A 114,992-nucleotide genomic window follows, 5' to 3' on the forward strand; every position below is an offset into this window, starting at 1 on the left:
GAAATTCATGGAGCTTTATACTACCTCAGAACTTGCAGGTAAGTATACCTGGAGCACTCTTTCCCAGGTCTTTATATGTCTGCCTGACTCTGATTTTGGGGACTTAGCTAAACATTATTTCTTCAGAGAACCCTCCTATGGGCATTCTTCAACAGGACCGGCTGGTTACTCCTCGTCTTGATCTTGTTTCTTCCTCACGTCCACAGTGTGCACATATCTTGTTCATTTGCATATTAGCTTATTAACCTATCTTCTCATTAGAAGATAAGTAAGTTCTAAGAGAACAAGGGCTGCTTGTTTACTGCTACCCTCCCCATGTTTAACATGGTTTCTGACAGATGGTTGGTGTTCTATAAATATTTGTAGAACAAATGAATAAAGAAATAAGTAAGTGAATGAATGATCAAATAAACAGATCAATGCATAAGTAGTTAAGCCTCTGGGCGTGAGCTCCCTTCTGAGTCTTTGCTTTTGCCCTATACTTTTTGCCCTGTCTTAGCTTAACTACTATAACAAAATAACATAGTCTGGGGTACTGAACAGCAGAAATTAATTTTCTCATGGTTCTGGAGGCTAGAAGTCTGATTTCAAAACACCAGCATGGTCAGTTTCTGGTGAGGGTTCTCTTCCTGACTTAATAAAAGGCAATGTTCTCATGGTGTCCTCACACGGCAAGAAAGTTTAATCCTATAAGGCCACTAATACCATCTCAAGGGTCCAACTCTCATGACCTTATCTAATCCTAATTACCTGTCCAAAGCCTCATCTCTAAATATCATTACATTGAGAGATAGCACTTTAAGGCATGAATTTCAGAAGGGAATATTTCAGTCCATAACCTACTCTCTCTTCCCTCTGTGTGCTCAAGAATTAGCATTTCCATAAATAGCTTCTAATAAAGTAAATCACTTCTTCCTTGGGACTTTACTGCCATCCTGTGCACCCAGATCACTTTATAATAACTAGTTTCTTATTATATAAGATAACTGGTTTCTTAAGGTAACTATAGAAGCTATGGTAACTAGCTTATTATGTCTTCCTCCCTGAGAGCTGTACCAGCTCCTCACTGTGGGGGACACTGGCATAATGCCTGGCATGTAGAAAGGATTCAACAAATATTCATGAATAGGATAAATAACTGAATGATTGCAGATAAGCATCTACTAAGGTAGCATAAAAGGACTTGGGGCAGGCAGCTAACATTCACATCATGAAGCTCATAGGAGCTACTCAGGAAATTTATTCTTGGACTCACCAGCAAAATCTACTTATAGTTAGTTTTTAAGGTATTAATTAATTTGTTACATGATTTCCAGGTCAACCCATATTGCATTGCTTAGGGCTATTATAATAAAGTATTACAGACTGAGTGGCTTAAACTACAGAATTTTATTTTCTCACAGTTCTGGAAACTAGGAGCCTGAGATAAGGTGTTAGCAGGGTTGATTCCTTTTGAAGGCTTTGAGGGCCTCTCTCTTTGGCCTATAGCTGACCATCCTCTCCCTTTGCCTCCACATTGTCTGTCCTCTTCAATTGTCTATGTCCAACTCCCCTCTATTTATGAGGTCATCAGTCATATTGGATTGAGCCCAGTCTAAAGAATTTACACTAAGTTAATTACTTCTGTAAAGATCCTGTATCCCAATACAGTCATGTTCTGAGGTACTGAGGACTTCAAATTTGAAATGGTGGGGAGGGAATGCAATTTCCCAATATCACAATATCTGCTACCCAAATGAGAAAAAAAATGACAAGCAGGACTGGTGTCACAGTCACAAAATGACAGAGAAAGAAGAGACATCAAAAAAGACTGAAACCAAGGGAAAAATGTAGCAGCAGACAGTGAAGGAGACAAGAATACAATAAAGAACACGCACAAAATATATATTAAAAATAGAAGAAGAAGGAGACTAAACAAAAGGCAGCATGCACTCATGTTAAGGAACAGGGTCTTTAGCAAAATACTTGGTTATATCTACAACAGCCAATTTAAAGGAGTAGAAAGACTATAATACATTTTATAAAGCAGTCCTTCAATTATGGTCATGTGGTTTTAAATATTGCTTCTTAAAAGGTAAGCCCCCAGGCACATGAAAAATTTAGCTACTTGAAAAGACTGAACTTCCAATGATGCCAATGGTTTATAATAATTGACATCTGAAAGTGAATCCCACCAATGATTAAAGGAGAAAATCAAAAGACACAATATCAGGTGGTTCAAAAAAGTAAGTAAAAACAACAGGAATATTCATTCAGGTGAGAAACACCTATGCATACAATAAGACATTTGACATTCTTTAAGTTTTGTTCTTGCTCTTAGATTCTCTTCTTAGCTCCCCACCTCCCAGGACATCTGCTTAAACATCCTGGAAGAGTGAATCACTGTGTGTCAGGAAACCCAGGAGTGCTGGTTTCTTGGGAGTCTCACAGGTGACTCATCTTTCATAGATTTTTGTCTTTAACAACTTCATTTGGAAAAAATCTTTTCACATTTCCCAAGAACACAGTTTCCGTTAAGAAGATTTAAATTAAAATATTTAAACATTAACACGTAACTTGTTAAAGCTGGAATGTGTTGTATTTTATGCTTTGTGTATGAACCAGTAGCACTGGAAAAATGGACATCCTGATACTAGCAGTGATTTGTTGTGCTTAGGGGAATTAGATGATTATTTATTTTTTATTAGATAATATGTATCTAAAGTAAATCTTAGTTCCCTCATAAGAAGCAAAAAAATGATTTTTAGCTATTAAGATAATATTTTAAATTCAGCACAAGTGTCTGATTCATCTCTCTTTACACCTGAAATTTCCCTGTTAACTGGATAGTCCCAAAGACTCACATTTGTAAGATATTCAACTTCCCCAATAGAGTTGGGGAATGTCATTAACCTCTGTTAATGACATTCAGATACAATAAATCATGTGTGAAAGAAAACACCTAGGAAAGTAGTTGTCCTTTTGTTTCACTGTTCTAAATTTAGACAATCTGATAACCATTGCATCATTTTCAATTAAGAAGCATCGGCTCACTGCCTGAACGTCCATGTAATTCAGATATGCCTCAAATTCCATAGTAGTTTCTCTTCTATTCTTGTGCCCACTCCAAAGCCAAAATCACATTTTCCATGTATCCCAAACAAATCTAAGCTTACAGTGCTTTTGTAAGTAATACCAATTTTTCTGAAGATTTCTAAAGGAAATAAGGAAGATAAATTACCTCATGCACCACCTGGAAGAACTTAATAAAAATTAAGCTTCGCTATTTCCCTCCAAACTCCTTCCTTCTTCAGCCAATTAAACAAATCTCTATTGTCTCAATATTCATATCCAAACTTTGACTTAAACTTCTCCATTACCAAAAAGTAACTCAGGCAAGGTGCCAATGATACCCTGCTTCAACATCTCCTATAACAAAAACATACAAAAATGAAAATACAAAGCATATCCATAACTAATCTGGTGTTAATGAAGTCTGACGTTGGGTTGTTGGACCCTCCATCCCTAGCAGTGTAGGTAAAAAATGAATGTAGAAGACAACATGATGAAGAGAAAATATTTGCAATAAAACAATTGTATGTATGGAAGTGTGTGGAGTGGGGGCAGGTAGCATGTGTGGTGGTAAAATCATGCAGCTAAGAGAATATTATTTTCATCAGATGAATAAATAAACAATAAGCACAAACACATGTGTATAAATATAATCGTATGAGTGATAAGGACTCTCAATTCTGCTCTCAGCCTGTCCCTTCCCTGAACTCTGTCTTCTGATAAGAATGAGCTGACCAGCCCTAGAGCCCCAGGTGTGGAACTGGAGCTTTTTTGCCTTCTCCCTATCGCCTCTTAAAAGGGTAGATTTCAGGTACTTTTGCCACACCCAAATAGAGGGTAATTATATGAAAGTATGAATATGTTTTGCCTAGCTATAATAAACATTTCACTATGTTCATGTATGCCAAAATGTCATGTTGTATACCTTAAATATACACAAGACAATTAAATATTTTTAAAGCACATTGCAATAGTTTCTGAGAATGCATGAAAGCCTTCCAATGCAAATATTAATAAAGTTTTCTCTATACTTTTATATAACACATTGACCAATCAAGATGAATTTTAATTGGAAATACAGAGAAAATTCTATTTTCCCGCAATAGTCGTGTGTCCCAAGAGCATATAAAACTACAAAGAGCAAGAGAGTTAAAAAGATTTACCTTGATAGTTGTCACAAATCCAAATTCAAGCTTTTTTTCCAGCTATTTACGCCATCACTCAGTAACCATTTAGTAATTGCCAAGTTACTATTTCCAAGTATGTGGGCCCTGGCTTGTAAAGTCAGAGTGGGAAAAAAGAAGAACCCGGTCTGAAAAGTTTCCATCAAATACGACTGAACTGCAGACAGGTCTTGAGTCACCCTGACTCTCCTTGGTTATTGAAGTTTTTGGAAACTTTCCTCTACTGCTTGTCACTCTAACAACCCCAAGACACATGATTTTCCCCCTTACTCTGCAGTGTGCTGTCTTTCCTGAGTTGCTTTTTGAAATACAAGATAGTTTTATTTTTCTATCTTCATCCTTGCTGTTTGGGGGTTTCAAAATGTATGTTTGTGTATTAGCTAGGTTATTCTTATTTTAAAATGAAGACACTTACATTTTAGATTTTAATATTTAATTTCCTCATTAACCATTGCTTCTCAAAACCTAAGCCAGCCACCCTGAGACAGCCACATTCCACCTCTGTCTCAGACATACCTAGTGACTACAGCTCACCCAGAGCAAATCAGTGAAGGAGGAGAGACTGTTTGCTTGGGTAACTTTTCTGCTGGTCTTTCCCCCATTATTAGCCTCACATTCTCAAAGTTTACCTACAGCTCCGAGTCAATATCCCTCCAAATCCCAGAGAAAAAGAATAGAAGAATCGAAGAAGTTAATTTCTTTGGGATATATGTGTTTCAAAAAAGACCTAAAGAATTAGAATTAATTTAACAATTCTCTAATGGGAAAAATAAAGGTCCCAGGAGAAAAAGCTCTTAGGACAGGACCCTTAACCCAGTTGCTTTGCCCAGTTGGCCATCCCAGAAGAGAAGCACACTGGACCAGGGTACTGTCCTTTATCTGGACCTTACTTGCTACATCTGTATCTTCTCTAAAGATTGTGCAGGACAGTTAAATTGTGTAAGTATAAGAAAGTAATATCATACAATTGCATGTAAAAATCATCAAAATATGAATAAAATTTATAGACTGATTAACAGTATTATATAAATGACATTTCTTGGATTTCAAACTATACTGTAGTCATATAAGATGTTAACCTTGGGGAAAACTGAGTGAAGGGTTGCCTGGATTTTTTGTACTACTTTTTTCAACTTCCTGTGAGTCTCCAATAATTTTTAAAATGTGTATTTCTTGAGAAATACAGAAAAGATTTTAAAGTCTTCCCAGAAGGGTACAGTACAGTAAAGAAATAATATTGAAATTTAACTCACTTCTAGTATCTTTTATATTCTTAAGTGCTATCTGCATCATTTTATATTGTTATTTTATTTTTAATGGACAAATAATAATTGTATATATTTATGGGTTGAAAAGCAATATTTTGGTATATGTATACATTGTGGAATAATTAAATCAGATTAGTTAACATACTTAATGCCTCAAATATCATGAGAACATTTAAATTCCTCTCTTTTAGCTATGCCGAAATACACAATTTATTAGTCACTTTTGAAACTCAATATAATTTTATCCTTCTATCTTCATCCTTATTTTTAGAACTTTCAAATTGTATGTTTGCTTATTAGCTACAATATTAGCAATGGTTAATGAGGACATTAAGTAGAACATATTATTTCTCCTAACTCTAATTTTGTATCCATTTGCCATCTCCCCTTACCCATTCACATCCTCCTAACAATTTCAGCCCCTAGTAACCACCATTCTATTTTTTGTGCCACTGAGTTTGACTTTTTGAGGTTCCACATGTAAGTGCAATCATAAGGTATTTCTCCCTGTGCCTAGCTTATTTCCTTTAACATAATGTCCTCTAGGGTTATGTATGTTGTACAAATGTATGCATCTTTTTTTAAAGCAACGTAACAATTCCCCTAATAAGATTTTTTACATAGGAAGCCATTTCCAGCTCTTAAAACTATTTTTAAATATAATTAGTTGATATTTATCTTTTGCATGTTTTGAGCACCAACTGCTCATCCTAATTTGTCCAAATATAGATCGGAGAGAAAGAAGGAAATTAATATGTTGCACATTTTTTGAATCAAATACAAAAAGGAAAACTAGTGTTCTGGTGTTGAGAGCCACAGCCGAAAGGGCCCCAGCAAACTTCCAACTGCCAGCAAACTCCCAGCTGGCAGCTGATGATTGGCTCACAGCGGCCCCAGCAACATCTAGCTGATTGGCTCCTCTGCGGTGATGCTCATTGGGCTGTTTCCCTGCCCTTTCAGACCATGGAGCTGCTCATTGGGGGACTTTTTTGGCTCCACCCACGCGACCCAGCCAATCGGCCTCAAGAGCAGGAGGATTGTGGGAGGTGGAGAGGCTGGGGGGAGGGGGAGAGGCTTGTGGGAAGCCGGTGGTGGCAGTTGGGCTCTGAGGGTTTTTCCTGATGAGCGGTTTTGTTTGGCATGTGTGGTTCTAAAAATAAAGTTCATTTCTTTTGACAAGTGGCTCCTGAATTGTGCCCAGTGAGACTGCGGCATTCTGGTGTTCAAAATAGGTATTTGCATAAAGATACTAGCCTTTTTATCACAGATTATTGTTTAGAGAAATGATTATCTAAGTTCCTTGACTGCTCCTTCAACATATTTTGACTGGTAGACCAAAGAGTTTGACTTAGGGGCATCCAGAAAGAAAGAAGAGTGAGAAAACTGTCCTTTTTTCCCCATGTCTGAAGTAGACTGTGGGAAGGAGAAGGAAGGAAGAGAGGGAGGGAGGGAGGAAGCAAGCCACCTCTGGGATTACGGAGCCCCAGCCCCTTCCTCTTTCTTTTTCTCACTCCCTACCCCATGAATCAATTGGCTATGCCTATCAATTTTCACATCTCTAGGCTACAGCCCCAAATATGACTGGGGAATTGGCCTTGTATTTCAAGCTGGGGGAAGAAACTCTCCCAAGTCAATGCAGAGCAGAGTCATAGAGAAGTAGAACAGAATGGTAGCAGATGGAGCCCCTGAAGTTAGCTCCCCTGAGCTACTCTTAATTTCCCTGTATTAATCTGAGTTAAGAGCCAGCCATGACCTCTTGTGGATGAAGAAATCCCCACATAGAAATAGAATTGGATCTTAGAGATAGCTGGATATAGGAAAGATACTGGTGAAAGACTCAGAAGTTAAAGTGCCTAAACCAAACAGAACTTGAGTTCACCATTGGTAGAGGCCACTCCATGACAAGGAAGAGAGGAATACTACATTTGCATCTGGAAGATGCCAGCTAGCACATACCATGGACATTAGGAAGGCAAGGACTGCTACCCCTCAGCACCATAAGCTCACACAACCATTTTCTGTTTTTTAAAATGTGGTGTATAGTTTGGAGATTGAGTGTCCCCCAGAGGTCCATGTGTTAAAGGTTTGGTCCCCAGGATGGCACTATTGAGAGGTGGTGTGACCTATAGTAGGTGTGGTTAGTGGGAGGTCCTTGGTTAGGGGTGTGCCCTCAAAGGGGATTGTGGGACCCCAGCCCCTTCCTCTTCCTTTTTCTTATTCCCTAGCTCATGTCAAAAGTGGTTGTATTCCACCACCTACTCCACCGTATTGTGCTGCCTCACCACAGGCCCAAAAGCAACAAGGTCAATCAATCATGGACTAAAACCTTCAACATTGCAAGCCAAAATGAAGCTTTTCTAAGTAAATTGTCTCGGGTATATCATTATAGTGATAGAAAGCTGACTAACACCCTTGGACACCAGTTAAAGGCAAAAATGAAAGGAGAAGCTACCACAGTGCTGAATATTTTAATCATCTAGTGTCTGAATGCAATCCAAAAATACTGCATGCATTGTGAGGTCACACTATGCTTTATACAGAAAAAGGTTTTTGGTTGATTTTTTCCCCTGCCCAACAGCATTTGAGGACTCCTCCACACATCTGAACTACAAGAAAGTTAGTTATCAATTAATTTTATTGTCTGCTGTTTGTGCTTTGTAAACTACAGGGTACACAGACAGGTACAGAAGAAAGATTAAAATTAGGCAGAATTTGTTTAGACTCAGATTTAAACATATGGCAGGACAAATCCTCTTATTGTATACTTCCATCAAAAGCTTCTCTAAGTATAGTTTACTATAGCAGAAGAGCTTAGTTCTTTTTTCACACAAGCTTAAATTGGCCCACAGAAGTTAATTTAGCACTGAGTTCCTTCTCAATCAGACACACTAAGAGTTATTGGTAGCTACTGGTACAAAGATAGGTAAGCCAAGATTACTACTCTCAAATTGCTCACAGGCTTCTAAAACAAATAATGGCAATTGAATATATACACTAAAATTACTTTTAAGAACAATGATATCAACAGAAACTTTGAGTTAAAGTATGAAACAAACACACATCAGCCAAGACTATCAATGAACTGTATTGTTAATGTGAATATTACTGCCCAGAGAGGTTGGAAAAATTATACTTAAACATTTCTGAATTATTTTATATTTTCAATAAAGTGCGTTTTTTTCATGCAAACAAAAATTTAAAACTATTATAAGTTCTTTAACACTGATACCTACAAACCTATGGTAATTTTCAGAGCAAATAACAAATTATAATAGCAGCAGATTTTCTAAGTGTATTTTATGTCTTATTTATTCTTACAACACTTATTACTATTAACTTATTTTACTGATGATGGAAATTAACCACCCAGAAGCCAAGATCACAGTCTCTTGATTGATTAGTACTTCCACTGCCTTGTTCCTTCCTAAGAACATGGCAGGTCTTTCTATGCAGTGCTGGTTTATACAAGTTGATTCTGCTGCTCCACATTTACAAAAGTGTCTTCTCTAGAGCACTGGAACTATGTGCACAGGTTATTAGATGTTTTTGTTTTTAATTATAGCCAAATTTTTTGTTCTTGTTTTTTCCCCCATTTTTTGGTACTTAGGAAGGATCCAGGGACACTTAAAAACTGAGCTACAACCCCACTCATTTTTTATTTGAGACAGGATCTCACTAAATTGCTGAGGTTGGCTTTGAATTTGCAATCCTCCTGCCTCTGCCTCCCAAGTTGCTGGGATTACAGGTGTGTACCACTGCTCCTGGGGTATTCTTTTTTTTTTTAACTGAAAATAGTCCTGATAGACTTTGATAGATTAATGGGCATTAGGTTGTTTTCAAAGGACATAATAGAATGCATGTTTCCCAAATATTTACACCCCTTCTTTATGATGGAGCGTCTCAGATATATTGGTCACGGTTCTTCAAAGAAACAGAACCAATAGAAAGTAACCATATAAATGAAGAGATTTATTTTTAAGAAATTGGCTAGCAAAATTTTAGACCTGGACAAGTCCAAAATCTTGAGGGTGGGCTGGCAGGCAGGAAGAACCAATGTAAAATTCAGTTCTGAAGAACCTATACTGTAGATGAAGTCTGGATGCTATACACTGGAAAATTCCCTCTTGTTCAGGGAGATAAGTCTTTTCAGGCTCTATTCAGGCTTTTACTAATTAGATGAGGCCAGCCACATTATAAGGGCAATCTGCTTTCCCAAAGTTTATCAATTTAAGTAGAGATCTCATCCAAAGACTTCTTCACAGAAACATCTAGAATAGTCCCAGCCAAGTTCACATTAAGCATCACACCAGGAAATTAGGATTCCATGAAATTCAACCTAGGGAACACTGCTTAGGGAGATTATAAACTCCTAGAAGGCACAACCTGGGTTTTGAAATTCTCATATCCATGAATATCTTGACTAATTGATAAGACTAAACTGTTATTGTGGTAAAACAGAATGAGCACTAGACTTCAAGCTAACAAACATGGAGTCCAATCCTGGTTCAATGTTCTAGTGACTCTGTGGTCTTGAGTAAATCACTCAAACTATATATTTTTTTGAGTGTTGGCAATTAATCCCAGGACTTCTTGCATGATAGGCAAATACTCTACCACTGGGCTACATCCCCAGCCCACAAACTCTATTCTTCTCAGATTTATTATATTTGATCTGAAGATAATAAGTTATGTATCCAAGTGTTTGGGAATTAAATGAGAAAATATGAGAAAGGATTTGGCACATAGAAGGAATTTTAAAAATATTTCATAAAAGCAAAAAAGTATAACTCCATGACAAAAGACTATATGAAGTTATGAAAAAGTCAAGAAAGGTGTCTGATGAATAAAATGATTTGTAATTGAATGTTAACCATGTGCAGTATAGGTTAAACCATATACAAATGACAGCATTCAACAGTCTTTGACTTTAAAAAATGGTGATTCATATGATCTGTTATAAGCAGATAATACAAAAATGCAGAATTATTATTGGGGTATTGCTAACAGACTTGTTATTGCTAACTAGAACTTGACATACCACATTCATTATCATCTCTGTGTACAAGGAGATTGGATTCTCTCTCCAAACAGGGGGACTTAGAATACCTGTCAAACAACAAAAAGAATGAAAATTTGAACAACTTTTTAGTTGATACAACTTTAAAAAAAATTTCTCCTCTATATGTTTCTTATCCTTGAGATGAATCCAAGGAAACATTCATAGGAGATCTGAGAGGATGAGAAATTTGGTCCTAACAGCTGTATCATCTTCTACTGTTCCTTGAGAGTGCTGGGCACCTGGCTACATTGACAGCTCTGCCCAGATACCTCCTCAAAGTCTTTGCTCAGACTTTAACCTTCTCAAGGGGGCCTCACCTATCTACCCTATTCAACATTCTTTTGCAACCTGCACCTCACATCCCCACAGCTCATTTTCCTGATTCTTTTTACTCTACTTTTCTTTTTCTTTTTTACCATGGCCCTTATCATTTTCTAATGCATATAATCTAATTTTCTCTTTTATGGTATCTATTGTTTTCTGCATATCTTCCCTGTTAGAATATGAGCTGCTAAAGGGAACAGAGCAGGAGCGCAATGCACATTCTTTGAATAAACAGATCTAATGAAATCTTGAGTAGGCTAGACCTGGAGCTGAAGGAGTAGTTGGTACCAGATTGAAAAGCACACCAAAGGAGGAAGGCATTGATCCTTTGATGAACTCCCTTATATCAAAGAAATTAATTGAAGATTTGATTAGAAATTTCTGTTCTTAATTTGTGGAAAACTTGCTTAAATGCTCTAAGAGGCCAAAGCCTGTATGTGAGGTAACAAAATTGATGATGAAATTTCTGCAGGATAAGTCCATTTCTGAGACGGAGCCAGACAGATCTGGAAGGTTTATGTGAATCTAGTGCTGTGGCCAGTTGATCTCAGCCACTGTGACCAATCTGTTGCAGCCCCCGCCTGCCCCCACCATATTCCAGAGTAACAGGATTAACCATGCCATGTTTCCCCCAACATTTATTGCTATGTGTGGCCACAAGATAAAAATATCCTTGGATTTAACCAACTAATTGGGATTGTATTATAGGCAGGCCAAATTTAAGATTGGGGCAACCAAAAACCATGATGAAGGATGCAATTAATGTGACTAACTCATCCTGGCAGGAAATATAGGAGTCAAACCTCCAAATCATAGGGCAAAGATCAACTTGACAGAGTCCACAAATTTGAATCACTGAGACTGTGCCTAAACCCAAGTGCAGCCAAAGAAATTGCCTGGATAATTCAAAAAATGTGCTTTATATATAATTGGGAGAGAATAATGCTATCAAGTTTTCAGTCTATATTTAGTAACTTATTGAATCCCCCCACCCCAACTCTATAAAGTGGTTACTAAATGATTCCCTTTTGAAGAACAGAAAACTAGTTGTAGAGTTTCAGGAACCTGCTCAGAGACACACAGCTGGAGCCAAACCCTGGTGTCTATAACTTAGGTACAGACTCTTGCCCTTATCAATACACTACTGCCTTATAGAACTCAAATGAGAATAGGATGTTGATGATTCCTTAGGAAAATATTATAAGTAAACCTTGTAGGTGTCACAAAGACAAGAAGAGGTCACTGTGGTCATCTATAAACAAATTTTTCTTTTTTTTTTTAAGAGAGAGAGAGAGAGAGAGAGAGAGAGAGAGAGAATTTTAGTGTTTATTTTTTAGTTTTTGGTGGACACAACATCTTTGTTTGTATGTGGTGCTGAGGATCGAACCCGGGCCGCACGCATGCCAGGCAGGCGCGCTACCACTTGAGCCACATCCCCAGCCCAATAAACAAATTTTTCTAATTTCAAAAATTATGAAAAACTATTGTAAGTTCGTTTTTTCACTCCTTAGAGGTTGACATTATTGCCATATGAATGATGTTGAAAGAACATTATTTGTTGGTGGAGTACGCCTGAGAGATGGACTAGCTGGCCTCTCCAGATTTCTCCTAGACCCATGACTCTCTAATTTGCACGTTAAGAAACATCATATGTTAGAAGAAAGGGGCCACTTTAGCTCTAAGTCCGGGCACATTTTACTAGTTGTTATCCAGCTGCGTTTATCCTGCGGGTTTGGGACAAGTCTGAATTACAGCGATTCTCTGTCATTGGAAGGCTGAGGTTTGTTGCTGTCTGGAAGTCTATCCAAGAGTAAGTTCACTGATTGAGGGAGTGATTGTGGTCTGCCAGGGATGCTGTGTAAGAAGGAAGTCGGTTCCTCCAACAGCCTTGTTTGTGTTTCTGAAAACTGTTTCACTTGATGTCCTGTTTCCACTCCCAAACCCAGTCCTCCCAAAACAAACAGATGACAAGTAGTGGGGGTGGGGAGTGGTAGGATGCAGGGGTGGGGTGGGTGGAGGAAGGAAAGAGAATTCCCTCTGGCAAGAGATTTTTCAAAGAACCCAAATATAATTTGGAAGTAAACTCAAGCACTAAACCCAGATGGAGTTTACATCAAGATCAGCCAAATTTATAAGCATAAACACTGACAATAAAAACTCCACTTACTGGTTCTAAAATGATCAAACCCTAATGGATATTCTTATACTAAATTATAGATAAATTAGTGGCTAAAGAGGAATCTTTGGCACATGAGTAGGGACAACTCCCATTCATTCCCACCTAGCCCCAGGTACCACCAGGATTCCTCTCTGCCCAGAATACTCATTTGTTTCTGATTGTTTCTAGAAGTACAATCTCCAAAGACTCTTAACTCCAACTATGGCAATAAATACCATGGAGGTTAAAAAAAATGACATGGCTGCATTAAGAAAATAAATTTTCAATTTTTTAACTAAATCTGGAAAATAAGCAAAATTATGTAGAATTTCCTTTCTCCCTAAGGCTGTTCCCAAGACATTAGATGACCTCCTTGGGTTAGAAAATTTCCTTTCTACAAGCAAGAATTAATTGTAATCCCTGACTCAGTAACTCATGAAATCATCCCTCTTATATATGCCTATCTAGAAAAATGCATATTAAAAAATTCCTAGCAATAGCATTCAGTCCCCTCTATTCTAAAGCAAACAGTGCAGTGTATTAAGACACATTTATGTATTTTGTCAGCAGAATAAAAAGGAAAGGCAACTACATTGTCTGAGATAATATGGTTCTATACAGTTCTACTATATAAAATTTTTAAAAAATTCAGAAGATCAAGGTGATTATTAATCATGGATGTTCATTCTTACTATACTCATGTGATTTTCAATTAATTCTCAGTAACATATGTATTGGGTACCATTTTGTAAAAAATCAAGGCATTTATTGAAATGTCATGTAGTAATTTTTTTTCCACTTACTCCAGTAAGTTATATTTTCTGATAGAAAGTGTTTTCTAAATCCCCAAAATACAAATGCTTTCTTAAAAAATTATAAATTCCCTTAAAAATTATTTTAATCGGAACCAGATTTACACAAATTGACATTTCTCCAAATCACATGTTTAGATACCATATTTCAAAGGAGAGCTGTGCCTAAAGGTCATAATAGAGTTTAATCATTGTAAACATTAGTTGATATGAGTGCCTATGATGTAAATATCCACCTATATAAATACATCAATAAAGTTATGCTACTGGAGGTATCAAAATGTTGGAAGAGAGGTCACTCTCCTAGTTGCTCTGTGGTGTGAAACCAAGAAAGCAACCAGGAAGCTTCTCAGCAAGGAGACCTGAGGCATTTCTGGGTATAGAGAGATCAAAGATCAAAGAAACTGCCTGACTGACCTGAAAGGTGTGCTGCACAATATCCTTGTGTGGGAAAGAAGCTGCATCTCTCCTGGCTGTCAGGGAGAACAGAGGAAAGAACCATTTTGCAGCCACAGTGTGGGGGCAAGCTCTGGGGGAACTGATTCCTGGCAATGAAGCTTAGACCAAAATACCAGCCTGGAAAACCCACACCGCATAACATAGAGTGTGCCTAAATGACCAGGAGAAAATCAAAGATGGAGAGGGGTTTATATAGGGGACTACAGGTCAGGAAAACCAACCCAGCTTCCCCTCTCCCCCTCCAGACTGTCCACTTGAAGGACCAGCTGGGAGAGGCAAGCACAGCTAAGAATTTGAAAGTGTGGGGGAGGGATGGATTGAATTTGAAGACTGAACCCAAGAAGAAAACATAGGGTCCACCAGTGACTACATAGAGCAAAGATTGATTCCTCCACCACACAAGTAAAGCCCAGGGGAGCTTCCAGGAAAGGCAGTGTCCCAGTGTGAACCTGCAACTGCTGGGACAAGGAGGTGCAATGATTTAAAATCTTCAAACCAATCGCCATTCAATGAAAAACCTTGGAGCCTACCTAAACTTAAACCTTGTCTCCAAGAGCCCTGCCTACAGGATTTGCTCACACTCCAGGAAACCTACCCAACAGCTGAGCAGGGAAGCTGAGAATCTTTTGAAGTCCAACAGAAACAATTCCTTAACTTTTCATTGAGATCTTTTTTTTAAAAAAAATTTTAAATTATTATTTTTTTGTTTTCTGTTTAATTGTGACCTGAATGGCTCATAGATACATATACACATTCATATCTGTTTCATTTTTCTCATTTCTAACATTATTTGAAGGCAGTTAATTTTCATAGATCAGTATTTTGAGGACTAGGATGTTTGATTAGTATATTTCAGTCTTAGTCTTATATACTTTTAAAGCTTTTTATTTTATACATTTTTTTCTCTCACTTATCTGTTTCCCTTGATTTTTTCTCTTTTCCTCTGCTAACAGCCAATATCTATTGATTTCTCTTTCACTCTTCCTTTAGTTTTTTACTTCTATACTTTCTTCTCCTCAATCATAATCATCATATCCTATATCACTCTGTTCTATCCTTCTTCACTTAAACCTGTAAACCATTTTGTAAATATAGTTTTTACCATGGACAATAACTGATCATATTATTTCTATTTACTATGACAATTAACATGGTAGATGCCATTGCAGGAACTATTTAGTTTAATGCTATGGCTTGTTTGCATTGGTTGTTGTTGTTCTGTCTCCCTCTAAACTGTGAGGTATTTAAAACCTTTAGGGACACTGAAAGTCTACAGGGTAGAAACTCTACCACCTCAAAACCATACTGTTATATGGATAGATACACAAACAACATGAAAAAGCAAGGGAACAAATCAACCCAAACAAACCAAAATACTTCAATAACAGAATCCACCAACTCCATAATGGAAGAAATGTCAGAGAAGGAGCTTAGAATGTTCATAGTAAAACTGATCTGTGAGGTAAAGGATGATGTAAGAAGTGATATCACAGAGAAAATACAGGAAGTGAAAGATCACTTCAATAGAGATTCTGAAAGAAAATCACGCAGAAATCCTCAAAATGAAGGAATTGATAAATCAACTAAAAATTGATTGGAAAGCATCACCAGCAGACTAGAGCACTTGGAATTTTATTTCATCTTGAAAATAAAGTTGACCATGGAAAAAGATGGTAAGAGACCATGAATGGAACTTCCAAGAAATATGGGGTAATATGAAAAGACAAAAGTTAAGATTTATCAAGATGGATGAAGGCTTGGAGATAAAAACCAATGAATGCACAATCTTTTCAATGAAATATCTGAAAATTTCCTAAACCGTAAGAATGAAATGGAAAATCAAATACAGGAGGCATACAGCACACCAAATACACAAAATTACAACAGACCAACACCAAAGCACATTATTTGAAAATGTCTAACAGAATAAGGATATAATTTTAAATGCCTCCAGAGAAATATCACAGGTCACATTTGGAGGGAAAACAATCCAGATCTCAGCTGACCTCTCAACGGAGACCCTCAAAATTAGGAGGTCTTAGAATAATATATACTGAGCTCTGAAAGAAAATAGATGCCAATCAAGAATACTATACTCAGCAAAATTAAGCTTCAGAATTGACAATGAAATAAAAATCACTTCCATGATTAACAAAAGTTAAAGGAATTAAAAACTAGAAGGTCTGCACTACAAAATATATTCAATAAAATATTTCATGAAGAAGAAATGAAAAATAAAAGTGAAAACCAGCAAAGGAGGAACTACCCTAGAAAAATAGTCAATAAAAGGAAAAACTAATTCAATTAAAAAACAGAAATAAATCAAAATGACAGGGAATAAAAATCATTTCTCAATAATAACATTGAATATAAATGGCTTAAACTCATCAATCAAAAGACATAGACTGGCAGATTGGGTTAAAAAACAAGACCCAACAATATGCTGTCTCCAAGAGACTTAGTGTATAGGCAAAGACCACATACTTAAGGTAAAAGGATGGGGAAAAAAACATACCATTCACATGGATCTTGTAAACAAGCAGGGTTTTCTATACTCATATCAGATAAAGTGGACTTTAAGCCAAAGTTAATCAGAAGGGACAAAGAAGGTCAGTTTATACTGCTTAAGGGAATTATACATCAACAAGACATAACAATCATAAATAATTATGCCCCAAACAATGGAGCATCTACATACATCAAACAAACCCATCTCAATTTCAAGAATCAAATAGATCATAATACAATAATACTAGGTGACTTGAACACACCTCTCTTATCACTGGATAGATTGTCCAACAAAAGCTAAAGAAGCTATAGGCCTAAAAAATATAGTTAATAATTTAGACTAAACAGACATATATAAAATATTTCATCTACCAATGACAAAATATACTTTCTTTTCAACAGCACATGGATCCTTCTCTAAACTACACCATATCTTAGGCCACAAAGTAACTCTTGGCAAATAAAAAAAAATAGTTATTGAAAAGATAGTGCACCATGATCAAGTGGGGTTCATCCCAGGGATACAAGGTTGGTTCACATATGGAAATCAATAAATATAATTAATTACATCAATATACTTAAAGACAAGAATCACATGATTATCTCAAAGCAGATAATCAGAAAAAAGCATTTGACATAATTCAGCATCCATTCATGCTCAAAATAGTAGAAAAACTAAGGACAGTAGAAATTTACCTCAACATTGTAAAAGCAACATATACTAAACCCAAGACCAACATCATTCTAAGTGAAGAAAAATGAAAAGCATTTTCTCTAAAAATCTGGAACAAGATAAGCACTCCCTCTTTTACCACTTCTTTTCAACATAGTCCTTGAAAGCCCAGCTAGAGCAATTAGAAAAAAAAAAAAAAGGAATACTTATAATTGGAACAGGAGAGTTCAAACTATCCCTATTTGCTAACAACATAATTCTATATTTAGAAGACTCCAAAACCTTCACCAGAAAGCTTCTAGGACTCATAAATTAGTTTAGCAAATTAGTAGTATATAAAATTAACACCCATAAATCATGTGCATTCCTATATAACAATGATGAATCAGCTAAAAGGGAAATTAGGAAAATTATCCCATTCGCAATAGCCTTAAAAAAAAAAAAAAGCTGTGAATCAATCTAACAAAAGAGGGGAAAGACTTCTACAATGAAAACTACAGAACACTAAAGAAAAAAATTGAAGAAGACCTTAGAAGATGGAATGATCTTCTGTGTTCTTGGATAGGCAGAATTAATATTGTCAAAATGACCATGCTACCAAAAATGCTATACAGATTTAATCCAATTCCTACTAAATTCTGATGACATTCTCCTTAGAAATAGAAAAAGCAGTCACAAAATTTATTTGGAAAAAAAGAGGCCCCAGAATAGTCCAAACAATCCTTATCAAGAAAAGTAAAGCAGAAGGCATCACGATACCAGACCTTAAGTTATACTATAGAGCTGTAGTAACAAATACAGCATGGCATTGGCACAAAAATAGACATGAACACCAATGTAACAGAAGACACGGTGACAAACCCACATAAATACATTTATCTCATTCTAAAAAGGGTGATATACTGGAGAAAAGGTAGCTTCTTCAACAAATGGTGCTGGGAAAACTGGATATCCATATGTAATAAAATGAAATTAGACCCTGTCTCTCACCCTGCACAAAACTCAACTCTAAGTGGATCAAGAGCCTGGGCATTGGACCAGAGACCTTGCATGTACCCATAGAAAAAGCAGGCCCACATCTCCATCATGTCAGCTTAGGAACTAAATTCTTCAATAAGACTCCAGAAGCACAAGAAGTAAAATCAAGAATCAATAAATGGGATGGTATCACACTAATAGCTTCTTCACAGCAAAGGAAATAATCAAGAAATGAAGAGAGAGCCTATAGAATGGGAGAAAATCATTGCATTCTGCACCTCAGATACATCATTAATCTCCAGAATATACAAAGAACTCAAAAATCTTAACAAAATCACAAATAACTGAATCAATAAATGGGCAAAGGAACTGAACAGCACTTCACAGAAAAAGAAATATATGCAAAAATGTTCAATATCTCTAGCAATTAGAGAAATGCAAATTAAAACTACACTGAAATTCCATCTCACTCCATTCAGAATGGCAATTATCGAGATTACAAGTAACAATATATGTTGGCAAGGATATGGGAGAGAATGTACACTCATACATTGCTGGTAGAACTACAAATGGAGGCAACTACTATGGAAATCAGTATGGAGATTCCTCAGCAAACTTATATTGGAACCACCATTTGGCCGAGTTATCCCACTCCTCAGTATATACTCAAAGGGCTTAAAATCAGCACACTACAGTGATGCAGCCGCATCAATATTTATAGCAGCTCAATTCACAATAGCTAAGCTATTGAACCAAGCACCCTTCAACAACCTAAGCACCCTTCAACAGATTAATGGCTAAAAAAATGTGATATATATATATATATATATATATATATATATATATATATATATATATATATGAAATGAAATTATGAATTTATGAATGAAATTATGGCATTTGTGGGTAAATCAATGGAACTAGACACTATCATGCTAAGTGAAATAAGCCAATCCCCAAACCAAAGATTGAAAGTTCTCTCTATGGATGCTAACACACAATAAAATGGGGGAGAATAAGGTATTCATTGGATTAGACAAAGGGAAATGAAGGGAAGGGAATGGGAATGGGAATAGAAAAGATAGAATGAATTGGACATAACTTCCTATGTTCATATATGAATACACTACCAGTGAAACTCCACATTATATACAACCACTAGAATGGGATCCTAATTAGAATAAATTATACTTCATGTATGCATAATATGTCAAAATACACTTTACTGTCATTAATATCAAAAAAACTTAAAAAAACCAATTTATGCCAATATAGTAGCTTTATTTCCAAAACATGAAATTTTAATGCATATTGAACATTCAATGTATAACCCACTCTTAGGAATTTACTCAGAAGATACACTTTCAACAATACAAAACTGCATAAACATAACATTATGCATTGCTATATATATTTTTAGTTATGTTGGGAACAACCTAAAGGTCTTTATCTAGAAGATTGATTTGATATAATAAGCCATTGTATAACCACACAATAGAGTACTGTGCAGTAATAAAATATGATGAGGAATATCTTTGTAGATTGAAGTGATTTCCAGGATATAATCTTAAAATTTTAAAAAAGGTTCAAGAGAAATACATAATATACTACTTTTGGGTAGGAAGGGAAAAATAAGTAAAATATTATCTCTGTATATTTGCAAAAATACAGGAATGAGAAAACAAAAATGAATGGCACTGGTTGTCTACACAGGGTGGATGAGAAAGGACAAGAAGTGAGTAGGGTGTTCACTTCTTCTGAGCAACCCTTTTCAACGAATTTTTGTTTTGAACCATGTTCAATTTTACATACTCAAAAAATAAAATTGACTAAACAGGATGGGAAAATTCCTTAATGAAATATAAATAGAGACAAAAGAACAATAGTATCTTTCAAATGAATAATGTTAACTACAGTGAAGGAGGGATAATGCATTCAAGTAATTTTGAAATAATGTAGTCTATGAATTCCTAGTCTAGGGACACAAGAAGGAAATACCTTGTGAACTCTACTTAGTAGCTTTGTTTCTCTAGTGGTATTGCTTAGCAATTTCTATGCTGTGCATATTATAGAATTGAGCAAATGATTAAATGTATCGATGATGATGGGAACCAAATTTCCCACTGTTGGAGAAGGGAGATTCAATTATGAAATGAGAAAGCCTTAGAAAAAGCAAAGTAGTATTGAATGGTAATTGAACTCATGGACTTTTATTCATGTAATTATAAACATAGACCTAGGCATAACATAAACAAAGACATGTAGATAAAAATTTCCTTTTGTTGATTGCAAAGGCTGAGATGCAATTGTATCCCAGAGGCATTTAGGGCACCGGTGCCCATCAAATGGGACCAGAACTCCCTGGAGAATTTCTGATTCCAGTCAGTGCAGGGAAAGAACAAGATGAGTCTGCAACTTTGTTTTTTACCTCATTCCCCTCACTTTCTCTCCCCTTCCCTTATTCTCCTTCATCTACTCTATTGATCTTCCTTCAGCTCATTTGTTTACTTTTGATTGGTACTTTCTCCATTCATATGTATAAAGTTGGAATTCCCTGTGATGTATTTATATATGCACAATGAAATCTCATTATATTCATTCCTTATTACCTCCCCATTCCCATTGCTCCTCCCTCTGTCTCAATCTCCTTTCTCTACTCCACTAATCTTCCCTATATCTTTATGATGTATGATTCCTGCCCAACTTTTCCTGTTACCTTTTGCATGTGAGAGAAAAATATTCAAACCTTTATTTTCTGAGTCTGGCTTATTTTGCTTAGCATGAAATTCTCCAGTTCCATCCATTTACCCACATAATTTCACTCTTTTTTATGACTGAGTAAAAGTCCATTGTGTATATATACTACATTTTATTTATCCATTAATCTATTGATGAGCATCGCGGCTGGTTCCATAATTTGGCCATTGTGAGTTGTGCTGCTATAAACGCTGATGTGGCTGTGTCACTGTTTTAGTCATCTTTGTTTGCTGCTGCAAATAAGACCCAAGCAGAACAAGTGAAGAGAAGGAAAAGTTTATTTGGGGGCTCATGGTTTCTGAGATCTCAGTCCACAGACAGCGGGCTCCTTTCCTTGGGGTTTTAGGTGAGGCTGAACATCAATGGCAGAGGGAAGCAGATGGCAGAGAGAGACTCCACTTACCAGAAACAAAATATATAACCCAAAGGTACGCCCCCAATGCCTCACCTGCTCCAGTCACACCTTGCCTTCAGTTACCACTCAGGAATTGGGTTAAGGCTTTCATAACCAAATCATTTCTCCACTAACCTTCTTGCATTGTCTCAAACCTGGGCTTTTGGAGGATACCTCACATCCAAACCATAACAGTAGGATTTGTATCAAAGTCTGACTTTAAAATATTTTTATTTACATCCTCATTTCTCTAACAAATTTTCATTTTAACAACATTGAGAGAACAAAACCCTTAACTAACATGCAAAGGCCAGATAGTAATTATAGTGAATTTTTATATAAAATGTATCATGTTTATGATAGAATATTAATAACTAAAAACAAAATAAATGATAAGCTACTTTGAAAATTCTAAGTAGTACAACTAAATTACAGCTCACTAATAAATGTATATAACCAACAAACACATTTTAAAAATTTATTTCCTTTTTAACATTTGTAGTAGTTTTCTAGGCTGTCTACAATTGAATAATTGGTAGAAAAGGAAGCTGGCTAAATATGTGGAAGTGTGAATAGCATATTTATAAGCATGCTTAACTAGTTAGATTATTTAACATGAGCACTACTTTAGAAGCATACTTTATGCTTATATGTGATGTGCCAGTTTGATATGTCTATTACTGCAAAAATGTTAGCACCTTAGTGATTTATTTGAAAGCCACATAGCAACATTTTCTTGAAAGAATTAATATCAGATTTTTCACTCAGGCTGGACTTCCTTCAAATTAGCATGGATTGATGGGCTGTTTCTGCTTCTGAATTTTCTCCACTAATATGACAGTTGGATTTTATCATCAAAGGCCTTTTCTGCATCTATTTAGATGATCATATGATTTGTGTCCTTAGTTCTGTTTATGTGGTGAATTTCATTTATTGATTTACATATGTTGAACAAATCTCTGTAACAATTTTTACACCAAAAAATAGGTTAATAATTAAAAATATTGGGAATATGTCAAAAGGACTTTGGACCCCACTTAACAGAACGCCTACAGGATGAATCTTGGATAATTTGAGTATTAGAATAAATCATGATTACAATGCCTTTTAATCTATTGGAATAGAAAAGAATCCATGAGTCCATACAAATAAGTAAACAAACAACTATGAAAAGAAAACTCATTTTTACAATAGAATGTTAGTAAAGTAATGGAGTTTTTTAAATCAGCCTTTTGCAACTGTCATAACAAAAATTAAATCAGGGAAGGATTATTAGTAGATATTAAAACTAGTAGACAAAAATTAATAAAAAACATTGTAACTTATAAAATTTATTAAACTTATTAAATTTTTAAAATAAAAACCATTATAACTTATAAGTATCTTTATAACTTATTGAATTTAACTTATTAAACTTTTTAAATACAAAAAACATGTAACTTATAAGTATCTTCTCACAGTTACTTATAAGTTATAATGAGAAAAATACCATCTGTACAGAAAAGCCTGGTAAGCACCAAGTCATCAGATCTGCCACAATGATAACAGCACAAATGAACAGTATGTGCCTCCAAATATGAAGCATTGAGGGAAAATATCATTGATGTAGCATTCCTGCCAAAAATGCATAGCATGAACTTAATCATTAGAAAATGTCACACAAGCCCTATTTAGGGGAGAGTCTACAAATAAAATATTTAAACTCATCAAAAATATCAACATTACTTGTTAAAGACTAAGAAATTTCTACTTAGCTATTTTGCCAGAAACTATTGTATATTGTAAGAGGCCAAAGAGAAAGGAAAATTTAATGCAAGGAATGGTTCTGTTTCAGATCCTTGATCAGAAAGGAAAACATCATAAGGGACATTATTGAAAATATGAACAGAATTTGATTTATTTATAAAGTAGATTGTAGTATTATATCAACATTAAATTTCCCATCTGCAGTTGTGTAAGTTAATGTCCTTGAACTTAGGAAATGTTTGCTGAAATATTGGGAGCAGAGGGGCATGATGACTACAAAGCACTTTCAGAAAGTTCAGGCAAAAAAAATATGGGAACACACATAGTTAGAATGTTAACAATTAGTGCAGCTTATACAAGAGTAATTCATACTATTCTTTAAACATTTCTGCATATTTGAAAATATTTCTAAATAATATTTGAGTTGTAACACGTTTACATTTTTAGGTTGTTAAAGTAAAACAAGCTCACTGTAAAATATACACCATGTCCTGAAAATTATAAAGTAGAAATTGCAAATCCTGTGTAATTCCATGATCCATTAAATCACTAGTATATTCCTTCAGAATGATTTTTCACTACATATTTTGGATGTAATGAGTATACCAAAAAAGACATAACATCACATAAACACTATGTAAAAAAGAGGTGACTAATTTTTCTCATACTGACCTTTTTTATTTTTATGTTGGGAACTCGACAATCTAGCCACTTTGAGAGAAATTCAATGGCAATGAGGACTTTCCGAGTTAAATTCAGTTCAGGGTTGTAACCACCCAACATTATTTCCCCATGGGAGTATCTAAAGCCCAGGGAATCTTATCTAGTTTCCAAAACTATGGTGAGGCAAGAGAAGATTGAAGGAATTGTCTCTAGACATAGACACTGTTGCTGAATATCTGGAAGTAGTTCTCTGTGTCTCCCTCTCTGTATTTTTGGCCTCTCTGTATTATACATTTTGGACTGCATAAATTTTTCAACTAACATACAAGTGAAAAAAATATATTTTAAGAATCCAATTGGCCAGGCATGGTGGCGCATGCCTGTAATCCCAGCAGCTCAGGAGGCTGAGGCAGGAGGATTGTGAGTTCAAAGCTCAGCCTCAGCAAAAGTGAGGTGCTAAAGCAAATCAGTGAGACCCTGCCTCTACATAAAATATAAAATAGGGCTGGGGATGTGGCTCAGCAGCTGAGTGCTCATGAGTTCAATTCCTAGTACCCCCTTTCACCACCCCCCACAAAAAAAAATCCAATGGCACTAACATTTCCATTAGTAGTAGTTAGTGACCATAATTCATTTGAAATCCTGGTAGAAAAGAAAATGATAGAAAGTATTTTCCTTGAAGCTCAAGTCACAATGTTTTTCATTAGCAACAAAAACTTATGACGTTGGGTGAACTCATCTTTATAACAGAGAAGAATCTGGGACTTCACCAGTCTGGCAATCTAAGAATCTGACCAACAGTTTGCCTTCAAATGACTAAATACTGGGATCTCTTGTGTTCACAATCATATTTTGAAAAAGAATAGAAATACATATACAGAGTTTTAAAAATTTAAGCAATACCAAGGCACAAAACAAAAATTTTATATCCCTTTATCTTCTCATTATAAATTCCTGCCTCCCCAACACCAGGGCCTCATTATATAAATCAGGGTTGGCAAACTATAGCCTATGAGCGAAATCCAGCCCTTGCCTGTTTTTTTGTCAAGATTTTTTGGAACACAGCCACTCCCATTCCTTTGACATATTATCTATAATACATAGAGCTACTTCTCTGTTTATACAGATGGAATAAGTAGTCCATTGTTTAAATTCCATGTTTTCTGATCTTTGAAATATGTGTACATTTGTGCAAATGACATCTATTTGGACAATTATTACAGGTGAAATTACTGAACCAAAGTTATGTGCATTTTTACTTTATTAAATATTGTCTAGTGGCTAAATGTAAAAAGTTTTATGACACATTGTAGAATTGATGCAATTCCCAAGCAAGACCTATTCCTTTTGTTATTCTTTTTGTTTAGATAATACTGAGCAGAAAAATATAGCCCAAGGCTATGAATGGGATAATAAATACAATAGGAAGGTAGAACATGGGAAAAATGCAACTTTTAAATAATGCACAGTCACAAAAATATAAAAGAAGAGCAAAGGATAATGAAAATTGAGCAACATGACTCTTGGATTAGTTAAGGAAAAATAGAAAACTTTATTTTATGATTTTCCAACAGAAAATACCATCAACATTTTGCCAAAATTGTTTCATACATTAAGTTAAATACTAGTTTCAGATGGGGGTAAATATGTCTTTAGCTGCAAAATTTCAGAGACAGGCTGTGCTTTTTCCTGGTAAAAGTCAAGTCCAGTAAGAAGTTCTACATCACGAACCCGGGCAATATGTGCTTTAAATCTTTCTTTAATCCAAACATCATCTTTTTTATTTTCCTGCAAGGAGAAAAAAAAGATTGTTTTTCCTAGGGCATGATTTTTCATTAACAGATATATATTTTATTATTTAGAAGTAATATTTTTATAAAATGTATTGCCTTAAATCTTTATTTGATACAATTAAATTTTGTTTAATAAAACAAAAAGTGAAAAATGTACTATAAGAAACACAGGCTGCCACAAAAGCATAAAGTTTAGCCACTTTTATATTTACTTCAAATGTAAGTTTTTAAAGGAAATATATTGCAGATGAAGGTAAGTTCCCAATGTTTCTTGGTTTTTAGGTAAACATTACTATGAGTCAGTGTGAATCCAAAATAATTTTTAAACTTTCACTACACATCAAAATATAATATATAGTATTGGTCTATGAGTCTTCAAATTTATATAAGTGACATAATAAGTGGTATGTTCCAATGATTTTTTTCATTCATTTTTATGTTTATAATCTAGATAGTGACATACCCAGATCTAGTCAGGTCATTTGTTTTTATCTAGAGTTTGTGATAGTACCTCATTTTAATGTAGCATAGCTTATTTTTTTTCAACTTTACCTTTTCAAATGAAACTGTCATGAATAACTAACTGGGCCTCCTTGATTTACAAGCATGGGTTTCTAGGATATATAAATGAAACTTCTGGGTCATAGAGCATCTACAATTTTAACTTAACCAAATGTAAACATGGCACTCCTCAAAAGGTCTATGCTAATATATACCTCACAGCAAGTGAAGATGCTCTCTGTATCCCCAAATCTTTGTCAATCCATGGGTGTGAAATAGCATTTTGTGCCTGTTTAAATTTTATTACCCTGAATATTTTGATAGTTGAGTATTTTTTTGGTTATCTTTTAGCCATTTAACTTTTACCAAGTTTTTACCATATAAAAGTTAGTTCCATGTATTTCTGTGACACATTCTTTATTAATTTTGTATTTATGTGTGTGCATGTGTGTGTGTGTGTGTGTTACTAGGGATTGAACATTGGGCTGTTTTACAACTGAACCATATCCCCATCCCTTTTTATCTTTTAAGACAGGGTCTTGCTAAGTTGCCCAGGCTGGACTTGAACTTGTGATCCTCCTGCCCCAGCATCTGAGTAGCTGAGATTACAGATGTGTACCCCTGCACCTAGTTTTAATTTTCTAATATTCAATATTTCTGATATCATTACTTTTCAGTTAAATTTTCACAATGTTTCAACATATGTTTATTTTAATGAATGTGTTTTAGTCACTCTCATTTTACTTAAGCACAGTGGTTTGCTTGTTTTTTCAGTATGCAGACTCAAAAAACAGGCAGCCACCCTTTAAGTAAGACAAAGAACAAAAAAGAGGAAGTCACTTTTTGTTCCTAACCACTAGAACATTTTTCTGTGTGACATTCATGTTAGTTAATTTATTTTCAATGAAAATATGGTGTGCTAAGTTAAGCTTAGTCTTCCAGTGGGAATCTAACTCAGTCTTTTTTTTACATGCCTTTACTATTTCATACTTCAGCAGCATTTAATATTTCTTTTTTTTTTTTTTTTTTTTTTTTTTTTTTTAATTTTTATTGTGGGTTGTTCAAAACATTACAAATTTCTTGACATATCATATTCCACACTTTGATTCAAGTGGGTTATGAACTCCCACCTTCACCCCATACACAGATTGCAGAATCACATCAGTTACACATCCATTGATTTACAAATTGCCATACTAGTGTCTGTTGTGCTCCGCTGCCTTTCCCATCCTCCACCCTCCCCCCTCCCCACCTCTCCCCTCCCCTCCCCTCCTCTCTCTCTACCTCCTCCACTGTATAACCCTGAGGGTCTCCTTCCATTACCATGCAATTTCCCTTCTCTCTCCCTTTCCCTCCCACCTCTCATCCCTGTTTAATGTTAATCTTCTTCTCATGCTCTTCGACCCTACTCTGTTCTTAGTTACTCTCCTTATATCAAAGAAAAACAATGCTAAGCAGGAAGTGTGAATCAGGCGGTATAGCGATACCAGACTTCAAACTATACTACAGAGCAATAGTAACAAAAACAGCATGGTACTGGTACCAAAACAGGCGGGTGGACCAATGGTACAGAATAGAGGACACAGAAACCAATCCACAAAACTACAACTATCTTATATTTGATAAAGGGTCTAAAAGCATGCAATGGAGGAAGGATAGCATCTTCAACAAATGGTGCTGGGAAAACTGGAAATCCATATGCAACAAAATGAAACTGAATCCCTTTCTCTCGCCATGCACAAAAGTGAATTCAAAATGGATCAAGGAGCTTGATATCAAATCAGAGACACGGCGTCTGATAGAAGAAAAAGTTGGCTACGATCTACATACTGTGGGGTCGGGCTCCAAATTCCTCAATAGGACACCCATAGCACAAAAGTTAATAACTAGAATCAACAAATGGGACTTACTCAAACTAAAAAGTTTTTTCTCAGCAAAAGAAACAATAAGAGAGGTAAATAGGGAGCCTACACCCTGGGAACAAATCTTTACTCCTCACACTTCAGATAGAGCCCTAATATCCAGAGTATACAAAGAACTCAAAAAATTAGACAATAAGAAAACAAACAACCCATTCAACAAATGGGCCAAGGACCTGAACAGACACTTCTCAGAGGAGGACATACAGTCAATCAACAAGTACATGAAAAAATGCTCAACATCTCTAGCTGTCAGAGAAATGCAAATCAAAACCACCCTAAGATACCATCTCACTCCAGTAAGATTGGCAGCCATTAGGAAGTCAAACAACAACAAGTGCTGGCGAGGATGTGGGGAAAAGGGTACACTTGTACATTGCTGGTGGGACTGCAGATTGGTGCAGCCAATTTGGAAAGCAGTATGGAGATTTCTTGGAAAGCTGGGAATGGAGCCACCATTTGACCCAGCTATTCCCCTTCTTGGTCTATTCCCTAAAGACCTAAAAAGAGCATGCTACAGGGACACTGCTACATCGATGTTCATAGCAGCACAGTTCACAATAGCAAGACTGTGGAACCAACCTAGATGCCCTTCAATAGACGAATGGATAAAAAAAATGTGGCATTTATACACAATGGAGTATTACTCTGCATTAAAAAATGACAAAATCATAGAATTTACAGGGAAATGGATGGCATTAGAGCAGATTATTCTAAGTGAAGCTAGCCAATCCCTAAAAAACAAAAGCATTTAATATTTCTGATCACCTTTTTCCCATAACATTTTTTCCCAGTTAACTTACATGATTCTCTCTCTCTTTCTCCTGGCTTATTTGTTATCCATCCAACCAAGTATTACCAAACACCTGACAGTCTTCCTTCTTTTAAATTGCAGTAAAATAATTGTGAAGTACCATATGCAGCTGTATGTATGCAGAGGTGATACTGGAAATTTAACACCAGCTAAGTCACCTGCAGCAGCCAATATGAACAGCAGCCACCTATAGATAATTCTCTAGTTGTACAGTGCACCTCAGCCTAAGAGCAATATTACATATATATGGTTTATGAGCTATTTAAATATATGCTTTGATTTTATGTAATACATGTTATTAGTGTATCTTAGCCCTGTGACATAAACAGAAGAACTACATACCTACCAAAATACAGCTCACTTTGTTCATTTTTTGAGGGATATCAATTTCAGTTTTTTTCTTTCTTCCTAACCACTTCCTCATTCTCTCTCCATAACCCTCGGTCTGCATATTGCTGCTAGCACACCAAGGCAGCTGTTTTGCCAGGGGAACCTCATTAGTGAGTGTCTGCGGACCTTTCACTGAATGGATTAGCCCAAGCTTTAGAATGTTCCTCCTCTGTCTTCCATAGCTCTACTAACCATCCCTCATTTGGCGATAGCTTCTATTTTCTTATCTGCCTCTACTTCTTCCCATCCTTGAGTTTTCTCTCAATTTGACCTTAGGATTTTTCCTTTCTACTTTCTTTCCTCTGGCAATTTTATTTTGCTCCCTTGACTTAATGCCAAATAGACATGTTTTCTGATTTCTTTTATAATACCATACCTATATTTCCCCATATCTTCTGAGTAATTTATAATAATAGTTAGTTAAACTCATGGCTACATTTTCATTTTTCTGACAGGAATTAACATCCAAAGTTAAAGAAAAATAAAAAGGAAGAAGGGGGAAAGATTGAAGGAATAGGGAAGCAAATAAATAAATAAATAAATAAATAAAAAGAAATATGAATCTAGTTCTCTAAATCAGGTGTGGGGTGAAATTGTGAATCTATAATTCCTATAGCTTGTCTCAGTTCCCTCAAACCTCTTTCAGTTGGTACCTTTGTGCACTGGTTAGAAGACATAAATGTTCTGAGGTTTCACACATGCAACCCTTAAATCATGACAACTATTTCATCAGGTGCTTGTAGCATAACTACCTGTTCTTATGCTAGTGAAAATATTAGCTGGCTTGAACTAAGGAACACTTTGTGCATGTATTGTACTTCCTAAGTGATTTGACTATGGGGATTTACTTTCATCTTATGTTGTCTTTAGGATGCAAATCCATCATAAGATATGATTCCTTTAAAGGGCCACCATTCACTTACTACATTTTTTTATGAATCATCTCATTTTATTCTCATGACAACTTTATAAAGGGAGATGAAATTTTTTATTCTTATTAGATATAACAGATGAGGAAACTGTTATTAAGTTAACAGTTAAATTAGGTCAAGTTACTAACTAATCCAAGATGTCTAAACCCTAAACCACACATTTAAGTCCTATTCTGCACTGTTTCTCTTATGTTCTAAATACATAATTAGTCTCAAACTGAAAACCACCAAGAGAAATTCATCCCTCCCCCAAACAACTCCTTATCTTATACATTTCCTGGCCAGTCATTTTTAAATTATCAGGCACCTCTAATTCTCATCCTGCTTCCTCTTCCTCACAGTTAATTGACATCTGCATCTTATTAACTTCACCATCTCTCATGTAGTCATAACTTGCTTTGCTTCATACTCATCACATTATGACTCAGAATGATACATATGAATATCATATCCTTATTAATAAACCACAACTTCCTCAAAACTCTGGATTGTGGATCCAACCCATTGGTGATGATGTCCTGTTCAAAAGATATGGTGCCCTATTGTTTAGGGGAGATTGTTTCCATGTTGGATGATCAGGGAAGGCTTCATACAATTTGCAATTAACTTTATAGTGCAGGTGGAATTTTTAGAAAATGGAGAAGGAGGATATTCTAGAAGCAAGAAGAATACAGGCAACAGTGATGAGGTAGGGAAACTCAAGACATGTGCAAGAAATTTCAAGGACTCCATCCAGCCTGAGCATGAGCTTGCAGCATCAACTGAGAGTCAATTGTGAAGAGATTTAACTACAAACTGGGAGTTTTTTGTTTTGCTTTGCTTTTTTTTCAGTATAGATGATCAAAAATTTTGGTATGAAGGAGTATGACATAAGCAAAAATGAAATTTTAAGATGAGCAAGTTGGTATTGGTGCACATAGGTGAAGAAGAGGACAACAGATAGCAAAGCTACTTAAGATTTGTTTTCAAAAGTCCTGAGAGAGGGTCATAAGGATTTAGACCAGGGATGGCAAATAGTTTCTTCTTTGTATGTCCATTATAATCATCCTATAATGGCCACCTAGTGCCTCAGTGATAACTGCTTGACCCCGATTCCTGGGTGAAGAGTACCATACTCTATCACTTGTCAGTGTCTGCTCTTGGAAGAGGAAGTGAAGATTGGTGCTTTACCCTGGTCTCAGTAAAAAAAAAATGATGACAGAAAAAATAGGAAGGGATTCAACTTAACAACATCTGAGTTTCTTGTTTTGAAACTATCCTCCCTTATTTTAGGACTATGAGTGACTCACTATTCAGCATCTGACATTTGTCCTCCATCTTTAGTCAAAGAAAGACTGCTCAAACACTCTAGTCAAATCCTCTCTGCATGACTGAGCTAAAATATCACCTTCCCTACCAAGAAGTATTTATGCTTTGAAATTTAACAGCACTTTTCTGTCTCTCTGTTGAGCTACTTATCTTGCCTTCTTCCATTTTGCTAGGCTTTTAGTAAAATGTAAATGCTAGGCTTCTAATAAAAGTAATTGCTAATAAATACAAGTACTTTCCATGATATAACATGGTGAAAACAGATTTCTTATTGAAAACATGACAGAACATATGTAAAACTCCATCTAGCCTAGAGCCTAAGTTTTAATTTCCAGTCTCTAATGGTCAATAGAATTTTTTGTGTGAATACCTATTTCCACAAACCTGACATGCCTAAACTTAACCATCCTATCTATCTACCAAAAAAGTTATCATTCCTCTTTTTGTATTTTCCTTAATTATCTATATTTTAAAATCTCAGATTCAGCTTTGAGTTTACATTTTCCTTTGGCTCTTCTGTCCTATTGTTACCAAGTCTTCTCCATTCTTCACACACTATTCTTAGTCTTCTCAACTTATACAAATTCTGCCCATTGTCTAGGGCTCAGCCCTACTCTCACTTCATTTTATAAAACCTTTATTGATTATGACAACTAAATATGTTCTTAACTCCAAACACCGAATCCTTTTAACAGTATTTGACAACTGAACCCAACTTTGTGACATATCTTAATTTTTAACTTTTAAAATAATTCTTACATTATTGACTGGCCCATTTATGTGTCAGTACCTTATTTATATATCAAAGTCATATATAAACTTCTTAAGAGAAGGGACAATGTATTCCTGTTTTGTGCATTCTAAAGTGTTTATATATTCAAACTGAAGTAACTATTCACACAAAATTTGCCTAACCTAACAAAGAATGTTACTTAAGCTAACTTATTGTGTGTGTGTGTGTATGAGTATGTGTAAAATTAATTTCACACCTCATGTTTCAAATTGATAAAATTTTTATATTTACATGTTCATTGAGGAAACATGAATTTAAAGCCAATCTTAGGATAGAATCTTAAGATTTGTGTCCAGAATAAAAAATTAATGAAATTGTCCTTTCCCTGGTGAATGTGTGTGTGTGTGTGTGTGTATGCAGATACATGTCTGATATTAATGACAGAGATCAGTCACCTGTAGAAAACCTTAAAATTGAGTCATTTTTAATTACAACTATGCCCATACATATTTTTAGAGCCACTTTTATGAAGACCCAAAGGAGCTCTGAGCAATCATTTTCTGAGGTCCCAGGACTCTCTCAAAGCATACTCACAGGACAGCTTTCCACATTGGTAGGTCGGTGAGGGATGATAAAAGGTAGGACATCCAACTGCTCGGGGCAATTGTCTGGTACAAAACTCTGGTTTTTACAACTTGTCAGCACCACAAAAAAGTGTGTTGGGATGGAGACGCTGGAGTTGACTACATGTCTAAAAATATAATTTAAAAGATTTGATGTCATTAGAATTTTACTTTGAAGGATCATAAATGTCTTTGTATAGTTTTAAGGAAATGCCAAGGTAAAAATATATTAAAACATGGTAACAGATGGAGAGTACAATGTTTTATCATATATTTCTTTTAATTCAGTCAGTCAGTACAGATTTATAGCAGAAGTCCAAGATTGGCCATTCTAAAATTATGGGAAAATATCAGAATACAAATTCTGCTTTGCTATGTTTCCTGGCTTTGTTGACTTCATTCTTCACAGTGGTATTTTTTTTTTAACAGAGCAGGAGCTAGAAATGAAGGAGCCCCAATTCCAACTCTGGCTATGTACTTTCACTTACTTAATTATCATTCTATTACTGAGCCTCCTCAGCTTTAATAAGGAAGTGGACTTGTACTACCAACTTGCTATGGTTTGGATGTGAGGTGTCCCCCAAAAGCTCACATGTGAGACAATGCAAGAAAGTTCAGAGGAGAAGTGATTGAGTTGTGAGAGTCTTAACCCAGTGAATTAATCCCCTGATAGGGAATAACTGAACTGAAACTGGCAAGTGGAGTCTCTCTCACTCTGCTTTCTGATCACTGTGTGAGCTGTTTCCCTTTGCTGTGATGTTCAGCCTTACCTTGAAACCCAAGAAATGGAGCTGGTTGCCTATGGACAAAGACCTCTGAAACCCTGAGCCCTAAAATAAACTTTTCTTCCTCTACAATTGTTATGATTGGGTCCTTTAGTCACAGCAGTGAAACAGCAGAGTAAAATACAACATCACAGTGTGGACATAGGGATAAATCCATACAAAAGATATGGCAGTGCTTTGGATTCAAATAAAAAATGTGCAAGTGCTTTGAAAAGTTTTAGGTGTGCAGTAGGGGTAAGATGTAAGTATGAGTCCACTAAAAGGAACATGAGCTGGTATAAATGACTGGTATGTGTGACTCAGAGACAGACTATCTGGGTTCGTATTTTTCTTTACCACTTCCACTTGTGGAATTTGTCTCATATATTACTGTCTTTGCCTCAGTTTACTCTTCTTTAACTGGAGGATATAGGCACTGAATATAAGGTTGTTTTGTAGATTCAATGAAGTATATGTAAATGATTAGAAAATACTTAGCATATAGGAAAGAACATCAAAGTATTTGTCAGCTATTCAGTGATGAAAGGTAGAAAGCAATAAACACTGAAATAAGAAGGTAAACAAAATAAAGACTACCCACTTAGTAGACACAAAGGCTACTTGATCAGAAGATATAGTAGAAACCATTGCCTTATATAAAATAGGCTTAGAAATTATAATTGTTTAGTTTGGTCCTTCCTATATTTTGATAATAAAAAGAAGTGATGGATGAAACTTCTCTCTGAAGCTCTCTATTTCTATTACTGCATTCAAAATTAATTCTCAGCAACCTATTATGAACAGGTTTAATATTGAGATGCACAGTTTAGTTGGATTAGTTTTGCATGTGAAATCTACCTACATTTTCTCTTGGGAGATGTTTTTTATGAACTGTTTAGTATTTTTGTGACTAAGATAGGCAGTCTTTACTTGAGTTTTTTCATTTATTATTGAACTGCTTCTATATTTATCAGTAGCATTTTAAGTTTTCCCTACCTCCTTATTAACTGTTATACAGTCTTTCTTTAACTTTTTCCATTATTAGAAACTTTCAAATGAAAATTTTGCTAAACTCTGCCTGAAAATTTTTTTTGGCCTTTTAGTTTAATTTTTTGCCATTTAATATTTTTGCTAAATATTTAGACTAGGTTGAAAATAGTCAACAATAACATCTGAATATGAATATATCCTATAACACTTAAAATACATAGTTTATGTTTAAAATATCGGGATTTCCCCTCATGATACCTTGTTTCTAAGTCTAAATCCCAAATTAGCTGGCTTGGTGGCTCACACATGTAATCCCAACTACTTAGGAGTCTTAAACAGGAGGATCACACTTTGATACCAACCTGGGAAAATTAATGAGGTTATCTGAAAATTAAAATTAAAAAGGCTAAGAACATAGCTCAGTGGTAGAGCACTTGCCTACCATGTGCAAGGCCCTGGATGCAACCCCTCAGTACTTCCAAAGGTAAAAAATGAAAAATACAAGTTATATTACTTACTCTGTAATTTCATCTGGAGTATCAAAATGGCCATCATAATTATAATCAAATATTGGTCCACTAATCACATTTACTCCATTTTTTTTAGTGGCATATTCTATAAGAAGAACCCCCTGGAAATAGTCCCACATTTCTAAAAATGAAAAAATAAGATGTTAAAAATATCTACCTTTATTGAACATGGTAATAGTTTTTTCCTATAGATAAGTACATTTACACAGTATCATATTCTACTTCTACAATTGACAATCAATGATGGTTTGGTCTTTCTACAAGTAGTTCATGCAATAAAAATAAGCAGCCATGTTGAAGACCTTTTTTTAAAAAAACAATATTTACTTTTTTAGTTGTAGTTGGACACAATAACTTTATTTATTTGGTTTTTTGTGGTGCTGAGAATGGAACCCAGGGCCTTGCACATGCTAGGCAAGTGCTCTACTGCTGAGACCCAAAACCAGCCCCTGAGGACAGTTTTCGTTGCTATAGTTGCAGTCATTAAATTGCAATTAAATATGTCTCCAAATTCTTACATAAAGCTGAATTGTTTTGGAGACAAAAAGTGTTAAAAATGGAACACATATGCTGTCTTATTAATTATTATTCTAGATACAAACATTTACCTTTCACTTACTTATGGTGAGTGTCAGTAAAATTTAGTTTTGTAAATAGCTCTTTGCAGTTAATAGCTAAGATCAAATTATCAGAATTCTAGCAACATGTTCCTCAAAGTTGAAAAGAAGGTCTGTCAGGGATCTTTCTGTACCCATATTTAAAACATCAGAACAAACTTTCAATAATGTAACAAATTGCAATAAAATAAATATTTAATTTGGATATTCCAGGAGTCATTTAGATATTTCAAGATAAAATAAGTAACACTTACTTTTGAATTCTTCATACATAGGGACCATATTACTTGTAACTAAAGCATCATATCGACTATTAGAAGTTCTACTGTTTGCTGAAAAACAAATGGATCCTATTAAATCCAGTTACACAAGAAAATATGATGAACTACCTATTACTGTTATATATTGATGTAAATTTATTAGTAGTCAAAATGCAGAAGTATTGAGTACTTTTTAGTAGAGGTTATCAAGAATGCAAGCAGTTTTATGCATTTGATACTTATAGTGGGTTGAAATATGACCCTCCAAAAAATATGTCCAAGTCCAACCCTCTCACACCTATGAATATAAACTTATTTGGAAATAAGAATTTTTTGCAGATATAGTTAAGGATCTCTAGATAAGATTATTGTTGACTATGGTGGGCTGTTCATCCAATGACTGATGTCTTGATAAGGAGGAGTTTTGAGGACAGAAAACACATCCAGGAGAAGACCACATGAAAATGGACACAAAAATTAGAGTGATACAAAAGCATGCCTGGAGCCACCAGAAGCTTGAAGAGCCAAGGAAGGACTTTCCCCTAGAGCTTTCAGTGGGAGCTTGGTTCTGTTAATGCCTTGATCTTAGATTTCCACCTTCTAAAACTGTGAAAAAATATATGTGTGTTACTTTAAGTAAATAATTTGTTACAGCAGTCCTAGGAAATAAATACAATGCTAGATATAGATGTATAGATATTGAACGTGCACAACATAACAATGCCTTTATGAATAAATCTTCCAAAACAAAATTTTCATAAGAAAATAAATTTTTATTTGTTGGCGACTGCTGATGAGAACATCACAAATAATTGGCTCCGAGGAATTACAGGTGTACCTTGTAGCACAGTGAGTATTAAGCAAGTGTGCTCTGGAAGCAGTTTCCCAAGTTGGGGAGCCCCTCTGCTCACCAGCTATACCACTTGGGCAAAATGTTGAATTCCCCTGTGATTCATTTGTTTCATGGCATCTATCTCATTCAATTATTATCAGAATTAAAAACTGCAAACTTATTAAAGTTTTATTTCAATAAAAACACTTAGCAAGAAATCTACCTTCTTAACAAATTTTTAGTGTAGAAAACAGTATTGTTATCTCTGTGTGTATTTAGTTCGTCTTCTGGTCTATAGCAAAATACCTGAGGCTGGGCACTTACAAAGAAAAGAGGCTTATTTAGCTCACAATTTAGGAGTCTGAAAGTCCAAGATAGGGTGACCCCATCTGTTTGACCTCTGGTGAGGGTCCTATTGGCTAGAACACAACAGGGTGGAAGAAACAGAAAGGGAAATATTGGTGTGCCAGAGAGATCATATGGCTATCAAGGAAACTAGAGATAAAGAAGGGGCCAGCCTTGCTATTTTTATAAAGACTTGCTCTTTTGAGAACTCACTCCCAAGAGATTGGCATTAATCATTTCTGAAGGCAACACTCCAAATGAGCTAATGCTTTGTACTAGGTCCTACCTTTTAAAGGTTCCATTCCCTCTTAAAACTGCTGCATTGGGGACCAAGCCTCCAGCATATGAACACCAAAAGGCAGACCACATCCAAACCATAATGAGGTGTAATATTATAGAACAGATCTCCAGGACTAATTCAACTTGCTTGACTGAAACTGTATGGCTATTTATTAGTAACTCTCCATTTCCCCCTCCCCCAGCCCCTGACAATTACTATTTTATTCTTTGATGCTATGAATTTGACTATTTTAAAATCCTTCAGTATTTGATAACAGGGATGAACCTTGAAGACATTATGCTAAGCAAAATTTACTAGACACAAAGACAAATACTATACAATTCCACTTCTATGAGTTATCTATTTGAACATTTCTTATATTTGAACTAGTCTGAGTATTTTAACTAAAACTAAAATAGTAGACCAATAGGTAGGCACCACAGTGCAAGGAAGACTATTTCACATAGTGTTCCCAGTACTCAGACCCTAGAAGCCTTTTCTACTTTTTTAAACTAAGCTCTGAAAGTTGGAAAAGCAATCTACAATTACTTCTATATTAGAGAAAAATAAGAAATCACTTATAACGGAATTTCCATTTCTAACAATGAGTTAAAATTTGTAGTAGAAGGTTAGAAGTAAGTTTCATTTTATCATTAATATTTTTGATATAAAATGTTTAGTTATTAATTTAATTTCCTCATCATAACTTAATATGCTAACCAATATCTCAGCTTAATGTCTACAATTTTATTTGCCAAGCTAAAAACTTTTACTAATAACATATTGCAATTTTTAAAGCTTTATCCTAGGATTCACTCACATTTAGAAGGCCTGATTACTCAATCAAGATACTTAAATAAAATATATTAGTTTATTAACTTTAATTCCATGTCAGGGATTAAAATTGATATGCCACTAGCTTTCATTAAGTCTTTTTTACTTCCCACTATAGCTCTCAGAAAACAAACAAATAAATAAATAAATAAAATCTGTGGCTATTTAACCCACAGTTCAAAGCTGTTGGGCACACAGCATGAGTTACAGTCCAGAATTCCACTCAGATTTCTTTTCACAGAAACAGCTGCATTCTCAATGGAGAATTTAGCTTGGGAAGTAGCCAGAAAAAAAAAAAAAAAAAAGGTTTTTTTAGATGCTTGTGTTACTCTCCAAAGAATCTTCCATTTTAAAATTAAACCTAAACCTGTCGACCTCTCTAAACATCTGGGCAGATTAGAGCTGATGCATGCTTCCCGTGGCAAAATTTATTAGTCTTTATGATAGCTGTTGTTCTGCCTTTGGCCAGCCCACAACCACTGGAAGCATCTTAGGCAGCTAGTGAAGCCAGATTTAAAGTTAGGTAGTCAGTGTAGTTAGATAAATCGGGTCTAATGCCGAGTGAAATCTAAAATGGAGGCCATGCTGGCAATGATTCCTGGAAACGCAGGACAACTCATGGAATGTTAATGAAGTCCCGAAAAGGCCCTAGGCCAAAGTCCACCTCAAAGAAATGTTATTGAACAGCCCCCAGCAAAAAGGTGCTGACTCAGAAGTCCTTCCTGACCAGATTACTTCTTTGGCCCACCTGTGTCCCACCCCTCGGGCCTTCCCACCTACATTCCATCACTGAAAGAACTATAAAAAGGGGAGACAACATCCCTTCCATGGATTCCACCTCTTGGGTCCCCTTCTTCCTCCGGGAGAAGTCTTTTCTGCTGTCCTTTAATAAACTTCTAATTTCTACTCTGACCTTGCCTTCTTTGGTGTTATTCTTCAACATTGGGGAAGCAAGGACTCGTCACCGGTCAACAGCGGTAACACTAGTTTAGCCCAAGCAGGTAGTTTTTGTGGGGAGTATATGTTTAAGGCACATGCCCACATCCAGCTGATGAGGGCTTTCTAAGCTATTGCTCTAAAAAAGAGCTCTACTAACCAGGAGGATAGAGGAAGCCGTAGGTGATTTTCTCGTCTGGAAAAGACAAGGAACAATTTTGGCTCTCAAAAGAAGTAACCCTGACATCAACCCGCAGACAGTCTGAGACAGTGGGAGGAGGAGGCGATGTGTCTCCCTGCTGAAAGAGAGAAAAGAAAAAAAAAAATTACACCCACAGTTGTGGCTCACCCATTGCCTTATATGGTTTATAACTTCCCTAGAGTGTTTTTCATTTAACCTCTTCCTATTTTCTTAGTGAATCAGGTCTACGCAAGCAATGCAAATGGGTGTTTTCAGCAATGTTTTCTTGTTTTCTGTGGTTCCCTTCCAGTTAGAGGACATTGGGAGGGCAAATCAAATGCGTCTTGGAAAGGAATCTTTGCAAACTAAAACCTGAATTGTGAACAGAGGAAAAATGGAAGCATTGCCAGAACCCAAAATCTTTTTCAGGATCAAATTTTTATGTGGTGATATATCATGTACATTCAAACAAAAATTGAAAATAAAATAAAAACAATTTATTTTAGAACTATAGACATGAACTGGACAAGAATTTCTAAATAACTTAAGTTTAATTCAAAGAAGATGTAGTTATCTAAACATACTTATTTTTGGACTTAAATAAATTTGTATCTATAATTCACTCATCATGAAATAGGAATTTTCTTTAAATAATTGTCTTTGCAACTCTAAAGACTAATACAATAATTTATTCACTGGGGATATCTTAAAAATGTGCTGCCTAAGCTCAGTATTTAGGGTAACATATTGCATGTTCATTATATTTTACTTAGAATATTACTATGGGTAAGTGAACATTATACAATTTGTTTAATTTTTCAGAGTTGATTTATATGTCTTCTACTGCCCACCATGGATATTTTTCTTAACAAACTTGAAATAATTAAAAAATAAAGTTAAATTAGTATGTTCTTCCTTTATTCACTGCACTGTGCTAAGAGCAAAAACTGGCTATGTTGTCTAAAATGTGTGGTCAATTTGCAAAGAAAAAGGCAATATACACACACCTATGCTGTAGTCATACGCAGGAGAATGCCACGTTGAGGTCTAGAGTGGGTAGCAGTTGAAATCAAGGAGAGTCCAGGGAAAGCCAAGAAGAGATTATACTCCCTACCATACTATAAAGCTCCAGTTGGAAAACAAACAGTAGTTGAGCAAACTTCTCAAACTGATTGAACACATACATTTATCTTTACAACCTTCTCAAATTCGATGAGGGAATAAACAGTCACAATGAAGTTGCCAAGCAGATAAACAAGTAGTAATCTGATTGAGTAGATCAGTAAACAGTGACCACCAAGAGCCTATGACTAGGGAAAACAGAAAGAATTGGATTCTTACTGTAGAGGCCCAGAAGGATAGAACTTGGAGTCTACCAGAGAATGTATGTAGTAGGTAGGACTAGAAACAAGAGGACAGGTTAGAAAGGCCATGTAAAATGTTTACTCTCTGGAGAGTTTAAACCAGAGAGATGCCCAGAGTAAAGTTCAGGCACAAAGGGCAGGCACACCATATTGAAAACAATGGGATTAAATAAAACTCCCAATCTCATTACTCCATTTAACCTGCAAATCATATTCACTGGGTCAGATCTGAAGTGCTCTGTCTTTGGAAAACAATCAAACCTGAAAGTAAAACTAGATACTTACAATTGGAAGTCTAAAACAAAATGGCTGGTAGCTTCCTAATCAACCTATAGAAGTCTATGACCTTGAAAGCCCTAACCATATTTGCTGCCTCCCCTTAATGATTGAGCTGACAGCAAAGGACCACCTCAATGAGGGTGGGAAAGAGGAACCAAGAAGAAAAAAAAGACAATATAGAGAGCAGAAGAGAACTCTCAGAAAGAGTATATATAGCAAAAATAAAGAAAATAAGAAAGCAATAAGAAAGGAGATAACAGAGGTCTTGGAATTTTAAAAAATGGGACAGCTGAGACAAATATTGAATATGATCTGGAAGGTGAAATTATAATGTCTCATAAAGTGAAATTAAAGACAAATACATGGGGGAAAGTATAGAAAATATAAGCATATTAGACTATGAATCCAGAAATATAATGTCCTATTAACTTAAAAAAAAAATCTCGATTCCTCCCGGTTTCAAAATGCTGCCGAGGGCTTAGGACCTGCAACTGCCACCCCTCCCTCCTGGGTTCCAAGGGGGAGCGACTCATGGATCGACCATAAGTTTTATCTACAGACTGCAGTTTCTTCAGTCAAAATGACATCATATTCCACCTCTGCCCAGTGTTCAACATACGACAGTGCTTGCAGGATCTCTCTAGAATGAGTCAATAAGGTACAACCAAAATTGCACTTTTGAAGATTTTGCAGGCAGCAGGTGCACAAGGTGAAATGTTCACTGTTAAAGAGGTAATGTACTATTGTAGGCCAGTATATAATGGTGAAGTAGCTTTATGATCCATAGGAGCAGCATATGGTTTATTGTGGTGGAGATATTTTGGGAGAACTACTGGGACGTCAGAGCTTCTCCATGAAGGATCCAAGCCCTCTCTATGATATGCTAAGAAAGAATCTTGTCACTTTAACCACTGCTACTATAGCAAAGTGCAGAGGAAAGTTCCAATTCCAGGAAAAGAACTGAAGAGGGTGATGTTCCCGCACTAACTACCTCAGAATATAAATGCAGAAATTCTAGAGGAGATGAAGACTTGATAACTTTAAGCCAAGATGAGACATCTAGGTTGGACCTTGGGTTTGAGGAGTGGGATGTACCTGGCCTGCCTTGGTGGATTTTAGGAAACTTGAGAAACAATTATACACCTAGAAGTAATGGCTCAACTGATTTACAGACAAATCAGGACATAGGTACTGCCATTGTTTCAGATACTATGGATGATTTGTGGTTTTTAAATTCGTCAGTTTCAGAGCAGTTAGGTGTTGGAATAAAAGTTGAAGCTGCTGATACTGAACAAGCAAGTGAAGAAGTAGGGAAAGTGAGTGACAAAAAGGTGATTGAAGTGGGGAAAAATGATGACCTTGAGGACTCTAAGTCCTTAAGTGATGATACTGTTACAGAAGTTACCTCTGAGGATGAGTGGCAGTGCACTGAATGCAAGAAATTTAATTCTCCAAGCAAGAGGTACTGTTTCCATTGCTAGGCCTTGAGGAAGGATTGGTATTCAGATTGTTCTAAATTAACACATTCTCTCTCCACATCTGACATCACTGTCGTGCCCAAAAAGGAAAGTGAAGGAATTGATGTCCCTGATTGCCAAAGAACTGTTTCAGCTCCAGTTGTTAGACCTAAAGATGCATCTATAAAGGAAGGAAATTCTAAACTTTTAAATCCCTGCAACTCAGTAGAATTCTTGGATTTGGCTCACAGTTCTGAAAGCCAAGAGACCATCTCAAGTATGGAAGAACAATCAGATAATGTCTCTGAGCAGAGAACAGATGTAGAAAATATGGAGGATTGCCAGAATATCTTGAAGCCATGTAGCTTGTGTGAGAAAAGACCACGAGACGGGAACATTATTCATGGAAGGACAAGCCATCTTACGACTTGTTTTCACTGTGCCAGAAGACTAAAGAAGGCTTGGGCTTCATGTCCTATTTGCAAGAAAGAGATTCAATTAGTTATTAAGGTTTTTATAGCATAGTTGAATCAATTGCAAAGAAATATTAATTAGGAGCACCAGGTCACGTACGGAAATGTCAGTATTGCCTGTCTCTACTAAGTATAACCCATTTCATGTGTTCATTTGTGCATGTAAACATCAAAAAAATCTCTAAAGTTTTAAATCCAATTGAACCATCAACTTAGTACACAAGCAGAATCAAAACATTTTGAGACATCCACAGTCTCAAACATGCATCTTCTTTTCTTCCTTTCTAAGGAAGCTCTTAAGCAATAGTTCTAACAAAGCAAGAAGTAAATGAAGAAATATGAAGATATTTGTGTTCAATGCATTGGATTACCTCTCATTATTTATTCTGCTCTCCTTCAAGAAGCAGAATCTGAAAAACTAAAACCACTCATTTATATTGTTTCAAAAATATATCATAGTGAACAGTTCTGAACAACCAGTTTCTCCACTTGGCAATAAAATGGCACACAAATATGTTGTAAAAAATGGGAGCATGGGGACAATGACTGCTGACTGAGTCAGCCCCATAAATACCAAAAAAAAAAAAACCCGAGTTTGCTATTTCCTTTTTTTAATCTAACCTCTCATATGTTTAATAAGTTTCTCTTAAAGAAATATAAAATACGTAAATGTAGCCACAAAAGCATTAATCTATAATGTAGGAGAACTGGAATGCCTATATCCAACAGTTTAAATTATGAAAATGTGAAGGGAAGTTTACTGTTATTTTTCATGAGACTATGGCTACAAAAGTTGTGCTCAAAAAATTTAGTTGGGCAATTGTTGACCATTTTCTAGAAGTAGCATGCATGTGGGGTTAAGAAAAATGGGCCAGAAAGAACTAAAATAAGTTACATGTTTTCTTCTAACTGAAAATCTTGAAATTTATTTCTCACATATCAAACTCGAACCCCCAAGTAGACATGAATCAAGACCAGGAAAGCAGGATGTGGCCTTATTTATGAAGGTGAGACGATGCCAAAGGCAGCCTCTAGAAGGACAGAGGGAGTGGAGGTCATGTCCTTCCTGAGCCAAGGTCTCATGATAAAAGGCGATGGTGAAGCACTACTGCCACATAGCCATCACCACCACCACCACCCCCTCAACACACAGAGAAACAGCCTCAGTTCTGCCCTCTGTTCAGAGTCCCTGGTACTTCTGAAGCCAGAGAAAACTCAGAAACACACAAAAAAAGGGCCTAATAAGACACTCAGATAAAATCTCAAATCTCTACCTCTTCAAATCTTCAAGAGAAGCAGATGATGAGAATAGATAGGAAAATGAGATGGTTCTACTTCTGGTATGACAAGGGGACAAACAGAACTTAAACAGGAGACGAATTTATTTTGATTAATACTTTCTCCTTACTGTGGGCCAAATGTAAAAGTTAAAGCATACTTATTCAAAGATTGGATAGTTATAATCTTGTCTTATGGTAAGGATAATAGCTATACTTTTAAATGCTATAGTTTTGTTTGTCTGATTGTATACTTTTTTTCCTCAAAGAGAAAATTATTTCTCATGGTTAAAAAAAAGTTTCTAAGATATAATAAAATCATAATTTTTTAAATACTTACAAACATGGTTAGGATAAGGTTTAGACACACAAAAAAAGGCTTTAAAAATACAGCAATTTAGTGAATGGGTGATATATACATAAACATTATAATATATAACATTATATTTATGTACATTAAATGGGGCATTTTCACAGAACAATAGATTTTTCTCCTCTAAAAAGTCTTTTGATTTCATTAAATTTCTAAAGTATCTATTCTAAATAACTATCACGATTCTTGCTTTTATTTTCATATTTTTAGCTACCAACAGAAAAACCAGTTCACATCTTCCTTTTGAACAGACCCAGAAGCAAAATCCACCTACATCCTGAGCAGTCTTCCTGGTTTAGAAGCAGTTGTAGGACTGTGATTTCAAGTCACAACTACTTAACCAGAACTCTTCTGAGATAACAACAAAAGTTAGAAAATCCACCAAAACCACAAAAAACCTAAAACTCTGTAAAACTAAAGGTGTGGACTAATGGGGACTCATGTTCCAGACTTATTTAAAGTCTGATTTTTCAGACACAGGGTTGATTTACAACATTTTTATGTGAATCTCAAAACATCCTTGTATGTAATTTTCCTGAACCACAACACATGAATGGAGCAATTTCTGAATTAGAAAGCAGAAAATTGCTAGAATTCCATCCTGTCACATGGAGGGAGAAATAGACAAGTCCTTCTGTGGGATCAGAGAAAGGACAGGATCTTTTGGTAACAAAGAAGCTAGTTTTAAAACAATAACAAAGAAGAATTGTACTAAATTCCTCCTCTGCACTGACTTAAAATCCCTCTGCCTTTGGTTTCCGCCAAAGCTCATACAAATTCAGGAATGCAAGACAGCAGCGGAAATTGTTAAAAACATAAACATTCCCTTCAACTCCACAGAATCCCTGGTACCTGCCTGGACTTTTCAAAAGAGAACTAAAAATAAGACTGACCTTGAATATGCCTTCCCTCTCAAAAGCAAAAATAAAATAGAAATTATTTTATGGAATGTTAAAGAAAATCACAAAGAATTGCACATTGTGCCTATGAAGAAGAGTAGTTGCCACCAGCCACAAACATGAACTTAGGTAACTGCTGGTGAAATATTTGTCCACACTGGGAAACATACATCAGTGCTCTGTGACCAGTGATCACAATCAAACCACGTCGATAGCAGAGCTGGCTTTCAGAATACACAAAAATTTAATTAGTAACTGGAAAATATGCTTACTTTTCTCTAAAATTCTTGAGCTGGAACAAGAAGGGTAGTTAAACCGGATACAACCAATTACTTTCTTAGCAAGAACCGTTAACAGCTAGAGTTCATCACATGTCTGCTCTAAAATACTATGATTATCTCTACAAAAACAGAGTCCTGATTATTTATTTACCCTTCTGGATAGCTGTACAACTTTGTCTCTAAAAGTCTTTTAAAATAATGTTTGAGATTTATTCATCTAATACATTCCATTTAATAAGATTTAATGAGCATTTTAATAGCCAGGGATACTTCATAACCACTCCTGCCCTGAAGAAGCTAAGTGTTTAGGCTGATTTTACCTTTTGTTTTGATTTACATTTACCTGACTGTTAATGAAGTTGAATTGCTTGGCTCATATCTTTTGTCCACATATTGACTAGGATGATTTTTACTCTCATGTCTATTCACAGATATTATTATCTTTTCTGGATTCTAATTACTATTCTGGATCTTTATCACTTGTTTTTTATATGCAATGCAAATATACTGTCCCATCCATGACTGTCATTGTCACACATTAATGTTAATATGGTCCAATTAATTTCCTCTGAAATTTTATTGTTATTGTTGTGTTCTTAGAAATCATTCTCTATCCTAAGGTCATAAAGATATGCACAAAGGAAAATATGGATTTGTTGTTCATATTTCGGTCTATAAATCCACTAGAAACTTAATTTTGTGTATAGTGTGAGGTAAGTATCTAAGATTTTCTTCCTCATGGGTAGTTAAGCATCTTGGCACCATATAGTGAAAGGAAGTTTGCCAGACAGTGAGGAGGGAAGAGGATTTAAATAAATGGATTCTCAACCTTGGTCTGGAGAGACCTGTGATGTAACACATCTGCTCAGGTAAGTTGAGCCTAACTCATCAGAGTGCTTCAGCCTTCAGGGAAAGATCATGTCTTCTTCACACTCTGCTCCTTGTTCCTTCCACAGCACACAGCAGATAATAAAGTACTTGTTAAATAGTAAAAAAAAAAAAAAAAAAAAAAAATTAACAAGCCCTTTTTGACCTGGCTACGGTATCTTCTACAAGCACCCACTGTTACTAGAGAACAGTGTCTCTGTACTTCCTGTTGCTTCAGTTTCTACTGCTTTACCAATTGGCAAACTGGCCTATAAAAACTCTCTAATCAAAACACAATGTAGTTCTCTTTTGCACCAAACAGCACCTATCAAAGGCTTTATGTAATACCTGGAACATTCTCTTTATAAGCTACAGGCAAATGAATACCTTTTGTGATTGCTACAAAACAAAATTCAATGCTTACAATGGTAAAGAATTACCAAGTTTTTCCAGCCTGCATGGATCAATGGACTCAGGAACTTACTGGCTTGGGAACTGTGTATGAACTCCACATAGGTATCTTCATAGCTTTTGCAAATCCAGTGATGTATTCTCTGTGGTAGAGGAGACAGTGATCCTTGTTCTTCTGCATAACCCTGGGCCTCCCAAATGGCAAATTTACTTTCATTGTTGCAATTACTAAAATGAAAATAATGTAAAATAAAAATATTTGTGAAAACAGCAAGTGCTTCTATGCATATAATTACCCTCTGGTGGCTTATTTATCAGGTATTCTAACGAATATTTTATATATTTAACCTTTTACAACTCATAACCACTCTGTAAGGTAGGTGTTACTATCCCATTTCACAGATCACAAAACTAAGGCTTAGGTAAGTAACTTGGTTAAGCAAAGGGCTAAGAAAAGATGTGAAGCTCTCTTTTGCTTTTTATGTTTTATATCTCACAAGATATAACCAAAGAAGATGAAATCTTAAAACCCAAAGTGCCTACTTTACAACAAAGATGATGTACTTTAATAATTCCATAGGAAATATATTGGAATTTTTTTAAAAAAGTAAGTCTTCTATGGTCTGAATGTTTATGTCCTTCCAAAATTCATGTTGAAATCCTAATCCCAAAGGTGGTGGTATTTGAAGGTGGGACCTCTGGGAAGTCCTTTAAGTCATCAGGTGAAGTCCTTATCAAAGGTAATTAGTGCCCTTATAAAGATGAGACTCCAGAGAGATTCTTGCCCTTTCAGCCACATAAGGTCAGAATACAAAGGCCATCTATAATGAAGTGGGCCCTGGCCAGACACTGAATCTGTTGGCAATTTAATCTTGGACTGCTCAGGCTCCAGAACTATGAGAATAAATTTCTGTTGTTTATAAGTCACCTGCTTATGGTGTTGTTATAGCAGCCTGAGAAGATGCAGACTGTATCCTAATGTCTATTAATTTGTTTCTATCATATTTGATTCAAACTGACTGCAGATTGGAAATATTGACAAAACATTTCCTGAGCATGTAAAGATTTTTTTCCTTGTCATTTCCTCCTAAACAAAACAGTATAATAACTATTTACATACCATATGTATTGTATTAGGTCTTACAAGTAGTCCAAAGATGATTTAGAGTTTATGGGGGAATATGCATAGTTCATTGAAAATACTATGCCATTTATATAAGGGACTTGAACAGCTGCAGGTTTTGCTTATCTGCAGGGAGTTTTGGAACAAATCCCCTGCAGATAACAAGAGATGGCTGCCATCCCCATTTTATAAATGATGAGACTGAGGTTTAGAGAGTTTAACACAAGAATACTTAGAAGGTAACAGGAAATAGAGGCATTGCTATAGGCCAGGCACTTGTAAATCATTTCCATGGATTAGCTGTTTTTATCTTTACAACTACATAAAGGGGGTATGATTTTTGTAGATGAGGAGTTAGAGGCACAGCAAAGGTAAATGATTTGCCCCAGGTTCCACAGCCAGGAACCAAGGAAATGTGGTTTGTCCACACCTTAGGAAAGGAAGAGGGGGCCTCAGACAAAGCACAGTTATTTCAAGGAATTTTTCACAATCTTGGAACAAGTGCAACTCTCCTGGTGTTTGGCACCCTTTGTTATTAGACCCCTGGGGTTTTCCCTCTGATTTCTTGGCAATGAAATCTTTAAAAGCCTCTGTGAGCTTATTTTGGACAATCCCCAAAGAGCAATATTGTGTTTTATTAGTTCTAAATATCAAACACTTAACATAGACTTTACTGACTTACTTTCTTCTTCAGTCAGATTTAGCCTTAGATTCATTTGTTCCAGATTGAGAGCCTATAAGATAACAGGGAAGGGAAGAAGGTAAAAGTAATAACATGTGTCAAAGAATGATCAATATTTCTTCTACAGTAATCACCTGAAATGCTTTACTACTGAAACTTTACTTTCTTTACTAGTGAACAAAGACAACAGACTAACATGGGTTTAAATTCCAATTCTGCCACTACTTAGAAATAGCATGCTACTGCCCCCCCATTCTGTGTGTCCATGTGTAGGAGTTGGCAAAGATATAGTTGACAATGGGACAAAGTATTCTGATGGCAGCTGGAATCAACAACAAAGTCAGGATGATAGCCAGTACTTCTCAAGTTTGAAATGCTTACAAAACTCTTGAGAGTTTGTTAAAGTACATATCATGATTTCATAAACCTGGGTTATGGCCTGAGATTCTGCATCTCTAAGCAACCCACAGGTCATGCAGATGCTGGTCTTGGATCCTACCTCTTTGAGTACGGAGAGACATTTTTCACAGAGAGGAAATTTCTGTTTGCAGTCAGATAGACTAACTTTAGTGAGATTTGACATTTGTTTCATTTCTTCCAGATTGGTAGACTGTAAGATAACAAGACGAGGAAGGGAAAGAAGTTAAAGTAATAACACATGTCAAAGAATGATCAATATTGTGCTGGGGTTGTGGCTCAGTGGTACAGTGCTTGCCTAGAACATGTGAGGCACTGAGTTTGATCCTCGGCACCACATTAAAAAATAAATAAATAAAGTTATGTCCATCAACAACTAAAAATATATTTTTTTTAAAAAAAGAATGATCCATATTACTTCTGCAGTAATCACACAAAGTGTTTTACTAGTGAAACTTTACTTTGTTTACTAGTGAACAAAGACAACAGACTGAAATTCTGATTCTGCCACTACTCAGAAATACAGATAGATGCTACTGCTTCTCCATTTTGTGTGAATTGGCAAAGGTATAATAGACAATGGAACAAAGCATTCTGATGGCAGCTGGAATCAACAATGGAGTCGGGATGGCAACTGGTGCTTCTCAAGTTTAAGGTGCATACACCTCTCTTGAGGGTTTGTTAAAGTACATATCGTGATTTCATAAACCTAGGTTATGTATCCCTAGGCAACCCCCAGGTCATGAAGATGCTAGTCTTGGATCCATACCTCTCTGATTAGTAAGAGACATTCATTACAGAGAGGATATCTTTGTCTGCATTCAGATAGTTTAGCTTCATTAGAAATTAGCATTTCATTCAATTCTTCCAGAGGGCTACCCTGTAAGATAACAAGACAGGGAAGGGAAGAAAGTAAAAGCTATTATTACTTCTGCAGTAATCACATGAAGTATTTTACTAGTGAAACTTTACTTGTTTACTAGTGAACAAAGACAAAAGACTAACATGGACTTAAATTCCAATTCTGCCTCTAGTCAGAAATACAGAGGTGGTACAGCTCCCCCATTCTCTCCCTGCCCACCGTGTGTGTGTGTGTGTGTGTGTGTGTGTGTGTGTGTGTGTGTAGGAATTGGCAAAGATATAATTGAAAATGGGACAAAGAGGCAGCTGGAATCAACAATGGAGTCTGGATGACAGCCAGTGCTTCTCAAGTTTGAGGTGCATACAAATCTCTTCAGGGTTTGTTAAAGTGAATATCATGATTTCATAAACCTTATGGTTATGGCCTGAGGTTCTGCATCTCTAGGCAAACACCAGGTCAAGCAGATGCTGGTCTTAGATCCATACCTGGTATACAAAAAGACATTCTTTATAGAACAGAACTCCAAGTTTGCAGTCAGATAGACTAACTTTCTGTGACTTTGGACAATTTGCCTAACTTCTCTGAGCCCTCTTTTTCTCTAAAATGGGGAATAAAATACCCAAAGCCCACTTTATATTATCATCATCATCATAATTTAATGGCCATTCTATTGAGGTTATCTGGAATAGTGGAAACCTGGAACTGAGGTTATTAGGGATATCAGGTAGGAAACCCACACCCCTACTCTTATCTTTGCTATGAAGTTATAATTTTATAATTACTGAGAAGTTTTACTGTTTGTCTCTTAATGTTTTTTTTTTGGTTGGGTATTTCTTTATGTATGGGTGTAATGATAGCTTGAAGATTAGAGAATATAAAGTCTTCACCAGCCCTTGACCATAAGGAGCAATTCTTACCTGAGGCAGCCAGTATTTATTTAGCTCTACAATCACATTTTGAACTTGGCATCAAATATATGTTGACATTCATTTTATCTTGACAGCTCCTGGGTTCCAGTTTTGTTCAGAAATCCCAACCCACCCAGGTGATCTGATTCTCTAAAGTGGTGCTGGTCTTTGTATTTTGAGCACCATTATGTATATGTGCCACATTTTATTTTATCTATTCATCCACTGAAGGGCATCTAGGTTGGTTCCACAGTTTAGCTATTATGAATTGTGCTGCTATAAACATTTATGTGGCTGTCTCCCTGTAGTATGCTGTTTTTAAATCCTTTGGGTATAGTCTGAGGAGAGGGATAGCTGGGTCAAATGGTGGTTCTATTCCCAGTTTTCCAAGGAATCTCCAAACTGCTTTCCAGATTGGCTGCACCAATTTTCAGTCCCACTAGCAATGTATGAGTGTGCCTTTTTCCCTACATCCTTGCCAACACTTATTGTTGTCTGTCTTCATAATAGCTGTCATTCTGACTGGAGTGAGATGAAATCTTAGAGTAGTTTTGATTTGTATTTCTCTAATTGCCATCAATGATGAACATTTTTTCATGTATTTCTTGATTGATTGTATATCCTCTTCTGAGAAGTGTCTGTTCAGGTCCTTGGCCCATTTATTGATTGGACTATTATTATTATTATTGGTGTTTAGCTTTTTGAGTTCTATATATATCCTAGAGCTTAGTGCTGCATCTGATGTGTGAGGAGTAAAATGTTGCTCCCAAGAAGTAGGCTCCTTCCCCTTTTAGGGCACTTGGAACTTCACCTTTTTGAGAATCTCCTGGAATCTGAAGTCTTACTTCCGTACTCAGTGTTGACTGCCAGCTGATGCTCAGACCAAGCCCTGATCTATTAACAGCATCTTTCCAGTGTCTACTGTCTATCAATAAGTGTCTAAGTGGTGCCTGATAGAGACTCTCCACTGCTACCCAAAGAAATACTTCACAGAACCTACCCTTATGAGTGTGTCTAATGCCAGGTTACAATTCCTGCACCCTTCCAGTTCGTTCTATTCTAAATGGCCAAACATGACCATCTGATTCTCCAACTTTAAGAATCGTTTATGAGCAAATCAAAAAGAGATCCAAGATTATTTTGAATGGTTGCAGCAATTAGTTCATAGTGGGATTAACAATTCCTTTCCAAATACAGCTTTCCAATTTTCAAAGTATATTCACATACTTAATCTTATAATGCATACATTAGAATTCCTAATTTTCAGATAAGGTTTTGAAAAACCACATGTGTACTTAATAATCCAAGCCATAACAGAACCCTGGTTATAGACCAGCTTGCCCCTTTACATTTATAATCTTATGGATGCATGAAGTTGTTACTTACATCTTGTGTCTTAGGACATGAACAGTTTAAAAATCCCGTGGGCAACAGAGTTGTAACTCCACAAACTGACAATGTTGACACTTCCTCTGCATGTGATGGTTCATAAAAAGGCACCTTCAGAAGATGGTTTAGACTACCATGGGTACCATTGTTTGGTGCTGGTTGAATGCGTAGGAGATCTGTTTTAAACAAATAAGTTCAAAACAGTTTTAAATTGGAAGGCAATGACTCCTGTGTGGGAGATGGGAAACAACATCTACTGTTTCATTCATTTAATAACTTCTGCTGTAACCCAGCCATGTACTGAATGTGCCATTCAGTTTACTGAATTTCATCTCCCAGAGCTCCAGCATCTAGTCTTTCCACATTGGCTCAATCCCCATAGATGAACCATAGGAACTTCCATGAACTTTTTCTGTCCCTCAGGAGAAAAGCTGCATTGCTAAAAGGATCACTTTGTTCCTTAAGCATACCATGGTTTTTTAGAATAAAATGCTATCCTCTTAAGTAAAAACAAGTTTAAAGAAGTTAAATAATTTATAATCTTACTTATGTTTACTTAGCTATATGAAAATTCTCTAAGAATGGATACTTTAAAAAAATTTAACTAGTGAATTTTGCTTAATATTTAGAGAACTTCTATTTTTTTCGACAACAGGACATAAACATATTTTATAAACATAGCCTTTTACGTGGCTCTTGCTGACTACTACATAAGAGAGATCTCTCCTCAAATTAGAGTTCTACTAACCATTTCCACAAAGGGCCAACAACCCTGGCCGCAAACCCAGCAGCTATGGAAACAAGAATTTAGTTGTTAAGACTACAAAACACTATTTTAAAATGGGTACTTTTGGGTCTCTAAGTCACCCTCAATTATGACAGGACAGTAAGATTAAGAGAAATAATTGTGCGTATGCTTATATCCATCTAACAGTGAAACAGCAGCTTTCTCCTTGCCTTACCAGGCAAGTGATTTGAGAGTACATTAGACTAAGGCAATCATGTAGATTGAAAGGTAGATTAGGTTCCCTAAGACTCCTATTCTTTTTAGTTCTTCAACCTGAGTATAATAACAGGTGTCTAGCCAAATAGGACTTTCTCACCATCTTTCTATGCCGGGAGACTTCTCCTTAGGATTACAAGAAAGTACTTGTGTTTTAGGTATGTTTATCTTTCTTTGAAAAGTTGGAAATGTTATTTTATTTTTCTGACTTTTATTAAATTATCATATAGCAACTAACTGATAGAAAAGCATGGTTTCCTAAGATCTAAGGTTTAACATTACTAAGAAAACAAAAATGAATTTACTCTTAAGGCTGAATAATTCTGGATAATAAATAAAAATTTCCCCCATCTTTTCTACTTCCTGTCTTAATGCACAACATCTAGCCTTAGAATTCAGTTTGTCCCCAGTTTCAAACTACACTATATTAAAAAACTATCCACCTTTTGCTGGTGAATTTATTTATATATACTTACCACACAGTAGATTATACACTTCAATATTTTCAAATGGTTCAACTTCAGTCTGTTCTTTAAAACTGGGTCCATGTGCCAAAAAGAGAGCCTAGGTGGTAATAGTTATATAATTACTAGATAAAATCTAAATTCATTAATAATTTTAGGGAAAGACATCATTTTTCCTCTGTAACAACTCTCCTATTTACATCTTAGGCTTCTATAAGGATTTCTTTCCAGATTTGAAAATGATTTTTAAACCACTGCCACCTGTGATGTTGTATCTATTTTAATCCAATGCTGTGTTTACCTGTCTCTCCTTGCTTCCCTAGCACCTCTCAAGTCAACAACTAGGAGGACACAAGCAACAGAGGACAACCGATATCAGCACAATTCCATAGAATCTAGACATTACATATTAGAAATTTATTGTATAATACCATATGATGTTTTCATATCATTGCTCAAATATGTTAATACATGACAAGAAATGTTGATATACATACACTTCAATATTTTCAAAGTTTTGCATACCTTCCTAACTCACTCAATTCTCAAACACCTCATCCTTTTACTTTTGTGATGAAAAGAACTAAGTGTTCTGGTTTATATTTAATTATTACTAAAATTATATTATTCATAACAAATCTAATTCTAGTTGTTTATAATCTTACACAATTACCAAATATGGATAAACAATTCTTTTTGGTTAACGAGGAATACATAATTTTTCTAAGATGATCAGCAAAGAATTGGAGGCATGTTTTTCTTGTAGTCATGAATTTCATATCATATAGTAACCTAATTAATAGAAAAGCTCTGTTTCCAGAGATTTTTCAGGTATTTACAAAGTGATATAACTCACCATGGCAACATTGAGAGACGGTATGTTCCATAAAGAGCCTAACATTTTTCTCCCATTTGGAAAGGAGTGTGTGCATATGTGTGAGTGTTTGTGTGTGTGTGTGTGTGTGTGTGTGTGTGACAAATAGAACTAGATAAGACAATCAGAATGCAATAATTATAAAGCTTTGACTATGGAGGAATTTCAGCTACATTTTACACATAGATCACATAGATTCCTCTGTAGACTTTCTTCCTTGAACTTTCAGGGCTCCACATACACCACTTCTGATTTTCTTTCTTGCTTGCTGATGCCTCTACTTCTAGGTCTCTGCTCATAATTTTTTTTCTCTCCAATCTCTTCAAACAGAAGTGTTCCACTTTCAATACTTGGTCTTCCTATCTATACTCAATCCCTGAATATTTTACCTAGTCTTACATTTTTAATAATCTCTGTGCCTAAGACTAAAATTTTTTCCATCTCTGGGATAGATTCCTTAACTGCATATTCAATATCTCTATTTGCATGTTTAATAAATATTTCAAACTCAGCAAGTCAAACTGTCCTCTTGCTCCTTCCTTCCAAATCAGCAGCAGCCACAGTCCAGCATCCCTTCAATAGCCAAAGGCCCTCTTGTCTCCAAAACTAACCTAGGGCCTCTGCACTGGCAGTGTCCTCTGCTTAGGACATTGTTCTCTGAATACCTAAATGCTACTTCCTTCACCACCTTGGAGTCTTTGCTCAAATACCACCTCAGTGATTCTAACCCCTTCTACCCTTTTTAAAGTTGCATCCTGTCCCCAGGGCACCCCAACATACTCCACTTTCTCATCCGGCTTCACTTTTTCTGTATTCCATGGCACTTCACCTAACATATCAAATCATATATTCCTTTGTTTTGCCTTCTGTCTGCATCCCCTCTTTGAATAAGGCTTCTTGAGGGCCCTTATCTGCTCTATTCAGGATGTATTCAAGAGTTTTGGAGATTGCTTATCACAAAGATCAATTAGCATTTGTTTAATACAGGAGTACATTACCTGCATACTCTTAAACTCATTGTTATAACCATGGTTGCCTCCTCCACAGTATGAACTTCCTTTCCTCCTGTGAAGAAATATTATTATCATATACTGGTCAAAGTATTGATATGAGCCCTAATTGTAAAATGAGTTTTAATGGATTAATATAGCTTCTGTTTTTATATAAGTAATTTTTTCCTGTCGACAATAGCATAAATGTGTTTTTTTTCATGCTTGAATTCATAACCATAGAGTAGTAAGTAGAACGGTAGGACAGAAGAATGGAGAATTCCAGGGTCTATAAATAGAAGTCAAACTCTTGCACTCTTAGACATTGACAAAACAATAATTAAAAAGGCACAGATTAAAGAAAAAGAATTTATCTTCAAGCTCATCTGCACTTTTGTATGTCAATGACTATGTGATTAAGAAGAGTTTGATTAGTGTCATTTTAAGCATTTAAGTGCTTTAGGAATAAATCTTTGGCACTTAGAAGGAATATTAATTTCTATTTTACAGTGGAGATGTCCAGTGGAATAATATAAAAACATGAATAAAGAATACTCAGGGCAAATTAATTATAAAAGTTGGTAAGGAGTAACTAGTATATTCTGTAAATAAGAGTTTATTTTTAACTTTTGGGATTTTCTTCCCTAGGCTATTGCTCTGTTACTTGAATAACTTCTCAAATTCAATTAATTTGACTTTTGCCATGGTTAATCATTGAATTGAACAGTGTCAGCAATTTTTTGCACAGTTGGTTTTCATACTTAGAAAAAAAAAAGTACTGCTACATGAACCTAGATTTTCTTAAAGTTACAATATTGTACAAGTTCAAATTTGGTCTTTGAAGGAATAAGACTCCATTTTCCAAAGGCTGGCCTTAAAAGGTTTCTTTCATTTGCTTCCTCACACTTCACCTCCCAGGGAAACACACACACACACACACACACACACACAACTTCTGTTCATGTTTGCACTGAAGGCACAAGTGAGCACAGGACAGTAGTCTAGTGTCTTTAAAAAAAAAAAAATCAACATTTATCAAAATGACTCTCAGTTTAAGTACAAAATAAAAATAAAGTAAATCACAAAAATTAAATATAAATCATGGCTCTAACCAGGCTATGCTCAACTCTACCCACTAGTAGGAAGAAAAAAGAAATAAAAATAAACTGTAATACGGAAAGCAGTAGGAATCCTATTTATAAGGTGTTTCAATTCAGTTACCGGAAAGACATCAGCTCAACACCTTATCTTAGTGAATTCCAACAAAATTGTTCCTATAGGGTAGAACTTGTGCTAAAAATATATTTTTAGTCTTCTTGCACAGACATTTGGTTTCCCAGTGTTACTGGAATTATTTGATTGCAGATAACTAAGTTTTAAATTCTGTGTGAGAAACTAGAGTGCTCATTATGAAAGATGGAAAAGGTTTTTTTTTTAAACCAAATCTTTGTAATAAAATTTTCTAAAATTTGTCCCATGTTTATCTTTCTATTTTCAGAAAAATCCAGTATTTTTTTTAATATTTCCATTTCCTACACCTAGTTCAATGAGAAAAGATAGTAAATATTGCAAAATTTTGTTGTGAAGCAAAGATAAAAATATTGCATGAAAAAAAATCTCTATTTTTGCTTCTCAAGCGAAAACTTTAGAAATTTGCTCTTCAAACTGCTTAGGTTCTTTCTTTCCAACCATTAATTTGACTCTGGAAAGTACACACGGAAAAATGAGAGCTGACATTTGGAAAAGGTGAGTTGATTTTATCTGTCATAATTTAGCTCAACTTCTATCCAGCTGAAACCTGTGGAACAAATTTTCTATTATCTTTTCCCTGTCTAATTAACACAGTCGAAATCAAAGTTGAGTTTCTCTCCCACAGTTGGGTAATGACACAGGTGGTGATGAACAAGACTTCTCCCCTGATACCCAAGCAGTTGCCAAGACTTATCTTCTTTGTGATCTCCCTGTTGGTCCTTTCCTTCCCTCTTTTACTGCCACAGTTCTAGGCTGGATCCTCCTAGTCTCTGACTTGATCAAGTTCCCTGATCATCCTGCTTTCAAACTGTAGAATTTTCCTACATACCACACACATCCCTAATACTTTTGATTTTTTTTTAACTGCTGCTGGAAATGGAAATAATGTATAATGAATACAAATTTGAGATAGAATATGACCTAGAAAATATGGGTCATAGGTCAACCACAATACATTCCTGGAGATGTGCTATGTAACTGATTTCACCATCCCTGTGCTCCACACCCTCCTGGGGACTATCATAACTCTGGGGAATGGGTCACCACACACCTTTCTAACAGGCTTCCTGTCTCTTGCTAGATCCTCTTCCTCATAAGGCAGCTAGAATAAGCTCTCTGAAACGCAAGTCTCACTATATTCGTAGCTACCAATGGTCTCCTACTTTGTTCAAGATGGAAGTCATACTTCTTAATCTTGACATATAAGTCCTTCATGCAGAGGGCAGTTTCATTCATGGGGTTATCCAGCAATATGGAACCACTAGCGACTATGCTCTCATTTTCCCTACCCTTTCTTGTCCCAGACCTAGGCTGGCTTTAAAAAAGCACCCCACTGCCCTGGAGAGATCTAGAGAAAGAAACCCATCTTGAAGGACACAGTCTGGCAGTGTGCAAGGCTTGGCAAGCAGATGGCACCTTCCAGAAAAATAGAGGGTCGCGTTCCTCCTCTAATGCAGGAGGCGGCTTGGTGAGCTGAGTGAGGATCCAGTTTTCAGGCCCTCTTGCCTTCTGGATGGGTGCCAGTACTGTGCACAGACTTCACGGGAATACCTACTGGCTGACAACATTTGGCCGGCCCCACCCAGAGGTATTCTGGTGGTGCACTTGTAACAGTGGTTCTGTCACCTTTTGAATGCAGCCCTCACTGCTCTAAGGCTTATTTAAAAAAAAAAAAATGTTTTTTATTCTTTCTTCTCCTGTCTCCCCCTCCCTAACAAGATAAGGGAGACAGTGTTATCTTTTATTCCCCTAGTTAATTGTCCTTGAACACACCCAGTACTGGAAGGAGATGCCTGCTGAGAATCTGGGAAGTGAATATCTCCCAAATTAACAAGTGAATCTTAACACACCATCTGGGTACACTGGGGCTCCCTACCAGAGCACACCTGAAATGTAACCCTTGAAGTTCCTTTAAAAATCCCTTCTCTCCTGATCTAGAGAGTCACAGCCTTTGGGACGGGAGTCCCCTGTGTTTCTTCTTTGCTAGCAAAGCAATAAAACTTTTTTTTTTCCTTTTCTCAAAATCATGTTATCATCATTAAATTGGCATTGATTGGCATTAGGGATAGGGACAGAGCTTTCGGTTACACACTCTTATTTCCATAACTGTTTCTCATTCTGCACCTGTGGACTCCTAACTTCTTTAATAGACCCCTAACAGTAAATATTTGAGAAGGTATCCCCATATGTATTATATATCATGTCCCCAAACTATTAACAATTTTAGCGTTTAATAAGTTTAATTTTATTCACATACATTAATTTGTTAATTTATTTTATTCACATTTTAGATGTTCACATTTAGATGTTGTCCTGAGCCGCAGTACAGCCACCAACAATACAAAGGCTCAAGAAACTCAGATCCAAAGGAGAGAGGCCAGTGCCATCTAGTGAACCCAATGTGGAACTGCATACTTGCTGGCTGACTGTAGGCTCTGCCAAATTCCCAGCTCCTTATCCTGCACTTACTTGTTGGAGCCCAATTCTCTGTCATCTTTCAGCGCCTCTTTCTTTGTCAAAAATATCTTTTAGCCACTGTATTTCCACTGCCATTGTAATCCCCTGGAATTAGGTTGCATACATATAAGTGAGGGGAGAAAATTCCACATGATCCTGATTCTGTTTGCATTCACTTAAGCACATGGAAACAAATACAGGAATAAAATTCAGAAAAGAATCACTCATTTAGCTACAAGAAATATATGCGTTTGTTTCCTGGGTCATTAATAGTCTTCTCCATTGCAGTTATACTCCAAGGGGGCAGAAATCCTGTCTGTATTCCAAATGCCTGAAGCAAGATCTGCATTTGATAAGTATGGCAAGCATTTGATAAATTTTGTTTGATCCATGAAGTCATTGGTTATTTGAGATGGAGTGATTCATACTGGTCTTTATTTTCTCAAGAACATTTATATTTTGCAAATGCTCAGTGATCAGCATGAATTATAATTAAAAATAAGAAATAAATGTTACAATTGGTTAACTTGGCTTTACAACCATAAGAAGGTTCTTTCATAACAAACACAATGATGACAAAGATCTTAAAGAGACTTCTAATCATTCAGTCACTCAAAGGATAGCACATTTGGGGATAGGAATGTGCTGTTTCTGATATCCCTGTAACACTGGCTGGTACACTCTCAAGTTTTTTTCCTCATTCTCATCTATGTGGTAAAGATTAGAATGCTGAGATCAGTCATCAAACAATAATAACCTTAAGTGGAGAAGTGCTAAGCAGAATGAAAGGTCAAGGAAATGCCAATACTCAAGAACATTTACATGATCATAATAGTGAGGTAAGATTAAGTAAATTTATAATGAAAGATGATTGTTAAAAGTATTAAAAGTAAATAGACACAAACCTCATAGCCAGCCACTGTGGATCCATCATAAGATGAACTTTGTCAATTCTGATATTTTTGGCATAGTGTAGTCGTTTGGGCAAATCAGGAGTCAAATAGGGTTTAAAATGCTGATCGGGTTTTTGGCACTGAAAAAAGGGTAAATATTTCTCCAATGAAAAAATATGCAAAATAAGTAAAAAATTTTCTAATGAGGCACTTTTTAAAAGTAGGGAGATTTAAGTTCAAGTTAATAAAATAGGAAAAGTAAATCTAAGGGGCTGGGGATGTGGCTCAAGCGGTAGTGCGCTCGCCTGGCATACGCAGGGCGCTGGGTTCGATCCTCAGCACCACATAAAAATAAAATAAAGATGTGTGTCCACCGAAAACTAAAAAATAAATATTAAAAAATTCTCTCTCTCTTAAAAAAAAGTAAACCTAAAATCAACATAATCAAATTCACTAAATATATTTTTATTGTTGCAACAATAATTAGGTTGAAATTTAAAATTTGATTTAAATTAGGAGCAGATATTTGATGTTTTATGGTTTTATTCCTGAGTATATATATTAAGCCACAATAAATCCCCCCTCTTGTTTTGACAGAAAACAGATATGTCTCAATTTTGAGTGGCAATTATATTTTTAAACTATATATAAATAACATATGAGATATTAGTAGATATGAAAACACAACTTAAAAATCAGTTTAGTTGCACTAATAATCCCAGCACAGCTTTTAAATAAACATTTGCTTGGTTTTCAAATCAATTCAACAGCTTTTGAAACCAAGTATAGTATTCCTATTTGTGAAACAAATTTATGGATTCATCTCAAATTAGAGTAAAATTTTATAAAATGTTGTTTCTCTAATAATTGCTACTGTAACTTTATGGCATATTTAAAAAGTATAGAATGCAAATTACTTGGGACTTATTAATGAAAAGAAAAATGAAGAAGTAGGAAACAATTATGAAGAAACTTTCTCTCATGACCTCCTTGAGAAACAAAAGAAAAAATGTTAAACATAAAAAGTAAGACCATGAGGAAATGAAATTTCTTCTAGTTTCTCATTTTCTCATATATTTTAAACCATAATATCTCATCTATATTATTAGCAAGTCTGTGTAACCAATAATCTCACATTCAACTTATAGAAGAAAAATGAGAAGCTATGAAACACAACTTCACAAAGCAAAATTTAAGAGAAATACAGAAAATGGGAGTGTACAGAGATTACAGAATGAAAGAAGAAAAAGAAAAGTATTTATTATACATCTATCAAACTTTTTTTCTTATCTATTTTGGTATCTTTTTCAGGCTTCTTATTTTCTATTTTTCAACTGTCATTACTTCCTTCTTAAGACAACATTTTTCTGATTTCCAGGCAGGTTCATGATGGCAGCTGCAGAGTATGCAGCTTCCTCACAAATGCAAGGGGATAATATGTGCTCCAGAGGACAACAGACAATAATTAGTCACACTCCCTTTTCTGGTGTATAGCTAGAATAGAACCACAGAAACTTGGGGGGCACAATGCCAACTTCTGAAGAAGTATAGAGATATTATTTACATTTGAGAACTTGGAATGAAGACACCAGAGTTGAGATAAAATTTGGTCACTTTGAGAACAAAGTTGGTGCTGATGTCTCTCATGTAGCCAGATGGTTGTGGAACTTAAATAGTTGCCAGTTCATGTCTTGTTATCTTTGTCCAATAAAAGGTCAATGTAGACCCATAGACTGGCACTACCACATGAAACATAAAATGGTAGCTCATTTCCTTGGGGGCTCTGTAGATCCAGACTCAGCTTATAACTGTGAAGCCATGTAAGGGAATTTCCAAAATCTGTGGTGCTCGATCCCCTTGCACCACTAGGATTATTAGAGATTTGACCTTCTTCACTAACACAACTTCATCTATATCTAGATCACAAAGTGAGGTAACAAAAATAAAACAGTATGTGGATTGTGAGAGTCCACATGTTGAAAATCTTGAAGTACCCCTCCACTCAGCATAAATAAACTTGTAATCCTGGGTGGTAGGTAAATGAGTAGGGAAAATTCCAGATAGCTTAAAAATTCCACTTGTCAAAGTGGTGTGCACTAATTCTGGAGAAACCTAAAATGATCTTCCTTGGTAGATTTTTTGTTGGTGGGAGGTGGGGTTGGCTCAGGAGATTAAACTCAGCATGTTCTACTCTTCACCAGTAGGGGGCAAGATTGTCTATCATGCTTACTTAAGATCAAAGGATTAATGAGTAAAGGTGTAAGAGGAAAAAAAGAGTGATTAACACTCTATAGGATTTCTGCTCCAGTCACTCCTGCTTGGACCTTGCAGTGAGTCCCAAATTACATTAACAATTCTTTACCCCATGTTTTATCTTTAGGCACTTGCACCCCATTCTCACCATTTTTAATATAACTGCTGTCCATTTATACTTAAATAAATTTAATCTCATGCCAAGCAATAATAAATTCATAAATTCTACATCATATATATATATATATATATATATATATATATATATATATATTTGTGAATATATTTTAAGTATAGAACCATTAAAAACTACCATACAAAGGGCCTGGATGTCTAGCTTAGTGGTACAGCACATGAAGCCCTTAGTTCAACTTCCCACACCATAAAAAAACAAACAAAATTTCCGTGAGTCTAAGATCCACTATTTTAGATATTCAGTTGCACAAAAACTGAGAGAAATGGTGTGACCTAAAGCTCACTAGCATACCCTTTTTAATTTAATTTTTTAATTTGTTCTAATTAGTTATACATGACAGCAGAAGGTATTTTGATACATTGTATACAAATGAAACACAACTTCTCCTTCCTCTGGCTGTACATGGTGCAGAGTCACACCAATAATGTAATCATACATGTATATAGGGTAATAATGTCTGTCTCGTTCTATGCTTTTTCCCATCCTCATAGCCTCACCTCTCCTCTCACTTCCCTCTGAACAATCCAAAGTTCTGTCATTCTTCCCTAACACCCCCACCACACACACATACTATGGATCAGCATCTGCTTATCAGAGAAAATAATCAGCCTGGACTGGGGTTGTGGCTCAGTGGTAGAGTGCTTGCCTTGCATGTGTGAGACCCTGGGTTCAATCCTCAATACCACATAAAAATAAATAAACAAAATAAAGGTACTGTGTACAACTAAAAACTAAATATAAAAAAAAGAAAACAATCAGCCTTTTTGAAAAGGACATCATCCCTTTCAATGAAAACTAGGAGTCAGGGTCTATGTTACCCCAAACTAATTTCCTATATTGGTGTCAACTAGAAAATAAAAACTAAGATGAATATGCATGTTGATGGAGAATAAAAAATAAACTCCAAGTAGTTTACTGTCAGAAATACATGATATAAATTTCTCAGAACCCAGATTAAGGTCATCACCATTAACTTAGATATATTAAGGAGACTATATACTTACACTGAGTTTCATAACAATTTCTTCAGAATTAACTGTTTCAAAAGAAAAGAATCACATTACAATTGATACTGGACAACAGCAAAAATTGTAAAGAACTAGGTGAATCTGACACATATTTATTAATAACTATGATATGGCAAAATTGAATAAAAGATGATTTCAAATGAAGAATTACTTTAGCACTTAAGAACAGAGTAGGATATATTTTAACTCAGCAATATTAGATATTACCATAGACTCTACAGATTGACTCTACTTAATCATGGGAATTTCTCATTGGCTTCTATGTGATCTTCCCAAAAAGGAAGGGACTTTATGGGAAAGTCCCCACATGCTCTCAGAACCTTGGTTATGGTTACTCACTTTCAGTTTTACCCCCTTTTCCCCCTTTCGTAGGAGTATCTTCATACTTACAAGTAAAAAAGTCCTCGGGTACATTTCTAGTCCTGATGCGAGGAGCAGGCCCTTCATACATATAGAAGTTTATTTGAGGAAAATAATCAGTCATATATTCCACCTTGTCACAAGCAGTCTGATCCATTCCTAAATTCAAAAAACAAAGAAAGAAAAGAATAATCCACTGAGTGTATAAACAACAATTACATGTCTTTATAATATCTGATTTGTTTGTTAAGACAAATGATACATTTTTAAATCAAAATAGCAACGTGTACTTTTATTAAATAATGCATTAGGAATGTAGGAATTTACAAATCTTTTTTTCAAAGGTATTATTTAAATTTAAATCAGCAGCATGTGCTCCAAAAGGATTTGGCAGTCAAATCTTTTTTTAAGGAGCATATTCATGTATTATTATTATTATTATTATTAATTGTTTTTATTGACAGAGTCTTCAGACTGTAAATTTCTACTTTTAACAAAACGGATCCCCCTGATTTTAAAACAATAAAGTATTAGGGGATCATTCTGGAAATTTAAAAGACACAATACTGTGTTTCAGAGTTCTTCAAACCACTCCCACACCCCACCCTGTTCTTTTCACTGTGCTGGAGTTTCTCTTTGAATGTCTTTCTCAAGAAAAGAGCTGACCACCCTAGCTAGAAAAGGGTCCCATCTGCTTCATGAACTTATGAACACCCCCAGTCTAGTAGAGTACCAGGGATTGCATAGTACTTAAATATTAAATATAAATATTAAATATTTGTGGAATGAATGAGTACTTTACAACCATGCGAATGTATTCTATGTGCAGGACAGGGAGTAGCTGTTATTTCACTTCCTTTAAAGATTAGGTTTACCAAACTCAAGAATTAACCTCGAGCAGAGAAATCTGAGGGGACAGGACTTTACAGACAAAATGCTAAGTTAAACATACAAATTAAAGAAGAAAAAGAGAGTGGCAGAACTTGCCAATATAATAAATTGCAGCCAACCTACATGAAGGAATTACTAGCTGAAAAAAGTTACAAAAAGTTCTTTTCAGATTGAATAACAACCCAACCACAACCCTATTAAGTACTTTCAACTCCATTTTACAGAAAAAAAAAGTAAGTGGAAAGATTTTGAGTAATATTAAATAAATAAATTAGAAATTTTAATTGAGTCCTCTTTTCTTCATAATCTACCAGAAAATTCATTCTTTTCTTCTTCAAGAGCTTCTAGGTGTAGAAATGTAGATTTTAAATTATCATTATTATTTTTGTATGATCCCTAAAATGACAAACTATAATCAATGTTGAAATATGATTTTAAAAAAGAAGCATACCATGGTCAGCCAAAATGATTATGTTCACACAATTGTGTAAATTCCGCTGTTTCAGGCCCTCCATCAACAATCCAAAGGTACTATCCACTAACTGTAAGGCTTTAAGTAACTAAAATCAAACAAACAAACAAACAAAAAACAGAATTAAGATAGTCTTCGTGAATTGTTTTAATTACCCAAATAATTACTTAATCAAGTAAAAACTAAATACATTCTTTTTCTCTAAAATGGTGGGTTTTTGAAATAGAATTTCAGAGCCCAGCACCCATGCTACCATATTTACCAAATACCAATTCCATAAATATCTATAAACAAAGGATTGAGCTGTATTTCCTATAAAGGAAAATGCTGTACAAGTCAATAAATACATGAAGCAATGTTAAATGTCAAATAAACACTTTTCAACTGTCAATGTTTTCATAAGAATTGCAACTAGTAGAAAGGGGGATCCCAGATAAGCAAAGGGCTATATTCATTCTGGAAGATCATGTGACAATGGGTAACCAGAGAGTTGAAAATGAGCATACTCTGGAATTTAATAATTCTACTTTTGGGCATTTGTCCTAGTAAATACTTAAGGTACACATGGAGATTATATGCAGAGATAGTCATCACATTGTTGATTTGTAATTTGAATCCTGGGGAAAATAAATTATAGCAATGCTTTAGAACACACACTCTACAGCCCTTACAAAACATTTTTAAAAGAACAAAAACATAGGAAAATACTCACAATAGTGAAAAACAAACTGTATACACACCCATATGTATTGCATAATTCTGATTTTGTCCTTAATATATTTAGTATTTCTTAGTAAACACACATGCACAGAAAACTAAAAGAAAATATATCAATTGAAGTTCATTATATTTTATTGTTTATATTCTTTGTCTTATTAGATTTTTCTACACACACACACACACACACACACACACACTACATTGCACTGACCTAAAATTTTAAGTAAATTTTGCTGATATAAACTTTTCAGTAATTTTTTCAGTAAATGAGAAAGTGTAACAGCATTAGATTGGGGAACATGTTTAATTTCTCATAATACTATAATAACAATAATTGTCTTTTTTTCCTCTACTCCTCCTTCTTTCCCTCCCACTCCCCACTGCTTCTCCCCCTCCCTTCTACTTCTTCCTATTCCTTCTTATTCTTTTTGAGAAAAAATTTTACAAGCCAGACAGATTTAAGAGATTCTGTGCATTATCTCATGAAATCCTCACAGCAAACAGGCATGAATATACTATTGTAACTTATGCTATTGGAACTTCCAGCTGTAAGGCCTGGAAACTTGAGGTTTAAAGAAATTAAATAACATATTCGTGGTCCCACTGTTAAGAGACAGGACTTAAACCATGCTGGACATGCTGCTAAACTCACCACTGACTCCAAGGTACTTTCCTGATCTTTCTGACTTGTCAATGAGGTTTCTACCTGTTTTCACAGCATAATATTCCCATTTACATAGTCATTCTACTCATTCCTCCAAAACACACTAAGAACCCATCTTAGCCTCCTATTCTAGCACCCTGGCACACTGCCACCATCTGAGTATGTATTTGCCTCCCAAGAAGGTCAGTACAAGATCTTCCATGTTTCCTAAACCTCTCAAGGTTTCTAAACCTGGAGACTTTTTTTTTTTTTTTTTGTATTAGAGATTGAATCTAGCAATACTCTATGACTAAGCTATATTCTCAGAGCATTTATTTTTTATTTTGAGACAGGGTCTCACTAAGGTATCCAGGCGGCCTCAACTTGCAATCTTCCTGCCTTAACCTCCCAAGTAGCTGGGATTACAGATATGCACCATTGCACCTGATTAATTAAAGTCTTTCACAAAGTACACAATCCATAAAACAAAATAGCAGCTTTGGTATGGTAAGGTAATGAACAAGGACATAATGCTTGCAGTGGTGAGGCAAACCAATTTGGGTTGTACACACCATTAGAAACTGTTTCCTCCCATGAAACCATGACTATTTACTCTTACAGTGGACCCTGTGAAAACAGTACAATCCTGGTATAATGATTAAGTGGCAAGAACCCTAATGAACAATTGTGCTTTGGATCCAGCAGGCCCTCTTTGTAAAGCTGATTTCAAGGCTATAGAAGATCCAGTTGGCAGGAAGCTCTCTACAGTCATTACAATGATCTTCTTTTCGAAAGGCACAACATCCTTCTGCACTTATTCTACCCCCCACATGGAGACAGAATAAGTAGAGTTCTTCAGTGTTCTGAAATTCACCCACCACATTCATGAATATAACCAACATTTAAGCCAATCTGTTATAAATTTTTCTTTTCTGAACTTTTTCTTCCCAACTTTTCATTCCATCTAATAAGTAATAATTTCTTTGTCAATAATGAATAACAGTTGAATCTTATTGAAGTATGTAGAACATCATCTGAAGTCATTCATAACCAGTCAGTCCACTCTGCAACCAGTTCATCTTCTATATTTCGACAATCATTGGAATGAATTTGGCATTAAGAAATTCTTGGTTTTACTATATTTCCAATGCCTCTCCTATCTGCCCCTGCCATCCAAATACTAACATCCTCTATTTCCTGCTTTCATGAAGCTTTTTCAAGTTATGTGATACCACAATAATCTTCCCATTTAAAATTGTTTAAGCTACCAAATTTTAATAATTCACAATTTTTTAACCTAATGGCCTCTTTTAACAACAACAACAACAAAAACCCTGATTATATATTTACTCATTATTTCCCTTATTTGTCATTTCAACATGGTGTTTGGCAGTAAAGGCACCATTTCTTTAACCCTAGAAATTCTTAGCACAATATTAGCCTTGTTTAAAGTAGGCTTTAAAAGGATAGCAGAGCAAGAAGTGTTTTGATAACGAAAAAATCTAGAACAATTTAATAAGCTTAGTGAGTGGACCAAAACAAACTAAAATAGTCTTTTTACTTTTTATTTTTATATCATATTAATCCTGAATTCAGGTATTTGATTAAAAATAACAAATAATAATAATAAAGTCATGAAGTCTTTCAAATTTCTCCATTTTGCCTCTTCTTCCTGAGTTTTAAATGAAGCTTGGTATGGAACCAACCTAGGTATCCTTCAACAGATGAATGGATAAAGAAAATGTGGTATATATACAAAATGGAATATTACTTAGCCATAAAGAAAAAGGAAATTATGGAACTAGAGACTATCATGCTAAGTCAAATAAGCCAATCCCCAAAAGCCAAAGGCTGAAAGTTCTATCTGATATGTGGATGCTAACACAAAACAAGGGCGGGGATAGAGACAACAGAAGTTCATTGGATTAGACAAAAGGGAATGAAGGGAAGGGAGGGGGGACAGGTATGGGAAAGACAGTAGAATAAATCAGACATAACTTTCCTACATTCACATATGAATATATGACCATGTAACTCCATATTATGTACAACTACAAGAATGGGAAGTTATACTCCATGTATGTATAATATATTAAAATACACTCTACTGTCATGTATAACTAAAATGAACAAATAAAATTTTTTAAGAAATGAAACTTGGACTTTATTCCTCCTCAGTTTTCACTATTCACTCCATCCTAAGAGTATCTCTACTTCCAGGCACCATCTATTTGCTACCAAACTTCTCTAATCTTTATTTCCTTTGAGCTTTAAATATTCATTCGGTTGCCTTCTGAACATATTCATTTGGATGTCCCTCTACTGCAAATAAGCAACTCTCTTCAACTTATTCGCCAGCAGTGTTCTCATTAATGTAAATGGATCCATCATTATCTACTTGCTGGAGTAAGATAGAAACCAGAAACTCATCATTTCTGTACCACCCGCCTCATCCACCTTATACCAAGTCACACCAAGTCTATCTCCTAAGTGAATCTCAAATGTATCTGTTTCTATCCATGATGGTTGCCACTACCCTAGTATCCAAGTTATTACTGTATCCCTTCTAGAATGTTGCAAAAGCTATTCATTTTCTCCCCACTTTCCCTCTATACAATAAAAATTATCTATAAATACACACAAATATGGTCCTTCATTTTCCTGATTATAACACCTCAATGCTTCCTATTGAATTTTTTGTGGCCTGAAAACACTTGCATGATTTGGTGCTGCCTTCTCTGAATTTCCTCTTAGCCCTCTCCTCTGGTTCCTAACTCTCAAGACATTGGTGGGATATTATACTTACAGAGGATTTCAAACTGTACCTGGCACAGAGTAGCATGTGATAAAGGTTAGCTGCTGTTATTTTTATTGTTATCATTATTTATGGAGTCATCTAACCACCAGATTGTCTGTGCATTTGTTCATTATGTGTTCCTCTGGTATCCTCAGCTTCTTCTTCAATTGGGCCATCTTCAAATTATGTTTCCTTTTTGTCACTCAGAGGAGACCCCACTAGCCAGTACCAATTCTCACCCCACTCTGGACCAGAACCTCTTCATAGACTTCTCAGGGCATTCAGATCTCTTCTTTTGCAATGCTTTTCAGAATTAAAACTTACTTGGGTGCTAAACTAGAGCACTGAATGGGGGTGGGAAGAAGGAACTGATACCTAACCTAAGCCAGCTATATTATAGAGGGCAGATAAATACAGATAGAGCATCCCCTCTCAAATGGTTAATCATATCAAACAATTAGACTAGAAAAAAAGAAATACTGAATATGTTTTAGTTCGTTACTGAATAATTTATCTTTAGAGTAAACTGAATTAGGGTAACATTCTGTGATATAGTCTAGAGTGGTACTGCAATACAGAAGAGGCTCACAGTCTTGGTGAGTTCTGAGTAGACTCACTGCTTTGTGATACTTTGTATTAGGAAGGAAGGAAAAAAAATTCTCTGATAAATAGCAAAGGCATGCAGCCAGATTACATATGCTTGCATTCCAATTGAGGACAATTCTTAAATGAGTTTCCATGGGATAGGGAAATGCCATCATACTCATGGGATTTTTTTTGCAGCTTTGCACTATGTCCAAGACCATAAATGCTTTGGTGAAGTTCATAACAGAAAATGACTTTTTTTTTTTTTTTTTTTGCTGAAAGCAGTATTTAAGGACTATATTTGTATGGAGAATCATAGCAGAATGTTCTAACTAATGAAGAAACTAATATTAGAGTCCCTTCCAATGATAAATATGGGCCCAGGAGGACGATGAATGTGCCCAAGGCAATAACATTGTCTAATTATAAGGAACTTATGAATGCAACCATGTATGAGTAGACAGCTGGATATACCACAGAGAACTTGCAAGTGACTTAGTTAGAATTGGGCCACATTAGCATGCCGAATTGACTCATGCAGTATCTAACCCTGATGTTTTCATTTTATGAAATAAAAGAGTGATACTGAAGTATTCAGTGTTTATTAAAAGAATCAAGATGTGGTTAATTAGTCAGTTGTCCTTTCTAGAATTTAAATTGTTTTGTAGTTAAAAAAGCAGAAATCTTTTTAGACTTTCATTTATTTTGAAACTGCTCATGTATTTATCAGATATATTTATGTACAGTAGAAATGATAGGATACTTTTTAAAAAAAATTTGTTGGGTAGGGTTAGATGGTTTTCCATTTGTTTTAAAAATAAAAACTTACTTTGCCACTGACGGGCCCCTCGTCATGTCCTGCAGAATCAGGCTCTTCCACATATATGGTATAAAAATTGGGCCTACGGGTAAAAATTGAACAGAAAGACATTAAAAATTTGGAATAAACCTGTAGCAAAATCTAGGGTTTTGTAGATCTTGAATATGCTAGCCACTCTTTTTCTTTCTGGCTTTCTCCATATTCAGGCCCGTGGTGGCACTTGGCCCCAAATGGAATTGGTTTCCTAACAGGAAGTAAATAAGACCTGCCAGTTTGTAAGCATTGGTCTGCCTGAGCTGTGAAAATCTGTCTTTTCTTACAGTTAGGACATCTCTGGGTGTGCCCAAGCCCTTTATACTTCCTAGTTTCTGACTTTTTGCTGGCTTTCTCTTCTACTACACCAAGCCCTTTTTTGGATGTCTGGTTTCTGGTGTGCTGTTTACTTCTAATTCCCTTTCAGAAGACTCTGACTCCAGCCTGTTATCATGGCCTTGTGCAAGCACCTGATTCCTAGGGTCTGTCCTTAGAAGTGAGTGTCAGATCCAGTTTCAGCTCTGCCCTACATCTTCCTACATCTTCCCACATCTCCCACATCTTCCTCTGTGATATTTGCCTCTTTTCTCTTGCACTGGCTCTATTTCTGCAGTTAATAGTCATTGTCAACCATGTCTTCAAGAGCACCAGACCTTAGAAATAACTCTTGAAAAATGCCCATTAAAAGGCAATAGCAAGTATTTTCAAAAATGGTCAGTAAGGATAAAGAAAGAATTCCATTTCTGGCCCAAATGTATCCCATTATGCCAGCACTTCTCTGATACTAGGTATTACCTTTCAGCTTTGGGTAGGTCCAGCCATTTTAATAAAGTAGAGACTCTCTCTCCATATGAGATCTTACTGGAAAAAAAAGAGTAAATATAATTTTAAAAACTTAATTGAATCAAGAATAATTCCATTCTATTCCTCCTCAGGATGATAGGTTAATATCTTCAGATATCTATTTTGTGATCCTATATGATCAAAATATTGAAAGGTATTCAGTATACCCAAAGGATCACTAGTTTCAGTATTTATATATAATACACTAGCAGCACTGTATAGTAAATGTACAATGCTTTGTTTCTTCCTTGTCCTTCTCTCCTTCAATTTTTCCCAACTAAACACTCAGTTTATTAATTTTTATCCAGTTATATATTTATACATATTGAGCATCTATTGACAGACACTATTTGTTCATTTGAAACAAAATTTATCAGTTGAGTAGACCAAAGATTATATTACCACAGAGGAAGACAAGAAACAAACAATATAGTTAATATGCAAATTCCATAGTATATTTAGGGGTGAAAAATGCTTTAGAAAAAAGAAAAACTACAGCAGAGTAAGAGGCCCTGAGAAACTGGGGTGAGAGTGATTTAGAATTCTAAATCTGGGTGTGTTTGAAATAAGACAATATTGAGAATTTTTTAGCACCACTGAAAGAAGTGAGAGCGTGGGCATGTGAATCCAGGGAAGAAGTCATCTCAGGCAGGGGGAAGAGCTGGTGCAAAGGCCTTACAGTGGAAGTAAGGTTGGTGTGCTGAGATCCACTGAGGAAGTCTGAGTGTGCATTAGGGGCAGCAGTCAGACAGCAGGTCTGAAGTGGTGGTTGTCATCTCACAGAGAGTCTTAAAGGCTTTTTACTCTGACTGATCCAGGGAGCCACTGAAATTTTTCATGCAAAGGAGTACCATAATTAGACTTGCATTTTAAAGAAATCTTTTTGGCTGGTTAAATAAGAATAAATTACAGTGGGGAAGAAGCAGAGAAATATATAAAGAGGCAATTGTAGAATATAGCTCAAACCAGAATGGTAACGCTGGAGATTCTGAGACTGCATTCATCTTTGTTGTGGTTTAGATTAGGTATTCTCCAAAAGCTCATGTGTGAGACAATGCAAGAAAGTGTAGAGATAAAATGATTGGGTTATAAAAGGTTTAACCTCGTCAGTGTATTAATGCCCTGATAGGTATTAAGTTGGAGGTAACTGTAGACAGGTAGAGTATGATTGAAGGAGGTGGATCACTGGAGGCATGCCTTTGGATTTTTTATTTGTCCTTATTGAGTGAAGCTGGCTCTCTCTGCTTCATGGTGGCCAAGGGCCATGCTCCCAGCTGCTTTCCTTGCATCACCTTGATCCCTAGGGAATAGAGTCAGCTATCTATGCATGGAGCCCCCAAATGAATTTTTCCTCCTCCACTTGTTCTTGTCAGGACTTTTGATCACAGCTGTGAAAAAACTGACTTAAACAATTGTGAATTACAACCCAAAGCATTTCTGACAGACAGAATGATAGATGAGAGAGAAGAAACAATGACTCCAAGGTATCTGACCCAAACAACCAGAAAAATAGAATTCCCATCAAGATTAAGACAAAAAGGGGCTGGGGTGGAGGAGCTCAGTGTAGAACATGTGATGTGCTTAGCATGCACATGGACCTGGGTTCAATCCCTAGCCATTAACAACAACAAAAAAAAAGACCAAAAAAAAAAAAAAAATCCTAATCATTTCTGCTTAGATGGGCCCTTATCTGAAAGTGTTTTAATACCCATTGTAATCCTTATATATTGTAGGAAAGGAGCCATTAATAGCCACATCTGATCCTGGCCAGTAGTAGGCAGCAGCTTTTAAACCTTGGTACATTGCTGTCAGCCATATCTATAAAAAGAGAAAACCAAGAATAAGTGAACATCAATAGGATAATTAGTTGGCATTGAAATGGTACAATTTATTGAAAACAACAATTTCAGCAAATTGTAATTGTAATTGCAAAACTTATAATAATTATTAAAACTTGTCTTTGCAGAGGCTAAAATATATAAATGTTCAAGTATCTGCCTCAAAAATTAAGAAATGTGGTAAAGCAGTAGGAACAGGTTCTTTTTTTTCAAACTGATGAAATTATAAGATTCTTCTTTCCCTTTAAAAGAATTGCAAAATATTATGAGGAAAAATCAGATAATTTTTCTAAGTAATTTCTAGATGGATATATTTATAATAGAAAACTCAAGTTTCAACATAAGAGCGAACAATAACAAATGTTGAAATTTTTCAAATAATAATAATAAATAGTGATGAAACACCTTCAGAACCCAGCCCTTGGAGTCAAGATGGAAAATTTAAAACTAAAAATGGAACAAGAAGATTGATCCATTATCACATAGGTATAATGGGGGGTACTCTGGATGCCATGAATAGAATGCTACATACTGGTTGCCCCTTCCACCAGGCTGGGTTATTTTTCTCCTTTGAAGAAAGTGAAAAATTCTTGTTGAGATGTACATCATACATATTATTGTCAATGATACCATGTGATTCTGGATACAAGCCCTAAAATGTAATTTAAAAAAAGAGTGATAAATAAAATTATTTTAGTAATTACTGCTTATTAAAGTCAAATGTATATTTAAGTTAAAAACTGTAAGATCTATAACTCACATCTAGGAAGGATGTCAAGTACCTTTCAATATAAAATACCTGGATCTGAACTCAAATATGAGGTTACCTAGCCAGATATAGACAGTTATTTTGCTTCTAGTTCTGCCATGGTATACAGTAGCAAACAAAGGACATTAGGTGGATGTTCTGCATTGATGGTGTTAGTAACTATTCATCAACAAAGTTGCCCATAATATAATAATAATTATCCACTGTTTATATTAGCAACAGTCATAAGAAATTTACTAGATAGCATCTTTCAATTACCAAATATTTGACTAAATGAGATTAAAGCTGGTTATCAGTGTTTTAGAAAGAGCCTTCCCAGTCTCTGTCCATCCTCTTTTCCATTCATCCATTCCTCTATCAATCCAATCATTCATTCAAATTATATATAGTCATTCAATTATTCTACACATTTTCATTGAATACCTATTATATCTCCTATAATCATAACTACTTTTAGACAGATTCTAGGGTTATCCATTCAGAATATCACTATTTATATGACATAGATATCATATAAATTAATAGCTTGTATATAATCTTTTATTCATATATATGTATGTGTGCATTATATGTATTATGTATTTATATTTATGTGTGTATATGTATATTGTCAATTCTTATTATTCAAGGTAGTTATGTTCTCTAACTTTGTGATGAAAACTGAATTACCAAATACTAAACCATTACTTCTAGGAGAAAACATAGGGTTAGGTTTCTGAAGACCTCTGGCATGACATTTTTGTGTATTGATTATTACATTACCTTCTCTGTTTCTGAAAAATGGCACTTATTTAATATATATTTTTAGCTCACTGTACCCATGCCTGAATGAAGTTTACCTAATGCACGATCTTCTCTGTAAGGCATGTCAAGGCCTTCTTGCTATAGGAACTATAGGTGGCACTTCAGCACTATGATTGGGGGCCATTTTGAATGACAAAATCACCAATAAGAAACACAAACATGAAAAACATGACTGTTGACATCATGAGAACTAAAACAAGAGGACAGGCATGCTGCTTTGTATACCTCAGCTGGGAACATGTGCATCAGGCAACTCACATGGCTCCTGGGCATATTCACAAATGACAAAAATGTGTGGATCAGTGGTTACAAATAAATTTTAGAAAGCAGATGAATTTGAAAACACAAAATCTGCAAACAATGAGGCTATATACATACAAACATACAATTATTTAAAATTTTAATCAGTCATAGTTATCATTCCATAGTAATAAAATACTATTATGCAAAATAGTAAAGACACAAATATCTTTTGGTGATAAAGGCTGAAGCAGAGGACTCATAAGATGTGTTCCAAATCTATAAATCTTAATTTTCCTTTGAGTTCATTTGAATAATTTCAGTTACATCTTTTCATGTATTAAGGAAAATTTACCCTTTTTAGTTGTTTTATCTAAAGAGATGTTGTTTATCTAAAGAATCAGTATGAGTTCATTCATGAAACATAAGTCTTTATTAAGTTAGACATCATAAAAAGACTAATGAAAACAACATTTCCACATCACAGTGGTGATGAAGTTTACCTAACCCATGATCTTCTCCATAAGGCATGTTGAGTCCTACTTGCTATAGGAACACCAGATGGCACTTCAGTATTATGACTGGGGGGCATTTTAAACAGGAAAATAACCGATAAGAAGCACATATAACCTACCATTCTCAGTAGACCTTCAGTTAAATAAAGGGCAATAAAAAGGCCAGAGGAGAAAGGTATTTCACAGAAGTTATTCTGGCCTCACACAAAGGTGAATTAACCAAATGCAAGGACACTCACTCATAGTTAATGTCTCACAGCACACTGCAGCCTCCTGTTGAACCATGCCTCCCCAGCTGAATTAGCCATGAACTATCATTGCATGTACTTGTGAAGTATGTGGCCTGGAATTGGACAGTTCTTGCCCAATCACATTTGTCTGACATGGTTGGTTTCCTATCTGTGGCCTGTTAGTCTTCCCACTGGGCAAAGCACTTACCGTGACAATGGTGTAATGATTTGGGAAGGTTTTGGTAGGATATACAGCTCTCATGTATTTTGAATGAATTCCACATGTTTCTGGAACAAAGTACAGTGAGAAATTAGAAAGATGTCTCTTCCTTAGAAATATCTTGAATAATTAAAAATCTGAACATGATCTGGGCACAGTGGCACATGCCTGTCATCACAGCTACTCAGGGAAGCTGAAGCAGGAAGATCACTAATTTGAGGATAGTGTGGTCAACTTAGTGAGACCTATGTCAAAATAAAACAAAAAGGGCCAGGGATGTAGCTCAGTTGTAAAGTGCTTTCCTAGCATGCACAAGGTCAGGGGTTCAATCCCCAGCACCATTAAACAAACGAAGAATAGCCTGAACATGAAGGGTTTTCCCAGTAAACTAAAGAGTGGATCGAATAGGGAAATAGGTTGAAATCCTGACCCCTAACTTCTTCCATTCCAAAGAATGTCAGTTTTTAGGGAAGGAATGAGATACATCAAGGCCAATAAAATTTTTCTGTGAAGAGCCAGATAATACATATGGTTTCTGTTGGAATAGCTCAACTCTGCCATGAAGCTACCAAAGCACTCATAGGCAATACACAAACTAATGAGCATGACTATGTTCTAATAAAATTTTATTGGTGGACATTTGAAACTTATTTTCATATTACAAGATATTCTTTTATTTAAAAAAACATTTAAAATGTAGAACAACTCTTAGCATATGACAGGCAATATGAAATCAAGCAGAGCAAGCAGGATTTGGCCTGTTTGGATTGCTGATCCCTGAGCTAAAGGTAATCTAAATTATACACTTAATTTGCTTTTTCTTTCTGACTCTGGTCATTACAGTAAGAATCTCTACATATCATGGCTTCTCAGCTTATTATTCTTATATGTAAAGTCTCCAACATAATAAAAATCAACACAACTGTCTAGGTAACTAAAGAGGGATTTGACATGTACAATTATATAAGCCCATGCCAATAGTAATGTTTGCAAAATGAGCTAACTTTACTGCTTATTATTTTCAATTCAATTCCCATTTGATCTGTAAAGTTTCCTGTACTCTGTTGTTCACATAATATGGCATTAATTTTGCTTTCATTGTTCTGTTATTTTCAATCTGTGCAGTAACCTTGTTCAAGGAGGTCAGAGCTACTGGAGCACATTGCTATTTCTTTTGCAGCAATAAAGTCCAAGAAATTTTCCATACCCAAATCCCACTGCCTCTAATTCTAAAGGAAAGTTTCCCAGTTATAGACTCTATTTAGGTTAAAAAAAAAAAAGTAAAATTGTTGGGCAAAAAGTAACAAACTTGCAGCTGGAAACAATGAATGTTTTCCCAAACAAGCATGTGGTTGGTCTCCTTCCCAGCCTCTGTTCAGTATTTCCAATACAATCCAGGAATTTCTTCCTTCAGAATCTAGTCCCTATAAAGTTCACTACATAGGACCATTTGATAGGAAACAAGGAGATGGGGAAAAGGGAATTCAAAAAGTTTACATTTTTAATAGTCACGCCAGATGATCCTGATATACCTGAGTTTGAAAGCTGCTCTGACACTTGATTTATAAGGCATGATTTAAAATTAAAATAAACTTTATTTTTCTCTTTTTGTCAACAACATCAATAAATAATTCATGTCTTCAGTTAGGAGAAGACACATTTAATATTGTTGAAAAGTCGTATGATAAGAAAATATAAAGGGGGCTAATCCTCTTGCATAATTGAAGAATTTAAGTGGTTGAAAAAGTTATAGAATGAACCAAGATATAAAGTCAGTTTTTTTTTTTTATTTCCTTGGGTAGCAAACTCAAATTCTTTAATGCCTTAGGGTACAAAATAACACATAAACTAAGCCATAGTGTATAAAGTAAAATGTAAACTAAGCTATAAGTACAGAGTAAACATGACACTGTTCTAGTTATAATGTTCTAAACAGGACACATCTCCTGACTACCTATAGACCCAGGTTACTATTTTGCATTTGAATCAGGCTACTGCAGAACAGTCCATAAGAAACATGGTCTTCCAAAACTGTTTCTTCCAAAACTTAATAATCAAATTTATGATCAAATAGAATACTATTGGAAAGATGTGAAATAAACCAATGAGTAGTTGTTTCTGTAGAAGAAAAAAGAAGATGATCAGGAAAAAAGGTATTTGTTTTTACTATATATACTTTAATATTGCTTTGAAATGTATACCATATGCACAATTTACTTCTAGAAAACCATTTGTGTGTGTGTGTATGTGTGTGTACATGCACACGTGTATGCATACTTATGAGGAGTACTGGCGATTGAACACTAGCCCTTGTTTGGCGAGCTCTACTTTTGAGTTGTATCCCCTACTCTTTTTATTCAATTTTGAGAGAGTATCTCACTAAGTTGTCCAGGCTGACCTTGAACTTGTGATACTCCTGCCTCAGCCTCCCAAGTAACTGGGATAACAAATATGCATCATCATATCCAGTTACAAAATCGTTTTTTAAAAAAGAAAATACTGAACAAAAATAACCTGAAAATATAAATGGGACACACATATGTAACTAGGCTTACAATAGTTATATACTACAAGAAGGAACAGAAGACTAAATGGATGAATAGATGAAGTAGCCAAAGAATATGCAGATCAAAACTACAATGTAGTTTTTACAAAGTGTTATTGATTATGGTATTCTTACAAATGGAAAACATAGAAAATAGCTCAGCAATATTCATAGGTCAAAATAGGTACTTTTCATTTTACACATTTTCTTCTGAAAATACTAGCCATATGGTTGACCTGTGTCACTTCCAGCACTCAAATCAATAAGTTCTGCAGAACCTCTGATCTTCCCAGTAGTTGCATGTCTGCATCCAAACCCTTGGCACATAGATGATAAAAGGTAGAAGGAAGACAGAAATGATATCAGTAATATGGCAGAATAGGAAGCTCTGGGGTCTTCTTCCCACCACAGACATAACCATTTAATAGCAATACATGGATCAATTCCCTTTGTGAAAAACCCAGAAACTACTTCAGAGTCTCCTGTAGACCAACAAAGTGTGAAACCAGCCATATCAAAACTAGTAGCAGAAGTGGAAACATATCTTTTTCATAATCCCCATCCTTAGTAGGTCTTACACAATTTGGAGGGAACCCCAAGATACTGTCATACTATCTGGTAACAATCCCAGTTTCTCCCCAAGAGGGAAAGAACTGAACTAGATGTTTACTATCCAACTTTCCAAGTGCTATAAAAGGGACTAGCTTCTATCTCACTGTCTTGAAGAGTGGGTGGGACCATAAAGTAGGGCCCTGGGGGATACAGTGAACAAAGAGGAGGTTTAAACTAGCATGTAGACATTTGCTGTAGCTCCTTCCTCTGATTTAGCTCAGAGTGAGTAAGTAATAAACTATAACTTCTAGCTTCTTCCTGAGGAGGAAAAGAATTAGACCACATGTCCATTGCCATAGTTTTCCAGAGGGTTCCCAAAGGCCTGCCCTCTGTCTTTTCAGTCTTATAGCACTAAGAGGACCCAGCGTAGGTAAAGAATCTGGGAGCCAGTTACCACAAAGACAATGATTTGATCTAACATGGTAGTAATCATATCCTCTCCCCCTGGCTCATCACTGAGAAAACAGACAATACCCCTAATATTTCAAATTATTCCTGGGAACAGAAAGAGTTAGAGTGTTTAAAGAGTGTCTAATGATCTAACTTCTCTGGTGGCTGCCTGAGGAGCTAGTTTCGGTCTTGCTTATCTCAAAACATTAAGAGGACTTGGCATACACCAGATTAGGGGGTGGGGGTAGACCTAAGAACAAAGAAAGAAGATTAAACTAGCATAAAGTTTTGAGGAACTTCCAGAATCTCTGACCAGATTGATTGATGAGGGTTTCTTTTACACAAGGCCAGTCTATTAAGATTGGTGTCTAATGTATAGACACCAACACAGAATATAAAGGAAAAAAAGAAACAAAGAAATATATTCAAAACAAAGGAACAAAATTAATCATAAAAATTGAACCCAATGAAGCAGAGAAGTATGATTTACCTAACAGACAATTCAAAATAACTATAATAAAAGTTCTCATTGAGATGAGAAGAACATGTATGCACACAATGAGAATTTCAAGAATTTTTAAGAGACAAACAATATTGAAAAGTACCAAATGGAAAACAGGGATCAGAAGACTATAATAACTACACTTAAAAATGAAATAGAGGAGTTTAATTGCAAACTAGATAAAGAAGAAGAAACAACTCCAAACTCAAAGACATGTCTTTGGGAAATATTCATACAGAAGAGTAAAACTAAAATTTTAGAAGGAGGAAGAGGAGGAGGAAGAGAAGAAGAAGAAGAAGAAAAAGATTAAGACACTTGTGGGACACCATCAAGTAGACCAACATATGCAGTATGGAATTTTTTAAAGGAAAAGAGAAACAGAAAAAAAATCAGAGAGTGTGTTCAAATAAATAATGGCCAAAAGCTTCTAAATATGAGAAGAAAATGAACATGCCGGATTAGGAAATCTAAAGGATCTCCAAAGAGATGAACTTTAGGAAGTCCACATCAATGCAGATAATAACCAAATTCTCAAAAGACAAAAAAAGAATTTTGAAAACAGCAAGAGAAAGGTGACTCCAAAATATGAGGGAAACTCTATAAGACTATCAGCAAAATTTTCAGCAGAAACTGTAAAGCAGAAGGGAGTGGAATACAATAGTCAAAGTACTGAAAGAAAAAAATTTAAAAACTGCCAAGTAAGAATGTTCTCTCCAGCAAAACAGATCTTCCAAAAATGACAGACAGAAATAAAAGCAAGAGAGGGTGGATGGGGATACTTTTCCATACAAATAAAAGCTGTGGGACTTCATCACCACTAGAACTTGCAGAAGTAGGAGTTCTTCAACTTGAAACAAAGGACACTACACATCAAAACATAAGAAAGTATAAAATACAGTGCTAAAGTCAAATATATAGACAAATGCAGATGCTATATTATTGTAAAGGTAGTAGATAAGTCATTTTAAATCCTAGAATAAAAGTTAAAAGCATTAAAAATAATTATAAGTAAATGATAAATTTAGATATATAATATAAATAGTTATGAATTGTGACATCAATAACTTTATGTGTATTAGGGAAAAGTAAAAGTATGGAACTTTGGTAAGCAACTAAAATTATCAGCTTATAATAGATTGTTATCATCACAAAATATTTCATGTAAGCACCATGCCACAAAAACAATATCAATAGAATTTACACAAAAAAATGAGAAAGGAATCAGAGCATATAAATATATTTTGAAAATGAAACACAGAGGAAGAAAGCAAGAGAGGAGAAGAGGAACAAAAGTATTACAAGCCAAACTAAAACCAACTGACAAGATGGCAATAGGAAATTTCCATATCAATAAATCTATAATTGCATTAAGTATAAAGTGATTAAACTACCTAATAAAAAGAGAGTGGTTAAATGGATTAAAAAACAAGATCCAAGTATATGCTGACTACAAGAGACTCACTTTAGATTTAAGGCTGAAAATTAAAAAATGGAAAAAGATGTTCTATGCAAATGGTATCCCAAATAAAGCAGAAATGACTATAATGATATGAGAAAAAAATAGACTTTAAGTAAAAATCCCTCAAAACAGACAAAGAAGGACATTAGATAATGATAAAAGGGTCAATCCATCACCTAGATATAATAATTACAAATAAATAAATATAATAATTATATATGATTGCCAAATTTAGCTCTTAAATACATAAAGCAAACAATGATAGCTCTGAAAGGAAATATAGGTATCAATATATTAATAGTAAGAGATTTCACTATCCCACATTCAATAATGAGTAAAAACAACCAGAGTCCCCCACCAAAAAAAAAAAAAAAAATCAATAAAGAAACAACACACTTAAACAACACTACAGATCAAATGAATCCAATAGATGTATAGAACATTCAACACTAAAACACATTCTTCTCAAGTACACATGAAATATTCTCCAGACGAGATCACATATTGAAACAAGTCTTAACAAACTTAAGAAGATTGGAATTATAACAAATGTCTTCTCTAACTAAAATGGAATGGAATTAGAAATCTATTTTAAAGGAGAAATGGAAAATTTACCAACATGTGGAAATTAATGCACAACCAATAGGTCAAATAAGAAATCAAAAGACAAATTTAAAAATATCTTGAGACAAGACAAACTAAAATTAAAACACAATACACCAAAACTTATAAGAAGTAACAAAAAGTAGTACTAAGAAATAAATTTATAACAATAAATGCATACATTCAAATAGAATTTCAAATAAACAACATTTTTTAAAAGAATTTATCCTTTATTTTTTATTTACTTGTTTTTTATGTGGTGCTAGATAAAACCCAGTGTCTACCTCTGCTAGGCCAGCACTCTACCACTAAGCTAGGGCCCCAGCCCAAATAATCTACTTTTACACCTCAAAGAACTAAAAAAGAGAACAAACTAAACACAAAATTTCCAGAAAGAAGGAAACAATAAAGATTTTAAAAGAAATAAAATAGAGAATAGAAAACAATAAAAAAACAATAAAATAAAAAGTTGTTTTTTGAAAACAATCAAAATTGACAAACCTTTAACTCGATAAAATATGTAAGATTCAAATTAATGAGAAAAAAGAAATACTACAACTACTAATGCGGAAATAAAAAGAATCTTAAGAGGCTACTGAGAATAATTATATGCCAACAAACTAGATAATCCCCCCAAAAAACTGATAAATTCCTAGAAACATATAACCCACCAAGGCTGAATCATGAAGAAATGGAAAATCTGAACAAATCTGACTCTAACTAGTAAGAAAATTGAATCAGTAATCAAAACCTTACCAAAGAAAAGCCCAGGCCCAGGTGGCTTTGTTGGTAAATGTTTACCAAACATCTGAAGAACTAATGCCAGTTTTCCTAAATTCTACCCAAAAATTTCAAACTCATCTGATGAGGCCAGAATTAAAAATCAGAGAGACACTGTAAAGTAGGGAAAATTTCGGACCAATATCCTTCACATGTAAAAGTCCTCAACAAAATATTAGCAAACCAAATTCAACAGCCCATCGAAAATATTACACACCAGGATCAATGGGATTTATCCTTGGGATACAAGGATAGTTCAACATTTGAAAATTAATTAATGTGATATTAACAAAATCACATTAACAGAATGAAATTCACATCACATCCATAGATGCAGAAAAAGTGATAAAATTCAACATCTTTTCATGATAAAAACTCTGAACAAACTGGGAATAGAGAGAAATTACTTCAACATGATGAAGTCCATATAGGAAAATCCCTTTGCTAACATCCTACTAGTTATGACTTGAATATGAGATGTGTTCCTTTGTTAACTCAGGAGTATTCAGAGGTAAAATGATTAGATTATAAGAACTATAACCTAACAGGTGGATTAATCCATTTGCTGGATTAATTATTTGAATGGACAAACTAGGTAGTAACTATAGGCAAGTGGGGCATGGCTGGAGGATGTGGATCACTGGGAGCATGCCCTGGGGATTATATATCTTGTCCTCCCGGCTCTTTCTCTCCCTTCAATTTTTTTCTATTCACATCTCTATTTTATTTTTATTTGTTCTTTTTAAATAAACACAACAGTGGAGTGTATTTTGACATATTATACATACATGGTGTATAACTTATTCTAATTAGGATCCTAATCTTGTGGTTGTACATGATGTGGAGTTACCCTGGTTGTGTGTTCATATATAAGGATACTAGAGAAATGCAAATTAAAACTACACTGTGATTCCATCTCTCTTTTTTAGTTGCCATGAGGTAAGTAGCTTTCTTCTGTCATCCTTTCATCGTGGTGTTCTGCCTCACCCAGACCCAAAGTGATAGAGTCAACTGACTCTGAAACTATGAGTCCAAAATAAACTTTTATTCCTCTAAGTTTGTTCTGATGGGTGTTTTGGTTATAGCAATGTAAAGTTGACTAACATGGTACTCAATGGTTATAAACAGAAAGCTTTTCCACTAAGATCAGAAATAAGGCAAGAATGTACATTCTCTCTACTTCTATTCAACATAATAATGGAAGTCCTGGCCAGGGTAATTAAAGAAGAAAAAGAAATAAAAGAAAGCTGAATAGGAAAAAATAAAACAAAATTTCCCTATGTGCAGATGACATTATATAATATATAAAATCTCTAAAGACTTCCCCCCAGCTCTGAGAACCAATAAAAGAATTTAGCAAAGTTGCAGGATACAAAATCAGTTTGGTTTCTATGCACTATTAATGAACTATCTGAAAAAAAATAGAAAAATCCCAATTATCATAGTATAAAATAATAAAATATTTAGGAACAAACTTAAAGTAATAAAAGACTTGTAAAGTGAAAATTACAAAACATTAGAGAAGGAAATTAAAGAAGATTGAACAAAAGGAAAGACATCTAGTGTTCATGGGCTGGGAGACTTATTATTGTTAAAATATTCATCCTACTCCAAAGTGTTTACAGATTCAATGCAATCCCTATCAAAATCACAATGGTCAGTGTTTACAGATTCAATGCAATCCCTATCAAAATCACAATGGTCACAAGTCTCAGGTTCAATCTCCAGCACCAGAAAAAAAAAAAAAAAACACAATGTTGTTTTTTACAAAAATGGAAAATAAAATTCTAAAATGTATATGTACCATAAAAGACCTCATATAGCCAAACAATCTCAAAAAAAGAAAAGAAAAACTGGAAGCATTGCACTTCCTGTTCTCAAAATACACTACAAAGATACAGTAATGAAAATAGTATGGCACTGGCACAAAGATATACATATAGATCAATAAAACAGAATAGAGAGCCCCAAAACAAATCCATGTGTGTATGGTCAATGATCATCAGCAAGCATGCCAAGAAAACACAATGGGGAAAGGATATATCTTCAAACAATGTGTTAGAAAATTGGATGTCCACATGCAGAAGAATGATCCTGAATCCTTTATACTAAACAAGAGCATCAACTCAAATTAGGATTAAGGATTTAAATGTAAAACCCAAAACTGTGAAACTTTTAGAAGGAAACATAACAGTAATCTTGGCAATGATTTCATGGATATGACACCAAAAGCATAGGCAGCAAAAGCAAAATTAGACAAGTTGGACTATATCAACCTTAAAAGTTCTACATAGCAAAGAACTGATCAATAGAGAGGAAAGGCAACATATGAAATGGGACAGAATATTTTCAAATCATATATCTGATAAGAGTTAATATCAAAAATTTATGAGTAATTCCTATAATTCAATATCAAAAAAATGAACACACCTTTAAAAATGGGCAAGATCTTGACTACGCATTTCTCTAAAGCAGACATACAATAGCCAAGAAGTATATAAAAAATGTCAGTGTCACTAATTACCAAGAAAATGCAAATAAAACTACATGAAATCTCACCTTACATCTGTTCAGATACTTTTCAATAAAAAAACAGTATGTGTTGCCAGGAGGATGGAGAAATTGGAATCTTGTACACTGTGTGGGAATGCAAAAATAGCTGCTAAGGAAACAATATGGAGGTTCCTCAAACAATTAAAAATAGAACTTCCATAAGATGCAATAATCCCACTTCTGGATATATATATCTATATCTATAGATATAGATATAGATATAGATAGATATACCATTGTGCTTATAGATAACAATACTATATTATACACTTAAAATTCTAAAAGGGCAGATCTCAGTAACTGTTCTCATTAAAATAAAATAGAAGACAGAGCAAATGGTACTTGCAATGGAGAACTTGTTAATTAATCTCTAAAACTCTGCATGTTAACTGATATCAGAATCTTGAAAAGATATCAGTAACTACCCTGTTCATTGCAGAACTATTCAGAATAGTCAAAATATAGAAGTAACCTAAATGTCTATTGACAGATGAATGATGAATAGACAAAATAATAGCAGTAATAATGTGATATATATGTATAAATAAACAACCATATTTATTTATAATTTATTAATATAGTTTACATACACAAGTAAGTATATTTATTTACATTAGGTATATTTATAAATACTTATACATATGTTTACTTATAAATATTTTTATTTATACATATAATGAAATATTTTATTCAGTCTTTAATAAGGAATTTTGTAATGTGCAACATATGGATGAATGTTATATTAAGTAAAATAAATCAATCAAAAAAACAAAAAATACCACATAATTCCACTCATATGAAGGTATCTAAAGTAGCCAAAATTGCCAGGTATGGTGGCGTTGCCTGTAATCCTAGCTACTTGGAAGGCTAATGCAGGAGGATTATAAATTTGAGGCCAGCCTGGACAAGTTAGTATGAACTTGTCTCAGAATAAAATAAAAAGGGTTGGGATATAGCTCAGTGGTGGAGTGCTCGCTTAGCATATATAAAACTGGATTTAATCCCTAGGATGACAAAACAGTTTTCTGATCTTGGCTCTGGCCCTTCAATATCTGCTGCCAATCACACTGAGACAATAAATATGGTTACCTCTTAGAATGTAATTCTGAGAGCCACATCCTCATACACTTAGTAGTTACTGATATGACTCACTTCCCTTAGTATTAGTTCATGCTCAGTTTTTATAACCACTGTAGTCCACCAATGGAAGCTTGAAGGGGCACTAGAGATGGGGCACTGGAGACTTGGTTATCATTGACACCTTCTATGACAAATCTCACTATCCCAATTCTATTCTATCATGTTTTACTGGACATTCTACAAAGGAACCGGAGATTAGTTTGCCTTGGGAGACCTACACAGTAATTTCTTCATGCATTTGCAGATTGAGATAATGGCTATATGTCTAAAAACATATTTCAGAAATCAGAAATAGGAAAGCTCTCAATGGACAAATATTTAATTGATGTCATTTCTAATTCTTGATGGAATGAGAAAAATCAAACAATTCCATTTGAAAAGAATTTCAGTTCATCCTGGCTATTAAATTCCCTTTTGAACATAGGATTAGATATTCAGATTATCAAGACAAATTTAGATAATGAAATAGTTAACTTTTCAGGCCAAAGTAAGTTAACAGTAAGTGCAAGTCCTGGATTTGGAAAATTCTCCATCTCTTTGCTAAAGACCTGCCTCAGAGAGTAAGAGAGAAGCTGAAGACATAATGCACCTTGTTTTTCAGGAAAAAAAGTAGATAATCTTTTTATAATCATGGCATTTTAGAGCTGGAATTAACAGATAAAAACATTAGTATTAGACCTAGTCCTCTAATTTTATGAGCGAGGGAAATGAAGCCCAGAAAATTCAGTGACTTACTCAAGGTCAAACAATATCAAGTTGTTTTTAATCATTTGGAGAAAAATAAAAACTTTAAGTCAATCAAATCATTACAAAAATGGAGAACATTGGGAAAAAAAGAGGGTCTTGGTGAAGAGAGACAAAGAGAAGAAGTGCAGGGAATAAATAGTATGGGCCCTGGAGCTGGCCCTCTGGTTGTGTCCCTGGGCACTCAACTTCCTTTTATTATTACTTTATCAAGTGTGTGCAGAGCCAAGTGCCCTGATGCAGAAACACAGTATTGTGATAAAGATGATAATAAAAACAAAACTTAAAATGATGTAAAACCATCGAATGTTCTCACAGTAAATCTATAAGGTAGTATAGATCCATGGAAAACAAGATAACATGTTATGAATGAAAAAGGTAAGGTAAACTTGCCTGAGATCACACAGTTGGTAAAAGATAGAGTCAGTTTCTAGGAAGTTTGATTCCAGAACTGGAAGGAGATCCTGTATTTCAGAGGATCTAGGGGCATATTAGTAGACGCTGGATCTGTCCAGTTCTCCTAAGCTCCTTTAGACTTCTGTCCTCTGCTGAGACTCAGAACCCAGTTCTGACAAATGCCACTTTAGAAATGGTATACACAACAAATTTTCAAAGCACATAAGTTATATTCAAATGTGAAACAAATAAATAAAAAAAGATGAGCATGCTGCCAAAGAAAAGTATGAGGATCCACAAACCATGAGAATCCCTCCTACTGAAATACATAGATGTGTGGTAAAAACATCAAGCACTGAAAGGACCTGGGATAATACAATCCACCAATGCTAAAGGTCAGAAAGAAAGTTGCTTCATCTAAGGATTTGCTGACAAGGTGTTTATCATTCACATTCTACTAACTGCAAAGGACTTACTCAGTTTATTGATATGAGGAATTAAAATACTCCATGTGTCTAAATATTCAGCTCTAAAGCCATCCATGGAAAACAAGATAACAGGTGGCAGGTCAAACCTGAAAATGGAAAACAAAAAGTTTATCCATGATTTTAATTGATAAAAACAAAAATATACTTTTCAGTACTACTTGTAATTCTCTGAATTAGGAAATGCTTAGAAAGGAGAGTAAGAAAAGTTCAGAGTCGAGTAGGAACCATTGAATTTCAATGCAATTATATTATGAAATTTAGAAAATTGTTTAGGGGATGTTTTATCTTAAAGTTCTACATATTTGACTTTGTATTCTAATATCTCAGAATATTAACATACTCCTCAAAAGCATTTCAATCTCTTCTTTTTAGACTGGTAGTTAAGGTAAAATGATTAAAGATGGCTTTTGGATTATAGCTAAAGGCTATTGTTATTGTTGTTTAATTTAATACTTTTTCACTGTCTTTGAGTTTTATCCATATGACACACACGTACACACACACACACACACACACATATTCACAGGTGTATGTATATCCTGATAATTTTTTTCTAACTGAACTCAGCCATGTTGACATCACCAAGATCAACATCACTGGCACCCCAAAGTTGCCCCTGGTACTTCCCTCTAGTCAGTAAACTCCACAAACCACAGCCTCAAATCAGGATGAGCAATATCTTGACTTCTAACAGCATAATTAATTGTACCTACTTTTGTACTGACATTTACATGTAAATTGAATGACACAGTATACATTTCGTTAAGTCTGGATTTTTAAAAATATTTTTTTAGTTGTAGATGAACATAGAGTATCTTTATTTTTATGTGGTGCTGAGGATGGAACCCAGTTTATCACATGTGAGAGGCAAGCGCTTTACCACTGAGCTACAGTCCCAGCCTCAAGTCTGTTTTTTTTTTTTTACTTGACATTATGATTGAGATTAATCCATCTTGTTGCATATAGTTAAAGATCATTTTTCCAGTGCATGAACAGACCACAAACTTATTCATTCTATGTTTAACAGGGTGTTTTCCAAATTGGGGCTACTATGAATAGCAGATATGAACAGAGTAAATTTGTTTTAAATTCCAAATACAATGAACACAAAGGAATATACAAAAGAAATTATTTTCAACTCTGCTCAAGCAGTTATACAAATAAAATTCTAATAAAAACATACAAACATACTTGCCTAAAAATTTTGGCTAGAATACGTCTTAAATTTATGATAAATTACCTAAATATGATGAAAAAGAAAGTTCTGAATGCCTACGCCAAATAAAAATTAGACAGTTATGTCTGTGCTTTAGACATGCTTGAGTAAAGCTAAAGGAAAAAAAACAGTGTCTCCATTTAATTTCACATTGCAAAATAAATTGTGAGAAGCATCTAAAGAAAAGGTCTATTAAACTTCTCAGATTACACATTTATTGTAGAGTATTTCATTTAACAAATATCTGAGTCAGACATTCTGCTAGATGCTTAGAAAAAGAGGCAGAGAGGAGTTGCAGTCCTTGTCTAGGGTATAAAATTCAAAAGTAAAACAGGGTAGTTGAGGGCTAGATTTGAGTACAGGTTGTGATTCAAGTGTATAGAAGGATGTCAAACTCAAGCTCTGTAAGGTGAGAGCAGGCTTTCCAGGAGGCGTGACATGAGCTAAGTCCCAAAGAACTAACAAAAATAACTTGAAAACGGGACTAATGTTTTAATCAGGGATATATTCTGTGCAGAAGCCCATCTGAGAGATTCAAAACGTGCAACAACATGTGAGTGTCAAAAATCACTGGACTGGACTGAGGTTGTAGTTCAGTGGTAGAGTGTTTGCCTAGCACATGGGAGACCCTGGGTTTGATCCTCAGCACCACATAACGATAAATAAATAAGATCATTGTGTCCATCTACAACTAACAATTTTTAAAAAAAAATCATTGGATTAACCTAAAAATGCCAGACACAAGAGAACATATGGTATAATTCCATTGGTTCATACCAAGTTCTAAAACAGGAATCTATAGTGATAGAAATCAGAACAGGGATTGCCTTCGGGGAGTAGAGGGTGAAAAGAGACATAAAGCATCCTTTTGTGATGGTGGGAAATATTCTCTATCTTGCAAATATTAGATTATAGGGAATTTCCAAACACTTAAAAGATGTGAGCATTTCAACATATACACTTAAGATATGAGCATTATGTATGAATTATATGTAAGAATTTAAAAATTAAATAATGAACTACAACATGAAGTAACGTCATCAAAAAACTAAGTGTCCTGGTGTAATTTACATTAGAAATTATCTATTTTTTCAGTCTTTGGCATAATTCTGATTAAAATTTTATGTTCACAAATGTGTTATCAAAATAACCCTATAGAGGATTGCAAGTTCAAAGCCAGCATCAGCATAAGTGAGGCTCTAGGCAACTCAGTGAGACCCTGTCTCAAAATACAAAATAGGACTGGGGATGTGTCTCAGTGGTGGAGTGCCCCTAAGTTCAATCCCCAGTAACCCCTTAACACCCCCACAAAAATAACCCTACAACTTAAAGACAAGGTCAACCATCCATGGGACCACAGGTGGGATCCAAAGATCTAGTACATCTCTTTCTTAATGTCCTCCCTGCCTCTCTAAGCTTGCTACTCAGAGCTCCAGAGCACATTTATACACTGCTACCATGAATGTCCTTGTAGTTCAAACAGCCTTAATTATCTCCTCAGGCTACATTGCTAAAGATGAAATTTTCTGATATAAGGACAAATTCTCAAAGGAGACTAAAATATTTTGTCATGATTCTCTTCATGGCAGTTTTTATCAATTTGTTCTTCCAAAATCAAGACAAATGGCTGTTACTTTGTACAAATAATGGTGTATTGATAATTTTATGGAATGAATTGGTTAACTTCCTTTCATTTTAATTGCTCTAATTTCCAGTAAAGTTGATTGTTACATCTGCATTACTTTTATTATCTACAATGAAGCTTGAATAAGGGCACTCCATATACAAGAATTGTCATCTTGCACCTATTATTTCACATCACCATTAGCAAAAAAAAAAAAAAAAAACAATAGAATTGGGACACACCTCTAGTTTATCAGTGAGACAGAGAAGATCAAATAAGTTACCCAAGGTTTCCCACTGCCAGGAGAGATAGAGCTAGGCTATTGGTCTACATCAGCCTGACAAAAGAGCCCACAATTTCTTACTATACTTGGATCACTAGTAAAATAATAAGACACACAAACAAGCAAACAGAAATGCTATTTAAATGTCCAGCAAGAAGGGTCTATCTTCTTCCAAATATCAATAAGAGGGAGAGTCTTAGGGTCATACACACAAAAAATTCTTCCCCTCTACCTCTTCTGTCAGTTGCACAGTGCCACAGCTTCAGACTATTATTTGAGAGAAGCACCAAGCCACAGAGACTCTAGGGCCTTGCTCCCAGAGTTGACTTCCTGCCTCCAGCAATCATAGCAGTGTAAACTGGGGGCAAGGTGCTTCACAGCTATATGCCTCCATTTTATTAAATGAATGACATGGCATGGAATATAGATAATAGAGCCTACTTCAAAGGATTTTTATAGGAATAATATAACATGAAAAATGACTCTGTGTAAAGTACGTACCAGTACCTCATAAGAACTATATAAATATTAGCTGTCATCATTATTATTATTATTATTATTTTAGTACTGGGAATGAAACCAAGGACCTCATGCATGCTAAGCCTGCACTATACCACTGAGCTACATCCCCAGCCCACCTGTTATCATTATTATGCTTTTGTCAGAGATGAATTGTCAGTGTAATTTGGACCCTGAGAAAAGTCCATCTGAATCTATGCTAATTAGTTCTGGGAACAACTTAATAGGTTCAAATGTCAGGTTCATCTAAATAAAATAAGTGACTAAAGAAGAATCCCACTAGAAAAATATTAACTTTTTGAGTAACTAGTGTGTACCATACACCAGAATTAAAGTTAGACTATTGTTTTAGAAGGTAGCAAATATTTTCACTTTCTTAGACCACTTAATTCTCACATGAAATCTTCTGAACTTGGCATTATTATTATTATTCAATTTTATATATGAAGCTCAGAGAAATTACTATTGCCAAGACCCACAGGCAAAACCAGAACTCCAACTCAAATCTCTTTTTTATTCTAAATCCTTTACTCTTCCACGCATAAGCTGCTAAAGAAGACAGCTAGATCTGAGGATTGGGACAAACCAAAGTAGCATGGTACAAAAACAGATGCATTTTATCCATCAATAAGAAAAAATTCTTAAGATTCTTAAATTTAATTGCAAGGATGAAAGGCCCTACAGATAGGAGGTTAATTAGTTAACAAGCTATAGGCCAAGCAGAAGAAAAGTCCATTTTACATTCCTGAATGTATGTTAAAACTTCTAACTCAAATTCCATCCCACCCCCCTAGGTGCCAACACATCCTACTTGCAAACCCCACCTCCTATTCCAGAAACAGCAAGTAGATTGCCCTCCTGCTCTAAAGGTTGACACTCTGCTTAATCTCTCCAGTCTTTTTCATTGCCAATGTACGTTCAATGTGAACAACCTGTGCCTTCCTTCCCCAAATTTTTAGGCTCACTTTAAACTCATGAGCTCAAGCAATCTCTGTGCCTTAGTCTCTAAATAGTTGGAAATAGGCCACTGTATGGTTCTGTACACATTTTTTAAATGAAATAATGCTGTTTTTTATGTGTTCAGCCAATTCTTCCTAAAATCAGGTATACTTCTTACTTCTTCTTCCACCTCACTGTCATGCTTCCATTGCTGGGCCCAGAAAAGTGTGAAGGGCATGGTGGACAAAGGAAGGAATGAAAATATACCCCTGCTTGGAGGCATTCTGGACATCTTCAAGCCTGGGAAAAGCTGTGCAAGCAGCTGTCATAAACATATGAAGGAGAAGCATGGGTTGAATGGCTGTGAGGCGGGGGGTATTAACCTCACATGTTCTTTACCTGTGCTCACTCAATGAGGCCCACCTCATCCATATTATAGGATCTTCCTTATCCTATATGACCTTCTGTGAACCTCGTCCCCATCCCTCAGTAAGAAGAAATTCATAGTGCCAAGATATTAACAGAAAAATGTTCTAGCAGAAGTATTTTCAATCTAAATTCCAGTACTAACCATAGAACCTTGGGAATGTTACTTAATATTCTAACCAACTTTTAAGTCAATGTTGGGAACCATAAATATACTAAATTAACATAAAGAACTTTGAAAATGTTAAAGCCAACAAGTCTATTGTCTTTGAATCCACAAGGAATCCAATCTTTTTTAAACTATTCTGTTTTGAAAAATAAATAAAGGAAATGCCACTCTGTTTCTCAATTACTGTCCCATGTGCCAGCTATCAAAGAAAAGAAATTCCCAACATCACTCGTGCTCACCCTTCTGGACACTGAGTCTGCTCAGCTGTGGTGCAGCCTTCTTCCACCCAAGAGGTTTTTCCTGCAGAGCAGAAGATCAAAATCTTCAGACTATTGTACCACACACAAAAAAGGGAAGCAAGTATTCAGTGGACATGATCTTCCTGAACTGCTTAATAGTGTCACTCCAATAATTAAATTCTTCCAAAACATATAAGTTGTTATTTCACAAGTTGGCAAGGACTGTGCCAATAATAACTTGCAGAGATCCATAATCTGTACCAATTGAATGCCAGGAAGCCAATCTACTGAGGAAAAAAACCAGGGATTCCTTCAGCTATAAAGGGACATTTCCTTTTTTTTTTTTTTTTGGTTAACAATTTTTCAAATTCCCTACCTCCCCATAGACAATATCTTCTCTAGAAGCTGCTAAAATAAGTCAGTTTAATAAATATAAATATACAATCTAGAGAAAAGAATACATGGAAAAAGAAATAACTAGTGGAAATAATTATATCAAGTGGGCAAAATTTAACAAATGATTAAAATCTTAACAACAACAAAAAAGTTCTTGCTTCATGGATATTTCTCCTTTTAGTGCATTCCAGCTAAATAATAAAGTGGAAATGATAGAGGATGAATGTCACCATTTGCAACCCTGAATGGATCTAGGAATAATTTTCAATGTCTAATATTCCCAAAACAACACAAGTAGACATGATGGACCTCTGGATGGAAGTAGCACTGTCATGTACAAAGTAACTTGCAAAAAAAGAAAGAAAGAAAGAAAGAAAGAAATGTATAAATTACATCTTAATCTCAACAGTCCTCTGGATCTACCAATTTTCAGGAAATGTATGGTATGATAAATTTCTTAAATCACAAAGGATGCAATCAGCAAAATTTAGAATGGAAAATTTTATTGGAAAAAATGACCCCATTTCTCCAATTGCAAGTGGGAAAAAGAAGAGGGAAGCATATATTTTTAAAGGGCTTAAAATATATCAGTCAGTTGTAATAAATAGCATCTATTTGGATCCTGCTTCAATCTTTTAAAAAAATATTAGGAGACAAGGAGAAGAATTTGAACACTGGGTATTCAATGACCGTAATTAATTATTAATGATGTTTTTAGGTGAATGAATGGTATCATAATTTTGTTAAATCCTTATCTTTTTTACATACATTCTGAAACTAATTGCAAATGAATGATGTTAACTCTAGTATTTGCTTTAAAATGATCTAAAATTTTGAAAGAGAAGTGGAGGAAAATGAGGAGTATATTTTGTTAAGAAAAACTCCCAAAAGAAACAGGCAAAAGTAGGACTAATCACTAGATTTTGTATTAATGTAAAGCTTGAAATTATCTAAAAAGCTTATCTATGTTTATTTAATTACCTAGGTGTATTATCTTTATCTAGATTACTCATTATTACTCATTTTACAACTCAATGAGAATTGTAGTTAATAGAAAACAAGCAGCAATAAACAACAATTGAATCTTGTTTGATAGCAAATAGATTTTTCTGTAGAAGCACAAATAATTTCTATCATACCAAAAGCTAGAATTTTAGTGATTTTTTTTCCAACTTTCTTTCAGTCCTCTATTCATTTAATCTCTTTGATTCTCTTTGAACAGGCTTTACATTCTAGTTGGCTATCTCATTAAGAGTTAGTAAATCTTTGACTTGCTCACTTTACATTTATCTTTAAAGTCATGTTATCTTTTTGAAAATTATGTTTTGTCAACATGAGATAGACTTGGCCATGACTAAACATGTTTTTTTTGGTGAGAAAAACATCATGCTATTCTATCTCTGCAAATGGTAGAAATGTATCAGAAAGTTTTTAAAAATTCTAAGTTTAACAAAAAAATATAAAAGTAATTAGCTTGTTATAGTCGTGTTTTGTGATTAAAACAAAAAAATGATATCTCTGGAGATACAATTTTGACCAAAAACAGTTAACATTTTTCAGTCTAAGGAATGGAATCCTTAGAGTAAGAAAACATTTACATTTATATTTAAAATAAACTAAACTTATTAAATTAACCCCATTGGATTAACCAAAGAGTGGTAATGATAAATTTCAACACTAGTAGAAATAGACAGCTAGATTAACTCTTTCTGTTGAAGGGGAATGAAGAGAAGGGAGGGGAGGTAGGAATAAGAAAGACAGTAGAATGAATCTGACATAACTCTCCTATGTACATATATGAATACACCACAGTGAATCTCAACATCATGTACATCTACAAGACTGGGATCCTAATTAGAATAAGATACATACCATGTTTTTATAAATATATCAAAATAGATTCTACTGTCATATATAACTAAAAATAACAAATAAAATTTTAAATAAAAGATAAAATCTTGCTGTATGTTTTGACCTGCCATCCTGTATGTTTAGAACGTGCCATCCCATATCTCGTACCACAAGTGTATCTAATATGGTCATTGGAATGAAAATGATCTTGGTTCCAAGACAAAGAAGTATAAGCTTTTTCCTGTCTTTTCTATACCTTGTGATGGTTTCCTTTCCTCTATTGTGTATAAACCATATTTCCTCCCATAGTAAACATATTTGATCATTTCTTTGATATATGGAGTAGTAACTAAAAATTATCTGACTTTTCATTTTTGCAGCCCAGGATAGCTCTAGAAAACTCAGGGTTCCACTGAACTCAGAAGCAAATCCATCAACATCCTTCTGCTTACCTTGGCAAACACTCTTGTAGTTAGCACAGCAGTCTCGCTTCAGCAAACAGTCCTCTGCACAGGAGCAAAGACTGGCCACCTTTCTGCTTTCCCCACAACGAGATGAACTGCATGACCATATTTGAGCTGTAAAATTATGCAATTCAGTTCTGGGCATTTATCTTAAGTATCCAATTCAAAAGGTACAAATTTGATGCATTTCTCCATGTGTTTTTATAAAACAGTCAAATTATTGTGTTATCTGCATTAACAAATGAAAACATATTAAAGAAGAAGCAATCTATTCCTTAGCATGAGGGCAGAGATAAATGCAGCCCTATAAGCTGCAACCCTGATCCCCTCACAGATGCACTCTGAGTTTAGAAAAGCTCTAAACATGGGTCCTATTTCCACCCAAGGGTAAAAATTTCCCATGGTGAAACTCCATTAGTCTTGACGAGTCATGGCTACCCAAGAGCAGCTTTGTCCAGCCTTGTCTAAGGACAGCCAGCTAGGAAGAGACAGTGGTGATAATAATTCAAGGAGCATATCATTCATGTCTTTAGGGCCACAGGCAAGTCAGATAGAAGTGGTGGGACAACTCCAACTACACCTTTGGTGTTCTTCCAGGCTTTGTACTTAGTGTGAGAGAAGTTTAAATAAATCCCATTGCTAACATCAACATGAAGCTGAAGGAAAGCTGTTTCCCATTGCCACCTGCTAGGAAACAATGACTAAAATCAACATCAGCCTGTGCTTAAACAAACACATTGGATAGGTGAATGCTGGGTGTGTCCACTGTGCATAGAGTTCTTCATTCCCAGTCATTTATTACTTAGAAAGAAGAGATCTGGGGAGATAAAGTAAAGGGAGTACAGATAGCTATCTATAGAGAGTTATCCCCTCCCTTTTACACTTTTCAGAGAACATAATGTAAAGAATTCTACTATTCTAATCTTCACTCTTATCCAACCACTAGCTGCCCTCCACCTTCCCTGACTATTTAGAGAATTAAATACTAAAACTATGTCTTCTATCTGGTGGATAGTGTTTCTCAAATTGTGCTTTGAGAAGTGCTGGCAGCAGAATGATTAAGAATTATAATTTTCAAATCTTAAGAACCTTGAAATTTAAAACCAACTGCAAATGAAACTAAGATGTTTATCTCAAGCTATAGTAAAATCCACTGGGATTTACATAATTACATGGCATTTCATCCTGTAGATAGTTGTCCTTTTATTTCAATCAACTAAAGTGTGGACTCTGTTGATCTGTAAAGGGTGATTGGTAGTAACAGACTCTGTATAAAAGGTGGTATGGAGTGAATTGTGCTCCTAGAAAGATGCTGAAGTCCTAACCTCCAATATCTCTGAATGTGATCTTATTTGGAAATGTGTCCAGATTACACACAGATAATCAAGTAAAATGAAATCATCAAGGTTGGTCCTAATCTAGTATGACTGATGTTCTTATAAAAAGGAGAAATTTGGATACAGATACACACAGATACAAGACTGTGTGAAAAGACACAGATTTTGTGAAGATGAAAATTGAGTTTGGAGTTGTGCCACTATCAGCGAAGGAATACCACCAACCCACCAGAAGCTAGAGGACTGGCAAAGAAGAGATTATCCCTCACAGCCTTCAGAAGGACATAGATCTTCCAATATCTCAATCTTGGACTTCTAGCTTCCAGAAACTTCCAGACAATGGATTGCAGGTTTTTAAACTACTAGGTTTGTGGTACTTTGTTGTGGCAGTGCTAGGAAACTTGTACACAAGGTATGTAGGTAAAAATTTGGATATGCATTAATGATAACACAATCAAGGTGATAATAAGTTTTTCTTGAAACTCATACTTGATTCCACACAGACACTTATAAAGTCCCAGCAGCAATCCATTCGGTCTCTACACCCTTCATCACACCGGCAGCCCAACTTTCCTCTAAACGATGAATCAAAGCATTTTCTCCTGCAGCTCTCTGTAAAACAAAGGACATAAAGATGGTACTATTTAGAAGTTAACCTGTATCTCATTCGCAGATGGTAAAAACACATAAAAGTACTTAGCACAGGCTAGCAAAAACAATTTAGATGCTTTTTATGTTCAGTATTATCTGCCAGTGAACTGTGTTAAATAATGAGTCACTGGTATTACAAGGAACACATGGAAGCACACAGTGAGTGAGATGATTCCATTGAGTCTTGGGAAAGGGATCAGGATTATTTAAGCAAAGAAAGGCCAATTCGGAGAACAGCACATAAGACACAATGGCTGAGGGGTAGGATTAAAAGGTAAAGATGGGGAGAGGAAAGCTGCAAAGGCCATATTAAAGAGGCTTGAAGCCCAAACTTTGGTAATGAGAAGCTCTTAAAGAATAAGCAGAGAACAAGTAATTAGATCTGTGTTTTATGTACTTATTCTGGAAAATAGGTGAAAGAAGAGACCTCTCTGACCAAGACATTCAAAACCAAAATGATAAGGGCCTAAAGAAGATTGTAGAAGTAGAAACAAAGAACTTATAAATGAGCTTTCAGAGAAATTAGAGTGCAGTTAAGAGGAGGACAGATTTATATAAAGAGTGAAGAAGGAGAAAGAGGCAAGAATGCCTTCCAAGATGTTGGGCAAGGACCTGAAGGAAGGTAAGGTCAGTTTTGCTGGACATCCAAGCAGACAGATACCCAGAAGGGAATCTGTATATTTGGATTTGAAGCTCAGGAAAGAGCGAGATAAAAATAAAGATACTAATTTTTGGAGTCCTCAGTATATTAGCAATAATAAGCAATGAGAACACCATTCTCACTGTGACGTCCTCATTAAAAAGTGTGTACTCAGCTAAATACAATTTCTCCTTGCCATGAATTCCTATTGATGCTTTTTACCTATAATTTTCTGTGATACTCATTACTCCCTTTGTACCCCATTGAAGGCAAGGAGGGTATAAATGGTAAGACTGGGACAATTCAACTATGTGTACCTTGTCCCCATCTCTTGAAAACCATTACATAGTTTTAAATTTATATGTTTATTTATTACATACATATTATTTTAGAATCATTATGTTCCCTAGTCATTGAGATAAAATGATAAATAATGCAGATAGTTATAGAGACTTTATAGTAATAAAATATTTTTAAGAAATGGTAGTGATAGGCCCAGGTACAGTGGCATATTCTTGTAATCCCAGTGACTTTGAGAGGCTGAGGCAGAAGGGTCAAAACTTCAAGATCAGCCTCAGCAACTTAGTGAGGCTCTCAGCAACTTATCAAGGGCCGGTCTCAAAATATAAAAAAAAAAAAAAAGACTGAGGATGTAGCTAAGAAGTAAAGTACCCCTGGGTTCAAAACCCAGTACCAAAAAAAAAAAAGAGAGAAAGAAAGAAAAAAAAAGAAATAGTAGTGACAAAGCAACAATGAATACTACATGGAATTAGGACAACTAGTTAGCTATACGGGGAGAGAAGACATCTTAATATTCTTACCTAATGACAAATACAAAAATTAATATTAGAGGCCTAACAAAATATAAATGTCTCAGGAGTCAAGTATCAATTTTAAAATGCATAAGAGAGGTGAAAGAGGAGGAAGATCAACGTGAGAGGCACAGAAAGTAAGGGCCCTCACATAATGTAGCTCCTCAACTCAGACTCCAAAGGAGACAAAACAGAACTCATATGCTTTTCAAAGTTCTAAAACAGAAGTTTATTTAGCTTTTGAGAAACGAGGTCATTTTTCACTAATAAATTAATGAGATATGCTGTTGTTTATGTAAATGTATAACATCTATGAAGGTTACATGATGACTTGAAATAAAGGGCTTAAAATGTAAATTTAAAAAAGAAAAAGATAAAGGAAAGAAAAAAAGCAGCACTCCAGACTCAAAGACTCACAAGCTAGAGGAATTTAGTGGTGACTTTGGTATCAAAATAGACACAGGGCTAGGGTTATGGCTTAGTGGTAGAGTGCTCACCTAGCACATGCAAGGCCCTGGGTTCAATCCTAAGTACCACATAAAAATAAATAAATAAAATAAAGGTATTTTGTCCAACTACAAAAGAAAACAGCCACAGAGGAAGACAGTACAATGAGAAAAGGAACAAGCCTTACTGTGAAATCTAAACAGACGGTCAGAAGACCTTTGAGGAGAGCAGGATGGCATGCAACATGAGATAAAAATCAAAATAAATAAGAGAAAACCTTGGTTAACAAGGAAATGACACAGGAGGCCAAAGAGTTGAGACACACACACACACACACAATTAATATTCAGATCCTCTAAAGGAGATATTCCACAAACATAAAAGTAAACTACAATAAAAAAGAAAAACACCATTCAGCATGCTCTCAGAAATAAAAATATAACAGTAGCAATGAAAACCATAGCAGAGGCATGTGGTAGGCACAATTAAGATCCTCAAGAGGACTCCATATCCTAAGCACTGCTACCAAGAAGTTGTTGACTTATATAATAAATGGACTTTACAAATGTAAGTAAGGCTACTAATTGACTGATCTCCTGGAAGCCAAGAACAGAATGGTAGTTAATAGAGGCTGAGGTGAGTAGGAGGGAGAGAGGGAAAGGGAAAGGTTGATCATTAGGTACTAAGTTACAAACAGAACCAAGAAATTCTGGAGTGCTATTGCACAGTACAGTGACAACTGATAAGAATAATTTCCTGTATATTTGGGAAAACTAGAAGACAGGACTTTGAATGTTTTCACCATAAGGAAATGATAAGTGAGAAGTTAGCTAGGTTTACCCTGATTTGAACATTATACAATACATACATGTATCAAAACATCACATGGTACCCCATAAATATGTACAATTTGTGTGTTTTTATGCACTAGTTAAATTTTTTTAACTAAAAAACAGGTATACCTCAAAATGTAAACAACAAATGAAGATGATATTATTTTTAAAAGCTGCAAAATTGATTAGACAAAAATGTTTGAGCAGCAAATATTATTACATCAAATTGCCTACCAAGTTTCCCTGGGGAAAGTTCACATGAAGAGATCAGTAAGGTTAAGAGATGTGAAAGATCCTAGAGAGATCATGAGCAATGTAAAAATGATTACAAATTAGAAAAGCACCAAATTTCTTAAAAGCAACACTGAAAACGAAGAGACTAAAAGGTAATATCTTCAAATCTACAGAGGAAAATTATTTTCACCTTAGAATTCAATATCTAGGCAACCTACCCAATGTTAGATTAGGATGTCAAAGATGCATTTAGATAGGCAAGGACTCGAGTTTTATCTTCTATGCATCCTATCTTAGGAAGCTACCAAAGACATTCTGTAGTAAAATAAGGAAGTAAAGCAAGAAAAGGAGACTTAATGAACACAATCTGCAACAAAACAGACAGGCTGATGTTAGAAAACACTGGCCATATACCAAGTCCAAAAAGCAACCAACATGGATGTGATTAACAGGACAATGAAAGAAGTTAAAATAAAAGATATTATACTATATGCAAACTTTTTGTGGTCAAAAACATAATGCCAAGGGTTGGTGGTAATGTGTGATAAAGGTAGGGTAGGCTGTGGAAAGTGGGCTAACTGGAGTGAAGAATGGTGAACACTGTCCAGAGGTGGAGCTTAGAGAAACAGAGGTGGTAGGAGATAAATAATAAAGGGGATAAAGATGCTAAATGCTAAGGAATGTTAAAAAGGATGAATATGGCAAAAGAGAAGCTAGGAGAGGGAACAGAATGATGCCACAAAAAGACTGAGATGGAGGAAGAGAAAAAGGTAAAATGACCCTGGGCAGTCAACCAGTACTGAAGAAAGAGTGTGAGTGAAAGAGCTGAAAGATTTTATTCAGAGATTAATACATGCCTTTTGCAATCAATTTATGCAATTTTGAAGATAAACTTGCCAAGAAATGATGCCCATTTTTGAGCACTTAGATCAGCAAACTACTACTAAAATGGCCTGCCAATATTCATTAGAGTAAGGACTAGCACCACCGCTTAGAGACACCACAGTCAAGTGAATAAGAGAGGATAGCAATGTTCCAGCTAATATTTGCCTTTCCAGTTTTACTGGATCCTCATATTATAAAGGGGAATAGAGTATTAATTCTCAAGTGAAATCCTGACCAAAAAGTTGTCAGTTGACCTCTCCAAGTGGTCCCCTACTGAAAAGCACCAACACTTTTCCCCCAGAGTTAAGATAGAAGTTATCAGTCAAACTGAAAGGAGTAATGAATGTTCTAACAACTGCTCCTGCTTCATCTTAGTAAAAATACCTAAATAATAGATTAAAAAATGAAAGAAAATGCTTTTTAGAGTCACTCATAAATGGTGTGTTTATTAGGCATACTAATGGGATACAGAAAAATGGATGTGAAGTGTTTATATATTGGGGGCATGCATTTCCTATTTTTCTTTGCTTCTTATGAAACAAAATTTTCAAAGTTTTACTATATTTCATCACATAATTGTCACTACCACATTAACATACATTCATAAGTATCCCATTCATCCTAACCTTGAACCAAAGACAGCTTAGTAATAAATAATTTCTAAGTAATAGGGGAACAATGAAAAGAGAAATTTCAGAAAAAAAAAAGCTTTACATAATGGTCACACCCCACTTTTTTGCAAAAAGAAAAATTAGCATAAAATCTGCAAATACTATGGTGAAACAGAGCATTATACACCACTTTTCAAGATTTGGCACTGCCTAACCAAGATATAATAAGATTTCAGAGATGGAATAATATTAATATGGTATCAAGGTACAGGACAGGTGGCAGGAGGTCCTAGAGGTAGGACAGCAAAGGCTTCCAAGTCCAAGAGGCTGTACATTTTGTCATCAGATATATACAGTTACAGTAGGAGCGGAACAGAAAGTCTGTGGTCAATTATCAAAGTTCTCTGTACTGGAATAATACTTGTGCAGGAGCTTTTGTGTGAGGACAGAAGAATAAAGTCCAGAAATGATAGTGGACAATGTTAAACACAGATGGGGGTTTCTGGGGAGTGAGGTGTGAGAAGGGAAAGGATTGGAAGGAAAACTAGGCATAGAGGAGAGAAGAAACTTGGGTGAAGACAAGTTTTTAATGGATTAAGGCCAGGAGAAACAAGAAATAAGAGAATGTTTTGGGGAAAAAGAGAACAAAAGGCTGACTGGTATACCTTCATTGTCTTGTGCCCTGAGTCCAAGTCCCAGGCCTAATCCAAGTGACAGGATCACCAACAAAGCAAGAAGAACCTATTACAAAAAAGGAAAAGTCACCTTTATAATTTTTTTTAAATATACGAAGTTATAAATAACCACAGTCACAGTGAATATTAAGTACCCACAACATTTGAGATCCAATAATGATAGAGGTACATTATTTGTTTAATCACCCCAAATAGGAAAGATTTGTAAAGAGTTTTAAAATACCATTTATTGTATATCTCCATGTCCAAACACTTTCATAGTTTAAATAAAATGAGCTTAACCCCAAATTAAATTAATTGAGAATTAAAACCATAAGATCCTTTTGCCTTTGCCATTTTTCTTTTTTCTTGTGTGTTTTTTTTAATTTTATTAATTCCAGTGGGGGGTCTCACTATGTTGCCCAGGATGCTCTCAACTCATGGCTTCTAGCAATCCTCCTACCTCAGCCTCCCAAATAGCTGGGACTATAGGCACACACCACCACACCTGGCTTCATTTTGTTTTAACTAGGCATCGTGGAAATCATTTCTAGTAAGGCACTCCAGGATTCAGCACATGTGTTGTTATGGAAACTTAACTTGGCAGGGGAAGAATTGACTGTTGATGAGGGACAGATTTCCACACAATAATAACAAAGCAAGAACTCAAGGGACAGTGGGGTGGTGTTGAAACTGGGGCAGCAAATAGAAGACCTGTTTCCCCAAAAGTTTGATGGTGAAGGGAAAAAACAGAGCAATAAAATCAGAGCTTTTTATTTTATTCATTAAGACAAAGGTGATCCTGCCACATAAAAAGACAAGAATGAGAAGACAGACAAAAAAAAAAAAAAAAAAGACTTTCTCTAGAATTTAATTAAATTAGGATAAAATCAATAGTTTAAAAAAAAAGGTATGATTATTTAGTATCTCACCCTCTGGCCTTAAAATGTTCATGCAATAAACAAGTGACTTGGGGGGTAATTGTAATCATGCGAAAAAGTCAGTGCTGCAAGGTTTCTGTTGGGAAGCCAACTTTTAATTAGACATTAACCTATGGTTACTCAAATTTCTTACTTGTAGAATATGATTACAAATGTTAACTTGCATTGGAGTTGTCATAGGAATCAAGCTGAATTTTAGCATTTGTCATAAAGCTAGAAAACTAAAATTAAGAACTGTACTTACGATACAAATTATTTTGTATTTCTTGACAGTGTTCTTCTTAGCAGGCTCTTCCGTTGCTAAAGTTAGCATAGAATCCATTGTTCCAGACTCTGCATAAACCTGTTTGGCCAGAAGAGAGTGGTGTTCCTTCTTTCCTCTAGTCTGTAAAGAGAAACCATACTGAGTTACATAGCTGTGCCTGACTTTTAAAGAGCTCAGCTCTTTAGTGATTGCGTAATCTAGAAAGGATAAAAATATTGTAGTAATTGTAGTGCCAAAAGGTTCAAGTCTGTTACTAGGACATTGTTTACAACTGTCCTTTTTCTCCTAATAATTCATAGTAAATGCTAATCAAGATCTATGTAATGAGAATGATATAATAATCAAATTTGAATACAAGCTTATCATTTATTTTCCCTAAAAATAACTCCAAACAACTCTTGTTACAGGTAGTTTCTACATTTTATATATACTTCATGCTACACAGTCAAAAACTAACATTAAAAATATGGTTTTGACTATAGTAGTAATTCTGAATTTATACTGAACCAATATAAACTGCTTAATTCTTTGAAAATTATGTCTCATATTTTATAGGGCTCCAAATTGAAGACACATTTTGAAACACATTATCTCATATTAAACTTGACAATATTCCTTCTAGTCATTTTATTCCTATTTCTTAGATGAGTAAATTAAGGCTCTCATTATTTAAATTATGTGACTTATTTGTCCAAAGTCACATATTTAGTAAATGCCAGAATTACAAATTAAACCCATCTTCTAACTCCCTAAATCTAAGATATTTTTCACTAATTAACTAAACTTATTTTCTTATTAATATAGACCAGGGCATCTTAATACATGCACTATGTGCTGAGATGAGGTTACAGGTTTATGATGTAAGGAGCTAAATTAATAGCAGGATGCCAAAAAGTTTTAGTTAATAGTGAGCACTAAGCTCTTCTATTTTCAGTGACCCCAAGACAGTGATTTTCAGTGTGGTACCATGGAACATTGATCCCATGATAACTGCCTTGGTCAAATAAACCTTGAGAACACTTCTCAAATGTAAAGATTATAAAATTCCCATATGCTGCAGTATATCCTTTGGAAAACACTAAGTAAACTTTTTCCAACCCCAAAAGCAGTGAAAATAAACAAATTTATTTATCTATTGTATAATGCTTCATAAATGTTAAGGACATTCTGGAAAACATCTAAATCCCCCTTTTCTGTTATTGAAGTAACTCCCTTAGGAAAAAATCTGCAGCATAAGAGCCAGGTTTCCTTGTATGGCTTTGAGGGTTGTGATACTTTCTATCACTCTTATAGTCCAACCTGCCCATCACTTCACCAACTCTACCAACAAGCCTACTCAGCAGAAGCACTGGCATTAGTTGCTGAAACAAAAGGAATTGTTTGAGAACTATAAGATTCCACAGAAATCATCAAATCCAGGGTCTTGAACACTTTTTTTCCAGGGACCCCAGTGAATTGTCAGGTTAAACAAACAAAAATATATTGGAATACTGTTAGCATAAAGTTCTCCACACTGGATAGCTTATTAGTATTCAGAGATAGGATTTTTGTTGCTGTTGTTGTTGTTGTTTGTTTGTTTTCTAATTCTGAAGCCCAGGCTCTTTGGGTTAAATTAGAACTTTCCATAGTTTTGCTAAGGCTTCAGAATTTTTAAAAATATCCCTCCAAGTGATATTTTATGCAGTAAAGGTCAGTCTAAATACTTTGCCTTAAATAGTGCATTTTAAAATTCTCTTAGGCAAACATTCACTCTATGCTAATCAAACTTGCATATATTACAGGTAAGTTCACCCAAGGGGCTTGGTCATCTGTGCAAGATTTCCTTTTGGTGATATTTCAGAAGTGAGATACCACTTCAGAGAGTCTTATTGTTGTGTCATACTGATTTTATAAAAGAATGATCAAGCCTATATCAAAATTTGCTTCAAAATTAGGGAACCCCCAGGACCTATGGTTTTTATCTAGTCATCTGTCATATGCTTTAAGTTCTTGTGGGCTTCTCGACTATCTGTACTTGTGACATTCTTTCTGCTTTGCCTTAAGTCTGATTCCTGAGGCTCCTACTTTTATCTTCCCCTCTGTGAAGGCTGTTTGTATCAACTTGGTTAAGCTACAATAGTCAGTTATTTAATCAAACACAAATCTAGGGTGTTGCTATGATGATATTTTATAGATGTGGTAACAACTATAATCAGTTGACTTTAAAAATTATCAATTATTATGTGAGTGGACCTCATTTAGTCACTGGAGGACTTTAAAAGTTGAACTTATCAGATAAGAAATTCTGTCTTATGACAGCAGCATTAGCCTGCGGTTTCAGCCTACCGGTCTCCATTGCCACCTCATTCTCTGTCCTTTGGAGTTTGGACATACCAGTCCCCACAGTCAGGTGAGCTGATTCCTTGATATCAATGTTCCACTCTCTCTCTCTCTTTCTGTCCCTGATCCAGAGACTTTGTTCGCTTATTTTTTCTTGGAAGACTTTTATTAGTGGTGGTAACATGGTCCTTACCTTATATACCTAGCTTTATGCTTGCCACTCATCTTCAGTAAATGAAGGGAACATATAAGTAGCTGAAAATATAAAGAAAATAATAAGAATGACTGAATCAAGAGTCAGGAAAGTGGTTACATCTGGGAGGAGGGAAGGGGATATCACTAAGTAGGGGTACACATTGGGATTCTCTGTTTTTGGCAATGTTTTCCTTCCTTCCTCCCTTCCTTTCTCATTTTCAGTACTGGGGTTTGAACCCAGAGACTTACACATGCTAAGCAAGTGCTCTACCAGTAAGCTACATTCCCACTACTTTTTATTTTGATATAGTCTAATGTAAATTGCCAGGCTGTCTTCAAACTTGTGGTCTTCCTGCCTCAGACTCCTAAGTAGCTGCAGTTATAGGCATGCACCACCATGCCCTCAATGCCTCATTTCTTAATCTCATGAAAGCACACAGATATCTGTCTTATTGTTATTTTTAAAATTATATATATATATATATATATATATATATATATATATATATATATATATATATATTATTGGTATGCTCACCCTTACATATAATGATTTCATGATGAAAAATAAGAGTATTCTCAAAGATGCTTTTTACCTCTAATGCTAACACTTAAGATTCATATTGCCGAGTCCTGCAAAATGCCTCTCTGACAAAAGGCACAACCAGATTTTAACTATGAGGCAGATTTCACTACATTGATTGTTAACATCATGAAAGTGCCTGCCAAAAGGTAAGTAGGTAGGCAGTTTTATGGGTCTAGACTCCTTGTATGCTCTACATGGGAATACTGTGAGGATGGGGAGGAGAGTCACTAAGCAATTCATACTTCACTCTCAAAAGACCAAGTGAAAATAGTGAATGATAAATATGTCCATAAAAGAAACACCTTGCAAACTGAAATTCTAAACAAAGTTGACATTTTGTCATATATATTATAGTAGCAAAAATGAATACTCAAAGATAACATGACTAGTTATAAAATTATTGTATCTCCACTAAACCATTCAACATATTTTGGAATATTTAACCATGAAATGCCATTTGAAACTTGAAGTATGCAATTTTAAGATAAAAGGAACAAGTTCTCTGTGTTTTTATATAATCAATGAACCTGTGGAACTTTTGCCAAATGGGACAACACAGGTTAAAAACATAAATTAGTTCTAGAACAGTTTCAAATAAAATTATGAACATACCACCTACCACACTGTTCAACATATGTACCAAGAGATTAGGAATACAAATAATATTTTGTCAATTGGTAGATTCTGATATAATCCCCTCTGGTGTTGAGAAACGAATGTGACCCCATTTTTGAAGAAACCAGTCTCTACCTCAGAGCAAGGCCTGTCCAAAGGGGGAGGGGGATGACCAAGTGTTCCTAAATTCCAGGAAAGGCCTGTGGAACCAGATACCTCTAACTGTAGTGAACAAATAGCCTTGACTCAGCAATGCAAGACCAAAAACCTAATGTCGAACCATAGCAACAACCAATCAGAATGAGACAGGGAAAATATCTGAAATGTCAGGTAACCCTCCCATTAGTTTTGGTGATTAATAACATGATTAGGTAACCCTGCAAGTTTAGCACATACACCCCTCACACCTAAATCAATCAGTTCAAATGTATCCACCACTTGAACGAACCAATCACCCTTACCCAACTCGTTCCCACCAGTGAACGTGCTAATCAATGTTAAGAATTCTTGTTTGATTTTCCCGTGGTATGAAATGATTTGCTGTGTGATGTTGTGATGCACAGAGTATCCCCAAAAAACCTATAAATCCTCACTGAACTAAGGGTCAGGACTCACTCCTCAGGACTCCTGCGTCTGAAAGAGTGAGTCCAGGCTCGAGCTTGCCATAAAGACTCTTGTGTGATTGCATCGGATTTGGCTCCTGGAGGTCTATTGGGGGTCCCATGAATCTGGCATTACAGTGTCCATTCAAATGGCTAGAAAGACCAATGAGTCAACTCAAAATGAGAACACTAACATATTCTTACACACCAATTGAGAGAATATTACATATTATATATGGCCAACTTTCCCCAAAAACATATATGGAGATGAAAGAGGTATATATATTTTAATATTTAAAGGATTTCAAGATTGTATACTAATAATCCAGCTAAAATTTATGATAAATCCTGAATTGTTTTTGTAGGAAGAGAAAGAAAAAAAGAGAGAGAGAGAGAGGAAGAGGGGAGGAAAGAAGGAAGAGAGGAGGAAGGAAGGGAAAGAGAATAAATAAAAAAACGCATAAGAGGAAGAAAGGAAGGAAGGAACTTGATTGAATGTTTTATATCCTCTTATCAATGAGGGAAGACACAGGGAGGGAGGAGAAGGAAAGAGAAGAAGGAAGGGAAGACAGAGAGGAGTAAAGAAAGAAAAAAACAAGAAAATTCTGAACACAGACATTGGGAAAAACAACCTCCCTGAGTGAGCTCCCTGCTGCAAGTTAATCTTTTCATGGAAACAGTTGGTGTCCAGTGCAATCAGGAAATACTTCTAAAACAAAAGTGGGATCTGGGAGTACTTACAATGTCGAACTAAAAAAAGTATGCAGAACTCATTCAAGAACTTTGTCCACTGGGCCAAGAGGTATCTGGGCTACCACTAGCCTTCCAGGTGCCTTGGACCCAAACCAAATTGTTCTAGTGACACCTTATAATGTCCTAGTTCAGGGAACACACACAGTAACACATGGGTGTTTCTGAAGAGGTAAATCAGTCTGAGGATGGGTGGCATCCTCTTGTCCTATTTGTACAATGAATATTTAGGGGAGTGTATTATTTTTTTTCTGGGTGATGAGCTTAAAGATGATTTTTTATTCTTTCTTTTCTTTTTTTTTTAGGGGAGTGTATTATATGTCTAAGGAGTAAATATCTCTGCACTGACAGATCTTACAACCTAGTAGGGGATGTAGAAAATAAACAAAAAATAAAAGCCATTCTTAGCTTGCCAATCATACAAAAATAGATGACAAGCCAGAATTGGCAGCAGGCTATAGTTTGCCAACCTTAGATCTGAGACACTGGAAGCATGGAGATGGAGTTGCCACCTACTGAGCTGGAGACAGCTTCTAGAAGGAGCAGGTTTGGAAGCAGGGAGTGAAAGAGCCAGAGTTTGGATGATCAACCTAGGTTGAGGTGGAGAGCAGGCTTTGTGATGGATTCCTTTTTTAAGCAAATTATCCATTTTAATGTTTAATTTCATTTTAAACCTGAAAGGTTATATTTCTGTTAGCTTAAGGGTTCTCTTCAAGTTCGAGTTCATGATAAAGATCAGGTTTTAAAGGTTGCAAAGAAATACTTAATATTTCATTCTCAACAGCAGACCTCAACATCGAAAGTGAAATGAATATCTTCTAAGAAAGAACTGAACTTAAAAAACTTGTCATGGCTCTCATGATTCATCTGTCTGATTAACTAAACCACAATTAATGAGGAAGTCAGTAGATGTTGCTATGTGTGTGCATGCATACACACATGTATTTTTATATTAGAAAGAAAGCCCACTGTTTAAAAATGCATTAGAATTTTATAAATACATTTATCAGTGGGAAAGGCCAAATAGAGATATTTCCGTTGGGTTTTGTTTTTGATTGTTATCATAGTATTCTGTTCTCACTGAGTCAATCATGATTCCCTTCAGGAAAATATTAGTAAAAGTAATTCTTACCTGGGAAAAATATAATTGCACTTATCAAAATGCATGGCTAATGGATTAATTCACATGTCAAATGTAATCACATCCACAAAAAGTTTTAATAAAATCAGAATTCTTAGACTTGTAATATGTGAGGCCCTGGGTTTGATCCCCAGAACCAAAATCAGCAAAAACCTCAAGAGAAGTCATCTATAAAATGTTAGAGTCTGTAAACAAGTCAGGATGGCGCCTGGCATTTTGCCAGAGAAATGTTAGAGTCTGTAAACAAGTCTGGATGGCGCCTGACAAAATGCCAGAGGGAGTGGTTTGTGAAGTAACACCAGCCAGCCATTAAGTGTGGAGATTTCTTATTGGTTGACTGATGTATCTAGTTTATGTTAATTAAGATAAGCTGTGTGGAATGTATAAATACCTCTGTTGTCCTACAATAAATGGCTTCCACGCCTGGTGTATCAATCTACACAAGTTGTTCGTCACCCCCCGGTAATTTTGCTGTAGCCAGACTGTGGCAATAAAACATCTTCAAAATATCAGGTATTGGGAAAATTCAGCAAATCTATAGGTCTTTGGATTTTGTTTTTACTAAGAAATTGACTCTTTCAGATATAAAATCACACAATCTGAAATGCTGTCAACATTTTGTTAGTATAAGATATTCAACCTGCATAGAATTAAAGCACTTGTGGCAAAAGAAAAAAAATATTTGGACTAAAAAAATTTAAATCTGAGTCTTTAGGAAATAGAAAGTCAAAGTAGGACTAGAGAATTGCAGGATGGAAGATACACTTGAAGATGCTTTTTTCTGGTTCCAGAGAATGGAATGAACCAGAATGAGGAGAGGTGAAGCTAAGAGACCAGGCTATCATAATTCAGGTGAGAGATGAACAATTAGGTCAGGACAGTGGAAATAGAAAATAAGAACTGAGCTTGAGAACTATAATGAAAGCAGCACAACTGAGCTCAGAAAGTGATTCTATACCCCAGCAACTAGGACAACAGTGGTGCCATTAGCCAAGATAAACGCTGAGGATGTGAGGGTAGTTTTCCAGAAAGGACTGGTTAGGGTTTGAGCCTAATGAAGTTGATTTGGTTAGGGAACTCACACTTGAAATCTTCAACATCAAAAGTGAATATATTCTAAGAAAGAAGTGAATATATTCTAATAATGAATATATTCTAAGAAAGAAGTGAACTTAAAAAGTCTCTAGTTCTCAAAAAAAGTATCTTACAATAAATCATAAATAAATCAAATAATTTCTACTATTCCTTTCAGGCAATCAAGATACTTTATACTGACATATTACATTAGTCTTCACCTCCTATTGGTTTTCTTAACTGATCTAGCAAATTATCACAAATTAAGTGGCTTAAAACAACACAAATTTATTATTTTTCAGCTCTGTTGGTTACAAATTCAATACAGATCTCACTGGGCTAAAATAAAGGTGTCAGCAAGATTGGATTCGTTTTTGGAAGTTCCAGGACAGAATCTGTTTCACTGCCTTTTCCCACTTCTAGAAGACAGCCACATTTCTTAGCTAATTGCCGCAGTCTGGCTGGGCACAATTCAGGAGCCACTTGTCAAAAGAAACGAACTTTATTTTTAGAACACACACACCAAACCACACAGCTCCTCAGGAAAAACCTTCAGAGCCCAACTGCCACTACCGGCTTCCCACAAGTCTCTCAACCTCCCCCACTCCTCCTGCTCTTGAGGCTGATTGGCTGGGTCGCGTGGGCAGAGCCAAAAAAGTCCCCCAATGAGCAGCTCCCTGGTCTGAAAGGGCGGGGAAACAGCCCAATGAGCATCACCGCAGAGCAGCCAATCAGTTGGCAGCTAGAAGTTTGCTGGGGCCACTGTGAGCCAATCATCAGCTGGCAGCTGGAAGTTTGCTGGGGCCCCTTCGGCTGTGGCTCTCAACAGCTGATAGCTCACAAAATTGCTCACAATGAAGCCAGAATTAAAAGAGGCAGTCAGTATAGATAGGTAAATCCAGTGGGACCTAGAAGGCCAATCTGAGTGAGTCTGGGAAGTTGGAGACTGCACCCTGAGGGACTGAAAAGCCTTCAGAGCCCTTCCACCACCCTATCAAGATAACCTGCCCCTGCTCCAACCTGTTGGTAAGGTAACCTGTTCCAGGAATTTCCCCTCCCTATAAGGAGTTATAAAGTTGTTAATTAACTACTGTGTCCTGGGCTGCTCCATCCCACAGAGTATCTACTAGGCCTCATGAAGTATGTAAGAAAGAGAGAAATAAGGGCCAGAAATCAGGAGAACAAAGAAAGCCAGGATACCCTCCCTTCTTGGGATACCAGAATACCAGCTATGGTTCCCTTCTCTCTCCTAGGAGAAGTCTATGTTACCCCTTTTAAAATAAACTCTGCTTTATATGCTTGCCTTGGCATGTTTCTCTAATGTTATACTTCAAAATGTGAGGGAGCAGAACTTGTCACCAGTAACTGGTGGTATCTACCCCATGGGTAGGGAAAAAAAGAGAGACAGGGATGAGGCCAGGATTGTTATGTCCCCTTCAAGGATACACATCCAATGACCTAACTTCTTCCACTAGGCCCCACTTCCTAAAGGTTCCAACCACCTCCATACAGCGCCATAGGCTGGAGACCAGCACTTATTTACTTGTGGGCCTTTAGGGAACACATCTAAACCATACTACTGTCTTATCTACTTTTCATAATTCCCTCACCTTCTAAGATGGCTAGGTCCATTATCAGGTGGTATAGAAGATTTATGATAAAAATTAAAAGGAGAGAGAAAATCCTTATCCTGTTTTTAAGACTCTCATAAGAGAAATCTAATTTTTTTCAGTGTCTGGAAGTTTAAAGGAGGGAATTTTTTGATAGTTGTGAGGCTGGGAAGGATGTCAATAGGTAGCCATTCTGAGTAATCCTATAAAGAAACATCATCTAACCAGTTCAGTGTTTGTGTGTGTAGTGAAGAATGTAGATAGATGCAGGGGCGGCTACAAAGTAAAAAGCATTGTGTGACCTTGTAAATAATTTAACTGACCAAAGAGAGACCTGAATTTTGCCCTTAGTTTCTGGGAGGTAATCTCTAAACCTTAGAAATGTCATGCCTAATAGATGTGTTTTGGCTTGATTGGGGCCTTGAGTCACCCCCCTGATACACAAAACAGTGTGATTTGTTATATGTGTTGGCAGAGGTCATGAGTAATCAGCTCAACCTATGGAGGGAGTGGAGACTGAGATGAGCTACATAGGGAGTAAATTATGCCTATGTGATGGAGCCCTA

General features: G+C 35.4%; 1 protein-coding gene and 1 pseudogene across 1 annotated transcript; one reads left to right on the forward strand and one right to left on the reverse strand.

Annotated features, from left to right (window-relative positions):
- Positions 1-25,624: 25,624 nt before the first annotated feature.
- On the reverse strand, positions 25,625-105,591 carry Enpp3 (ectonucleotide pyrophosphatase/phosphodiesterase 3). Its single transcript, XM_027938500.2, has 25 exons — positions 105,514-105,591; positions 104,320-104,395; positions 99,031-99,153; positions 97,193-97,318; positions 94,494-94,554; positions 89,067-89,164; positions 76,855-76,934; positions 74,621-74,740; positions 73,959-74,068; positions 72,203-72,268; positions 71,384-71,456; positions 65,789-65,897; positions 64,477-64,605; positions 64,063-64,094; positions 60,622-60,749; positions 56,018-56,084; positions 54,158-54,245; positions 52,676-52,854; positions 49,103-49,154; positions 47,371-47,525; positions 39,596-39,731; positions 36,203-36,280; positions 35,320-35,452; positions 33,019-33,175; positions 25,625-25,822 (listed from the first exon to the last, which is right to left on the reverse strand). The coding sequence occupies exons 1-25, from the start codon at positions 105,589-105,591 to the stop codon at positions 25,652-25,654; spliced, it is 2,625 nt and encodes an 874-aa protein (XP_027794301.1). The 3' UTR covers positions 25,625-25,651.
- Positions 41,840-43,286, forward strand: LOC114095302 (protein Mdm4-like; annotated as a pseudogene).
- Positions 105,592-114,992: the final 9,401 nt, after the last annotated feature.

This window comes from Marmota flaviventris, chromosome 6 (genome assembly GCF_047511675.1).
Source record: "Marmota flaviventris isolate mMarFla1 chromosome 6, mMarFla1.hap1, whole genome shotgun sequence".
In the NCBI taxonomy this organism is placed as follows: domain Eukaryota; kingdom Metazoa; phylum Chordata; class Mammalia; order Rodentia; family Sciuridae; genus Marmota; species Marmota flaviventris.

Bases quoted from the DNA above. Each gene is read 5' to 3' on its own strand.
- Enpp3 (XM_027938500.2), bottom strand. From the start codon at position 105,591: ATGGATTCTATGCTAACTTTAGCAACGGAAGAGCCTGCTAAGAAGAAC. The intron at 94,555-97,192 runs GTAAGCAGAAGG...TCTGCTCTGCAG, and splicing joins CTACAAGAGTGTTTGCCAAG to GAAAAACCTCTTGGGTGGAA. The intron at 54,246-56,017 runs GTAATGTACTCC...ATTACCACCTAG, and splicing joins ATGAGTTTAAGAGTATGCAG to GCTCTCTTTTTGGCACATGG.